General features: G+C 47.1%; 2 protein-coding genes across 18 annotated transcripts; one reads left to right on the plus strand and one right to left on the minus strand.

Annotated features, from left to right (window-relative positions):
• Window positions 1-15,714: 15,714 nt before the first annotated feature.
• Window positions 15,715-111,782, plus strand: ZXDC (ZXD family zinc finger C). 13 transcript variants are annotated; one of them, XM_059161942.1, is made up of 13 exons: window positions 15,717-16,758; window positions 19,280-19,432; window positions 19,528-19,606; window positions 20,563-20,693; window positions 24,938-25,108; window positions 28,598-29,286; window positions 30,452-30,514; window positions 31,165-31,249; window positions 39,736-39,854; window positions 48,279-48,346; window positions 48,600-48,769; window positions 50,829-50,930; window positions 52,527-54,206. In XM_059161942.1, the coding sequence occupies exons 1-13, from the start codon at window positions 15,792-15,794 to the stop codon at window positions 52,562-52,564; spliced, it is 2,835 nt and encodes a 944-aa protein (XP_059017925.1). In that variant the 5' UTR covers window positions 15,717-15,791; the 3' UTR covers window positions 52,565-54,206. The 13 variants fall into 13 exon arrangements, with proteins under 13 accessions (XP_059017930.1, XP_059017924.1, XP_059017926.1 ...); XM_059161941.1 differs by lacking the exon at window positions 52,527-54,206 and having other exon boundaries at window positions 15,716-16,758; window positions 50,829-51,229; XM_059161943.1 differs by lacking the exons at window positions 30,452-30,514; window positions 52,527-54,206 and having other exon boundaries at window positions 15,716-16,758; window positions 50,829-51,229.
• Window positions 54,269-103,883, minus strand: CFAP100 (cilia and flagella associated protein 100). Of its 5 annotated transcripts, none has more exons than XM_059161956.1 (17): window positions 103,774-103,883; window positions 102,685-102,765; window positions 90,870-90,944; window positions 84,406-84,506; window positions 82,791-82,983; window positions 81,113-81,180; window positions 80,866-81,029; window positions 80,577-80,657; window positions 79,890-80,071; window positions 79,537-79,569; window positions 79,334-79,460; window positions 73,536-73,584; window positions 73,299-73,450; window positions 57,654-57,789; window positions 56,477-56,682; window positions 55,690-55,783; window positions 54,269-54,779 (listed from the first exon to the last, which is right to left on the minus strand). In XM_059161956.1, the coding sequence occupies exons 2-17, from the start codon at window positions 102,716-102,718 to the stop codon at window positions 54,666-54,668; spliced, it is 1,809 nt and encodes a 602-aa protein (XP_059017939.1). In that variant the 5' UTR covers window positions 102,719-102,765; window positions 103,774-103,883; the 3' UTR covers window positions 54,269-54,665. The 5 variants fall into 5 exon arrangements, with proteins under 5 accessions (XP_059017939.1, XP_059017937.1, XP_059017938.1 ...); XM_059161954.1 differs by having other exon boundaries at window positions 102,670-102,765; XM_059161955.1 differs by having other exon boundaries at window positions 102,670-102,765; window positions 103,770-103,856.
• Window positions 111,783-115,102: the final 3,320 nt, after the last annotated feature.

Genomic DNA, 115,102 nt, shown 5'->3' on the forward strand with positions numbered 1-115,102 from the left:
CTCCACTCCGCCGTGTCAGTAAGCAGGCTACTTCCCTGGGCCATAGTGTGTCAGCCTATGTCTGCTGCCACCAGGGAGAAGGGACACCAAACATCCAGAGTGGGGCCCCCATGGGGCTCATTTGGGGAGCTCAGCCTCCGTGGAGTGGATGGAGCAGAATGACTTGTTTGCTAGTATCTCAGGCAGACAAGGAATTGGATATTTTTCAAAGGGATTTGGTGTCCAGTTTAATCTTACTTTTAAGAAAAAGGAGATGTGTGGTCTACTGAGAAATGTTTTTATCAAAATGATTGAAATAGAAACCAGTTGACCATGATCAGCATAGGCTTCAGTTGCCTTGAAAATTCAAGGTTGTGACTGTGTTAGGGCCTCTCCCTGAGTAGCCTCTGCCCTCCATGAACCTGGAACTCCCTGGGAATCAGATGCATTCCTTGCTGGCCAACCCAGGTCAGTTCAGGAGGGCTCAGCTGCATGATGAGCTCTATTGCCCTGGGCCTTCAACTAGGTCCCTACAAGGAGGGCAGGGGGCCAGACTTGACCTCCTGCTGCATTATTTTTGCCCTCTTTAAAAATGTTTGACTTTAGAGGAAGAAGCAAGATGGCAGAGGAGTGGGAGACTGAAATATCTTCCGGTCCCAGGAGTGCAGCTAGATAGTTATCAAACCATTCCGAACACTTACAAACTCAACAGGAGATAGAAGAGAAGAAGAGCAGCAATTCTAGGAACAGAAAATTGACCACTTTCTGGAAGGAAGGACGTGTGGAGAAGTGAATCTGAGGAGATATATGGGAAGATAGACCGTGGGGGGAGGGGCCAGATCCCAGCAAGTGAAGCACAAAATTAGAACTTTTAGAAGTTGGCTCCACTGAGGGACGTTGCTCCAGAGTCTAAGGAGGGGGTGGAGCCTTCACTGAGACATTGTGGTCTCAGGACCCATGGGGTCACAGAAAGACTAAGGGTGTCTGAGAGTGGCAGAGCCCCCAGGTATCATAGCGGGGAAGCCAACTACAGAGACAGAGCCAAAGAGTGAGCTCTCAGCTCGGGGTTACCTTAAACTGTGATCCAAGGCACAGTCAGGCCACTGCTCTTTGAGTAGGGATCCCACAAGTGGCAGAGTAGTGCGGGAGCACATTGCAGGAATCTGCTGAGTTTTGAGACTCCAAACAGGGCTATGCACCAGAGATAGAAACGCTCGGTCAAAAAGGCAGGCTGATCATGGAGCATGGCCTGAGACCAGGGAGACAGGAGGGATTGACTGCTTTTCTATAAGGGCACATTGAGAAGTGGGAACCCAAGCTCTCAGCTCCTCCAGGCCAGAGATTGGAGACTGGAAGAGATTGGAAGGCTGCCATCCTCATTCCCATCCTCCAAAACTGTATGGAAAGCATTCAGGGAGCAAAAGCTACAAGAGAGAAACCCAAGCAGATGACTTAGCCTGCACCCTGGCAAGGGAGGTACAATTCTGCCCTGGGCAAAGACATTTGAGAATCACTGCAAGAGGCCCTCCCCCAGAAGATCAGCAAGAACATCCAGCCAAGACCAAGCTCACTGATCAATAAAAACTGTGGAACTCCAGAACTAGGGGAATGCAACACAGACTTCATGGCTCTTTCCTCATGATCCTTTAGTCTTTCAAAGTTAAAATTTTTCTTTTTTTATTTATAATTTTTATTATTTATTAACATATAATGTATTATTAGCCCTAGGGGTACAGGTCCAAAGTTAAATTAAAAAAAATTTTTTCTTATTCTATTTTTTTTAACTTTTCCTCTTTCATATTTTGACATTTTTAAACTATTTTATCTTATCAATACATTTCTTAAAAAAATTTTAAAAATATTTTATTTATTTATTTGACAGAGATCACAAGCAGGCAGAGAGGCAGGCAGAGAGAGAGGAGGAAGCAGGCTCCCCACAGAGCAGACAGCCTGATGTGGGGCTCGATCCCAGGACCCTGGGATCATGACCTGAGCCAAAGGCAGAAGCTTTAAACCACTGAGCCACCCAGGCGCCCCTAAAAAATCTTTTAAATTTTTCATTGTTATAGTCATATTTTATCCTTTCATTGTATTTAACCTTATTTTTTGTATACACATAGGGGTTTTTTTTCTCTTTAAAATTTTGGGATATAATTTCTTTTAATAGATCAAAATATACCCTAAATCTAGCACAAGGCTATGTTATAGTCTCACATTCTCTCCTCTTTTTTTTTCTTTTTTTAACCAATTTACTCTTACCAATTCCTTTTTTAGAATTGTTTTTAATTTTCATCTTTGTAGTCATATTCCCTCCCTTCATCATGTTTACCTTTATTTTTGTATATATATAAGTTTTTCTTTCTTTAAAATTTTGGGAGGTAGTTTCTTCTAAGAGACCAGAATACACCCAAAATCAAGTGAGTGGCTCTGTTCTATTCACCAGTCTATCATACACACACATACACATACACACACACACACACAAACATATATATATTTCCTTTTTTCCTCCCTTTCTTGCCCCCCCCCAATTTTGGGTCTCTTCTGATTGGTCAGCATGTATTTTGCTGGGGTCATTGCCACCCTTTTATAATTTTGTTCTCTCATTCATCTATTCTTATCTGGATAAAATAACAAGGTGGAAAAACTCACCACAAAAAAAGAACAAGAGACAGTACCAATGCCTGGGGACCTAATCAATACAGACATGAGTAATATGTCAGAACTAGAATTCAGAATGACGATTATCAAGGTGTTAGCTGGGCTTAAAAAAAGCATGGAAGATATTAGAGAATCCCTTTCTGGAGAAATAAACTAAAATCTAACAAAGTTGAAATTTAAAAAGCTATTAATGAGATGCAATAAGAAATGGAGGCTCTTACTGCTAGGATAAATGAGGCAGAAGAGAGAATTAGTGATACAGAAGACCAAATGACAGAAAATAAAAAAGCTGAGCAAAAATCAGACAAACAACTCCTGGACCATAAGGGGAGAATTCAAGAGATAAGTGATACCATAAGATGAAACAATATTAAAATATTTGGGATCGCAGAAGAAGAAAAAGGAGAGGGGCATAAGGTATATTGGAGCAAATTATAGTAGGGAATTTCCCTAATGTGGCAAAGGGAACAAGCATCAAAATCCAGGAGGCACAGAGAACCCTTAAAATCAATAAAAATAGGCCCACACCCCGTCACCTAGTACTAAAACTTACAAGTCTTAGTGACAAAAAGAAAATCCTGAAAGCAGCTCAGGACAAGTGGTCTACAACATACAATGGTAGTCAGATTCGGCAGCAGACCTATCCAAAGAGACCTGGCAGGCCAGAAAGGACTGATATGATACATTCAGAGCACTAAATGAGAAAAATATGCAGCCAACAATACTATATCCAGCTAGATAATTATTGAAAATAGAAGCTGAGATAAAAAGCTTCCATGACATAAAAAAACTGAAAGAATTTGCAAACACCAAACCAGCCCTACAGGAAATATTGAAAGGGGTCCTCTAAGCAAAGAGGGAGCCTAAAAGTAGTAGACCAGAAAGGAACAGAGACAATATATAGTAACAGTTACCTTACAGGCAATACAATGGCACTAAATTCATATCTTTCAGTAGTTACCCTGAATTTAGTAAATGGGCTAAATGCTCCAATCAAAAGATATAGGTTATCAGAATGGATTAAAAAAAAAAAAAGCTGTCTGTCTACAGGGAACTCATTTTAGACACAAAGACATTCCCTGATTTAAGGTGAGGGGCTCTAAAACAATTTTCCATGCTAATGGACATCAAAAGAAAGCTGGGGTGGCAATCCTTGTATCAGATCAATTAGATTTTAAGCCAAAGACTATTATAAAAGATGAGTAAAGACACTATATCATACTCAAAGGGTCTGTCCAACAAGATCTAACAGTTTTAAATACCTATGTCCCTAACATAGGAGTGACCGACTATATAAACCAATTAATAACAAAATCAAAGAAACACATCGACAATAATACAATAATAGTAGGGCACTTTAACACCCCCCTCACTGAAATGGACAGATCATCCAAGCAAAAGACCAATAAGGAAATAAAGGCCTTAAATGACACACTGGGCCAGATGGACATCACAGATATATTCAGAACATTCCAACCCAAAGCAACAGAATACACACTCTTCTCTAGTGCACATGGAACATTCTCCAGAATAGATCCCATCCTGGGTCACAAATCAGGTCTCAACTGGTACCAAAAGGTTGGGGCCATTAATGCTCTGAAGCTAGAACTCAAATACATGGAGGTTAAAGAGTATCCTACTAAAGAATGAATAGGTCAACCAGGAAATTAAAGAAGAATTGAAAAAAATTCATGGAAACAAATGAAAATGAAAACACATCAAAATCTTTGGGACACGGCAAAGGCAGTCCTTGAGAGGAAAATATATAGCCATACAAGCCTTTCTCAAGGAACAAGAAAGGTCTCAAGTACACAACCTAACCCTACACCTAAAGGAGCTGAAGAAAGAACATCAAAGAAAGCCTAAACCCAGCAGAAGAGATATCATAAAGATCAGAGCAGAAATCAATGAAATAGAAACCAAAAGAATGGTAGGACAAATCAATGAAACTAGGAGCTGGTTCCTTGAAAGAATTAATAAGATTGATAAACCTCTGGCCAGACTTATCAAAAAGAAAAGAGAAAGGACCCAAATAAATAAAATCATTAACAAAAGAGGAGAGATCATAAACAACACCAACGAAATGCAAACAATTATAAGACCATATTATGGGAAACTATACGCCAGCAAATTTGACAATCTGGAAGAAATGGATGCATTCCTAGAGACATATAAACAAACAAAACTGAACCAGGAAGAAATAGAAAACCTGAAAAGACCCATGACCAGTAAGAAGATTGAAGCAGTCATCATATATCTTCCAACAGACAAAAGCCCAGGGCCAGACGTCTTCCCAGGGGAATACTACTAAACATCTAAAGAAGAATTCATACCTACTCTCCTGAAACTGTTCCAAAAAATTGAAATAGAAGGAAAACGTCGAAATTCATTTTATGAATCCAGCATTACCTCGATCCCAAATCAAAGACCCCATCAAAAAGGAGGATTACAGACCAATATCCTCAATGCACACAGATGCAAAAATTCTCACTAAAATACTAGCAATAGGATCCAACAGTACATTAAAAGGATTATTCATCACAACCAAGTGGTATTTATTCCTGGGCTACAAGGTTGGTTTAACATCTGCAAATCAATGTGATAGAAAAAATTAATAAAAGAAAGGAAAAGAACCATATGATACTCTCAATAGATTCTGAAAAAGCATTTGACAAAGTACAGCATCCTTTCTTGATCAAAACTCTTCCAAGTGTAGGGATAGTGGGCACATTCCTCAATATCATCAAAGCCAGCTATGAAAAACCCACCGCAAATATCATTCTCTATGGGGAAAAACTGAGTGCTTTTCCCCTAAGGTCAGGGACATGGCAGGGATGTCCACTATCACCACTGCTTTTCGACATAATACTAGAAGTCCTAGCCTCAGCAATCAGACAACAAAAAGAAATTAAAGGCATCCAAATCAGCAAAGAAGTCAAACTCTCACTGTTTACAGATGATATGATACTTTATGTGGAAAACCCAAAAGTTGCACTCTAAAACTGCTAGAACTCATACAGGAATTCAGTAAAGTGTCAGGATATAAAATCAATGCACAGAAATCAGTTGCATTTCTATACACCAACGGCAAGACAGAAAAAGAGAAATTAAGGAGTCAATCCCATTTACAAGTGCACCCCAAAATCATAAGATACCTAGGAATAACCAAATAACCCTAACCAAAGAGGCAAAGAGTCTGTATTCAGAAAACTATAAAGTACTCTTAAAAGAAATTAAGGAAGACACAAAGAAATGGGAAAGTGTTCCATGCTCATGGAATGGAAGAACAAATATTGTGAAAATGTCTATGCTACCTAAAGGAATCTACACATTTAACCCAATCCCTATCAAAATACCATCAACTTTTTTCAAAGAAATAGAACAAATAATCCTAAAATTTATATGGAACCAGAGAAGATCCTGAATAGCCAGAGGAATGTTGAAAAAGTTAACCAATGTTGGTGGCATCACATTCTGGACTTCAAGCTCTATTACAAAGCTGTAATTATCAAGACAGCATGGTACTGGCACAAAAACAGACACATAGATCCCAGATATAGACCCTCAACTCTATGGTCAACTAATCTTCGATGAAGCCAGAAAGAATTCCAATAGAAAACAGACAGTCTCTTCAACAAATGATGTTGAAAAAAATTGGACAGCCACATGCAGAAGAATGACACTGGACCATTTACTCATACCACACACAGAAATAGACTCAAAATGGATGAATAACCTCAATATGAGATGGGAATCCATCAAAATCTTTGAGGAGAACATAGGCAGCAACCTCTTTGACCTCAACCGTGGCAACTTCTTCCTAGAAACATCACCAAAGGCAAGGGAAGCAAGGACAAAAATGAACTATTGGGACTTCATCAAGATCAAAATTTTTTGCACAACAAAGGAAACAGTCAACAAAACCAAAAGACAACTGACAGAAAGGGAGAAGATATTCACAAATGACATATCAGATAAAGGACTAGTATCCAAAATCTATAAAGAACTTATCAAAGTCAACACCCAAAGAACAAATATTCCAATCAAGAAATGGGCATAAGACATGAACAGACATTTCTGCAAAGAAGACATCCAGATGGCCAACAGACACATGAAAAAGTGCTCTACATCTCTCGGCATCAGGGAAATACAAATCAAAACCACAGTGAGATACCACCTCACACCAGTCAGAATGGCTAAAATTAACAAGTCAGGAAACGACAGATGCTGGTGAGGATGAGGAGAAAGGGGAACCCTTTTACACTGTTGGTGGGCTGTGAGCTGGTGCAGCCACTCTGGAGAACAATATGGAAGTTCCTCAAAAAGTTGAATATAGAGCTACCCTATGAACTAGCAATCACACTAGTAGGTATTTACCCTAGAGATACAAACGTAGTGATCCAAAGGGGCATGTGCACCCGAATGTTTATAGCAGCAATGTCCACAATATCCCAACTATGGAAAGGATAGATGTCCAACAACAGATGAATGGGTAAAGAAGAAGTGTTATATATAGATATAGATATAGATACAGATACAGATATAGATATAGATATCAATCTCTCTCTCTCTCTCTCTCTATATATATATATAGAATGGAATACTTTGCAGCCATCAAGGGAAATGAAATCTTGCCATTTGCAACTATGTGGATGAAATAGAGTATATTATGTTGAGTGAAAAATGTCAATCAGAAAAAGACAATTATCATTTGATCTCTCTGATATGAGGAATTTGAGAAGCAGGGTGAGGGATTGTGAGGGGTAGGGAGGAAAAAAATGAAAGAAAATGGGATCAGGAGGGAGGCAAACCATCAGACGCAATCTCACAAAACAAACTGAGGGTTGCTGGGGGGAGGGGGCTCGGGAGAGGGTGATGGGGTTATGGACATTGGGGAGGGTATGTGCTGTGGTGAGTACTGTGAAATGTGTAAGCCTGATGATTCACAGACCTGTACCCCTGGGGCAAATAATACATTATATCTTAATTTGAAAAAAAGTTTGACTTTCGGGGCGCCTGGGTGGTTCATTTGGCTGGGCATCAGCCTTCAACTTGGGTCATGATCCCGGGGTCCTGGGATTGAGCATCGTGTCAGGCACCCTGCTTGGCAGGGAGTCTGCTTCTCCCTCTCCCTGCCCCTACTTGTGCCCTCTCTCACTATCCCTACTTCTCAAATAAATAAAATATTAAAAAAATAAAAATGTTTGACTTTATCATCAACTTTTTTTTTTTTTTAAAGATTTTATTTATTTATTTGGCAGAGAGAGAGAGATCACAAATAGGTGGAGAGGCAGGCAGAGAAAGAGAGAGAGGAGGAAGCAGGCTCCTCACTGAGCAGAGAGCCTGATGTGGGGCTCAGTCACAGGGCCCTGGGATCATGACCTGAGCCGAAGGCAGAGGCTGTAACCCACTGAGCCACCCAGGCGCCACTTGTCACCATCTTTTACAAGTTGGAAGATTTCACTTAAATGTCCAGATTTTCAGTGTACTTAAAGAAGTCAAGGGATCAGGTGACATCGTGCCCTTACCACCTCTGCGTCAGCAATCAGCTGGAAGCTCCTTGGGGCTACGCTTGTTTTTTCCACTTTGCCACAGTCCCTACCAGTCCTTAATGCCCTCCAATGGTAAGGCCAAGTGTTGTTCCTTCCTGGGCTTGAGACGCTTTGCACTGTGTGTCATCTGCAGGGTCTCTGGTGGGATTCAGATCTCTGGTATTATTGTTCTCTAGATAAATGGAACCAAGAGGAGATATAGCTGTACATATGTATATATATAATATAGATATAGATATTATAGATGTCTCCATATAGATAGATATCGTTGCTATATATATCTTGGCAGTCCTGTGGAACCATAAACTAGATGCCTGGGAAGGCCAGAGGCGTAATTCAGTTAAGTCTGAATGACTCAAACTCCGCAGGGAAGCAGTGGTGTAAACCCCTGTCTAAGAGCAGGAGATGAAATGAGGTATCCCAGCTCAGTGAGGTATGGAACAGGAAATTCCTCTTCCTCTGCCTTTTGTTCTGTTCAGACCTCAACAGATTGAGATTTCAAAAGATTGCAGATGCCCACCTACCTGGATAAGAGCCATCCACTTAAATGCTAATCCTATCTGGAATCACCCACAGGGACATATACAGAAACAATGTTAAAATGGCCCACTGAAGTTGATCCGTAAAACTAACCAGCACAGAAATCCCGGACAGAGAAGTTTCCTTTCACTCTGCAATATTCTGGTTTATAATAAAAAAATATATATAGATATTTGGTCTTCATTCTTATTTCTCTGTATTTATTCCAAATATATAGACACTTGGTTTTCATTCCCAGAGCTCCTAAAACCCTTGGAATTTCTGACTGACAAGTGTGATCAAGATGTTTTGATATTCTGGGGACTTGAGGCTCAGTCAGTTAAGCAGCTGGCTTCAGCTAGTCATGATCTCAGGGTCCTTGCATCAACCCCCACATTGGGCTCCCTGCTCAGCGGGGAGTCTGCTTCGCCCTCTGTCCTTCCCCCTGCTCATTCTCTCTCTCTCTCAGATAAATAAAATCATTTTTAAAAAGGTGCTTTGATATTCATAACAAACTTCTTTCAAGTACACCTGCCTTTATGTTAATGAGGTAACTTTTGGAGAATACCTAAGGATGATGACTGGTTGCAAGGGGAACTAAGGAGTGATGACAGGGTTGTAACTTTCAGTACTACCCTCTGACTTCTGGAAAGAGGAGAGGAGCTAGAGATTGAATCCATCATTAATGGCAATGGTTTGATCAATCATGCCAGAGTACTGAAACATAGAAACCCAAAAGGACAGGGCTAGGAGAGCTTATGGGTTGGGGAACATGGAGATTTGGGGAGAATGGTGTGTTGATAGGGCATGGAAGCTCTGCACCCCTTCCTCATACCTTGTTCTATGTATTTCTTCTATCTGGCTTTTCCTAAGCTACATCCTTTACTGGTAAGCTGGTAAGTAAAATGTCCCTCTGAGGGGCTCAGTTGGTTAAACATCTTCCTTCGGCTCAGGTCAGGATCCCAGGGTCCTGGACTCAAACTCCGCAGCAAGCTCCTGGCTCAGTGGGGATCCTGTTTTCTCCCTCTCCCTCTGCTCCTTCTCCAGGTCCTGCTCACTCACTCTTTTACTCTCTCACTCAGATCAATAAAATATTTTTTAAAAAATGTTCCTCAAAGTTCTGTGAGCCACTCTAGCTCATGAATCAAACCAAAGCAGGGAGTCATGGGAGTCTCCAATCTATTGTTGGTCAATCAGAAGCACAGCTGACAACCGGGGCTTGAAACTGATGTGTGTGTGTGTGGAGGGGTGCAGTCTTGTAGGACTGAGCCTATAACCTAGGCAATCTGACCCTATCTCCAGGTAGATAGTGTAAGAATTGTGTTAACTGGTTAGTGGTGATGCAGGCTGGCCAGGTCCGAGAACACAGAGGACTTCCCACAGGACCAGCCAGGAAGATCCTTGGCTTTGGGTGGGATAGAAATCAAATGCATGGAGAAGTGAGAGCAGCGTTTATCACAGATGTATAGAGAGCACACACAGACAGAGCATCTGGGAGGCTCAGAAAGGGAAAAAGGGTGAGTCTCATCTTTGCTTGGAGACTGGGGTTTTTGTTGAGGATTGTGGTTCAGCATATGTGTCTTCTTGGGCATCCCAGGAACAAAGATGAGTGTTTAGCTGACATCTGTAAGTCATTTCTGCCCAGGAGTCAGGTGGCTTGGTAAGTCAGTGGTCTTGGAAAACATCCATAATGACACCATCGGCTCCTCCTTAGATGCTACCTATTGTGCTGGAAGCCTCCAAAGAAATTATTAATTCCCTGCTTTACAAAACAGACTCACGTTATCTGTTCGATGAGGTGTGTGTAAGCCAGGCTTATAGGTCCCAGCAAGAACAGGAGCGGGAAGAGAAGAAAAAAAGCAGGTTTTCATGGGGTCCCTTTAGTTTCCCTGTCTCAGTGGTGTTGGAAGGAGCATGCACATTGGAACTCCCTCCCAACCACAGCCCATCCCTACTCCTGCCAGAACTTGGCGATGCTTTGCACATGGATGGGGGCAATCCAAAGACCGCAAGGATGTCATCAAAGTTCTCATAGCAGACTTCTGCTCCCTCCGTTTTGACCTCAGTCTGTATTTTCTAATTGATTAAATTCTTTTCATTTTGTCTCTTAATTCAGGCAAAAGACCCTTGCAGCCAAGCAACCCCTAATAGGAATGAAATCACCCCCTAAAGCAATAAGGATTGCCCTGAGCCAGCAAAGCCCTGCCCAGGATAAAACTTTCACCACCCTTCTGCATGTACCCACCCCCTTTTCTCCCACATTTTCCTTATATCAACAAGGAACAAATTTTCGGCACTTCAGAGACTATCTATGAGACACTAGTCAGCGGTCTTCCCAGTGGTGGCCTCAGTAAAGGAATGCCTTTCTTGTTTCACTACTGCTTATTTCTCTGCCTTTGGATTTTGCCAGTGGTGAGTGGCCCAACCTGGGACTGTTTGGGACCCCTGGAGGCAGGGATTCTTGCACCCTTGTGCCCCCTGGCTATAGTGCTGGGCTCCCAGCAACATCTGGCCTGGTGGGATTTCTCCCCCATTGCAAGCAAATGTGACAAGCCCTTATGTGTCAACTGCTTCTCCTCTCTGGCTGCCCCAAACCGCTTCCTACACACACATGCTTGGAGATTTCCTTTCAGACTGAGACACCATGGAACAACATCAACTATTCAAGCCCAGTACAGGAGCTAGCACATCTGCTCCCTCACTATGAGCCTTTATTACTAGCAGTGATGGAGAACCTCAGGCAGGAGGAAGGGTGAGATGAGTCCTTGCCAGATGTTCAATAAAGTTAATTTCACTCATTTTAAAGTGTTATGAAAGATACCGGGAGTATCTTTTTTTTAAAAAAAGATTTTATTTATTTGAGAGAGAGAGCCCGCGCAGGAGTCGGGGGGAGGGGCAGAGGGAGAGGAAGATGCAGACTCCTCACTGAGCAGGGAGATAAGAATATCCAATGGGAAAAAGACAGTTTCTTCAACAAATGGTGTTGGGGAAACGGGGTGGCTACATACAAAAGAATGAAACTGGCCCACTTTCTTACATCATACACAAAAATATTATTCAAAATGGATTAAAGATATAAATGTGAGACATGAAACCATAAAAGTCCTCAAAGAGAGCACAGACAGTAATTTCTCTGACATTGACTGTAGCAACATTTTTCTAGATATGTCTCCTGAGGCAAGGGGAACACAAGCAAAATTAAACTTTTGGGACCACATTAAAATAAAAAGCTTCTACACAACCAAGGAAACAATCAAAAAACTAAAAGGCAACCTATGGAATGGGAAAAGATATTTGCAAATGACATATCTGATAAAGGGTCTGTAGCCACAATATATAAAGAACTTACACAACTCAACATCCCAAAACCAAATAATCCAATAAAAGTTGGGCAGAAGATATGAACAGACATTTCTCCTAAGAAGGTATATAGAGGGCTAACAGAGATGTAAATAGATGCCCACCATCACTCATTGTCAGGGAGATGTAAATCAAAAGTATAATGAGATATCACATCATACTTGTCAGAATGGTTAAAATCAACAACACAAGAAACAACAGGTGTTGGCACTGTTGGTGGGAATGCAAACTGTTGCAGTCACTGTGGAAAATAGTATGGAGTTTCCTCACAAGGTTAAAAATAGAACTACCCTAGATCCAGCAATCCCTACTGGGTATTTACCCAAAGAATACAAAAACATTAATTTAAGGAACACAACACCCCTATCTTTATAGCAGCACTATTTACAATGGTCAAGATAAGGAAATAGCCCAAGTGTCCATCAACAGATGGATGGATAAGGATGTGGTGTATATACATACAATGAAATATTACTCAGCCATAAAAAAGACTGAAATCTTGCCATTTGCAATGATCTGGATGGAACTAGAGAGTATAATGTTAAGTGAAATAAGTCAGAGAAAAACAAACACCGTATGATTTCACTCATATGTAGAATTTAAGAAACTAATGACAAAGAAAGAAGATGAACAAGAAACCAGACTCTTAAATACAGAGAACAAATTGGTGGTAGCAGATGGGAGGTGGGGGGCAGGGACTAGCTGAAATAGTGAAGGGGACTAAGAGTACACTTACTGTCATGAGCACTGAGTAATGTATAGAACTGTTGAATCACTCTCTATGTTGTGCACTGGAAACTAATATAGCACTGTATGTTAATTACACTGGAATTAAAATAAAACAACAAATACAAAAACAGAATCCCACTCATGATCTAAAAAAAAGCAAACAGTGCCAACAGGAGAGAAGTATTAAGTGAAGGTGCCCTTCCCCACCTCACTTTAGAAATAGTCACAAGTACTAGCAGTGTCTTGTGTATCTTTTTACAAACTTTCTAAGGATATGCAAGCATATGAGCATAGGTATAGTTTTCCCTTCTTACACAAATGGGATCCTTCTAAATGTAAACAGTTGTTCTGCATTGATTTTTCCCAACAATATATTTTTAACAGAACCAATCAGAACATAAAAGTCACTATTTTAAAGTGTATAAGTCAGTGGTTTTTAGTATGTTCAACTGTGTTGTGTACTCATCACCACCGTCTAACTCCAAAACATTTTCATCACTCCCATAAGAAATACTGTAGCTATCAGCAGTTATCTCCGATTTCCCCTCACCTTCTGGCCCTTGGCAACCACTAATCTACTTTCTGGCTCTATGGGTTTACCTTTTCTAGACATATGAGTGGACTCATGTATTATGTGTTTTGTGTCTGGCTTTTCCCCCCTTGCATGTTTTCAAGGTTCACTCATGTTGTAGCCTGTATCAATACTTCATTCCTTTTTATGGCCCAGTTATATTCTATTGTGTGGATACACTGCAATTTTTCTATCCATTTGTCTATTGATGGACACTTTGTTGTTTCCACTTTTTATTATACAGCATGCTACTATGACCATTCACAAACAAGTTTTTGTGTGAATACATTTTCATTTCTCTTGGGTATATGCCTACAAGTGGAATTGCTGGGTCATATGGAAATTCTATATTTAACTTTTTGAGGAACTGGCAAGCCTTCTTGCACACTGACTTCACTGTTTTATATTCCCAGCAGAAATGTATGAGGGTTCCAATTTTTCTGTCATCCTCACACTCGTTTTTCTTTTTAAAAAATGATTGCTGTTAGCAGATAAGAAATTTTATCTCCTTATGGTTTTGATTTGCATTTCCCTGATGGGTAATGATGTTGGACATCTCCTCATGTGCTTCTTGCCCACCTGTACATCTCTGGGGAGATGTCGATTCAAATCTTTTGTTTTTAAATTTGGTTGTCTTTTTGCTGTTGAGTCATGGGTTTTTAAAAATATATTCTAGGTAGTAGTTGCTTATCAGATATATGATTTGCAAATTTTTCTCCCATTCTGTGGGTTGTCTTTTCATTTTCTTTTTGGTGTTCTTTGACCAGAAGAGTTTTTGGTTTTGGCAAAGCCCAATTTGTTTCTTTCATTGCTTGTGTTTTAGATTCATATCTAGGACACCATTCCCTAATCCTATGTCACACAGATATACTCTTTTCTCCTAATACTTTTATAGTTTTCACTCTTACATTTAGGTCCTTGATCCATTTTGAGTTACTTTTTGTGTCTGGTGGGAAGTAGGGGTCCAAATTCATTCTTTCATGTGTGGACACCCAGTTGTCCCAGAATCATTTGTTGAAAGATTATTCTTTCCTGATGAACAATGTATTTGGGGGCATAACTTCACATTTCATATATAATATGATATTTCTTATTCGTTTCAAAACAATATTTATGTATCTTATCAAGAACTTTTAACAATACAGCATTCATCAATAAATAATTACTGAGAGTCTCTGCTACTAGCCTCTGAGCATACAGCTGTGAAGGAGACCAACACAGTTCCTGTCCTAAATGAGTCTCATTCTAGAGGGGGATTATCCAGGAAAGGGTCAAATAAAACAATAGCAATTGAGAGCTATAAGAGGTAACAAATTGGGGGGGGGGTGGAGAATAAGGGGCTGGGTGAGGGTGTACCCAATCAGAAGGCCAGTTTTCCCAGAGCAGAGACCATGGGTGTAGTCCCGCAGAACTAGCTTGGCTTGCTGGAGGAAATGGAAAGAGATAGGGGAGCCCTGGGACTGCAGAGTGAGGGGTGAAGTGGTGAGAAATGTGGGGGAGACTACCTAGGCCATAGGAGCAAAGGAGTGTCCCGAAGACTGGGGCACAACTGATTTGCACTTTTGGAAGATCACAAAAGTCGGCCCTATTGAGACTAGATTGGGTGGAACGCATGGTGGAGGCTACGGATCAGCTGCCGTGTTATTTTCCCAAGAAGCTTGGCTTGAAAGAAGGGCTCTGATCCGGAGGGCAGTGACCTGAGGCCCAGCAGAGGGACTGCAGACTGAATCCGGGTTGAGCTGGTGGGGTGGGGAGTTCAGGCAACAATGAGTAAGGGCTGAGGCGGTGTGGGCCAGTACAGAGTCTGGTAGGAAAGGAAGTTGGAAGAGCACAGGCGGGGGTCCCCGTGGAGGGGCTGGGGTAGCGGGGGCGGATCTGGGGGCACTTCGCGCCAAGGTCTGGGAGCCAAAGGCCAGCGCCGGCTATTTGCAGTTCAGTGAGCCCAGCCCGATGCCCGAATCCTGACTCTCCCAGTTCCCAGCTGTGTGACCTCGGGCAAGGGACTCAAGCCGTCTGTGCCTCAGTTTCCTCACACTTGTGAGCGTGAAGAAAGTTGGCTGCTGTTATCAATCCACCACCCAGATGGAAGACACGATCTTGGAGTCCGGCGAGCGTCGTTCCCCATGCAGGGAGTCAGGATGCGGCTTGCAATGTCAGGGTCGCCAAAATCCCCAGGCTCGGCGGCGAGCAGAACCCGCTGGACCGCGTCCGGGCGGCGCTAACTACCCCTGGCCCGACAGGCCCCGCGCTGCGCCCCGCGGCTCACGCGCACGCGCAGCTCCGGGCCGGAGTCCGGCCGTGCTCCGCACCAGGCTTTGGTGTCTACCCGTCGCGGCGGCCGCACGGCGTCGCGCACGGCTGGGCGGGGCGGACCGCGCTTCCTCTGTGGCGGCGGCTGGGACGCCGCGGCTGGGCCCAAGATGGACCTTCCGAAGCTGCTCGCCGCCCCGACCGCGCGCGGAGCTCAACATGGCGGCGGCGGCGGCCCCGGCCGACTCCGCCGAGGCCCGGGGCCACCGCCCAGCCCGGGCCCCGCGCGCCGCCGCCTGCTACTGCTGCGGGGCTCCGAAGATGGCGGGCCGGGGCCGCTGCGCGGGGAGGCCCCGGCGGCGTCGGCGGGCCCGGGGCCGAGCCCCCCGCCCCCCGAGGACGGTGGCGACTCTTTCGTGGTGCTGCTGGAAGTGGCGCGTGGCGGTGCGGCCGAGGACCCCGGGCGGCGGGAGGTGGGGTCCGGCGCTGGCGCGAGCCCAATCACCCACTCCGAGCCGGGCCCCAGCTGCGCAGCCACCGCCCCCGGGTCCGGCGCGGCTCTCGCGGGCACCGTCACCATTAACAGCCAGGACCTGCTGGTGCGCTTCGATCACGGCGTCTTCACGCTGGCCGCCGCGCCGCCGCAGCCAGGCCAGCCTCCCCGAGGCCCGCCGGCGCCACCGGGCGAGGAGGTCACGAGCCCGGCCGAGGGCCGCCGGGGTCCCCAGGGTCCGGGCCCTAGTGCCCCGGGCTACCGCTGTCCCGAGCCGCAGTGCACGCTCTCCTTCGCCAAGAAGCACCAGCTCAAGGTGCACCTGCTGACGCACGGCGGCAGCCAGGGCCGGCGGCCCTTCAAGTGCCCGCTGGACGGCTGCGGCTGGGCCTTCACTACCTCCTACAAGCTCAAGCGGCACCTGCAGTCGCACGACAAGCTGCGGCCCTTCGGCTGCCCGGTGGGCGGCTGCGGCAAGAAGTTTACCACCGTGTACAACCTCAAGGCACACATGAAGGGCCACGAGCAGGAGAACTTGTTCAAGTGCGAGGTGTGCTCCGAGCGCTTTCCCACGCACGCCAAACTCAGCTCCCACCAGCGCAGCCACTTCGAGCCGGAGAGGCCCTACAAGTGTGACTTTCCCGGTAACCGTGCGCCACGGGCCTGCGGGCGGGCTTCGGGGGGCTCCCGGGGCCCCAGGTCCAAATTAAGCCGCCAGCAGTGGGTGCGGCGTCGCCCTGCCTCCGGCTGTTCATCTGGGCAGGATTTAAGTTCCATGGGCCAAGAGTGAGGGGCGGGAACGGAGCTCTCTGGTGTTATGTTCCAGTTCTTTCCAGGTGATTTGGGTTTGACACCTCAGCCCTGCACTGCTGTGGGGATCTCCACAAAGGAAGCACTAGTAATTACAGCCTTCCTTCCCCATGGTGGGGGCAACAGGTCTCTCTTAAGGTGCTTCAGGTTAATGAAGGTGATAAAGCATCTTACTAGATACTTGACTTAGGAGTCAGGTGTCTGTTTTCTTGGGGGTTTCATCAGTTAGAAATTCAGGTATCAGATAGTTAGGTGGCACAGATGAGTCTGGCCAGGTGGAACACCCTAAGGCCCCTAGGGGTTAGGTGTGTGGTGCAGTGCAGTTTTCTGGCCTTTTATGCTTTTATCTTCTTTGGACTTAACAGTTTTGGGAAGTTCTAAAAATTATCATTTTACAGAGGAAGAGTCTGAGGCCCAGTAATGTGGATAAAATCCAGTGAAGGGTTCTTTCCCCTCTGTCATTGCCTGCAGTAGGAGGGAATGCAGGATCCAAAACTGTGAACTCCACCAGGAGAGGTGTCAATCTTGACATGCTCCAGGAGGGAGAGTGTGCCTCCCCAGGGGGAAGAGAAGATTTCTACCTGGGAAGGAGTTGGCTTGCATGGGCTGGGATGGAAGGCGGTGCTGGTGGGTGGCACTGCAAAGCCAAGGCAGGGAGTGCGGGCTGTGGTAGTGCGGTGGGGGGGTGTGGTGAGTGAAGTTGGGAGAGTGTGGGAGGGCCCAGTAGAGGGCAAGGGACCTTCTCCATCCTCTTCGTTAAAGTGGAACCTCAACTATGTGCCTAGCATGTGCCTTTCATGTGTGTTGATGCATTATATATGTGCAGTGCTCTCATAGTAGTGTGTTTGTTAGAAAATATACTTAAATTGTAGGGATTTTGAAAGGATGAAATAAAAAACACATTAATAGGTTCTAGTTTCTTTTTCCCCCATATGCTTGTGGACGGGCTTGTGCATCCCTCTTTGTGGAGAATATAGGTTTAGACCGTTTCAGAACCTTTCTTAATTATACACTGTGAATCTGGCTTATAGACTGCTCCTGAGTAAAGTGTACTAAGAGCATCATTTCAAGTGTAATACTAGGAAGATGAGGGATTTAGCTTGCTTTAGGGTATGATATCCTCCCGAGAGTTTGGGGTTGGATGATCAGAGGTGTTCCACTTGGGTGGGTTCACGGGAGGGAACTGTGAAGCTTCATTAAATGTTCTAGACCTGAGTTTGCTGAGGCATTGAGAGTAGTGAGGGGCTTCCTGTAAGAAAGATGGCAGAGGCAGGATCAAAGGGCTTAACTGTTGATTGCAGGGAGGGTGGTTCTTGGTAAGGCAGAGAGATTTACCTCTTAGAGTGTGTGAATGCACCAAAACCCAAAATAGGGAATGAGGGGGGTGGGAGGGGAGAGCAGATTTATGCCAAAGAGGAGGAGCAGGATGATTTGGGGGCATTTAGGAAGAGGAGCATTTCCCAGTTGAGTGTTGCTAGGGAAAGTGGGGTTCCTGGGGCTCAGTGCTTTGAGGCGGTGATGTGCAGTGTGTATCTGCTTGGTGGTTTATAGGCGCCATGGTAGCATGTTATAGGTTCTGGGAAGAGCTGCCACAAAGATAGGAATCTTGCAACCTGGTATTTTCTACTCTATTTAAACACTGAACCTTTTTGTCAAAGGAGAGCTATTGATGTGGAAAGTTTGGGGATTGCTGAGGTAGCTTCCTTTCTGGTGGCTCAAGTGGGGTTGAAGATGGGAGTGAAGGAAAAGGCCATGTGAATGATGACTCTGGGAGCCTCCTTTGACAGCAGGGAATCCTGGTGAGATAAGCAAAAGGAAAAGGAGAAGCCAGGTGACAGTGGGGGCTGCTGCCCTTTGCAGAGGATGTCAAAGAGGACATTTGTAATTGCGGAGGACACAGCGTCACGTGCAGGGGCAAATAAGAAGTCTCAGGTAGAATGATGGTTTGTGGCCCTTCCAGGTTAAACGCTCCCAGACAGAATCCTTGTTCCTTAGTATCTATCTTGTTGGGTTTTCCGTAGCCTCACACAAAGAGCATTGACATTTGAGTTCACAAAATGTAAGAAAGATCTGTGCTGTGGAAACGGGAAGCAGGAGGCTGTGATTGGAGGACTTTCCCTTGATCACGCCTTCACAGCAGGTGGCCTGCCTGTGGTTGCTGGCTGCCCTTAGCCACTGCTACAAAGACAGTTGTCAATGGTTATAACAGTGGTTGTAACTTTCTGGAGCTGCTTCTATCTCATTTTCTTTCTTATTTGCTTCAGTGTGAATGGTGTCCGGGAGTGGTGACTAGTTTAGCTGTGGTATGTGATTTTTGTCACACCAGTGAGCAGGGTTTGTGTTTTCTTTGTTCAGGCTGTGAGAAGACATTCATCACAGTGAGTGCTCTTTTTTCCCATAACCGAGCTCACTTCAGGGAACAAGAACTCTTTTCTTGCTCCTTTCCTGGGTGCAGCAAACAATATGACAAAGCTTGTCGCCTGAAAATTCACCTGAGAAGTCATACAGGTAATGAGCTGGAGAATACAGCATTTGTACCTAAGATTTGCCTTTGTGGTAGCTTGCATTTATGATTACGTGGCATAATTTTTTTGTTTTCTAAGGTGAAAGACCTTTTATTTGTGACTCTGACAGTTGTGGCTGGACCTTTACCAGCATGTCTAAACTCCTGCGACACAAAAGGTAATCTTCACATTTCATTACCCATATAGAGAATGAGTGAGTTGTTTGTCAGTAGCAGAAGCCTGTGGATTAAATATCTGTCGGTTTTTTTAAGTTATAAGAAAAGGAGCCCATTGTAGATAGTTTGGAAAGTTCAGAAAGCTGTAAAAAGAAAACCACGCAGAATCTGATCACCTAATGTCAGTTTTTCTGTGTTATACTTGTTTTTAAATGTAATTTACGTACTTTATACAAAATTCAATATTTAAAAAAGGTTAACAGTGTGGAAGCAGCTTTCCTGATGTCATTATAAACTTTCCATACTGGTAACGATGTCCTTGGGGGTCTTTGTCTATGTGCAGGTGTTGTTCAGCACTTTATCTTTAATCTCTCTCCTTTAACTGTCACAATGACCATGGCTTTGATGTTCGTACTTCAGACTTTGATGTTCTTACTCTCCCTAGTTTGCATTGGGACAGAGAGGTTGGGTGGTTTGTCTATGCTTGCACAGCTGGGGATTTGAGGGGTTTAAGTATAACAACATTACTAGAAAAGGACTGTATTTGTGCATGAACTTGAGGGGGTCCTTTTAGCATTGCCATTGATTTTCTGTGCATGCTTTTCTTTGCCCTCTGTAGGGCAACTGGAAACTTTGTTTGTTAGCAGAATCTCTAAACATTGGGGGTAGCTTTGTCAATACGTTTGGGACCCAGTCATTTGTTCCTAGATTGAAGCAGCACTAATTGTGACTTTTGAGTCAGCCTTGTCATTAAAGTAAATTTCTAATTGCAGGATTAGCTAAATTGCAAACCTGTCCACATGGGTTAGAAAGAATTAAGATTTTCTGAAATGTGCTGATCATTTCCTTTAAATGCTAAGACTTTGTAATTTGCAGAATCTTAAACAAAGAATCACTTCTGAGGTTTTGTGTCTCCGGGTTGTGTGAGTGAAAAATCACTGTTTTTCTTTTCTGACAGGAAACACGATGATGACCGGAGGTTTACTTGCCCTGTTGAAGGCTGTGGGAAGTCATTCACCAGAGCAGAGCACCTGAAGGGCCATAGCATCACCCACCTGGGCACAAAACCATTCGAGTGTCCCGTGGAAGGTAGATTTTAATAGATTACTTTGAGCTGTAAACTAGTATGTGACTTCGTCATTGTAAGCTTAAGTTGTTTAAAGATAAGTTTTATTTTGCTTCAAGGCAAGGCGAGTGTAAGTTGCAGCATTAAATTTAACTGGCTGGTTTTTAGTTAGTTGTTTTATCTTGGAAGTAGTGTATTGAAAAGAACAGATTTCAGAATCAGACCTGGTTTGACTCTTGGCTCTGAAATGTACTCCCTAGATTCGTGGCTCTAGTTATTACCTGTTTAATTTGGTGGTTGTGAGGAGTAGGTGAAATGACCTGTTGAAAAGTCCTGTTTTGGCATCTGGCACCTATCACGGATTCAGTAAATGGTAGCTATCGATGCGTGCTATGATGGGACAGCAGTCAAGTTAGGCTAGCTTTTTCAAAAGGGCATTCAGATGTTTTTTTCTCTGCATAGAAAAGGTACGATTCGTGGGCAGAAGTGTGCTCCATTGCTTGTGTGTGCTGGGCTTCTGTAGTTGCTGCAGGTGTGTGGGAGGGCAGAGCAGGTCAGTGTGTGCTTGTGAGTCTCCTTCCTGGCTTCCTCTTCCCTCATGTGATGAACTCAGGCCAGCTACTCTGGGCATTAATTTCCTTATCTGGAAAAGAGATAATAAAGACCAGTTTGAAGCCAAGACCAGTTCCTAGAATGTCATGAAGGTAATATAGGTGGTTTAACCAAAACACAGTTCCTCCTGTCATCAGAGCTCTAGTTGGGGCACACCAGGTAAACCAGTGCCTATAGGGTGCTGTGGGGACACACAGGTCACCCAGACTGCTTCTAGAGCATGGGCATGGGAGTGGTCTCCCAGTTGGCTGAAGAAGGAGGCGGAACTTGCAAGGATTAGAAAGGAGGAAGAAGAGGCCAGTGTAGGGGCATCTCTCAGAATGGTGAGAGCAGCAGGCTGGGTGTTAGGGCAAGGAGTGTGATGGGACCATGACTGAGTTTAGAGCTCAGTCTGGTTTCCTGGGGAGATGGCTTGTGCCTGCACTGGGGCTTGGCAGTGGGAAGGGAGAGAATGCACAGGTGAGAGAGATAGGAATTGGACAGTGTGCTGGCAGTGCTTGGTGATAGAATTGGGAGTAGAGGTTTTGGGTGAAGCAGTAGTTAGGGCCAGCATCTCACTTGAGGTGGGCACATAGGCTGGTGGTTGGAAGAAGAGGATGTGCTGCATTTTAGGTGCCCGCAGACTTTCCAAGCTCAGGAGGCAGGGATGTATTGCTTGCTGGGCTCAATGAGGAGGTGGGCTGGGAGTGAGGCTGGTCCACATGGGGATGGGCTAAGCCGTGGAGGTGAATGCAGGGCTCAAGGATTGGTGTATGCTGAAGAGGGGAGGTAAAGGGTGGTGACTGAAGGCTTGAGGCTTCTTGGACCCCAGTCCCAACCCTGCTACTTAAGTCACTTTGTAACCTCTGACAAGTGGCTCAAGCACTCTCTGCCTCTTTTCCTTATCTTTGAAGTGGTCATAAAACCACGCAGGAAAAGCAGTCACATTCTTGGCCATCAAAGGATGTCCAAGTGAAAATGAAGTATGTTTTGCTCTCTGTCGAGTTAACAAATATTTTTAAAAAATGGAAACCACTGCTAACAAGCGTGGCAGACATCCCTGTTGTGGTTGACTCCTGTCCTTGGCTAAGCAGTTTGGTAAGAAGTGTTTTCAGCACCTCTGCTCTGTGCTGTGCCTCCTTAAGTGTGTGTGGAGGTGTCCCAGCTGGAAAGGGGGCTGAGGGACATTGCAGGTATAGAGAACCCCTGGGCACCATGTGGAGCAAGGGACACATTGTAGACAGTGCATCTAGGGGTGAACCTGGAGGCATCTGTCCTCTTGTGGTTTTCCAAATGTTCTCTCCTGAGTCTGACCTGGAAACGAGCTGGAAGCTTTGTTTGAAAGTGAAGTATGTTCAAGACTCCTCTCACAGGCAGCCAAAACCCTTAGTCATCTGGTCGTATTCTGTCTTCGTAGCCTCTTTTCCTAAAATAGGCCTCCCCCAGGCCCTAGACTCCAGCAGCTCCACCTCGCCATCCCAAGAAGCTTCCACAAGTGCAGTGGTGCTTGTTCTACTTTCTTGGGCACTGTGTGAGCATTCCGTAGGTTGGAATTGTTTACCTATAGTCTTTATAACCCCTGTGAGGCATGTGTCATTCCCACTTTACAGAAAAGGGAAAGGAGACCCAGAAAGAATAAATAAGGCCACATGGCTAGTAGGGTTTGAAGTAGAGTTACTCCAGAGTGCAAGGTCTGCCCACCCTGCTTGGTGGCCTCCATGCTTTGCGTGGCAGTTGCTCAGCCTGTACACCTTCCTGCTCTGCTGTGTGGCCCCTACCATTTATCAAGACCCAGTCACCTCAAATGCTGCATACCTCTTGAAACCTTTTTTCTCTCTTCTCAAGAGATACACTGTTTCTTCTGTTTCTAGAACACTCCAAAATAAAACACTAGTTTTATTTTGCCCTTTTTTAAAAATTGAATTAAATTTTTTAAAAATTTTTTTATTTTTTATAAACATATAATATATTTTTATCCCCCGGGGTACAGGTATGTGAATCGCCAGGTTTACACACTTCATAGCACTTACCATAGCACATACCCTCCCCAATGTCCATAAGCCCACCCCCCTTCTCCCAACCCCCCTCCCCCAAGCAACCCTCAGTTTGTTTTGTGAGATAAGAGTCACTTATGGTTTGTCTTATTTTGCCCTTTTTTAAAGACAGCTGGTTTTCACATCCCTACCAGGTCACAAGCTTGTAGTTGCCTAGAACCCTGCTTCCCTCTGCTTGTCCCTGTGGTCCAGAGCTCCAACAGTGGGAGATTAGGCCAAGAGGAAGGTGGTGATACTTTGTAATTTGTCTTGTTTTCCCTCTGACACACATTTGCAGGTCGGTGGTCTTACTGATTCTGGCTAAGCTGTTCAGTAATCAGCAAGACTACTCCACCTCCAGACTCCAATTGTGCTTCTGATTTAGGATCATTTGCTTGGTCCCTTTGGGCCTCAGTTTCTCAGTAGTAAAATGAGAAGAATTGGCTTTGGTGATATTTTGAGATAGTTTCCAATTCTAAATGATGTAGGGTTCCAGTTTTTTAGTAGTAGCTAAGTACAGGTAATTGGTACAAATTTTTAGTGATTGAACTTTTAAGGAGTTATTTAACACTGAATTTAACTAACTTTGTCCAGCAGCCTTGTGTAGTGGGTGAAGAAACAGGCCCAGCGTTAACTTGTCAAGGTTGTGTGTCTTCTACACAACTGATGGGGAACTTCCTATCTCCTTTTAAATGGAGTTTGCTTTCAAATTTAATTCCTTGTGTTGGGGAGGAAGAATTTTTTTCTACCCTTCAAGATTGTTCTCACTGGACTAAATTAAATTGATGTGAGACAGATGAACAGAAAATAAGATTTATTTAATCATTTATTTATTTAAAGGTTTTCATTATTTATTTGACAGGGAGGGAGAGACAGGGAGAGAGGGAATAGAAGCAGGGGAGTGGAAGAGGGAGAAGCAGATTTCCTGCTGAGCAGGGAGTCCAATGCAGGGCTCAATTCCGGGACCCTGGGATCATGACCTGAGCTGAAGGCAGATGCTCAATGACTGAGCCACCCAGGCACCCCTGGAAAATAAAATTTAATTCTCTATATATGGAAAACCCACACAGACATGATATTCAGAGACAGGTAAAATGAATTATATATGTCATCCTGAGCTAAAAAGAAGGATGGATAGGGACCTGGGACTTTCAGAGGGAAGGAAAGCATTTTATAGGAAAATGGAAATGAGTAAATGTTTGGTGAACAAGTGTTTCCTGGGCTCACAGAAACAATGTGACACAGAGCAGACTTTGCTCAAACAGGCCTTGCTATGTCCTCCCTGTCCTCCATACTTAGTTCATATCATAATGTAGTTATCTGTGGTGGTAGCCTTTTTTCCTGGAGTATGTCCTCCATCTAAATTCTTTTAGGCAGTAGGCAGAGGGATGTCAAAGTTTATTTCCGAGTCTTTTAGGCCTTAATTGCTTCCACCTGGCATAACCTGCATGCCGAAGAGGCCTGGCTTGGGGCACCCTGCCTTGGCTCCACATTTGTGATGTTGCCTTAAGGGCTATGTGTCTGTCCCTGGTCAGTGGCTGGAGCGTGGCATGCATTGTCTTATGATTCCAATGGGAGGAAATGTCAGCACTGGTTCCTTGGGGATCCTCAGGTTTACCACTCATTTGTTCTTTTTGTTCCAGGGTGCTGTGCTAGATTCTCTGCCCGTAGCAGCCTCTACATTCACTCCAAGAAACACCTGCAGGACGTGGGTGCTCCGAAAAGCCGTTGCCCAGTGTCCAGCTGTAATAGACTCTTCACCTCCAAGCACAGCATGAAGGCCCATGTGGTCCGGCAGCATAGCCGGCGCCCAGGTCTGCTTGTTTACTTCTCTCTTAAGGCACTGCAGAGATGCGTCTGCTTGACATGTGTCAGAGAAGCTAGAGTGTGTCCTTCCTTCCTTCCTCCGCCCCCTTCAGAAGTTGTCTGGTTATGGATTAAATTAATTGAGCACAACGAAGTCTTACTGGCCCATAAACCATGGCTGCCAAGCCTAGTGTCATCTTTTGGACTGTCTTCTGCCACTTTTTGCCTTTGACCCTAATCCCTCACCTCTGAAGTGCTTCCCTCCAGGAGCATTCAATTATTTATTTGTTTATTTATTTTCAGTGTTTTTCTTGGTTGGCTTTTCCTAGAATGTGTCTCCTAAGTCTGTCTCTCTCTGTGACCTTTGTCCTGGATTCTGAGCCTACCCCTTCCTTGTTTCTGTCTTCACCCCTCTCTGTCTGGTTGTGCAGAGTGGTGGTTCACCTTGTGAGCAGGGGGTGGGGCTTGAGGGCCTGGGTAGGGGAGAGGGGTGGGGGAACCACAGCAGTAGTCTGGAGCAGGGATTCTGGGCACATGAAGGCCTGGTCGTCTGGCTGCATGATGACATGGATTGACAGTCTGCCTCTCGAGCAGCACGCAGAGCCCTATGGGCAGACTGTTGAGGGGTGTGGGCAGCCATGCACTGCCTCTGCCCTGAAGCTCGCACCATCCTGCTCTTTGGGGTGTGGTGGGGTTGCTGCTCCTGGCAGGGGAAGCCCTTGCTAGCGTTAGAGTCATTTGAGCGTGCTGCCTCCCTGCCACCTGAGTGACCGGCAGCAGGAGCGTTGGGGCACAGCTACTTCCCAGCCATGGGATCTAGGCTAAGGCACAGGTCCTTGAGCTTTGGCTTTTCATATTTAAAACATGGAAGAGAATTTGTGTAGTGTTCTGAAGGAAAGGTCCTTCCTCTGGCTTCTTCCCATCCTGTTAAAGATGTGGTCACGTCACTCCTTTTGCTCTAATGGTAATTGCCATTTCGCTTGGGATTTAAGAAGCTGCCCTTCTGAACTCTAGGTGTTAATGGGGACTCATATGAGAAGCTGTCATCTCAACTCACAGAGTCTAGTCAGGAGCTGTAGGCTGGTCTTGAGAGGCCCTCATTGGTCATGTTGCTACTTCTGTCTCTAGAACTTAGCCCTCGCCCCTCCTGGCTCTGAGCTAGCATTGTGGAACACTGTGCACCCGGCCCTCTGTGTTCCTGCTCTTCTCCCTTTCCTGGCTTGGCTCATTCGGAACTCAGCAACAGCATCATTCCTTCCACACGAGTTTCCTTAGTCTCTGTCTCCATGTGAGAGCCTCTTAGGGGCTCTGTAGTGCGTGTGTTTCCCAGGCTCTGAATTTATAATGTGCCATTGACTGACTTGCGTGTCATTCTACTCTGCCATAGTCAGGGGTGGATAACTAGGTAGTGTCCCAGTGCTAGCCTTGTGAGAAACGGGTTCTTGGGAACCTGCCTTGTTGTGGACTGATGCTGCCAGGGACTCTGCTAGACCCTGGGCTGGGTGTTGGAGTTCCCTCCAAGTGATCTTGGGGCAGGGGCATCTTCACTGCTTCATCCCTGAGGAAGCCTAGGTGGATAGTAGAGGGACTTGTCTGAGGTCCCATACACTGGGAAGTACTGGAGCATGGTCATGCTTATAACTTTGGTCTAGATGCTGTATTAATTAATGTTCAGTGATTTCTGAATATCAGGGCGTTGCAATAGCAGGTGTCTAGTAGATATCTCTGATTTCAAGGCTAAATAGGAAATTTATGAACAAATTGATGTCTGTTTGCACTGAGATTATTATTACTAATTTTTTTATCCATATGAAATTCTCAAGATAGTGAAGGAAATTTTTGGGAGGTTTTGTAAAAGAGACTGTTACCCGTTTTTAATTTCTGAATCTCTGCCATTTTTTAAAGTTGTTTTATTGGTACTGAGATACTTAGTGAAGAAGCAATAATATATCGATACTATTTTTCAGCTTTGAAGTAGTATGACAACTGAAGAAGATAATACTTGGGATTTGGTTATTAATTTATTTTGGAAGGGTCTGTCATGGATTTCTTTCATAGGTTTGCATTAGAACTATAGTAGGCACTCTTACATGGTGTCCACCACTAAAAAGTATGAATTTGGGATTAGCTAACAGTTGGTGCAGGAGGAATAGAGCCAAAGAACTAAGAGAGCCTTTCCCTCTGGCCAGGCACTGGCATGTTCTAGAAGCTTCAGCTATAAATTTCTTGGGAAGGATTAACTTCAGGGCCCTGTTTGGTTCCCTTACCCAAATATTTTATACTCCCATCTTCCTGTTTGCTTGCTGCTTGAAGAGTCCTAGGATTTGGGATGATTGATTGGGTTCACTGGTATATAAATTTCTGACTTGAATATTCATTGAAATATTTTAAGATTTTATTTTTAAGTAATTTCTACACCCAACGTGGACTCGAACCCACAGCCCCAACCAAGATGAAGAGTCACATGCTCCACTGACTAAGCCAGCCTGGCACTGTTCAGTGAAATTCTTTAAATGTATGCTAATGCTCACTTTTCCTCCAAGGGTAGTCTGACTGTTTAAGTTACTTAATTGAATGGCAAGAGAATCAAATATTTGATGAGTGAAATGACCAACAACAGAGGCTGAATGAACAATCAAGACTAAAGAGGGATTTACTAGAATTATTTTTTCTGTGATCATTAAGTACTGCTTAGGGGCTAGGTGCCAGTGCCTGGTGCTAAAGGGACATTGTTGGTGAGATAGACTACCTGCCTTCAGGATGATCAAGGAAAGAGTATTAGAGTTTAGAAATACAGTGGTGGGGGTAGAAGGAGAGCCTATCAGGAGATGTTCCAGGGAGGGGACACAACTCCAGAGTGCCTGATGTCTTAGTTCTCTATAGTCGGTGGGGTTTGGACCTTGAGCCAGGGCATTTATCCCAGAGCAGGCCAGACAGGACAGTTTTTTTACCCACTGATCACCCCCAGATGACTCAAATTTGTTTTAGAATGGCAGCTAGTTGTGGAGTGGGGCATAGATTTTGATGAGACATGAGCTGACACCAGCCGACTCCAAAAATATCCTGGAGCCGGAGTTCAGCTTGTGTCTGACTTCTGAAGATTTGTGGTCTGGGTTAGGTTTTACAGGCTCCTGAGGGCACTTCTTGTATAGCAGAACGGGCATAGCATTTGAAGCCAGAAAGACATGGATTCAATTCTTCCCTCTTTCTGTTACAAGTTGATGTGACTTTAGGAAGTATTATTTAGACTCTCAGGTCATTTCCTGTCTGGAGAAATCCCTGTGAGCTCAAGATTTGAGGGAGTATACTTTGAATGCCTCATAGGTTATCAAGCAATGCCTTTCTTCAGCCTGTGGCCACCTTCGATGCACCAGGCGGCAGGGGCAGGAGTAGATGTTACCTTAATGGCTTGCTTACTGCGTAACATTTTAGCGTGAACAAAACCTCTGAGTCTGCTAAAGTGCGTAAGACAACTGGAGTGTTCATTTCTCTTTCAGATCTCTTCCCTCAGCTTGGAGCTCCGAGTTCTCTTACGCATAGCAGTGAACTTAGCAGCCCAGGCCAAAGTGAGCTGAACAACCTAGACCTGGCAGCGCTCTTCTCTGATGCACCTGGTGATGGTGGTAGTGCGGCAGGGGCCTCAGACGAGGCACTGAACTCTGGCATCCTGACTATTGATGTTACTTCTGTGAGCGCCTCACTCGGAGGGAACCTTCCTGCTAATAATAGTTCCTTGGGGCCCATGGACCCACTGGTGTTGGTGGCCCATAGTGACATTCCTCCAAGCCTGGATAGCCCTCTCGTTCTTGGGACAGCAGCCACCGTTCTTCAACAAGGCAGCTTCGGTATGGATGACGTACAGACTGTAAACGCAGGAGCTTTAGGCTGTTTGGTAGCTCTGCCTGTGAAGAACTTGAGTCCGGACCCACAGGCTTTGACCTCAGGTGGTCATTTAACAGACACCATCTCCACACTGACTTCTCCGAGCTCCCCACCTGGAGACACCAGTGGCCCAGAGCTGCTGGCTCCAATCAAAGTGGAACCGGCCTCGCCTCCCAGCCCCAACACTGTAAGGCAGCAGGAAAGGAGCCGAGGGGCGCCCAGGTCGGTGTTCTGCAGCCCTGCGGAAAAGCACAGTCCTCAGAAAGACACGGGGCTCAGTGCGGGGACCGGCAGCTTCTATTTGGTATGAAGTGCTCTGTTCAGTCACCACCGCCTAACTCGCTTCTCTTACACTCAGTTTTGAGGATGTTCTGGATTAATCGTTCATGTGCAGACATTTCTTACTGGTTTGCGAAAAGATGGAACCCTGGACTACAAGTCTGGAAATCTGAATTCTGATCTTGAGTCTGGAACTGACTAGGTTTTATGACCTTAAGGGAATCACTTATTCTGTCTGAGCCTTAAATTCTCATTTATTTCTAAAATGAGGAGGTTTGGCTAGATGATTTCTAAGGTCCTTTTGAGTTCTGTGATTCTGTGATGATGTGTTTCTTTTCTTGAAAAAAAAAAAATGGGGTATTTCGTAATGTTGAAATATTCTGCCTTTGTGCTTTTCATGGAATAACAGGTCCTTAGACTTAATAATGGCCAGAGGAAGAGGAATCGTGACATCAGGTTTAATGGAAACTTTAAAACCATGCAGAAAAAAAAAAAAAAAAAAAAATTAGAATTAACAAGGAAAAAAGGGAGTGGTTGGTGAGCTTTTGTTTCTGGAGGGTTTTAAGAGTACTTCTCCTATTTTGAGGCTCGGCAGTTAATATACTTTAATTTTATTTATGTCAGTTAATACATTTAATATAATTTAATTTAAAATAATTTAATTAAAGATTCTTGGGGGAGAGTCTGATTATTTCCTCAGTCTCAGATGGGAGTGATCAAATAGGGTTTTTTTTGTGGCATAGGTTAAATTTGATGGTGATATTTATATTCAAAATGTTAAATCTTATTTTACCACAATTTTTAAAAAGAAGTTAAAATCCTTCACATTTGAATTTGAATCAGTTGTGAGGAATGTGGTAACCCATCTACCATGAGCCTTTCAGTCTGAGAGAAGCACAGTCTGTCATAACTTTTCTGATGGCTCTCACTTGTCGGTGGCCTAGCCATACTTGCCAGCCTTTGCTTAGGTGGCCAGAGCAGTTGCTAAGCCACCCAGGTGACTGGGCCAGAATGGGGAGGTGGCCGAGGCTCAGAGGTCACTGGGGAGGCAGGGCCTGTGTGGAGGGCCTTGATACCTTGAGAAACCATAGTTCCTTGGTGTCACTGCATCTCCAGAGCTGTGACTGTGGGTGGAGGCAGGAGGAGCCGCCATGACCTTGATCCTGACTCCTTGTTCATTTTCTCGCTAGCTGTGTGACGTTGGGCTGCCTCGATTCTCTGAGCACAGATGGTGTGTGGTGAATGGGTTACAGGTATGCCACAAGCTGTTGAGGGATGTTCTTTTTCTTTTTGTAGTGACAAGCATTAAGCTCTTTTTCTTATCAAACACTGACAAATTTACAGAAGTGAAGTTCCATTTGAATACTGTTTGGATACCTCCGTAAACTTTCTGAATTCAGTAATGTAGTTCTTGTTTTGGTGTATATAACTTTTGAGTCTGGTACCTGCCACCAGAGCAGCCTCTGTAGTGGATATATGAAATAGGGTCTCCCTGGGTCTGCCGTACAGGTGTCGTGTGGCATGTTCTGGAAAATGTTGAGAAGTGCTGCAGTTAATTAATCCTGAACCACCAAGGGAAGGCTGCTTGTTTCAGACAGCAGAGAAGTATGTAACTCCTTTTATAACAGTTTCTGTGTAAAGTATTTTAATATGTTTTAGACTTTGGAGGAATAAGCTTTGCTTCTCTGGATAATAAAATTATGTATATTGTTCCAACTCTCATTCTGTTTAGTTGTCACTGTAATTGGATATAACATTTGATTCTCTGTGAACCTGGAGATCCTCAAAGATTATTGGACTCAACTCTGTTCAGGAGGCAGACTTAGTACATTTCCGTAGTTCCTTTGCTACCCTTCCTTTACTATTTGGAATGAGTGACTGACATGCTTTTCTTTGGTCTCAGGAAAGTGGGGGCTCAGCAAGAACTGATTCCCGAGCCATTCAACTAGCCAAGAAAAAAAAGCAGAAAGGAACTGGGAGCAATGCAGGTGAGGCTGTGTGTGCTGGGGGATTGAGGGATCTGAGTTGCCCTGGACCTTAATTAAGGACAGAAGAAACACAAGAATAGGTGTTTCTATGTTCTTTGTGTTACTTTTATGTTCAAAATGCCCTTTATCAATTCCTTAGTTTTATGTGAACCTAAGAAAAAATTATCCATTAAGAAAAAATTATCAGCAAGATTTCCAGCACCAGTATGGACATGTTTTATTTATCTAAAAAAGGCTGTGCAAAAGTTAGTGGTCGCAGACTCCAGTGTCTGCTGCCTACCAGGCTGCTGGGACAAAGAATAGACTGGCCAGGGGCCAGAAGAGCAGAGGTTTGAACTTGAAATTAACTGGCCACTGGGCCCTTACCTTGGCACTGGGAAGAGCCTGGGGACAAGACTGCAGCTGTCCCAGGAGCAGGGTTCCATGGAGCCAGCCCCTGGGTGACACGTGGCATTATGGATACCTAGTTCCGAGTTCTGTTGAAATCTTGTCATTTTAAAATGTCAGCAGTTTTTTTTTGGAATTAAAAAAAAACAAAAAACAAGAAACAGTGGACCAAACCAGACCTGCTGGTTTGTGGCTTCAAGTATCTATCTGGAAAGTGAGGTAGTGGGATGCGATGCTTAAAGAAACTGTGGCAATCCTTTTGTAAAGGTAATAGTGATTTCTTCTAATACCATTTTCTGCATATTTCATGTGTCTCTTGACCTAAAATTTGTTTGAAGAATATCAAAGGGTAGGGTGCCTGGTTGACTCAGTTGGTTAGGTATCTAACTCTTGGTTTTGGCTCAGCTCCTGAACTCATGGGTGGTGGGATAGAGCCCTGAGTCGGTCTCTGCGCTCAGTAGTGAGTCTGCTGGAGATTCTCTCTCTCCCTCTCTGTCCCTCCTTTCACAAACACATGTGTTTGCTTGCTTGCACATGCTCTCTCTGAAATAGTAAATGTTTTTAAGAAAAGAATAGTGATTTCTATAATCAGAGAAAATGTACAGTGAATTATACAACAATGAATTATACAATGTAGGGTTAGCAATACAGTTTTATGTCTTTCTGTTTGTAATAGCAAGGCTTCTTTCACTCCCTATTTTCTGTTAATTAGTTGTCTTAAAGCTGACACTGCCCTATAATGGTTGTCATTCATGTCCGTGTTCATGGTGACTGGGGAAGGGTTCAGGGCAGTTCAGGAAGTGTCCAGATGGTACTTGGAGAGATAATAAAAGAAGGTGTGGGTGGGGGGGAGAGGAGATAGGTAGAGTGAAAGAATTCAGCACAGACTAGGCAAAGTCTGTGAAGGGAGCCAGCTGCCTTTAGCCTTATAGGTAATCTCCATTTGAAGGAAGAAAAACACTGAGCATTCAGAGATACAGTGTGTGTCACATTGATTGCATTGCTTTGGGGTCATGTATAGAGGGCGTTTTATTTATTTTTAATTGTTTTTATAAATATTTCAGCATTATCTTTTAATAAGAAGGTCACTTAAAAAGCATAGTGATGTTATTATTATTTCTTTAAAAAATAACAGTATTTCCTTCATATCTAGCGAGTGTTCAAATTTTCAGTTGTCTCAAACGCTGTAAATGTTTCTTGTAATTGTCTGCTTAAATCAGAATACAAGTAAGTCTCCTCTTACTCTTGGTTGGTATTTTTCTTAATTGTCTTTAACATGTATAGGTCTCTCCATTTCTTGCCCATGTATTTGTGAAAGAAACCGGGTGGCTTGTCCTGTCAAGTCGGCCAGTCTAAATTTGGCCGATGGCATCCCTTTTAGTTTAACAGGTTTCCTCTGTCATCTGGGGTTCCTGTAAATCAGCATCTAGAGGCTTGATCTGATGGGTCAGCCATTGAGGGTTGATGAAAGTCATTTGCCGGTGTGGGGTGCTCTTCCAGAGGTCCGTGACATCTGGTGGTTGGTCTGTCCTGTGTTGTTAGCAGCCACTGATGACCATGACTGGATTTAATAATTCCTGAGGATTTGCAGAAGATACTTCTCATTTCATTACTAGCTAGAATTCTGTAAAGAGCAGCTTCTCATCTATTCTTTACCTTGAGGTACAGTCATACTAGAAAGTCAGGGTAAATGTCTGAGCCTTTTTCTTCATCAGTTTTCAAAGTAATGAACTGGTTTCTTTGCATCCTCCAGTGGTGGTCAGAGTACTTTTATACACTCGTTGATTTAAACATTTTTTTAAAAATATTTTATTTATTTATTTGACAGAGAGATCACAACAAGCAGGCAGAGAGGAGGAAGCAGGCTCCCTGCGGAGCAGAGAGCCGATGTGGGACTCCATCCCAGGACCCTGGGATCATGACCTGAGCCGAAGGCAGAGGCTTTAATCAGGCGCCCTGATTTATACATTTTATAGACTTTTTTTAAGGGGAAATAATCTCCAACCTCCAAATGTTTACGTAGTAGAATTTTTTCTTCTATTTATGAGGGCTTACATCTTTGCCTCCCACATATCTTTCTTGAAAAGCCCTCATGAAGTCTTGTCATCAGCCAAGAGATAGAGAAATGATCCCTTTCCCAGAATCTTTGGGGCCAACTCTATTTCCCCTTCACCCCTTGTCATTTTATTGTACTAGAATTTTAGACTTGCAGAAAAAATGATTCCTTGGCTGGCCATTACTCTATGAATATTGTCACTCACTCATGTTTTCCAGCTGTAGAACCCCTTACCTAGCCTCCCCTCATATTACCATCTCCCATAGTCATAGTGTGTTTACCCAAGCTAAGGAGTGATCACCACCACAGTCCCAGGGAGTGGACTGCAGACTCTATCTGGGTTTGACCGGCACCCTACTGCTGATCCTGTCGGGGGTCCCAGGCTGCACTTGGTTGTCACAACTCCTTAGTCTCCTGCAGTCTGGGTCAGTTCCTCAGCTTTCCTTGCCCTTCATGATACATTTGAAGAGTGCTGGTCCTTTATTTTGTTTGGGCCTGATGCTTTTTTTCATTAGGAGGAGGTGATGGAGCCAGAAGTGAGGTACCCATCGCACTGTGTCATATTGGGGTCCATGCAATAAACGTATTACAGGTGATACTAATCATTATCACCGGGTTAAGGTGTTGTCTGCCAGGTTTGTGCATCATGAAGTTACTATTTTTTCCTTTTACAGTGAATAGATATTTATTTTGAGGTCGATACTTTGAGATGGTGTGCAAATCTCAGGGATCTGCGAGATGACCCTGAACTTCTACAATTCCCAGGGTCTCTGAGACTACTCTCAGGTTCACTAATTCTCGAGGAGGGCTCAGAACTCACAGTTAGCGATTACTGGAGTGAAAAGATTTAGAATTAAGTCAGCCAAGGGAAGAGGAGAGGCATAGGGCATGTTCCAGGTGACATCCTAGTGTGAAGCTTCCCACCGGCCTCTCCCTGGAGTTGTGTTGCCAGCTAAGGGAGTTCACCTCAGCCTTCATGTCTCAGTTGCACAGATGGCTGCCTGTCCATGCGGCTGACTTGGTCTCCAGCCCCTCTAAAGGTCGAGCGGACACTGAGACCCAAGACCTACATTTTAAGTCACACTGTTAGACTATCTGGAGTAGCTGAGAGCTCCCACTTCCCAGGCAGGACCTTCCAAGGACCTTGTGATTTCTTCTCAGGAGCCAGGGCAAAGGCCAGACGTGACCTTGGGCAAGGTTAATCTGCCTATACTTGTGCAAATATCCTTTTTCTCTTTAAATCTCCCATCAATTCAGAGCTTAAGGGTAGATTTTGTTACCGTGATGTTCTAGTGGTGACCCCCCCCACTTGTGCATTCATTAGACAACTTCTGTAAGGAAAAGCTATCTCTTGTAACTCATTTATTTATTCCCTTCTGTCAGTATGGACTCAAAGGTATTTCTCCTTTAGGCTATTATAAGGAATATTAGACTATAATCAGTAGTATCAGTATTTATTTTGCTGTTCAGATTGTTCCAGCTTTGGCCACTGGGAGCTTTTTCGGTTGGATTCTTGTGCCGTGGTTTTTTAGGGGGCGTTTCCCTACCTTCTGGCACCATCTGTATGTCCCCTGCCCCAGCCCAGTATTCAGTCACTTCCCCAAGGAGTGCTATTCCTTTTATTAGAAAAAGGTATTAGAAACCAAGGTCTGGTCGCTCTGTGTGGTTGTTGCTCATTGCTATCCAGCTGTCATTGTATCTAGGCCCTCACAGTAGACAGTGCTAGGAAATATCTTCATGTACATTAGCATGCTGTCTGTGTTTTGAATTCAGAATATTTTACGTTTTAGAACGGTAATAAGGTTCATATATTCTATATTTCTTAACATGTCCAGTTACTGCATTAGCACTTTTCAGTTAAATATATTCATTTAATAAAAGTTCAGGTCAGGTGTTGGTCGGTGATTATTTTTGGCACCAAATTTAGGAGGGGGAAATGTGGGTTTGGGAGCTTTTTGGTTTTCAGGATTAAAGGATTTATTTGTGTAATAAGGCTAAAAACAGAGAAGTTGTAGGGAAACAGGACTTAGTGGAGAATTGAGACGCTTAAACATGGTTGGGATTTTATTATCACTGTAGTTAAGTGCAGAGTACACATATCGAGTCTTAGAAAATGTGCAGTCTGAATGATTTGAAAAATAAAGGTAAAATGTCTAAAATTAAAGATTATTCCTGTTGGGTTGCTCTTGCATATAGAAAACAAAATTGTGCTACTTTCTTTATCTTTAGTATTGTGGCTTTCCCTGCCCCAAATCAAGAATATTTTCTCAACATAAAAAGTAATGAGAAACTTTCCTTCTTGAATCTGATAGGGAAACAAACTTTTTTTTTTAATGTAACCAGCCTCGGGATTATGAATAGATATGTACCTTTCTTGTCTCTAAGGGCTGGGGAAAGGAAAGAACAGATGGGACTTAAAGGAAGACACAGTAAATAGCAAAATCTACTGACTGCCGTTTTTCTTGACGAAGTGAAAAAGGAAAATCCCAATTCTTTGTTGTCTAGAAGAGACACACCCTGATGAAAATATTTAGAAAGGTTAAAATTTAAGACCAGATAAAACAAAAAACAAGGGTCAATAGTAATATTAGAGAAGTGGAATTCAGAGGAAACAATTGGGGTTTTCCCCGTTTTTGGATGCTGTTCACATGTAATCAACAGCAAGACTAAGATTTAAAACCAGGCATGTGAGTATTTATATGAAAACTTATACTATCAAATAGGATAAAATAAAAACTGGTGGAAATCTATAATTGGATAAATGAAAACCTAGCAATATTGGAAGTGGGTAATTAAACTCATTTGCAGATCAAGCACACAAAAAAAATACAGATATGAAGGATGTTTACAGTGGGATTAATAAAATTTAGTAAGTTTTACTCCATAACCATGGGATATTTATCAAAATTAAACTGAATAAACTAGGCCATTAGGAAAACTGTAACAAAGCGTTAAGGGGGAAAAACCCAACCTGGCAATACATGTTTTTACTATAATGTGGTAAAATAGAAAGTAAAAATTCGGGGCACCTGGGTGGCTCAGTCGATTAAGCAGTTTACCTTCTGCTCAGGTCATGATCCCAGGGTCCTAGGATGGAGCCCTGCATCGGGCTCCCTGCTCAGCAGAGAGCCTGCTTCTCCCTTCCCTGGTTCTTGTGCTCTTGTCCTCCCACTCGCTCTCCCTCCCTCTCAAATAAATAAAATCTTAAAAAAAAAAAAAAAAAAAAGTAAAAATTACTTGGAAAACAAAAGAACCTACTAAACTCTGAGTAAAGAAATAAAAGCTGATTACAGATAGTCACAGAAAAACTGGATCACCATCTAGTTACGGAGTGTGAATTGTGCAAGCAGCCTCCTTGCTTTCTCCTTTATAAAATGATTAATAAAAGCACCTACTTAGGATTCTTGGGGGGATTAAATGAGATAATACAGGTGAAATGCCTAAAAGCAGTCAGTGTCAGCTTCTCGTTGTTAGGTATGCAGGCAGGGGACGTTACCCGAGCCAGAGCCGCATTTATGACCCGAGTGCCTGCCTGTTAAATGCTCAAAAGGAAGCTAAGAGGAATAGCTATTATTTCAGGATGGAAAAAGAACAAACCTGAAGGGAGTCAGATCCAGATTTTGACACTTGAATGTGCAACCTATTCATGATTTAGGAATGCTCTGTGTGGGCCAAACAAAACATCCTTCAGTGGATACAGTCCCTTCCCTGTTAGTGTCTACCTCTGTCTGTGTGGTTTTACCGAGAGAAGAGAAAGCGTAAGTGAATTCCACCGATCTAATAGAGAGTCAGTATCGTGCAAACCACATGGTAATACATTGGAGTACTTGCAGTAGAATGCACGATTTAAAAAAAAATCACCATTATTCAGAAATAAAAGTATAAACAGTTCAGCAACCCCCAGATGAAGTTAGTATTTCAGAAGCTCATGCTGGTACTTGGGTTATGTTATTTTCTCAGTAGATTATGTATTTATTGAAAAAATTGGTATCCATTATTGATAGAATTAGGAATGCAATAAAGATTCCGTAGCCCAAACTAAGAGCCAACATCATAACTCACTGGTGGCTTACCAAAAGCATTCTGCATGCGTGCCAGAATTCTTTTATTATCATTGTTAACCCTTTTATTATCATTGTTAACCGTTGCTCTGGATGTTCTTGCCATTGAAATCAAGAAAAATAGGAGCTTGTAGGGAAGAGACAGTAACTTAAGAGATGATTTGACCACTTACTGGAAAACCCCATAGAATCAAGTGAAAACTGGTGAGAACTTAAAAGACATCGAAGTGACCACTTATAAACATATAGCCATTGGCAGTGTCCTGTGTGGCAGCAGTAGCTAGTTAGGAAATGCAGCAGAGAGAGCAGCTCATGTGCAGTAGCAACAAAAATTCTAGAACAATTGGGGGAGATTGCATAAGCAGGCAGGACATAAAGGAAGAGAGAAGACAACAAAACTTGGGACTGAGAGAAGAGACAATGCTTCCAGATGTCCTCACTCCCGTTTTGATACATGTCTCCTACGGAGTGCCATTCAGGGATACCACTGCTTGCATTCTGATGTGGGAGCTGGGGCGGGGGTCGGGGGAGCTTTGGATAAACAAAAACACTAAATCAAATGGTAAATGTGAATACAACAAGGAACGGGTGTGTGATCCTTTGCGGAGAGGCCTCAACAGAGGAGGAGACCCTTGACAAAGGTGAGAAAGGGAGCCATGAGGATGGATGTGGGCAAAGTCCCTGTGAGCCTGAGGCTGGAAAGTACTCTCAGCAGAAAGACCTTTGTTGTTGGAATTTGGAGGCCCAGGGGGTCCTTTTCTGAAGTGGTCAGAGAGCTGGTAGGAGGCTGGGCTGTTGAGGGCCGCTAAGGGTCTCGGAACTGTTGGAGCTTCGGCTTTCACTCCAAGTCAGATGGGGAGACATAGGGATGTAATTGGAAAAGTGACATGGTCCTTTGAAAGGATCATCCCAGCTGCTCTTCTGAAAGTAAACCGTAAGGGGCAGGGACGGCAGGTAGGGGTTCCTTGTAGTCCCCAGTAGGAAATGACTGTGGCCGTGGGCAGATGGTGGCTGCCAGTGGGAAGAGGTGGGTGAATCCTGGATCTGTCTTAAAGATGGGTCCAACAAGATTTGCAGACAGCTCTGGGGTTTGGGAGAGGAAGAAGTCATTATTGCAGACATGCTAACTCTTCCCACGGTATTTCATGCAATTCCATTTGAAATTCCGAGGACACTTGTGTGGGAACCTACGGTCAGGGATTCCTGAGGACGGATAGAAAACTAGCCTGGAGGCATTACTCTGTATTTGGGAGGACATCTCACAGGCGTCAACCACTGAAGCTGTGATGGGGCTGTGATCAGTAGTTCAGGACACAGGGACGCACATTGATTGATAGGCCTAAGACCAACACCCTTGTGTGTGTCGAGGTGGCTCCTATTCTTGGCAAATAAGTAATGGCCTTTTGGGAAAAAGAGACTAAAATTACATACAGGATAAAGAAAGAAGACAAGAGGTTTCAGGTTTTTTAAAAGCATGGAAAGCTGTCCAGATAGCCAACACTTGCTTTGCCCTCATCTGTGTGCTTTACATGATTTAGCTTGCATGTCTTCACAGTAGCTTCCTAAGGTAGAGATTTAACTACCAGCCTGCTCTACAGCTGGGCCGCCAGAGCCACTCCCCCAGTGTGCTCACTGCTCAGAGGGTACGGATGCCCAGAGCAGAGCAGAGCAGAGCAGAGGGCCAGGCCTTTGGAGATCGGTGGATGCTGAAAGGTTTTAAATGAGTGTGCACAGCATGAAGTAAGAGGAAAGATGGGGATGGGACATGAGTAGGCACTGTGCAGAAGGTGGCCAACAAATGAGGAAGCAGAGGGGATGTGCTTGGTGCTCAGAGGCAAGGAAACCCAGAGCCCACAGGGGTGCACGTGGAACATGGGGATGCAGTGTGACATTCCTGGATGGTCACTTGATACTGTTTGCAAGAGCCAGAAGATTCACGTAATGTCCAGTCATGAAATGAATGTGTTGTAACTTATCTCAAGGAAATATCCAGGGATCTACGTCAACGGACATGTGCCAGCTGCTGCCCAGTGCTGAGCTGTGTATTACTAAATATCGTTCGTGTCTGCCAGGAAAGCGGCACACTTGGTGCATATTTTTGGTAAGTTCGTGTTCATAAGAAAAGCTGGGTGTGTTGTCAGTAGACACATTTGTGTATGTATTTGCACAGAAACAAAAATGGTAGAACACATACCCTTGCAGGGTTAGTAGTTTTTTTCCGAGTGTTAAGATTGAGTGTTTAAATCATTTTTCATCATTTTCATTTTCTGTATTTGAAAACACATGAACTACATAATTAGAAAATAAGTATTAACCACCCCCATCTAAGTAGTGGGAACTAGAACAGTGGTCCCCTGTGTCCCACCCTGGGGTGGAGTGTACCAGTGGAGGTTTTTGGGTTGCACCTGAGGCACTTGGGTGGGCTCTCCAGCTGCTTCCCCTATAAACTGAGACAGGAATAGTCTGGAATTGGTTTCCCTGCCCAGAAAGAGATGATGAGAGCAGCAGGGAGTGGGCAGAGGGGCCAGGCAGCATGGGGCAGGGCCCCTCTGTGGCTCCTGTAGCTTCTCCAGCTTGTCCAGCATGGGAAGGTGGGCATGCGGATGGAGAGGGAGCTGATAGACCTGCTTGGTGCCACTGTTCAGTCTATGCCATGTGAATGTTTGAATAATTGGGTTGGATTGAGCCATGAAATTAAGTCAGTGATCTATTTTTTTATAGTGTATATACATATATATTAAAAAAAATTTTTTTTTCTCACATTAAAGCAAAAATTTTGGGGCATATATCACCAGGCTCCTCCCATTTCTTCCTGTTGCTGCCATGCTGAGAGCAGAAGGGCCACACTGAGGGAGACAGGAGGAAGGCCCCCATGCAGGCTGTCCATTAACTGGGGAGCAGTGGCAATTGTAACTCTTTCTAGAAGAGAATTCTGGGAACGTTCACACAGGCACTCCTGAAAGAGTGGATTGTGAACTCGAGTGTCATGAAGCTCCTTGGTTGGTGGATGGGGTGTCTGGACTGCAGCCAGAGAAAGCCCCCTCTGATGGTGTGGGAAAGTGTGCGTCTGAATCTCTCAGGGCTTTCTCATACCCTGTGGACTCCGTTTAGGCACCCTGGAGGATAGATGGGGCCTGTGACGGCATGCAAAGTGTCTTGGAGGCTGTGGGGAGGCCGTCTGGTCTGGTATTTGCTTTTAGGTACCGGATGACTTTGCTCTAGCTGTCCGTGGTGGTTCCCTCTGCACTGCTGGCCTTTACCTGGCCAGGCTTAGACCCTGCAGGTTAGGGTAAGCATAGCATGTTTGCCTTGAACAGCTCTTTGTGGAGTGAGTCTCCTGGCGGTGCACTTGTGGCCAGGGCCACAGCCATCTCTGGTCATTGTTCCTATAGGGCTGAGAGTCTTTGTGGTCCCTGGACTGGAGCTGTGGTTTTGAGGGCTGGCATAGCCAGAGATCTCCTGAAGCAGGATACAGGGGCGTGGTGGTAGCCATCTTCCTGTTGTGCTGGTGGGGAAATGTGGCCTCCTATCCCTGAATCAGCTGTGAGTTGAGGTGTCCTGCACTGGGACAGTGAGCTGGTGATATTCATTTTCTCAGTCCTGGTCCTCTAGGCCCGCCTTTTACTGACGAGCAGCGGTCACTTACTTTGGTTTCTGTTAGCTGTATGCCTGCCCTGTGCTGTTCCCTGCTGGAGTGCATGTCTCGCTTCCTTTCTGTCTCCCTGGTAGATGCCTGTTTCCCTGTAGGTCCTCTCATCTCGCTGCCAGGGGAGTGTGGAAGCCTCCTGAGGGCCCTCCCTGGCAGTTCCCTAACCCCGGTGAGGAAGAGGCCTTTGTTCGTGAAAGATGTGATTGGCTTGGCCACGCATTTGAGATTTCTGCTGCCACCTGAGGTGATTTGTGGGGACAGTGCCAGGTGGCAGTGTCTGGGGATCAGAGCACCAACTCAGGAGTCCGGATTGCAGTTGAGGTCTGCTCGTGCGGTCTCATGGCCTTGGGCAAGTGTCTGCCCTCTGGCTGCAGCAGCATCCTCTGTTACAGGAGGCAGCACAGGACCTTCCCTCCTAGGTGGTCATGTGGATTACACTCGAGGATTCTTGTCAAACAACCCACTGCTGATTGAAGGACCCAGTGCTTCGTTGAATTCCATGTAGGTTTTGCTCATCACAACACATACTTCTGTACCTTCAGTTAGCCTCGTGTTGAAGCAGAATAAGGAAAACAGTGGCAGGGCTTTGTGTCTATGTGGTTTCGGGCCCCTGGCTCTTACAGTTCAGCTGACAGAAGTGGGAACCATGCCCTGGGAGCCCCAGCCTGCTGTCCTTGGCCTATTATGTGCTTTGGTTGTCCTGAACTATGGATGGCACCTGGGGATATACTCTGTCCCATAGCCTGTCCCCCTGGGAGCTCCTATACAGCCTTTTTCTGTGAAGTCTGAGTCACCCTTCCCGACTTGCTGGTTTGACCTTCACAGCCTCAGGAACTGTCTTTCCTAGGCTCCCAGGGTTGGCCAGCGGGCGCATTGGCAGGAGATTAGGTGGAGGGAGGAAGGGGGAACCAGGACCTGCTCTTGTTCCACTTTAGTGGGAGTTTTATGACAATGGCTGTATCTCCCCCGTGGTCTCAGTTCTTGCTGGGCAGCCCTTGACATAGTTCTGGTTTATGTGCACTGTCCGTCTTCTGGATTCTGGGTGTGGTGGTGCCTACGGGCCATACTGACTAGGGTGTTTGCTCCTTAGTGCACTGTCACTGGTATACATGTTGGCATGACATCGCTCTGGGTGCAGTACCTTGAGTGTTCCCGGGGCCCTGATGGGACCCTGATGGACCCCCTAACGTGAGCAGTTTCTCCAGGGCCGTGACTGCATTGTGGCTGCAGTGTTACCCAAACCTTTTCCAAGGCCTCTTGCCACCACTGGCCCCTTCTGTTTCCAGGATGATGTTCGGCTTCATCATCAAGTATGGAGTGTAGGCCTATCTCTGTGTCCCTGGGAAACAGCTGTACTTAGGACACAGGTAGCCAGTTGTAGGCTTCATGGTAAGGCTCACCATTCTAGCCCTGTACCCAGTGGAGTAAAGAGTCAGTCGATATTTGTTGAAAGAATGATAAAACATGAAGAGACAGCTAATCACCAGACACATGTCAAGTAGCAGCCATTCAGTAAGTGTACCCCTTGCTGCACCTGACAGAGGGGTGGCATTAATTCAAGCTGACTGTACACCCAGCGTGGTTCTCACAGGAAGCCTGTGAGATGCAGGTGCGCATACTCTGTTGTCTGGATGAGGAACCCAAGGCACAGAGAGATGCAGTTGATGGGGGCAGCACAGCTGATGGGTGATTGTGCTGGGGGTAGAAGCCCAGGCTGACGGCCTCCAGAGCCTTCAACCAGTCTGTCACCTGTACAACACACAAGAACAGCGTGTCTCCCCTTCAGTGAGTGAAGCGGACATGGAACTCCCGGGTAAAATATTAGTACCTGGATTCCAGATGATTAGGGCTGGTCCAGGGTTGCAAGTGGGCCAAGGTTAAGCAGCTGTCAATGTAATTTGCCGCATCAGGAAGCTGGAGGAGAACCCTGCCATCTTTACTGACTCTGAACAAGGCAATTGAGAAAATTAATCATCGCTGATTTTTAAAAATAATAAACCTTAACTAGGAACAAAAAAGTTTTCCATAATAATAGCAAGTTAGAATAGCAGTCAACATTATTTTCAGTGAGGAGATGTGTTCCCATTATAATCGGAAGAGGCAGCGAAGCTGACACTTCAACAGTATTGGACATTTTTATGGAAGCTTTAGAGAAACACCGATAAATAGGAAGATGTGATTACCTATCGATGATGATTATTGGGCTTAGAAAACCCAAGGGGATAGACTCAATTATAAATAAGGATAACTAAGTAGCTAATTGTACAAAAAGTGTTTGCATATATTACAGGAATAGCTTTTCTATTACAGTAATTGGAAAAACAGTAATGAAAAATAGATCTCACTCATAATGGCCATAAAAGTACTGAAGAATCTCAGTTTCACCAGTGACATATAGGCTGGTCCTGGGTAAGGCCCTGTCCACAGCTTATTATATACTTGGATGGAACACTCTGTTCTGTTAATTTACATCTTTTATTCAGTTCCTTTAAAATCCCAAAGGAACTTTTTAAAAGAAAAAAACCCCACCTGTCCATTTTAAGTTCATTTGGAAGAATAACTTCATTAAAATCTCCATGCAGACTTCAAAAAGAGAGGGCATGGGTCAGGGAGACCACTGCGCTGGTGATGCAGGCCTGCTGAGGAGTGTTGGAGATAAAAGTGGGCCAGTGCTCTGGTGGGGAGCAGGCCTTATAGGCAGCTGGGGACAGCCAGAGCAGAGGCACGTGGGCCAGTAAGCAAAGGCTGTGCAGCCCATCAGTGGTTCTGGTAACGTGGGTTTACTTTTCAGGAAAAGTAATGGTGATTTTGTACACGCTTTCTCCCCGCACCTAGTTCCACCATCCAGGCAAAACCGCTTCCGGTATTTCGATGTTGAACATTTTCCCAGGCGTATAAACTACACCTGTTACTTTTCTTAAAGAAATGATACACATATATTTTTATCTGCTTTTTGCTTTTAAACATGACTGTTTTTCCTTGTGAATAAATACATGTTTGTGGTTTATTCTTTACTAGCCGTGTAGGATGGACCACTTCAGGACTATGAAGGGGTTAGGCTCCAGTGCCCTCCACCATCCAGGATACATAACAGGGCCAGCCTCCCATCCCTAGGAGAACTGGGGAATAGTTCTCCTAGGGATGGGACAGGTTACTGCGCTCTCTGGTTCAGTGAGGATCCTCAGCAGAGCCCAAGGTTATCAGGCCCCTCCTGTACACCTGGTGGGGGTAGCAAGTGAGCCATTGGAACCCACAGTATGCAGGATAGAGAGCTGACCATACTGAGCGCAGAGCCCTCCCGGGGTGAGGAGGCCACATGCTTGGGGTGGTACTGGATTCTGTAGCCGTCAGCCTAGGGGACGACTTCGGGAGGTGTGCCGGCAGAGCCCTTCGCCTGAGCCCTCACCTAATTCTGGTCATGGTCGTGCTGCACTGGTAAGTTGGGGACTCGGGGCATGCAGTGGCGTACTCCAGCTCGCTTGGCTATTTCACACCCAAATAGGGTTGTCTTTTAGGTCTCCTCAGCCAGAAGCTGACCTGCTGGTCGGCTTTATTCTTCTGTCCTCTCCCTGCTCTTTCATGTTATCAAGCACAATCCAGTGTTTGAGGTAAATGTTGAGATTACTGAAACAAAATTCAGTTCATTTGAAGATGACTTGCCCTCTAAGGTTTTCTGGATTTCTACTGTGAGAAAGAAGTTTTTTATGTTTCTTGACATTGGTCTGTAGGTTAAATTGGTCACGTTACATGCAGTGCTGTGACATCTTTTACTAGTGAGGACGGCTGTGTGGCCCTTGTAGGGTCCTTTGTAGAGGCCGTGGGTCAGCTTTAAGCCCTCCGGCATCCATGGCTTAGTGGGCTTGTATAGCCAACTCTGGAAGGGTGTGATTTTCAGACATTGTACGCGGTGATGGCACACTGTCGGATGGTACAATGTACCTTCTGGGGTCATGTAACCCAGCACCCTGCCCTGATGGCACCAGCAGGTCAGCAAGGTGTTTTTTCTCCAGAGCAGGGAGTCTGGAGGCCAGGTGCAGGGCGCTCAGCGCATCAGCTCTCGTTCCCCTCTCCTGGCCCTGCCTTCTTCCTTCGCAGCTTTCTCAGGGTGCCAATGGGGAGCGCTCAGCCTGAGCTCTGAGACCTTGGGTGCACCAGAAGACTTTGAAGGGGAAGCGAGCATGGCTAGTCTGAAGGGAATCTGCTTTCCCATAGCCGTCTTCCGTTCGTAACCTTAGAGACTTAGGGTCCAGGACTTCTGCAGGCTCTCCTGTCTGCCTTTCCTTCATGACAGTGAGTCCTTCCCCACCACCAAGCTCTCTGTGGCGCAGCACCCCCTGGGCACATATAAACGCAGTCTTCCAGAGCACCAGACCCAGGACACTTCAAGGAGGCGCCTTGTATGGATCTGTTCATGCAGGCATCCAGAGCGCCTCGGGGCTCTGTGGCCAGCTTGGCCTCCCTCATGCACTGGTTTTCCTAGGCGGGCACGTTGAGATGTTCTGAGGTGAGATGCAGCATAGGGGGGCCCGGGGGCGGGGTCAGCCCTTACCTTTCCCACCCTTCTGCTCTCGTCCTAGCAGCAGCTGCTTTTACGGGGAGTCCCATGAAAGTAGTGGTATATGTAAGCCCGAGCAGTTTCTTTTTAGCTCTGGGAACATTTCATCACCGGGCGGAGTTGTTAACCACAGAAGGTCCCAGAGCACCTGAGGTTAGGGGCAGTGATTCTCAGTGGAACTGTGGCATCTGCAGGAGTGACCAGAGCGTCAGGTGCCAGACGAAGGGACAGGCTGTGTGTTCATACAGTAATTAGCTAATACAGTTTAGCCTATGATGTGTCACAAGTGTTCTAGGTGCAGTCTGTCTTACTTCCTGTTACCAAACTACTGCCTCTTATGTCCCTTTAACAAAAACAGTTATGTTCCTGTCACTGACTTGTTTTTCAGCAGTGTATACTGTTTGTGATAGAAGCCTGTAATGCTGGTGTCCAGCAAAATTAAGTGGGGTCTATTTCTGATGTTGTTCACATGGTTTTTACTTAATTTCCCCATCGTTTGTGTAGCATACATGCTAGCACACAGCTAGAAAAGGGACACAAGGCTTTGATCATTCTTCTTGCTTCGTAGGTAACGCAGAGTATGAGCTACACAGCTTTCATTGAATCCTTATGACATAGACGAGAAATGACTCAGAATGAGCTGGTTTTTATCTTACAAAGCTCAGTAATAATAAGCGTTAATATACATATTTAAATATTGCTTTTAAAAGTAGCTTAAAATGATGCATCACTTGATGCCTTCCTTCATTGATTTCATAGTGGCTTTCATAATATCCCTTGAACCATGTTTCAGTATGTTTATTTGAACTGAAAAATGGAATTGGACCTTTCTGGGGGAAGGAGCACCGTCCTCTGACAGTACAGACTGCCGGTGCTGCGTGGGCTCCGAGGCCCTGTGCTCCCTTAGCTGCAGCTGCAGAGTGCTGCGATTGTGATGAAATGACATTTAAAGCACATTTGCTTTAATGTGCTTTATTAAAATACTTTTTTATTTGGAAAAAGGCTTCTGAGTCTAGCAACGAGGAGTACTGACCCCCAGCCCCATGAGCCTCCTGGAAAACAGGCAGACACGCTGTTCTCTAAGCATTCTAAGCCTTTGATACTCCATCACTGTCAAAGTTTCTGCTAGGTTTGGTTATTCTGGCTGGGCTTGTGTTATTAATAATTGCAATGGTAACTTGATTTTTCACATGAAGATTTCAACTCCTGGAATGTATATTTAAGTTTATGTTAAAACTAGGATTTTAATTTACGTACCTGTTTTTATCACAGGGAAGATGCTAGGGGATAAAAGACTTTAAAGCCCAACAACACATTCATGTGTAGGGAGACTAGCGAGTGACGAGGAGTTTCTTACTGAGTGGATCCCAGGCCGTAGCCCCTCACCCTCGTCCCAGCCCATCTGCCAGCTGGAAGCTGCACAGCAGTGGGGAGAAGCATGGACGGCGGGCGGAGCTAAGCCAGCAGGAGGGCACTGGGCTCCCTGATGTAAAGGAGCTGGTGTTGGTGTCAAGAACTTGCTCTGACGGAGGAGGCTTGTCCTGTGTGTCAGAGTCAGCTGTTCCTGTTTAAAATGGAAACTTGGAGTACAGAAACCTACACAAAGGATGCAGCCTCTCATGTGTTTCCTCTTTTCCCTGTAACATTAGGTCGTTAGACATTTTCACGAAGACGTGTTTTCTAGAAGTTCAGCACATCCTTCAGTTTCACTTGTTCCTTTTCATTTTATTAAATTCAACAAAAATCAGATGCTTTTATCCTTGTTAACTTATACGATGTTCACTGTAAAATTGTCTTTATGAAGTCACTCCTGTACTCCTATCCCGGGCTCTCCGGCCACAGCTGTCACGGCACCTGAAATTCCTTTGCACTTACTAGGACCCAGGCACTGTTCTCAACTTGCATCACATCTCTACTTAATCCTCCCAAAACTTTAAGGTAGGGAGTGTTGTTCCCATTTCACAGGTAGGGAACACTGAGGTGAGAGCTTAAGTTGGTTGTCCAAGGTCAGGTAGCAGAGTCAGGGGTGGAGCCAGGATTTAAATCCAGGCCGCTGTCCTTGGGGTTTTGTTTTGCTCACAAAGCATGTGAGTGTCAGAGAAACCCTTTCTGGGTGTCTGGATTGTTCTGATTTTTCTTTGTACTTTATTATTTTTAAAAGTATGTTTTTATGAGGTCAACTGAGCGATGACTTTTGAGGAGGAAGCTGGACAAAAAACAGCCCAAGGGATTTGGTGGCTTATTGAGCACACGCCAAGGGGCCTGAGGGTGGGATGTGGTGGCTGGCTTCCTTCCCTTGTTCCTTTTCTGCGACTGTGTAGCCCTGCCAGCTGTCTGAGCTCCACCGTGTCGGGGATCTCCTGTGTGCCTGCAGCTCTTGGCGTTGCAGGTAAGGAGGAGCTTCTGCCCCTGTGAAATGGGCACTGGGGTTCTGATCGCTGAGTGTCCAGAAGACACATATGTAAGTTTGCTATGGTATCAAAATCTTGTTTTTTCCCACCTCTGAAGCCCGTGACTTTCCCTTTGACTAGTTTGAAGCCCGCAGGGCTGTGCACAGTGACGGTGGGGAGTCTGTGTCCCCAGAGCATGGCCTCCATGAGGCACGGTACCCTGCATATGTCGGTTTGTCTTTTTCGTCGTAGGAGCCTCAGGGTCCGCTCAGAGGAAAATGAAAGGTGGCAAAGTCAGTCCTACTCACTTGCACACGAGCCAGCCTGGCTTGTTGTGTGGGAACCTTGTGGTGCCCAGTGGAGGTCAGCTAGCACCGGCTCCGGCAGCCGGAGTGCAGTGCGTTCAGCTCCAGCTACTGCAGGTAAGAGCCAGCGAGCCCGGAGGACGCTGGTCACAGGGCGGGAGCGGGGGCCAGGCTTCGGGCCGCGTCTCCCAGAGCCCCCATCCTCCAGTGCTCCATCTCCTCAGGAACTTCCCCCCACGCTGCTTCTGACGTCCTAAGTCCTGGATGATGTCTCCATCACCCCAGCTCCCTCTTTCCTCCCGCCCTGTCCTGCTCTGTTTGTCTGAGCTTCTGTCTTTACTAGGATTGATGCTTCTGTGTCCCCATGAGGTGAGCAGTGAGCCACAGGACACCTGGCACAGCCCTGCCCCTCCCTAGACCCCACTGCTCTTTTCAGGGCTGGTGTGAAGGGGCTTTGCTCACGCAGCTTGGTACTTCTGTGTCTGGGGAGCATCCACAGTGCGCCGAGGATATAGTCTTTATGTGCTAAGGATGCTGGCTCCCTACCCCCTCACCTGCCCTTCTTCTCTACAAAATGAGCCCCTCGAGGGTAGGCCAGCCACCTCTTGGGTTGTGCCGGGGCCTAGCAGGTGCCTGCAGCTGGAAGCCACCCTGTGAACGCTCACCGGACACACTGACTGCAGCTCTCTGGGCACCTTTGTCTGCAGTGTCCTTTTTGAGGGTCCAGCAGAGGGACAATGAATTGGGACTGTTTGGGGGAGAGAAGAGGCTTAGAAGCTGAGGCTATGTAGCTCTGACCTGGCCTGATCTCATTGCTACCTCGTCCCTGAGCATCTCCTGTGTTCATGGTACTCTGGGGCCGTAGAATACCATGGGCCTGGGAAGGCTCAGATACCCAAGGACTTCTGAGTGCCAAGCTGACTCCGAAGAGGAGGGTGGCCAGATCCTGGGGATATGTAGTCCTGGTAGAGGCTCGTTGAGGAGATAGGAACAAGCTGGTTATGAAGAGTATAAAAGTGTGGATGGCCTAGGTGGAGCTTGGGGAGGGCCTGGAAGATGGGGCCAGTGAGCATCCTTGCTTTTACAGAAAACAAGAAGCTAATGTGAGCTTTTGGTGGGGGTGGGACCTGGGAAGACTGGTCTGCAGAGGTGAGCAGGAAAACAGGTCTCTTCTTTCCAGGTTTGGGGTCAGGGTGTTGGAGCAGTAGAGAGGCCAGCGCTGTCCTGAGATGGGGTCTGTGGAGGTGGGGGGAGGAGCAGCTGAGCCCTTCTGAACGTGCTCATGGCTGGCAGGTGAGACGTGGGGAAGGCGGGACTGGAGGTTCAGACGGAAACTTCATGGAAGCTAATACATTGCAGAAAAGGCATTCATTGGAAAGGGAGAAGTTGCTCTTTAAGACATCCAGTTGAAGGCGTGAGCCTTGAGGCAAAGAGAACTCACTTTGAATTCTCTACCTTTCCCTTTACCAGTTAGTGTTGTCTTGTTACTTAAGTACTCTGGGCCTCAGTTTTATTGTCTGTGAAGGGGGATGATAGTGCTTGGCACAGAAGGTTCTTGAGGCCAGGGAAGGGCTGGGCTGATGGGGGCGGTGGCATAGGGAGTTGAGTGGCAGGGCCGTGGGCTGCTGTGGGCTGGGTGTGCAGGTGAAAGCTGAAAGGTTAGATAGTGTCCCTTTTCTTACTTGCGTGATTATCTGGAGCCTATGTGCCTCCCTCTCTCCAGAGACCAGTGATCTTTTGTCCCTTCCAGCTTGACCATGGTTTGGGGCAGAGGTGGGCCTTCTTGTGTGCTGTGAGGTAGCCACTGGAGAGCTGCTGCGAGCCTCCGCCAGAGTTCAGGAACAGTCTACGGGAGGGAAATTCGGACCTAGGCTAAGGGGAGGTATTGAATGTGGGGGAGTTCCAGGGAGCTCCAGGCCTGGGAGCGGGGAGCAACCAGATGGCAGGTGGTACGGGCCTCAAGCTGGGAATAAGATGAGAGACTGAGGACCAGGAGGAAAGATAAATAGCCCCCAGCCCCTGATGCCAGTGACTGCTGGGTCCTCAGGCCTCACCTGGCTCCCTATGTGGTCTCGCCTGGAATTCAGGGGCTGTGATCAGAGTGATGGGGACTCCTCAGGCCGGAGTGAGGAATGTCGCTGTGCTTGATAAATGAAACATGCCATTGCCTCCCCAGGACGAGCCCTCAGGCGAAGCAGCCTCATCGTTGGTTCTCAGCCCGCAGCCTTCTGCCCTCCACCCGCTGTTTGCTGTCGATTTGCCCGTCTATGTCTTCCAGGTCTGGATGCCTTACAGCTCTTTGGGTCCGTTAGTAAGACTGTCAGGAAGCTTTTGGCTTCCTGAGGCTTGTTGCTGAGGTGGGGCTCTAGTGGACACTCACTGAGTTGGTGGCCGGGATGTTTTGCTGCTTTCTAGAAAAGGTGGGTAAATGACTGAGGAACAAAAGACTAAGAAAAAGCTCAGGATTGCTCCCCCTTTTAGCTCCTCCTTGTAAATAAGTTGAAATTTAATACACTCAAAATATTTTCTATTTAGAGACTCTAGTCACGGGACACCTGGGTGGCTCAGCCAGTTAAGCGGCTGGGGTGGCTCAGCCAGTTAAGCGGCTGCCTTTAGCTCAGGTCATGACCCCAGGATGTCCCATGTCAGGCTCCTTGCTTAGCAAGAAGCCTGCTTCTTCCTCTGCCAGCTGCTCCCCCTGCTTGTGCATTCTTTCTCTCTGACAAATATCTTTTAAAAATAAAATAAAATGCTCTTTGACTATATAAAAAAAATTTTCTAGTCGCTTTCTCCTATGGGAAATAGGCTGGCCAGGGTTTGTTTTTAAAGATTTATTTATTTATTTGGGGCGAGGGGCAGGGGCAGAGGGAGAGGCGGAGAAACCCAAGAAGATACTGCACTGAACATAGAGTGGACGCAGGGCTCGATCTCACAACCCTGACATCAGACCTGAGCCAAAACCAAGAGTCAGACGCTTAACTGTTTGTGCCACCCAGGCATCCCTAGGCCAGCCAAGTTTTTGACCTATGGGAAAACAGACGCAGGAGAGTTAGTTTGCTTAAGTAAGTGGATAAACCACGCATTGGTGGCAATAGGTAATTCAGATTTGGCTATAAAATAAAGTAGGTAGCTTATCAGATTTTTAACAGTTAAGCCTTAAATATGTATTTTTAAAAGACCTACAGATATAATTTTAGTTTTCTTGTATTCAAATTGGGCTGTTGAACGTTTTCCTTAAAAGGTCAAAAATAAATATCGAGTAAAGCGCTGGTAGTAGACAGAGCTATGGGTGGGGGTCCCAGGCAGCTGGAGTGGGGGTTCCTTCCAGTGCAGTTGGGGATCGTGTATTCAGAAAACCTCACGGATGTCGACTCCATTCTGCCTAGTATTCCCACTCAGGAGATCATTCTTAAATCTGGCAGTGTACACATAATTGGCCAAAAGATGTTTGCCATTGCCTCGAAGCTAATGCTGGGGGTGTGTTCTTCTAGCACAAGGAGGTGGGCTGGGTGGGCGGTCATGCAGCTATCCATGACAACCACAGGAAGTTAGGAACTGAGAGAGGAGCTTCCCCATACAGAACGGGGAAGGGCTATAAATTGAACGAGGACATTTCCGAGGAGACCTAGAACACAGTAGCATTAAGTTCACTTTGCCTTTTTGTTTACACTCAAGTTTCTTTCTTCAAGGAATATATGTGAAAATAAGGGGAAAACAGTTCGTTTTAGGAAAGTGGGAGGTGCCGTTGCTGGCCAGCCCTGTGGGTTATGATGCTGGTCATGTGTGGCTGCCCCGCAGCCTTCTGGGAGGTGGTCCTGCACTGCCCCGGTCCCCGGCTCTGCTCTGCTCCTCACCACTCTGCTTGGTTTTTCAGGAGGTGCTTCCTGCAACTGGAGGGGCTGTCGGGCCTGAGGACATGCAGAGTGTGGGGAGCACCATTAACCTTCGGGACCTGCAGTGACCACGGCCCTTTGCCCCAGGGACCCAGGGGCCGCACCTCCAGCCTGTGGCCCTGAGACTCCGTTAGGTGGTCTTACAGGCCTGGGGGAGATCCCACTAGGTTTCTGCTCAGGAGGCTCGCTGAGCTCCTCAGAGACTTTTGGGCACGCTTCTCAAAAATGTTTTTTATATGTTTTATCAGGAACCAGTTTGGGGCAGTATTCATGGAAATCGCCTTATAGGAACATGAGGCAAGGCTTGCCCTCAGGGCCAAGCATATGCTTTTCCCAGACTTGGCTGCACACCGATGTCCCTTGTCCCATTTGAGCGAAGCCATGGAGCCCCTGCTGCATGAGAAGAAACTTAGGCAGGAGGTAGGGTGGAATACAGATTCCCTAGTCAGATAGGACTTCATCTGTGGTGAAAGCAGATGGGATCTTTCACCTTCCATGCTTCAGCATTTGGCCTGAGAAAGATCTAGAAACTCTTTCCCCTTTCTGAGAGCTAGCAGGCTGGTTCCCATCCCCTGGGGTGGTGGCTGTGCTTGGGCTGATTCTGTCAGCCCAAGGGGCAGAAGTGGTCCCGTTGTTACAGTGAAGCCAAATTCGAATCCCTGTTTTGGCAGAGCAGGTGGGGGAGTTCGTGTGAGGGGGAAGGAGATGGGGGTGAAGAGGGGCACACTGGGGCCCTGTTAGCGACCCCTCTGCATGGAGGCCAAATGTAAAGCTCCTAATCTGGAGATGTAAACTTTACGTTTTTCTGAATTCTGTATTTGGGTATTCATGTTTAATACTAATTTGTTCATGGTTTCTAAAGTCACGGTCTGAGTCCTGAACATGACGTGTGGGGCAGTGAGAACGTGTGTCTGCTTGTCCAGGCTGTACACGTGCATGTTCTGTGTGGCCGTGCATTTTTACGGAATGCAGTCTGTCTTGCACAGGAGGCGAGCCGATAACCTTGCACATATTTATTTGTTTGTTAGTGGGACTGTCCATGGGGTCACTCAGAAATGCTGTTTTTCGCCGTGTGCCTTTGAGGCTTATATTAATCCAAAAACTGTTTTGGTTCTTGAATTTGGAATTGTCCAAACTCTGCCTATTCTTTGTTTCTTCATTTCTTGAGTTTTTGGCCTTGGGCTTTGGGGAATGACCCCAGCATTTGGTGGGGAGTCCTATCTCTGTCCTCTTCCTCTGACGTGCTGTCTCTCCAGGTGCTTCTCCACCCAGGGAGAACTCGGGCCCTGTCAGAAATGGTTTTTACCCACAGAACTCTGTGCTGTGTCACAGACTAAAGTTTTGTCCGCCTGGCCTCTCAGCCTCCAAGTCAGCAGCAGCCCCCTCCCTCCATGAGGAGCCAGCCTGCCTGCCAGGGTCGTCTTGGGGGCTGGGTCGCCTAGTGGCTGCACTGCCCTGTCCTTCTGTTGGGAGGAAGGGCCGGGCCATGGGAATGCTCTCACTGGGCTGGGTGGTTGGAACATTCCCCAGAACATTCTCCCGGGAATGTCCACCACTGATAAGACTGATACTGGCTGTCAGTTTTTTGGGCACTGAGTTCTGTGGTGACCATGGGCCCAACTTCTAGTACAAATGAATAAAAATTTTTGTACAGTCATGTACTGATGGCGTTACTTGGCTTTACTTCACGGGAGTGTGTGTATAGTGTGGACGTCATGTTTTGTTTTCAGTCAGTAGAGAGAACCCTCTCACCCACCTAGCTTGTTGCCTCCTTTCTTGTCTCCGCATATCACACCTCAGTGTGGAACTGGCCTTCGTGTCTCAAAAGCAGCCACCTTACCTGAGGGCCAGATGAGCTCCTTCCTCAACAGTGGGCCTAGGGCTCAGGGATTAGAGGAGAGGGTACGGATGTCGGAACCAGCTTGCCTCCTTAAGCAGGCCATCAGGCCACCAAAGAGGGGGAGTTTATTTCACTTGAGTAAGGAAATGTACAGTGGGAGGCCTGGAGCGGCACGGGGACAGGGTGACAGCTGCCGCGGGCCCGCCCGCCCTGCCCCACTTCCTGCTGCTGTCCTTGCTGGGTTGGGCTGTGGACAGTGTGGCCAGCTGGTGCCAGGAGGCTAGGTGCAGAACAGCAGCTGCTCATCCTTGTCCTCCTCCGTCTGCACGTGCTCAGGCTCCTCCTTCACCTTGAGAGCTGGGGGCCGGGAGCGACTCACCAGTCTCCTGCCTCTCTGCAGAGCAAGTGGACTCTGTGAACTGTGCCCTGGAGGCCCCTTCACTGCACCCAAAGGCGCTGCCCAGGTCCTAAGCGTGCCTGGAAGCCAGGAAGCTGGGGCTGTGGGGTCCCAGGGACGTCCTGGCCTCCCCTATCAGCCCACAGGCTCGGGGCTGGAGCTGTCCCGAAATGACTTGGGAGTGAGCCTCCCCAGCCCAGAGCCTGTTCCCTGCGCTGCAGGCCCCTTGATGTGTGTGTGTGTTGGGGCGCACCTGCAAACACATGGGCAAGTACCTGGCTAAACAGAGAGAGCCCGCTTCCTTTGCTCCAGGGATTTAAGAGGAGACCCCAAAGTGTCTGCTGACTCTGTGTGACAGCATGGAAAGCACTACTCTGTTCAGAGAGCAGCCCCTGTCTGCTGGAGGCTGTATCTGGGCTTGGGCCTGCTTTAGGGAGCACCCCTCCTGCTCCCAGGGCCTGAAGAAAGTAACTGCTCTAGCCTTTGTCTGTGGGGCGGTCAGGGGAAATCCTAGTGATGGGGATGAGCTGGAGTGATGGGTTCTGGCTGGAGTGTTGGTGGTATGGTGGGACCCTATGGGGGCTGAGCTGCACCTGGGTAGGACTAGGAGGGTGCTAGCCAGGCCAGTCACCCCCCCAGGAGTGTGTGTGCAGGACGAAAGGCAGCCCCAGAAGGACTTGCAGGGGAAGATAGTCCCAAGGGGCACCAGGACTGGTGGGCCAGGAAGGGGACAGCCTGCTCTATCCTGGCCTTACTCGGATGACCCCATTTTTCTCCCAGCACCTCAGCAATTAGCTGCAGAACAGTGAGCCAGGCTTGGCTGTAGTTCCCCAGCTCCTCTCAGCCCCACAGTGCCTGGTCATGGGGCCCTTGCCCAGCAGTGACTGCCAGGGGCCACCCTGCCCACCTTCTTCTTGATCTCAGCCTGGGCCCGGGCCTGGGCCCGCTGCACACGCTCCTCCTGCAGCCGCTTCTGCATCATGACTTTCTCCTCCCGGAGTCTGGATGCAGGGGCAGCACAAGACAATTAAGAACTGGAGGCACTGTGGATGCTCCCAGATCTGCTTCCCAGCGCCTCACATGCAGCCTTCAGTCAGGCCCTGGCCCTCCCTCTAGGAGCACACTCCCCTCTTCTCTCCACCCTTCCCTGCCAGGCCTGGTTGGCCTCTGAAACTTGTTCTTGGGGGTTCCCGGCATAGGTCCATCTGCTAAGGACGGTGGGTCCGTGCTGCCTGCTTCTAGCATTCTGACACTGCCAAGTCTCCCTGCCTTCCCCTGCCACTAAACTGGGCTTCCTTGGCTTCCCCCCCAAGTCTGCATCTTCCCTCCCTGGGGCTCTGGCAATGCCGATCTCTTCCTCTCCCAATCCAGCAGGAAAGATGGCCATTGCTGTCCCTTGTCCTTGGGGTGAGGCCATGCTGTCCACACCCTCACTTTGGCTCTGGGCCCCCTGAGCCCACCTCTTCTCCCACTCCAGACTAAGTTAGGGGTCCTCTTTGGAAGACCTCTCAGCATGGAGCACCAAACTCCTGTCTCTCTTGGTTTGGGGGCTCTTTGAGGACGGGTCTGTATCCGACCTCTGTCCTCAGGGCCGGCCTGGGCCTGCCCAGAGCAGAAGCTGGGGTTTGGAGGGCATCGTGAGGGAGCTGGTCAGACCGCGTGGGACAGGGCAGGGGCAGGGACCTGGCTCTCACCGCATGCGACGCTCCTTCTCCTTGGCCTTCTCGGCCTGCTCTATCTTGATCTGGGGCACCCGCTCTAGGTTTTCCAGCAGCTCGTTCAGGTGGTGCTCGATGATGGTGAGCATCTGCACGGCGCCCAGGTTGGACTCCTGCTGGCTGCCGATGCATTGCTGGTACACGTCCAACACCTTGCGGTTCAGGCTTTCCAGCAGTTTGTCCTGCGAGGGGGGCGGGCCAGCAGAAGGGTGGCGTAGGCCTCTGCCCCCCCCCCCCTGCCACACAGCCCGCCACACCCAGTGCCCTTGCTGTGATGCAGCTGCCCTCCTGAGGTCAGCCAGACCCAGGACTCCAGCCATCACTGAGGTTCTACTCCAGCTGCCTCAGTGTGTCCATGGGGCCCAGTCCCCCCCTCGAGGGCTGTCTTCTGCCCCTGCACTGACCTCAACTCCCCACACGACCCTGGCCCATGAGAGCGACTTCCTGTGCTGCCTGTGGCAGATGAACTCCCCTCTCAGCCTGATCTTACATTTAGAAAGTAACACTCCCTACCACATGGACTGAGCGTGAGGACTGAGCAAGGAACAGCAGACAGGCAGGCTCAGGCCAGGAGTGGGGCCCAGCCAGCACCCAGGGAGTCTCTGGCAGGCCGCGGGTACACCAGCCTGCTTGTTGTGGCCTCCTGCGTACCTGCCCTGGGCTGGTACACGGTAGGTGTTCAACAGTAATTAGCGGGAATTAGGAAGCTGCGATTCTGCCTATGCCCCCAGTGCACTGTCAGGAAGGGTGCGCAGTGTGCCCTGGAACATTCTTGGCCCTCTATGCCCTCAGAATTCTCTCACTCTTTCAGGCTGGCTTGGGGGCATGCCTTCTTCCTCCTGGCAGGGTCACTTTCTGGACACTTTGTATTGAAGAAACAGATGTATTTGTTGAGTGAAAGAAGGAAGGAATGGAGGAAGTGTGCTGGGCAGCTGAATGGCCAAGGGGCATAAATACACAAGATGACTCCAGTTGGGGGACCAAGGGCCTTCTCTAGCCAGTGCCCCTCGATCAGCCCTGCAGAGCCTGGAAGGTGGTGAGGTCAGCACTGGGTGCTCCCAGATGTGCTCGTCAATGGATTGGGCCCCAGGGCTGTGGTCACCCACGCTCCCTCCACACTTGCTGCCCTCTGGCTGCTGATCGGGGGGCCTACCTCCTGAGCACCCTTGTACTTGCCGAAGTGGAAGACTCGGGCTTTGAGCTCCAGCTCAGCGGCAGTCTCCTCCTCCTTGGTGATGGACATCATCAGTGTGGTGACCCACTGCTTCAACTGGTTGACCTCCTTGTCCCTGGATTGGGGACCAGCAGGGCCCTGCCCACTCAGTGCAGCTCCAGGCACTCCACCTCTCTGAGCCTCATTGCCCCACTACTGTCCTGAGAGCTAAGGGGCCGTGACCGCAGAGTGCGTGCCCGGGGACCAGAGATGCTGCTGAGATGCAGGACTAAGATTTAAGATCTTTAACAATCAACACTATGAAAAAAATAAGTAACCGCTTTATTGAGGCATAATTCACATACCTATAAAATTCTTTTAAAATGTATAATTCAGGGGGCACCTGGGTGGCTCAGTTAAGCATTGGACTCTTGATTTCAGCTCAGGTCATGATCTCAGGGTCATATGATCAAGCCCTGCGTTGGGCTCCATGCCCAGTGACAAGTCTGCTTGAGATCCTCTCCCCTCCCTCTGGCTCTCCCCATGCTTGTGTGCTCTTTTTCTCTCTCAAATAAGTAAAATCTTTAAAAAAACAAAAACCAGTTCATTAGTTTTCAGGATATTTATACAATTGCACAACCATCGCCATCATCTCATTTCAGAGTATTTTCATCACCCAGAGGAACCCATTCCCCATTAGCAGCCACTCCCCGTCCTTTCCTTTCCCCCCAACTGTGTATCTGTTCTGGACATTTCATAAATGTGGAGCCATACAGTGGTGGCCTTTGTGTCTGGCTTCTTCATTCAGCAGAATGTTTTCAAGGTCTCTTCATGTTAACGGCATTGGTCAGAACTCCATTCTTTTGGAGGTTTATGTGACAGTTCCCTGTGTTGATGGACCATACTTTGTTGAGATGGACGTATGGTTGATCCTACCTTTTGACTCTTAGGAATTATGCCGCTGTGAACATTTGTAGACAGGTTTCTGTGAGGACATGTTTTTAATTCTCTTGGGCATATATTTATTTTTTAAAAAGATTTTATTTATTGGGCACCTGGGTGGCTCAGTGAGTTAAGCCTCTGCCTTCGGCTCAGGTCATGGTCTCAGGGTCCTGGGATCGAGCCCTGCATCAGGCTCTGCTCGGCGGAGAGCCTGCTTCCCCCTCTCCCTTTGCCTGCCTCTCTGCCTACGTGTGATCTCTCCCTTTCTCTGTCAAATAAATAAATAAGTAAATAAAAGATTTTATTTATTAGAGCTAGATAACACAAGCAGGGGGGAGGGACAAAAGGGAGAGAGAAACACTCCCCACTGAGCAGGGAGCCCAATGCGGGGCTTGATCCCAGGATCCTGGGATCATGACCTGAGCTGAAGGCAGATGCTTAACCAACTGAGCCACCCAGGCACCCTTGGGCATATATTTAGAAATAGAACTCCAAAAATCAATTTTTAAATGAAATAACAAACTTAATAAAATAAAAATCTGTGGCTCTTCCCCCATTTGTTGATAGAACTTACCGTTTTCCCAACCCTAAGCAAAGGCCTGTGAGCTGCTGCTCCTTTGCCCACTGTGGGTCCCATGGCCTGTCACATGCACCGGCACAGGCATGCAGGCCCCCCCCCCCCCCCGGAGCCCTCCAGGCTACACTCCCCTGACTTTGGGGTGGAGGGCTGAGAAGCCTGTGAGTTTGAGGGGGGCTGAGGTAGGTGGGCCAGAGGGACCACATGGAGCTCACACACAGCCCACCCCCCTCCGGTGCTGGTGGGGCTCATGCAGGTCACCTGGGATGACATCAGAGAGCATGTCCTGGGTGTCAGGATCAACTTTTTTCCAACCACACATGCCCATTGTAGGGGTAAGTATGTTTAAGGTCAGTGGTACTTGTCCCAAAATCTAGATACATGATTGCATTCAATTTTAACCTTTTTTTTTTTTTTTTTTTTTTTTTTAAATACTTCCTTCACTTCCATCCCCTTAACTGGTAAGTGTGATCCTACAGCTGGCACAGGGCTGCTATGTTTGCCCTCCTTTGCTATATGGATGCGGCGGTGGCGGCGGCGGGCTTTTTGTTGTTGTTCTCTTTCTTCTCAGGGTAACTGGGATAAAAAGATACCCTTTCCCTACTGGTTCTCTTTCGATGTAAAATTGTTGGGTTGCAATATTTTCTACTCAACTAGAGCTCGCCAGTTCATGGGAATGCAAAAGCATGGGGGACATACTGCTGAGCATTGCTCCTCAGGCTAGCTTGCATGTCACCTGCATGTTTGTCAGAAATGCAGGTTCTAGGGGGTTCCAGTGTACAAAGAGTCTAAGAAGCACTTCAGTGCTGGAAAAGTGACCTCGTCTCTTCAATACCTGGACTGCAGGGGGACAAGAAGCTGGAGAGGGAACCTATAGACCGAAAGGGATTTAATGACACAACAAATATTGAAGAGCATAATCTTACTTAGATTCTCATTCAAACAAAGTTTAAAAACTCCAATCATTTATGGATTATGAATATTTAATATTAAGGATTACTGGTTTTTCTAAATGTGATGATCATATGGTGATTATGTTAAAGAATCCATATCTTTTTAGAGATATCGACTGGCATATTTACAGATGACATGATACATGCCTTTGCTCTGAAATAATATGGGCGGTGGAGAAGTTGGTGGAATCTAGGTAAAAGGATATTAGCTATGAGTTGATCACTGCTGAAGCTAGCGATGGGACCCTGGGGACTCATGATACTATTCTATGTTTATAGATTTATACGTATGAAATTTTCTTAAAGCTGTTGGACTGAATTGCAGAAGTTATAAAAAGTTTTTGAAAGGTAACAAGATGATCTCTTAATAAATGCCTGGGGACATATAGCCAGAAAGCTTAGTATTAAAAAATATATAAATAAATAAAAAGCAAACACCACCAAATAGGAATAAAGTTCATTCAAAAGACCAAGCAAAAGAGAAGGAGTTACCATATTCCTGCAGAAATAGCAGGAAAAAGAACAAAAATTAAAAATTTTGAAATAGAGAAAGATGGCAGAGTAGGAGCACCATAAATCTGTCTCCCCACCAGACAGTGATTGCAGAACCTATCTTATATAGCCATCTTGGAACTCTGGAGTCTATTGAAAGCTTGCAACTTCCGGGGAAAGGCTTGGACAGTAATTGTGGTTAATTTCCCTCCATTTCAGCTCTAAGCATAGTAACACTTGCCCAGCCATCACTCCCAGCCATGTGGTAGGCAGCTGTTCAGGTTTTCTGGAGCAACTAGCACACAGCCTGTTGGAGCTAGGGTGGGCAAAAAAGGACCTTGTCCTCCAAAATGTTGGGGAACTGTGCCCTGATCCCTGATTGGTGCTTCTGACCACAGAGGTACAGACAAATAGGCAGGCAGCCCTTGTTTCAAGCAACCCCGTAATCCCCCACTTGACTTTCAGGGGATTTAAAGGGCCAATGCTTTTTCCTTTCTCCATTTTTTACTTTTTCCCCCTTGGAGAGCCAGATCTTAAAGACTGAGGACATGCAAAAACAACAGCATATATGGAAAAAATTAGAAAGTGACCCTGCATGCCCAGGGAAAGTCTCAGAAAAGACCTACATTTACACTTGCAGGAGGAGTCTCAACATAGAGACAACCCACAAATTTCTTATTAAAAAAAAAAAAAAACCACAATGGAGCAGGGAAATTAAAAATTCACTAGAGGTATTTAAAGGCTTATCTGAGCAGGGAGAAGAAAGAATTAGTGATCTTGAAGATAGGACAATGGAAACTATCAAGGCTGAGGAACAGAAAGAAAAAGATTGAAAAAAGCAAACAGACCCTGACAAACCAGTGGGACGCCATCAAGAGGATCAATATATGCACCATAGGAGTCCCAGAAAGGAAAGAGAAAAGGGGGCAGGGAGATGATTCGAAGAAAAATAGATGAAAATTCTAAAATTAATGAAAGGCATGAATATAAGCATCCAAGAAGCTCAAGGAGCTCCAAGTAAAAGGAAATAGAAGAGCCCCACACTGAGACATTACTATAATCAAACTATTACAGGATAACCAAAAGCCAAAGCCAGAAAACTTTGAAAGCTGCAAAAGAGAAGCAAATCATTTTACACAGAGGATCTTCAATATGATTATCAGCAGATTTCTCATTAGAAACTTTGGTGGTCGGAAGGCTGATATAGTTGAAGTGCTCGGAGGGGAAGAAAAACCTGTTAGCCAAGGATTCTGTATCTGGCAAAACTGTCCTTTAAAAGTGAGGGAGAAGCTAAGAGATTCCCCAATGAACAAAAACGAAGGAGTTCATCCCCATGAGACCTGCCCTGCCAGAAATGCTCAGGGAAGTGCTGCACAGTGAAACGAAATCAAGACAGTAAATTAAAGCCCTATGACAGACTAATAATCTCAATAAAGGTATAATGTTGGCAATTTTAAAAGCTAGCAGAAATGTAACACTGGTTTGTAATTAGAGCAAGGGAAGGAAAAGAGCAAGGGTAGCAATACTAGTTTGTAACTGTTTTCTACATGATTTTGGAGACTAATACATTTAAAATAATTTTTAGTTTATGTTTTAGAGCACACAATGTATGGAAACAAGGTTGTGACATCCGCAACCAAAAAGATGATGATGGAACTGTAAGGGAGTAGAGTTTCTGTATGTTAGAAATTAAGGTGGTATAGATTCAAATTTGAGTGTTAACAACCCTGGATATTAAATATAATCCTCATGGTAGCCACAAAGAAAACAGCTATAGGATATACACAAAAGGGAAAGAGAAAGGAATTTAGATATTTCACCACAACCAGCTAAACACAAAGAAAACAGTATTGCAGGATATGAGGGGCAAAAACTATAAGGCATATAGTAGACAAAAAGTACAATGACGGAAATCCCACCATATCATTAATTACTTTAAATGTAAGTGGGCTAAATTTTCCAATCAAAAGACAGACTGGCAGAATGGATAACAGATGATTCAACTATATGCTGTCTGCAAGAGCCTCACTTGAGACCCAAAGACACAAAAGTGTTGAAAATGAAAGGATGGGAAAAGATATTCCATGCAAATAGTAACCAAAAGAGAGAGCAAGGGTAGCAATACTAGGATCAGACAGAAAAATTCATCAGAGACAAAGAAGGACCTTATATATTAATAAATGTCTAATACAATAAGAAAATATAACAATAATAAGTATTTATGCACTGAATGACAGAATACCAAAATATTTGAAGCTGAAATTTACAGATGGAAGGGAAAACTAATTCTATAATAATAGTTAGAGACTTCATTACCTACCTTGCAATAGTGAACGAGTAAGCAATTAGGAAAAAGAAGACTTAAGCATTGCAATACACCAACTAGGTTTAACAGACATACACAGAAAACTCTACCCAACAACAGAAGCATATACTCTCAAGGGCAAATGGGGCATTTTTCAGGCTGTCTCAAATATTAGGGCCACAAACTAAGTCTCAATAGATCTTTAAAAAGATAGATATTATACAGACTTCTCTGTCAACAACTGGATGAAGTTAGAAATTGTTAACAAAAGCAAAACTAGAAAATTTCACAAATTTCTAGAAATTAAAAAACACATTTTAAAACAACATGTGGACCAAAAAAGAAATCATAAGGGAAATTAGAAAAAAATAGAGATGAAGAAACCTGAGAACACAACAGAGCAAAACTTGTGGGATGCACAGCAAAATTTATGGTGCTAAAGGGAGTATTTACGATGGCAAAACTTATATTTTAAAAAGAGTTAAACTAACAACCCAACTTTACAACTTAAGGAATTTCTAGTTAAAGAAGAAAAAATTCAACCTGAAGCTAGTAGAAGGAAATAATTAGTAAAAAATTAGAGAAAAGCAAAAAATTTAAAAAATTAGAGAATAGAAAAACAATGAGTTTTTCAAAAAGAAAATGACAAAAATGACAAACCCTTAGCTTGCTTGACTAAGGAAAATAACTGAAGTTACTAAAATGAGAATGAAAGTGGGAATATCACTACTGATCCTACAGAAATAAGGAGGATTAGGAGAGAGCACTATCAGCTGTGTGCCTCCAATCTGGACAACTTGGATAAAACTGACAAATTTCTAGAAACACAAAATCTACCAAGACTTAATCATGTAGGGGTATCTGAGTGGCTCAGTCGGTTAAGCGTCTGTCTTTGGCTCAGGTCATGATTCCGGGGTCCTGGGATCAAGCCTCATATCAGGCTCCCTGCCCAGTGGAGAGTCTGTGTTTCTCTCTCCTGCAACTGTCCTTCCCCCAAGTTCGTGCACTCTCTCTCTCTCTCACTTGCTTTCCCTCAATAAATAAATAAAATCTTAAAAAAAAAAAAAAGGATTAAATCATGTAGAAATAGAAAATCTGAATAGGCCTATAACCAGTAAGAAGATTGAATCAGTAATCAAAAATCTAATACCGGGGCACCTGAGTGGCTCTGTGGGTTAAAGCCTCTGCCTTTGGCTCAGGTCATGATCCCAGGGTCCTGGAATCGAGCCCCACATCAGGCTCTCTGCTCGGCGGGGAGCCTGCTTCCTCCTCTCTTTCCCCCTGCCTCTCTGCCTTCTTGTGATCTCTGCCTGTCAAATAAAATCTTAAAAAAAAAAAAAAATAGGGAGACGGAAACAGCCTCCATATAATAAAAGCCGTATCTGAAAAGCCCACAGCAAACATCATACTGAGTGGTGAAAGTCTGGAGGATTTTCCTCTAAGATCAGAGGGTAAGGATGCCTGCATTCACCACTTCTACTCAACATAGTACTGGAAGTTCCATTCAGAGTGATGAAGCAAGAAAAAGAAAGAAAATCATTCAAGTTGGAAAAGAAGTAAAATGAGTTCTTTGCAGATGATATCATCTTCTATGAAGAAAACCCTAAAGACTCCACAACAAAGCTATTAGAATTAAATGAATTCAGCAAAGTAGCAGGAAACAAAGTCAACAAAGTCAATGAAATGCAGTTCTATATACAAATAATGAACACTTTTGAAAAGGAAAACAAAAACCGTCTCATTTACAATAGCATCCAAACAATTCCACTTGCAATAGCATCCCAAAGTTAAAAACAGAAATACTGTATGCCCTGGCAATTGTGCTTTTGGGAATATACCAAGAAGAATTGAAAACAGAGCCTTGCAGAAGAACACCCATGTTGACAGCAGCATTATTCATAGTTGCTAAAATGTGGAAGCCACCAAGTGAACATGATGGATGTATGGAGAAACAATGTCTAGACATAAAAGGAGTATTATTTAACCTTAAAAAGGAAGGAAACTCTGACACATGCTACCCCATGAATGAAACTTGAAGGCATTAAGTGAAATAAGCCAGTTACAAAAAGTCAAATATTGTATGATCCTACTACTAGGAGGTACTCAGAGTAGTCAACACCAGGAGAATGGAGAGATATTAGTAACAGGGATAGAGTTTCAGTTTTACAAGATGAAAAGAGCAGAGAGTTGGACAGTGGGGTTGGCTGCACAATGTAAAGGTACTTCATACCACTGAACCAGACACTTGCAAGTGGTTAAGATGGTAAATTTTGTGTTATGTGGATTTTATCACATTGAAAAAGGAAAAGAAATAGAGACCCCCTTTGCCTCCACAAACTCAAGAGCAGTGCTCTGCTAGACCCTGCCCAGCATTTAGCATCCTGGAGGAAACAGGTGACACATACTTAGTTCTGGTTCCTATATGGGTACCTGGGCTTTTAATTTTATTTTACTTTTTTTGAGGTGGGGTGGGGCAGAGGAGGAATGAGAGAGAGAGGGAGAGAGAGAACATCTTAAGCAGACTCCATGCCCAGACTTGGGGCTCAATCTCATAACTCTGAGATCATGACCTGACCCCAAATCAAGAGTTGGACACTTACCCGAGCTAGCCACCCAGGCACCCCCTGAGTGCCTGGCTTTTTGTTCATTTTCATTGTCTGCTTTGATACTGTGGCTTGTTCTGCTCACTCTTAAACCCTGTAGGAGGTGTGTAGTGTGAGCCCGTCTCCCTGCATGTGGGCCTGGTCTTTGCTTCAGCACAGGGAAACCTTCACCCGTCACTACACTAGCTTTTGCTCCTCCATTCCGTGTGCAGCCATGTCCTGGAATTCCTTCCACATGTGCCCTGCACATGGCCTCCTGGGGTCCTATCGCTTCATCTCCTTATCCTTTCCCTTAAAGTTCTCGGAGCTGTCCCCAGCTTAACATGGTTCCCCTTGCCCACTTGATGGCAGGCTGCATCCAGTCCTCATTGTGGTCTTGACCTCCTGTGGGCTTGTCTGCACCCAGATCTGCCTCTCTAGCAGCAGGGGTGCAGCTTCTTGGGAGGAATTAAGATGTCTGTCCCAATTCTTCAGGATCTACATTTACTTCAATTTCTCACACACATCCCTTAATGAATGTTTCTTCTCATGTTTATGGTGACATTTTCCTGTTTGTGTGTCCTTTGAGCTGCACATAGGTGCAAGTTCAATAACAGGGACTTCAGAGGAGTTGTGCCATTTTGATCATGCGTCCAGATGGAACCTGGGCTGGAGGCGGAGATGCAGGCTGCATTTCCTCTGAGCCATGGAACTCATGTCTGAGGGGCAGCCTTGGTTGCAGGTGTCTAGCATGGCTACCAAGACTTAGCCCACACAAGGTCTCACCTTAGCCTGAGGTCAGCATTGGAATGTGCTTTCTGGAGCTCGTGGTCCCTTCCGTGTGGCTTGCCTTGCTCTCTGGGCTCTGGCTGTTGCAAGACCAATCCTCATTTCCACCCCTGGCTCACTGCAGGAACAGAGAGTCTGAGTTGCTTCCTGTTCCTTTTCCAACTAACTGGCTGGGTTGGGTTTTCCTGGAGGAAGTTTTGCATGGTTTCCAGGAAGGGATTCAGGCTTAATTTCTCTTTTCTGTTCTTTTGGTCAATGTGGCAGAATCTGGGAAGTGTTGGGTTGGGCTTCTCTGCTCATTCTTCTCCTGGGTCCCGTCACCTCTCTGGCTGCTGGAAGTGCCAAGCTGATGCTGGTGTTCAGGCTCTGCAGCTTACTGCAGGCTGTCCTGAGGTCCTTGTGCTCCCTTCTGTATCCAGGGGTCCATCTTCCTGGGCTGGCTCCCCTTGGTCCTCAACTGGAGGAACTGTGGAGTGAGCATCTCAAACAGATCACAGCAAGGCAGGCAGAAAATGGGGCTAGGACCCAGTGTAGAAAATTCAAGGAAGTGCTCACCCTTGGGGTCACACATGCACCTCTCTAAATATTGTGCCCTGGGTGTCTCACCCACTTCACACCAGTCGTCTCTGGCCAAGAATGAATGATGCTGTTCTCTCCACCAGGGAGGGAGGACATGGCTCGTCCTACAGCCCTTATGCACCCAGTCAATGCAAGGCAAGTGACAAAGTTAGCCTTCAATAATACTGTTATTGAGATTTAATTTACATATCACAACATGCACCCGTTCTGTGTAGCATTTGATGAGATTTGACAAACTTATACACTGATGTAAGGACTAACATGATCAGGACAGTGATCATTTCCATCACCCCAACATTTCTTCATGCCCTTTTGTATGAACTCCCCCCACCTTCCCCAGGCACAGGCACCCAATCGGCTGATGTCTCCATTTTTTTTTCCCTTATGAGCAAACCTCTAAAATGACCCTTAGTGACACCTGCCTCCTCAAAGGTATTCACACCCTGGAATGTGGGCTGAGCCCAGCGGCTTGCTTCTAACCCATGTGGAATGGGATGTCGCTTCTGTGATTAGTTTACATAAGATCATGACTTCCATCTTGCTAGCAGACTCACTCTGTTGGCTTTTTGGCTTGTACACTTTGAAGCAGCAAGCTGCTGTATCAGAGAGCCCATGTGGCAAGAGACTGAGGATAGGCTCTGGCCTACAGCCAGCAAGGAATCAGATCCTGCCAGCAGCCCGTGAATGAGCTGGAGTGTGGCTCCTTCCCCAAGTGCAGTCTTGGAATGACCGCAGCCCAGCTGCCACCTGGGCAGCAATCCATGAGAGGCTCCGGAGCAGAGGAGCCGGCCCAGCTGAACCCAGATTCCTGATCCGCAGAAAGGGTGAAATAAATGTGTGTTATATTAAGCCACCAAGTTTTGGGATGATTTGTTATGCAGCAACCGATAACCAATACAGCTGGTTCTAACATTTCACATGAATAATACAGTCAGTCTGGCTTCTTTCCACGCAGTGTGTGTAAGGTTTGTCCGCATTGTTGCCTGTGTTAACAGCTTGTTCCTTTTTTACTGCTGAGTAGATTTCTATAGTGTGTAATGGCCCCTTTACATGACCACACCCTAATCCCAGGACCCTGTGAATATATTATACTACTTGGCAAGGGAGAACAAAGGCGGCAGATGCGATGAAGGCTGCCAACCAGCTGACCTGGAGATGGGGAAATGAACCTGGGTTGTCTGGTCGGGCCCAGTGTCATCATACACATCCTTATAAATGGAGGAGCGAGGCAGGAAAGAGAGTCAAGAGTGAGGGGGTGTGGGAAAGACTCAGCTGGCATTGCTGGTTTGAAAATTTAAGGAGTCATGGTGGCCTCTGGAAACTGGAAGAGGTAACAAAAAGATCTCCCTTTCAACCTCCAGAGACGAATCAAGTCCTGTTGGTGCCTTGATTCTAGCCTGGGAAGACCCATTTTGGAATTCTGGTCTTGAGGACTGTAAGGGACACATCTGTTGTAAGGCACTCTGTGTGCAGTCATTTGTTACAGCATGCACACGGCTTGTCTGCTTCCCTGCTGTGGGCATGCAGGCTGTTTGTTTTCTTTTCTTTTTAAAATTTTATTTATTTTAGAAAGAGTGAGCAAACAAAAAAGCATGACAGGGAGAGGGGCAGAGAGAGAGAGAGAATCCTAAGCAGACTCCATAGAGCAGCACAGAGCCTGATGTGGGGCTTCATCTCAACCCTGAGAACATGACCTGAGCTGAAATCGACAGTCAGACACTTAAACAGCTGATCCACCCAGGTGCCCCCAGCATGTGGGCTGTTTCTTGTTCTTGCCTATTATGAATAATTTTGCCGTGAAGAATCCTGGGAATTTTTTTTTTTTTATGTATGTTGTCTCTAATACAGCCACTCTTCCAATGTTGGAACAGACTTCTCATTCGTTGTAGTATAAGTTTTTAATAGAGACTTCAACTTTAAAAGCAGTTTTAGGTTCATGGCAAAATTGGGCAGAAGGTACAGAGCTTTCCTAAATATTCTCTCCTCACACCTGCCTTCCCTCACCATCAACATACATTTGTTACAATCAATGAAAGTACACTGACACATCATTATCACCCAAAGCCAATAGCTTCCATGAAGGTCCACTCTTAGTGTTGTGCATTCCATGGGTTTGGAGAAATGTATAATGACATGTATCCATCATTAGGGGTATCATACAGAGTCATTTCATTGCCCTAAAGATCCTTTGTGCTTCACTTACTTATCCTTCCTTCCCCCCAAGCCCTGGCAACCACCAGTCCTTTCATCATCTCCATAGTTTTCCTTTTCTAGGATGTCCTACAGCTGGAAACATACAGTTGTAGCCTTTCCAAAAAGCCTTCTTTCACTTAGTAATATGGTGTTAATATTCCTCCCTGTCTTTCCATGGCTTAATAGCTCATTTGGGAGGGGGCACTGAATGATACACCCTCGCTGGAATGTGCCAAGTTTGTTTATCCATTCACCTACCGAAGGACATCTCGGTTGCTTCCAAGTTTTGGCAATTATGAGCAAAGCTGCCATAAACATCTATATACAGGTTTTGTGTAGACATAAGTTTTTAACTCCTTTGGGTAAATACCATGGAGTGTGCTTGCTGGATCATATGGCAAGAGTATGTTTATCTTTTTAAGAAACTGTCTTCCAAAGGGGCTGTCCCATTCTGCATTCCCTCCAGCCATGGCTGAGAGTTCCTGTTGTTCTGCATCCTCACCAGCATTTGGTGCTGTTAGTCTTTTGGATTTGGGCCATTGGAATAGGTGTAGATATTAGTATCTTATTGGTTTAAGTTGCAATTCCTTAATGACATTTGATGTTGAATATCTTTTCATATGATTATTTGCCATCTTTATCTATTCTTTGATGAAGTGTCTGTTCAGGTCTTTGGCCCATTTTTAATCATATTATTCATTTTTTATTGTTAAATTTTAAGACTTCTTTGTATATTTTGGATAACAGTTCTTTATCAGATTTGTATTTCACAGATATTTTCTCCCAGCCTGCGACTTGTCTTCTCATTCTCTTATCTTTCATAGAGCAGAATTGTTAACATTCATAGAATCTAGTTTATCACTTTGGGATTGTGTCTAAACATCACCAGACCCAAGGTCACCTAGATTTGCCCCTATGTTATCTTCCAGGAGTTTTATCGTTTTGCATTTTACTCTTAGGTCGATGATCCACTTTGAGCTAGTTTTTTATGAAAGATGTAAAGTCTATGTCTCAATTCATTATTTTGTGTGTGGATGTCCAGTTGTCCCAGCACCATTTTTTTTTTTTGAAAAGTCTATCTTTGCTCCATTGTATAGACTTTGCCCCTTTGTCAGAGATTAGTTGACTATATTTATGTGATCTGCTTCTGAGCTTTCTATTCTGTTCCACTGATTTATTTGCAAATAACACAGCGCTTGATTACTGTAGCTTCATAGTAAGTCTTGAAGTTGGGTAGTGTCAGTCCTCCAACTTTGTTCTTTTCCTTTAATAATGTGTTGACTATTCTGGGTCTTTTGTCTCCCTATATCAGTTTGGCAGTATCCACACGATAACTAGTTGGATTTCCATTGGGATTGTGCTAACTCTATAGATCAAGTTGGGATGAACTGATATCTTGACAATACTGAATTTCTTTACCTATAAACATGAACTAGCTCTTTTTAATGATTTGATCCATCATCAGAATTTTGCATTTTGCCTAATATAAATCTTGTACATATTTTGTTAGTTTTATTTTTTATTTTATTTTATTTTATTTTTATTTTATTTTATTTTATTTTTTAGAGAGAGATATTGAGCAAGTGAGGCAGGGGCAAGGAGGGGCAAAGGGAGAGGGAAAGGGAATCTTAAGCGGGCTCCATGCTCAGAGGGGAGCCCAAATCGGGGCTCGATCTCATGATCCTGAGATCATGACCTGAGCTGAGTTGAGTTGGATGCCTAGCCAACTGAGCCACCCAGGTGCCCCTTGTTAGTTTTATATGTAAGCATTTCTTTTTTGAGGGTGCTAATGAAAATGGTATTATGTTTTCAACTTCAAATTCCACTTGTTCATTGTTAGTACATAGGAAATGAAGTTTTGTCTAGTAACTCTGTATTCTGTAACTTTGCCATAATGGTCTACTAGTCCAGGAGTTTTTGGTTGATTCTTTGAGATTCTCTACATGTCATCTGCCAAAAAGCTTTATTTCTTTCTTCCCCATCTGTATACAGGTATTTCTGCTTTTCTAAACTTTGTATTACCCCACTTCCCTTTTATGAAACATCTTCATTAGTACCTGTTTTTGCTAACTGAAAGAAAACTAAAGAGGAAGATATCCCTGCTTTTGTTCTTGATCTTAGTGGGAAAACTTGAAGTATGATATTAGCTGTAAGCCTTTGTAGATATTCTTTATCAAGTTCAGGAAGCTCTCTATTCCTAGTTAACTGAGAGCTTTTATTATGAATGGATGTTAGATTTTATCTAATGCTTTTTCTGGATCTATTGATATAATCATGTAATTTTTCTTCTTTAGCTTGTTGATATGATGGATTACATTAATTGATTTTCAAACATTGAGACAGCCTTGCATACCCTGGAAAAATTCCACTTGATCATGATGTACAATTCTGTTTATACATTGTTCCATTCAATTTGCTAATATTTTGTTGAGGATTTTTACATCTGTGTCCCTGAGAAATACTGGTCTGTCATTTCCTTTTCTTGTGATCTTTGCCTGGTTTTGGAATTAGGTTAATGCTGGTCTTACAGAATGAGTTAGAAAGTATTCCCTCTGTTTCTGTCTTTTGGAAGAGATTGTAGTGAATTGGCAAAATTTCTTCCTTAAATATTTGGTAAAATTTGCCAGTAAACCCGTCTGGGTCTGGTGCTTTCTGTTTTGAAGGTTATTAATTATTGGCTCAGGGGAGAGGGGTGGGGAGATGGGTTAGCCCAGTGATGGGTATTAAGGAGGGTGTGTATTGCATGGAGCACTGGGTGTTACATGCAAGCAATGAATCAAGGAACACTACATTAAAAAACAATGACATACTGTATGGTGACCAGCATAATAAAAAAATTGTCTTGATTTCCTCAATAGATACAGGCCTATTCAGAAAAGTATATATATACATCTTCTTTTCTTTTCTTGCCCAGATAGGGCAGATGAGTTTATGACAGTTAATGCATACAGGCCATGACTCTCCTGGAAATAATAAAGTACTGGTGCTCAAGGACAGCTCAGCTGGCTAAAGACCAGCAACTGGAGCTCATCTCCAGGATTCTGCTCTGCATGTGTGTTTGTGTGTGTGTTATGTTGCCTGGTTCCTGGAACCTAGGAGTCTGCCTGCATCTCCGCAGCTCATCTCTCTCTCTCTCTCTGAGTTGGAAGGGAGTCACCCTGAAAAACACCAATGATGGAACCCTTCCCTCTCCCCACCCGGTCAGCCCTGGCAGGAGACTTATATGTGGAACTGAGTATTTTTCAGGGTGACTCCCAGCTTTCTAGGAGACACAGTCTTGCCTGAGCGTGCTGGTGGTTTTGCATCACCTGCGGGAGACTCTGGGCAGGAGATTCTCCATGGCAGGACATGAGCCAACAAGACATAGATATTCATCCATGAGGAACACGACTTCCTAGGGGGCATCAAAGCCTTGGGCTGGCTTCCACCTTAAGTCTTTGCTCCTGTTCTGCCTCTGCCTGGACCCTCTTCCACCAGATGTCTGTGCAGCTTCCCATGCCTTAAGTCTTTACCCCTGTTCTGCCTCTGCCTGGACCCTCTTCCACCAGATGTCTGTGCAGCTTCCCATGCTCAGGAAGTGCCTGGGTCAAATGATGCTTTCCCCCGGAACCCTGCCCTCTCCCTCCACTTCAGTCTCCTTCTCATATCACTGTCTATTTTCCTCTGGCACATGTCACATCTACAAGTCACATCTGTGAGCCTGTCTGTCTCCATCAAATGTCAGCTCCATGAAGCAGGCCTTGCTTATCCTTGGAGAACCTTGACCTGGGCCTGACCCAGAATAGGAGCTCACCCCATGTTTGGGTGTGAAGGGATGATTTCTTGCTCCTGATCAGCCTCACCTAGTGCCCCAGCCTGATATGGCCCAGCCCTGCTGGGCCTCATGTCAGCAGAAACCCCCTGGGTGGGAACTCCTTGATACCTTGATGCCTCCTGCTGGCTGAAGGCTGCTCTGGGTGGAAATGGGACAAGCCCCATGTGTCTCCACCTACCTGACCTCTTCCCACCCTCCACCCTCCCAGCTCCCCTGCCCAACAAGGCATGACCTCTTCCTAGAGTCAGGCTTCCAGTGGAGCTTTCCAGAAAGTGGAAGCTAGCGCAGGGCAAGAGCCCTGGATGGGCGGATGGGTGGCTGCACAGCTCAGCTCCCAGTGGCTATGGGGGTCCCAGGATGACAGCCAGTGACAGAAAGCTCTCCTCCTCCCGCCCAATCAGCCCCAGCAGGAGACCTACATGCGGATCTGTGTGTTTTTCAGGGTGACGTTCAGATCATCCAGGGCCTCTTCCATCTCCTGTGTGTTCTGGATGAGCGAGAGGTTTTGCTCTTCCAGCTTCATGAAGATGTCCAGGAGCTGCTGGGGATCTGTGAAGTACAGCTCCAGCTCCTGCAACCAGAGCCACGTGTGCAGGCTGGCTGGGCAGCACAGAGGGACTAGCTTCTGCAGCCCCACCCAGAGCGGGGCCACTGACCTCCCCGTCGCTGTCTGGATCCTCATACATGGTGGAGATAGAGCTTGACCTGCAGAGAGATGTGAGGTCAGGGCACTGCTGTCCAGCCTGGGGGGCAGAGGTCTGGTGGTGGTCTTACTTTACCCCCAGTGGGGAAGCCTCCCCTCTCCTCCCACCAGCTGACCTGGAGAGGGCACTAGTTTCCCTCTTGGCCCCATACATGTCACACAGCAGTTAGGGGAGGGTTTCAAAATTCAATTAGTTCATGTCATTTCAGTTAGAATAGAACTCAGCCTCCTTCCTGGAGCCTATAGAACTCCTACTGCCCCCTCACCTCCCTCTGCTACCCCTTAAGTTACTCAGCCCCTGTTCCTACCAGCTCTCTTTCTGTTTCTCTGGTTGCTGACCCTATCTCAGGACCTTTGCACACACAGCTTCCACTGCTAGAGTTGCCTCGCCCCATTTATCATTCTTTTTCTAAGAACAACCTTCAGGGCCTTTTCTGCCCACCTCCCCTATCTAGATTTTCCCTTGGCACTTTCCTTGATGGTCCTACTCAGAGCTATCCTGTGATACTCGAAGCCACTTCTGCCTGACCCTGAGAACCCCAGAGGGGCAAGGACTATCCTGGGTTGGCCCTCAGGGTTGTGGGGGAAAACTATGAGCTTTGAGCACTCAGCATGGGGACCTAGGAGGCCCTGCTGGAGGGGACCTAACCTCAACCGACTTCCAAACCTGCTTTCATCATCCCTCCTGGCCTCCTTCAGCTTGGCCCTTGCCCTGGATGTGCCAGTTCTGGGGGCTGAGAAGCAGGTGGGGTAGGCTCATAGCCAGAGGCATCTGGGTCCCACCCATAAGAACCCAATCTGAGGCCTGCCTGACTCCAGGCTCTGACCTACGTGACAGGGAAAGGTGGTAAGTGCAGGACTCTGTGGGATCCCAGAGGAGGAACCCTGGAGGAATTCCCAGAAGAAGGGTCACAGTAACAGCCAAAGCACTCACCAGACCTGTGGCTCATACTGAACACTTGATGTCTATTTGGCAAATGAAGAACATGCAGCTTAGAGAACTGGCTACCTGCCCAAGGTCACCTGCAGGGCACTGCTGACCCATAAGGTGCCTGAGAGTCTGCCCTACAGATGGGCATTGTCTGTGGGGTGGGCTGGACTTCAGCCCCTACTTGCCCTCTCTACTGAATGCCTTGTGCAGCCCACAACCTGCCCAACTGTACTCAGTGGCCCTGGTCACATGGCTAAAAGATGGAGGGACCCAGGTAGTGTGATCCTAGACCTCTCTTCTGAGGGATTGCCCCAGCATGGGGCCTTGAGGGTGAGGCTCCTGAGCTGAGGGCAATGCAGGCAGGGGAAGCATGCATAGCTAACCTCTTAGAGCCTCTGTTCAATAAGGAACTGGAAATGACAGTTCCCACTGGCCAGGGTTGCAGGGATCCAAGTTAACTTGAGGCTTGTGCCTGGCCCACCAATGGTGGCTACTCTTCTCCACAAGGCACAACCATGATGCATAAAGAGGAAAGTGAGCTCAGAAACTGGTAGCACTCAGGTCTCCTTGCAGCCCAAGAAACATCAGTTTGGGATGTGGGAGGTTGAGTAAGGAGAACATCAAAGGGAGCAGGGTATGCTCACAGGGGCAGAGATCAGGAGCTGGTGGGGGAGAGAACCATGGGGAAGGGTTAGCAGGCTATTGTAGAGAAGGAAGGAGAGAGAATGGTGCACTTAAGGGAAGAGCAGAAGATACAGACCTTGCACAGCAGAATGGTGGGGAGGTTCCTGAGCTCCTGGGCCACCCATTCTCTCCAACCCTTGTGCCACCACACTTACCTAAGCTGATAAACTAGAAAGCTTCCAAGAAAACAGAGGAGACTATTTCAGTGGGATTGGCAAAGATTTCTTACATAGGACACAACATTCACCAACCATAAAAGCAAAGATTGGCTAATTGGACTCAAAAGAATAACACTGAGAGACTAATAAGACAAGTCACAGACTGGGCAAATATAGTCATACTACTCTTTTACATGAAGGACTAATGGAAAACCAGAAGTGGAAGACCAATAATCCAATAAATATGTACAAAAATTGAATAAACACCTCACAAAGGAGGTGTCCTTATATATATGCCTTATATGTATGTCCTTATATATGCCAACATATATGTCATCATGAAAGTGTCACGAAGACCGCAATGAGATACTACCCCCACCCCCATAGGACTCCTGTCTTTTATTCTCCATATTCTGATCTTTTCACCCCTGGGGCTGAGCTGACTCCTGACTGGACAGACTGTCTCTCCCAGGGCTAGCCAATTCCTAGAAAGGGTAAAGGACACACCCTTGAATATGCTTTCCAGGGGCAAACCAACCAATACCAAGCTCTCATAGCTCTCACTATTCCCCTGCCCTGGTGGCCAGATAACTGAGGATACCCCTTGGCCCCAGAGCCCTGAAATTAATCAAGCTCACCAATCCTAAATCCACGTACCCCGCGCACTTGCCCTTTCCTGCAGAAACCACAAGAAGGGCTCCTGCCCACACCTCCCGCACTCCCTCTTCTTCCGGACGCAGCTGGTTGCCTCCCCCTGTAGTGCCAGGCTGTGTGGCGTGCCCCCTCATGAGAACAGAGTAAAAACCACCTTTTCAATGACATCATCTCATGATGTGTGGGTCTTACCCACCGTCACATTATCTATTAGGACATGATTTATAACAACCCTGCCAGAATACCAAGACAGATGGGAACCTACAATAGCGTGATCCCAGGATCTGACCTGATGTGGGGCCGGACGTGGGGGTGCCGGCCGGAGCGGCAAATGTAGCAGCCACAGCAGGAGTCTGTTTGGCAGAAGCTGCCAACGGTTGTCGACTCACCTTGTGCCCCAGCAGTCCCACTCTTATTTCCAACCAACATAGTGCTCACACAAAAGAGAGTGCTTATACATACAAGTACAGGAATGTTTGCAGCAGTTTTAATGTGAAGAGCCAAGAACTGGGAACAATGCAAAAAGGCTACCAGTCGGAGAGAGGACCCAAAGAGTGGGGCTTCTTCATAAGGTGGGACACTAAGTGGCAACAGCCAAGAACAACCTGCTGCTGCACACAACCACGCAGATGCTCAGTGAAGGGACACTGGCCCGGAGAGCACACTGCTGCTGTTCTCGGTGCACCAAGTTTCAAAACAGGGAGAGTGTCCCAGGGCAACAAAGACAAAATAGTGTGAACATACTGGTGTGGGGTCTGATTGAGGAGGGCCTGAGGGAGTTCTGGGCTCCAGGAATATTCTGTTTGGACCTGAGTGTGATTACACGGGTACATATATGTGTAAGAACTCAAGAGTTGTTCACTTAAGATTTGTTCGTTTTGTGATCTGTTGACATAGCATAAGTATGAGAGAAAAAGAACAAAAGACCTAAGTCTGATCGCATCACTGGTTTGCTGAAGCTTCCTGGCTCCTGTAGGCTCTGGGCCTGAGGGTGCCAATTACACCTGGCTGTGTGTGACCCCATTTTCTCACCTGTCATGTGGGTACCCTCCAGGAGGTACTGGGGCTTGGCGGAGGGTGCTGACTGGAGTAGCAAGGGGGCAAGTAGCAGAGAGGGAGGCAGGGGTTGGCTGGGGAAGGGGAGGGGGGCTGGGGCAGGAGGTCTGTCTTGTGGTCACTGGTCATGGCTGGAGAACACTGGTGGGCATATGTGGGGGGGTGGGGTCAGGCACTGCAGGAAGAAATCCAGGATGTATAAGAGGTGCTTGGTGGTCCCAGAGACGGTGCTGGAGAGGCTAAGGGGCAAGAGTTACTGGAGTTGGAATCTGATCCCAGGAGGAGGCAGGACCTTCGGCTAGAGCATCCAGGATGACTAAGAGAACTGTCAGACACTGGAATGACTAAGCATGACCAGCAGACCCACCCCTGTGCCGTGAGACGGTGGATTTTGTGTCAACTTGCCTAGGTTCAACATTATTCTAGATGTTTCTGTGAAGATGTTTGTTAGATGAGATGAACAAATCAGTAGATTTTGAGTAAAGTAGATGACCCTTCATGGTGTGGGTGGGCCTCATCCAATCAGTTGAAGGCCTGAAGTGACAAAGACTGACCTCCCATGAAGAAGAGGGAATTCTGCCAGCCTACTGCCTTCAGACTCATGCTGCAGCAGCAGCTCTTCTTCCCTGGGTTTCCACCTGCCAGTTACCTGCCTTGGCTCTCCAGTCTTTTTTTTTTTTTTTTTTTAATATTTTATTTATTTGAGAATAAATAAATCACAACAGAGAAAAATCACAACTAGGCAGAGAGGCAGGCAGAGAGAGGAGGAAGCAGGCTCCCCGAGGAGCAGAGAGCCCGATGCAGGGCTCGATCCCAGGACCCTGGGATCATGACTTGAGCCGAAAGCAGAGGCTTTAACCCACTGAGCCACCCAGGAGCCCCTTGGCTCTCCAATCTTGCCAGGCTGGCCCAAGGGGATGGTCCAGATTGCATGGGACAGGTGAGACCCTGGCAGTGGCCCCTGGCCCTGTAAAGGCGAGCACCTGGTAGCCATCTGAGGCCATCCCTCCCCAGAATCACATATGAATATCACTCTAGTAGCGCTAAGAGGCCAGGGCTAGACAGTCGAGGGAAGCTGAGAAGGACTACCACCAGCTGCTCCCTGGCTGTGCCACTTATGGACAGATAGCAAGATACACAGGGTCAGCTCTCCAGTAAGAGGAAGGATGGGCATAAGAAAATCACCTTTGCTTGTATTTACGTTGAATCAGGAGGAAATGCCAGTATTCATTTGAGCTACTGAACAGCAACTTCTTATGGTTCAATGTACTGTTAGCATTCAAAGGCTGGAGAGGGGTGCCTGGGTGGCTCCGTGGGTTGAGTGTCAGACTTGTGATTTCTGCTCAGGTGGTGGTCTCAGGCTCAGTGGGGAGTCTGCTTAGGATTCTCTCTCTCCCTCTCCCTCTGTCCCCCTCCCCACCCCATTCACGCGCACGTGCTCTATCAAATAAATACATCTTAAAAAAAAAACAAAAACAAAAACAAATGGCTGGCAGGATATCCTGTAGATAACAAATCTCGCTGCAGTGCCATCTGTGGCTTCTTGGCCCAACAGTCTGGATGGGGAGGGGGCTGGAAGGAAGTGTGCCAGGCCTGGGGCTGGGTGCAGGAGGCTTAGACTTCTCAGCTTAGACCTTTCTATACAGTTGTGATTTTTCTGAATGTATTACTTAGTAAACTCCTAAAATTAAACAAGTTTTCAGTGATGGAGGAGGAGTAACTGGGAGTGACCCAGCAGCAGGGGGAGGTGGGGTGGGTATGGCTCTGGCCTTAGAGGCAGAGAGGTTTTTAAGTGGGGTAGGGATGTGTTTGAGGATTCTGTTTGTCCAAAGTAAGTGTCACACTTAAATCTGGGTAATTTTAGTAAAAATCCAGACTCTGGCTTTTCGTGAAAGGCTCCGGAACTCTGACCTCCTTGGCCAGCAGTCCCTGGCCACCGAGGGCTGGCAGGGGGCATATGTCTTCCCATTCACTGCGCCCAATTTGGCTGCCTGCACCGTTTATATCTGACTGTCCCATTAACACCTGAGTGGGCCACCTCAGGCATAAGTTGATCGAACCAGACAGAAATAAAACTGTTCAGAAAACATTTTGATTTTGGTGCTTAAGTCTGACTACACAACTTCTGTGTTGGGAACAGCCCTTCCTCATGGTCTCACCCTTCCCAGAGAGACTGGGCTCATCCTGGGCACCCCTGGCTCAGAGCCACTGCAGAGCATTCCCCACCAGGCCCCAGCCACTTCTCTGCCCTACCCGAGGCCCACTCACCCTTTGGGGTCCAGCTCACTGCTCAGGCTGGGCTGTCTGCTGTACTGGAGGCTCATAGTGCTGGATAGAAGCCGCCTCAGCCGTGTCACCGGCAGGGACTTCGAGGGTTTCTTTGGGCCCTGCCCATCTGGAGGAAGCAGAGGAATGGTTTCCACATACCCCAGCCCAGGGCAGGACTCTTCCAGCTTGGGGCAGTCACATACCTCTAGAGCTTGTTTTGCCCTTGTTCCCTGGTCCTACAGGAAGCAAGGGAGGGTTCCAGATGGCTTCGGCTGGAGCCAGAATTTCAGCAACACTGCTTGAGGGCACAGGGCTCCCCAGGATCCTCCCAGCCCTCTTCCCCTCAGTTTCAGAACGATATGCATGGGAGGAACGTGCCTAGGGTCAGAGTTAGAGCAGGCCCTATCTTCCTCGACTGGATGTGTGGGCTGAGCCACCAGGCCCCAATGGGCACTTACTGCCTCTGGCTGGGGCTTTGTGAAGCATGGAAGGGGCCCAGCCTGTGGGTCTCCATGCCCTAGATGGACCCAGGGGCTGGCTGTCTCTTTTCTGCTACCTTTGTCCCCTCCTCTGGAGAATGAAATGTTCTCTTTTGGGGGCTCGGTGGCCTCCTTGGTCTTTTTGAGATCCTGGTGCTTCTTCTCCTTTTCTTCCAACCACTCCTTGGGCGACAGCTTGTATAGGAAGTCCTTGTAGATCTTGTAATGCTGCAAAGTGTCTTCAAATTTGGAGATTTCACTAGACCCGGGAAAGGGTGGTGAGGTCAGGCTCTGCCTGCTGGGACACCCCTCCAGAGAGGACTGCCCCTGAAGCCTGGCCACGCCTGGCCAAGCCTGGCGTGCTCCTTGTTCTCCTGGGGACAGGCATGGCATCACTGCTGTGCTGGGGAGATGACATTGCCCACTGGGGACCAATGGGGCTCAGACCTCCACGGTGACAGTGATCTGTGACTTTGGAGTGGCCGTGGACCCGGGCGACCCTGTGTGCCAAGTGAGCCCTGCCTCCTAGTGAGGCTTTGGGAAAGTCACTGAATCTTTTCTTGGCCTCTGTCACCTCATCTGTAAAATGGGCAGCTGCATCTGTCAGGCTTTGAGTCCCTAACTTATGAGTCCCTAAGCTATTTAGTAAGTCTGGGAGATGAAGTCATGAGGTCTGTGCTGCGCTGAGGCTCCTTTTGGCCTTGGGAGAGGGGTGGAGGGAAGGGCAGCAGACCAGGATGGGCAGGCTCTCTCCTTCAGCTCACCTTTTGATGTTCATGATCTGGGTGGTCAGTTCACGGATCTCAATGATCTTCTCCACTTTTGCTTTGGTCTCCTTCTCAGCCCTGGGGGTGGGGATGGGGGTGGGGGCAGGGAGCCAACCGCAGACTGTTAAAGGGGGCGTGTACACTGCCTTGGGGGAGTGGGGGTGGGGTGAGGAGCCGCCTGGGGCCCCTGGGCGGCTGGGCAGATGCAGGCAGTTTGGGCGCTGGTGCAGAGTTCCAGGGGGCACGGGGTTGGGGCGCGCGGGCTGCCCCTCCGCAGGGGGCTCACGCTCTCAGGGCCTGCACGGAACTGCGGTCGTTCTCCCGGAGAAACTCGTCGAACAAGGCTGCGTCCTTCTCCAGGGACTTCTCTGCCTGCTCCAGCTCTGCCTCCTCCTTGGCTGCCAGCATCTCCAGCCGCTGGATCTCCTTCCGCTTCATGTCCAGGGCGTACTGAGGGCCACCAGAGCAGGAGTCAGGCTCCTGGCTGGGAGAGCCCCCTCCCTGGACCCTCTGCGCATTGTAGCTGGGCCAACCTGGATGAGGAATATCTGCCGCTTCTGGTTAATGTAGATGTTCATGTTATCAGATTCCATCTTCCTTTCTGCAAAGATAGGAGGAAAGCCTCTGGGGGGCGGGGTGGGCAGCGCGGGAGAGACCCGAGCTGGGCCGAGCATGCCAATCCCGGCATCTGCTGTGCTAGGAGGCTCAGGTTATTACAGGGACTCTGGGAGATTGAGCCCTGCCTCTAGGAAAAGGAAAGAAGGCTCTGTTTATGAATTGCACTCTGCATGGCTGGAGACTGGGCCAGGTCTGACTATGTCTGACTCAAGCCTCTCTTGCTGTAGTACTCTTCTCACCTGGAGTAAGACTCTGGACACCCCCACACCCATGGACATTTCATCCAACGGGATCTAATAACGAAAGTCCTATTAGGTCAGGACCTGCATCGGGGTGGAGAGAGAATAATGGGGCACCACGATCTCTTTTTTGGGGGAACTCTAAGCCCCCAGGATCCAATTTTAGTAGACGCTAAGTCAGCACACCAGGGTTTCAGCCAGGTGGGAGGAAATTAAGGTGGGCATCTGGAACACCTTCTGGAGGGCAAGGAGAGAGGTAATGTAGCTGGGGTTAAGGGCCATGGGAGCCTCCTTCTCTTGTCTTTCTGGAAAGAAGGGCCTAGAAACGCCCTGACTTTGGAGAGGCCAGGAACTGAGGAAAGGGCCTTGGAACAATGTGGCTCTCTGCATTATCTCTTAAACCCTCTCCTTTCTGGAAGATGCTGTGGTGTGGGAGTCTTAAGTCTAGAAGCCTGGCAGAGACCCAGCTTGGCCTCTGTCTCCCTGGCCCACCTTGTGGGAAGACCCTTTCCCTCAAGGAGACCCAGCTCCCCACTGCAAGTCAAATCTGGGATAAGGACAAGTCTTGTGCCTAAACCTCCTGAGTCCAGTCTTCCCCATCCAGACACAGCTTGCCTTTCCCAGATCTTGGGAACAGAGGGTGGAGACAGAAATGAAAACCTTGCAGTGCTGCTGTTCCTGCTCACACAGAGCTGGGCACAAAAGTGTCAGAGTGAGCTTAGGGCTCTCCACCCCAAAATAAGCCATGGGGCCAGGCGTGGAGGCTGGGTGTCTTTTTGATTAATATTCCCGTTCAATATACCTGCAGCCCAGCTGGGTTCCAGGACTTTATTGTCTGGGCATATTCTGCACTCAAGATTTCCTACTGGGTCATAAAACTAATAAGAGCTCACACACACACACACACACACACACACACATACAGTTCCTTCTAATTATATGTAGCATCTAAAGACGTTGGCTCATACAGCCCACGAGGTCTGCAGTGTCATTGGCCAGGAGAGGAAACTGCTGTGCAAAGGAGTTGAAGAGCCCGCCCAGGATGGTGAGGTCATTCAATGCTGAAACTGAGATCTGAACTCAGGGAATTTCATGCCACACGGACTCATCAAGTTCAGGTACTATATTTTATATGTGTGCAATCTGCATTCATGTGCACGGTAACATTCCAAATGCAGGCAATATTGGGATTCAAAAGCTTTTAAATTTGCAGTCCATTTGGAACTGATCTGTGTGGCAGTGGGAGGCAGGATCAGACCTGAGACCTCCACATTCCCCATTGCACCACAGCCCTGCCTCTTCAAGCACTTTAAAAGCATGAAGGGCAAGACCTGACTCCAGAAAAAGGGGGCACCTTTGGTCATGCAGAGCTTCCACGCTGTGTGGTCATGGAAGGCACGTAGCCGTTCCGCCTCTCTGCGCGTCTCCTGGTCCTCCATCTCGTCCTCCAGCTGCAGCTCCCGATGCAGGCTGGTGTGCTTGGCTGACACTTTGGAGGAGTAGGTCATCTTCTCGTGCACCTGCAGGGTCGTCTTCTGCTCCCGCTCCTGGCAGGCGGGGCCAGGTGGAGTTGGGCGGTGCCAGCATCTACTTCTACCCCCTCCCCACCAAGCCTAGGACATGCCTCCTTCCCTCAGCATGTGGCCCAGGTCACCAAGGTCGGAGAGAGGGGTCCTGCATGTGCCGTCGCTGCACAGGAAGGCTGTGGAGCTGTGTGTGCCTGTGGAAGTGCCTGGGATGCCTTGAACACAGCTCTCAGGTTGAGAGGGAAGTGGGCAGGGAGCACTTTAATAGAGCGGGGTGAAGGTGGGGTCCCCAGGGGAAGTACAGTTAGCCCAGTTAGATGGCATTCAGTAGTGCAGGGACATACTCACTAACAGATGATTCCTCTTTCATCTGAAATTCACACTTACTGTGATCTGCTAAATCGGACTCTCCAAGGTTCAGGGAAACTAGATCTGAGCTTCCAAAAGAAACTCAAGATCCCTGGGGTTTGGAATGGGGCTGGAAAATGTGCATTTCCTGATGTATCTTTGGTCACTGGTTGAGTCTCAGTGGGAGCCACTTGTCCAAGGAATCTCAGATACTGAGCCCTGAGTTGGGGCAGACAGAATCAGCCCAGAAGGGAGCCTGGAACACTGGCCATGCCCATGCCCCTGAGAGTGTGTCCCAAAAACAGAGCCCATGCTGACCACTTCTTAGTGGAGATGCCCCAGGTGAGTCCTCCCCGAGCCTGGCTGCAAGGCTGCTTGCATGCCGCAGAGGGTGAGAATGGACAAGGGGCCTTGTATGGGGAGGCAAGACAGACTATGCTGGGGTACAGACAAGGCAGGGGCTGGGGGTTGGGGCCGGCTCCAGGACTCCCAGGTACTGCTGAGGGGCATGCGTGTCTGTGTATGTGTGCCTGTGTGCTTGTTCGTCTGTGTATCTGGCTTCCAAGAATTCCAGAGAGGGGGATTGTGCGAGGCTGGAGCAGTTGGGAGGGTGGTGGTCTCCTGGGGGAGGTGTGAGGGTCCCTGAGGTCTGAGATGGGTCTTGCAGGACAGGGAGAATCTCGGGAGCTGATGACTTTTGGTGCAAGGGAAGCAGATGTAAAGCCTCGTGGTTGAGGCTAGGCCCCAGCAGCCTCTAAAAGCCACTTGGACAAGGCCCAGGAACAGTAGTGATAAAACCATGTGAGAACAGTGGGACAGGTCAGAGACTGGAGAGCTAGTCAGGCTTCTGAAATGATTTTTTTTTTTTTAATGGTGAGCCACTGGGGCGCCTGAGCAGTTCAGTGGGTTAAGCATCCAACTCTTGATCTCAGCTCAGGTCATGATCTCAGGGTCATCAGGCTTTGTGCTCAACTTGGAGTCTGCTGGAGATTCTTTCTCTCCTTCTCCATCTGCCCCCCTGACTTGTGCTCTCTCTAAATAAATAAACAAAATAAAGCATTCTTCTGAGAAGGGCAATCAGTCCTAGATACTCACTGCACGAGACTTACTCCGCTCCTGTTCTCTGAGCAAGAAGAAATCCACATCTCCAGACACATGGAAAGGATTTGCAGAATGGTCAGGAGCAATCGTGGACACTGGGGAGAGAGATACTTCATTGGAGAGATGACCTGGCTCTTCTAAATGGTGGCCTGTGTCTCGGGAGTCCTGGCATCCCCCCAGTCCAGCATGAGGAACTTGAAAGCACAAGCTAGTGGCAAATGTTCTCTTGGATCTGGCAGTACCTGAAATCCAACCCTGGACCTTCCAACTCCATAAACCCACCTGTCTGGTTTAACGTAGTTGGACATGGGCATCTGAAAGAGACCTGGTGAACCCAGCACAATCTGTGTCTCCTATGTCTGGCTCCTCTCAATTAAAGTCTCAGGAACCCCCATTCCATAGAGGAGAGAAGCAAGAGTCGGGAATTGATGGGGCCAGCTAGCAGGAGGTTGGCCAGCTCCAAAACAGAGGCACCTGCCTGCAGAGTGGCAGTGGCACACCAGGTGAACATATCCTGTCTGCAGGATTCTCCAGGAGCTTCCCAGGGGAAGGCTGAGTTTGTGGGTGAGTGAGGCAAAGCACCTGAGGCCTAGGGGGTGGAGGACAGGGCAGGAATTTGGGAGATGGGGGCTGTCAAGGACCCCAGCTCTGCTGCTCTCCTACTCCTGTGGGTAAGGGAGAGATTCCTGCTGCTCAGCTCATCAGGGACAGAACCCAAGAGGCACCAAACTAAGGGCTTCAAAATATGGATGCTTTCTCCCCTTATCCTTGATTTAGAGGAAACAGGGTTCCTTGTAAGACCAAACCAAACCAAACAAAACACTTTACTTCTTAGAAGTAAAAGAGTATGAGAACAAAATAACTCCTCCACTTTGAAAAAAACTGTGGGTGACATTCTGGGGGTATTGCTTCTAGTAATTTCTAACACCTATTTTTTAATAATTTCACATCTTAAAAAAAAAAAAAACCACTTTCATCTTCAGCAAATGCCTGGGAAATTACTAATTCAGCGAGAGCTCTGTACGCAATTACAAAGGGGTACAGTAAGGCAGGACTTCACCAGGGCATGTCGGGGGACCAAGCGTGGCAGCCACATGCTGCCTCGGGCACTGGTGTGCCACCACAGGCTGGCTCTTGGTAACTGACTTTCTGAAGGGGGAACAGGGGCCAGGGGCTGTGAGCATTTCCAAGCTTCAGAGCCTTATGCCGACCTGCCTTTCTGGAGGTTTGTCCCATTTTACACCCTCACCAGCAAGAAGAGACTGTGAAGGGGATTCGAAGTTATGCTCTGAGGGTCTCAAAAAACCTCCGCAAGAGAGCCGAACTTATGAATGAGTGAAAGTGGAGAAGCTGGCAAACTCCATCCTGCTCAGGCCATCCAAGTGAACCAGAGCAGAAGCGAGAGAGGTGGCCTTCTCTGGCCAGTGCGACCCCAGCAGTTACTTAGACGGCTCCCCGAGGGTCTTCGCCTGCACCCATCGTATGGAGGGGGCAGAAAAGCTCCAAGTCCACAACATCTTTGTACTATTCTTTCAAATTTTCTCTAAGAATGAAATCCTGTCAAAATACTTTACAAATCTGAGTGAGAGGAGTAAAGAAAGATGACCAGCTCCTAGGCCCCGCTGAGGGGATGAAGCCCGCAGCAGCCTCTGCTAGGTCTTAGCCTGGCTTCTGGAGATGGGAGAATGCAGGAGGGGGCGGTCCAAGACAGGGAGAGGTCACAGGGGCAGTGCCGGCCCCAGGAACATCAGGGACCTGTGGAGAGGAGGGACAGAAGTGGGATGGGCTTGTGCGGGTTTGGAGCATGGACGCTCGTCCCACACCTAATCATGACTTTCTTTTACACACGAATTTTGCGGTTGCTAGAGAGGCTCTGGAAGAGACTTCAGGGCCTTTCTGTCCGAATCGGGAGGCTGGGGAGGCAGGTGTGAATGGTGCACCGGGCACATGGCTTTGCCTCCCCTACCAAGCCAACCCCAGCCCCCAGAAATGATGTAACACACATTCAGAGAACGCACACAGCTCTGGACAAGAAGGGATGACTCTGGGTGGGGGGGGCGGTGGGGGGGAGTTGCCAGGGAGGGTTGGAAGAGGGAACGTGGCGGGGATGGGGATGGGGTTAAGTGGGGGCATATGGTCCAAATAGGCTGGCCTCGGGGGAGGAAGGTATCAGGGAATTGACGGCTCTGAGTGCAGCAATGGGGGCACGAGGGACCTGGACAGAACTGCCGCAGCTCGCCCCCCCGCATGTCCTCATTCCCACTCTCTCTCACTCCCTGTGCTCCTCCAGCAACCCCAGGCAGGGGTCCTAAATTCAGAATAGTGAGGACTGAGCTCGGGTGAGAGAGGCAGGGAAAAGTTAACAGTCTTGACGTATCCAGATTGCGGGGCAGTAGCATGTGTGGACTGCACATCCCACGGCCCCATGAAGTCATTAATTAAGCTAGTTAGCCAGCACGGAGCACTTAACCATGGCCAGACTTCACCTGACTGAATGTTTGTAACAACCCTGAGATGGGAAATATCATTACCCCTGGTGAGGAGGAACAGAGGGACAGAGAGGTAAAGGTGAGCTGTTCAACCTGTAGTAGCAGTGTGGAGACTGGCTTCTGAAAACAGGAGCTGCTTTTGCAGTTTGGCAAGAGGGAAATGTTTCCGGGTGGGAAATGTTTCCGGGTGGAAATATGTTAATGGGAAGATGAGCCTACAACCCAGACTGGCAGTCATTTGAAGCAGATCATTCCACAAATGCCAAGTTGGTTTCACATTTAGTGTCACATAATACACCCCATTATGGTTTTTTTCATATGGTTTCACAGAATACACCCCATTATCAGAATGAGGGAGAAAATGATATGATCTTTTCAAGGGATGCAGTGAAGGTGTTTGATACAATTCTAAACTGATTTTAAATCATAGTCATAGCAACCTAGGAAGAGGAAGGAACTTCCCAATCTGAAAAGGGAAAGTGTGTGAGCTCAGTAATGCCCCCCAGAGATGTCCACGCCCTAAACCCCAAACCTGTGACTAGATTCCTTTATATGGTAAAGGGGATTTTGTAGATGGGATGAAGGACTTCGAGATGGGAGATGGTCCTGGATTAGACAGAGGGAGGGGCCTGTTGTAATCACAAGGGTCTTACTAAGATGGAGGCAGGAGGGCCAGAAGCAGGAGGAGTAGGTGTGATGACAGAAGCGGAGGTTGGAGTGACGTCACAGAAACTGGGCAGGTTGTACTACTGGCTTGGAGCCAGAGGGGGGCTGGGAGCCAAGGACACGTGAGCCTCTAAGCTGGAAACTGCAAGGAAGCAGATTCTCCCCTGGAGCTTCTGGAAGGAGTTCTGTAAGATTCATTCCAGACTTCTGACTTCAGAATTGTAAGATAACATATTTGTGTTGCTTTAAGCCACCGAGTTTGTGGTGCAACAGCCACATGAAATGAATACAGGTACCTACAAGAAAGTTCTAGGAGGAAATATTGCATATTTCCCTTCCAGGATCAGACACAAGGCATGGATACCCATCTTTGCACTTCTAATTAACACTGCAGTTAGGCAAGAAAAAGATATAAAAAGCATAGTATTGGAAAGGAAGGGCAAATAATGTCATCTCAAGGTGATGATGTGAGTGTCAAGGAGAAAATCCGAAGAATCTACCAACAAAATGGTTACAATTAGATTAGAGATGATTTATAGGTCTGATTGCAAAGTGAACACGAAACTTGTGTAAGATACAGCATCTTCATGACCTCAGGGGAGGGGTCAGCAAAGAGCTTTGAAACAGGACACAAAAAGTACCAACCATACAAAAATGACTGGTAAAGTGAACTCCATGAAAATTAGGAACGTTTGTTTAGTAAGAGGCAACACCAAGAAAGGAAATAGCAATCTACTAAGCAAGGGAAAGTATTTGCATACTTAGAACTGGTGAATGATTTATTTCCAGAATATGTAAAGAGCTTCTAGAAATCATTCAAGTAAAAGGACAACCCAGTAGAAAAATGAGCAGAGGCAGGGAGGCACTTTATAACACAGAATCATCAGTGAACATGATGGTGATCACCCTCATTGGTCACAGGGAATACGAGATGCTAATATATATCGAAAGGGCCAGATAATAGTAAAAGCATAGAGGTGCGGGGCATCTGGAATGCTCACACCTGTTGGTGGGGCTGTAAACTGGTACAGTTGTTCTGGAAAGCTGCTCAGCGGTATCTACTAAAGTTAAACATACTTCCAGCAATTCCACTCCTTCATATACACTCAGGAGAAAAGAGTGCTTCTTTCCCTAAGTGGCATGTACAAGAATGTTCATTGCAGTATTATTTGTAATATCGAAGACCCGGAAACAACCCAAATGTCCATCCACTCCAGAGAGAATAATACACTGTTGACAAATGTACACGGCAACAACAAAGAAGGGAGTCCTGTGACTGGCATTCCACAGATGAGTGAATAGTGTCAGGACCGCAAGAGCACAGAATGTGACCCCATTTATACAAGGTTCGAGAATGAGTAAAGTGATTCTCTGGTGATAACAGAACAGTGCTGTCTCTTGGGCAAAGGGAATGTCTGGGCAGATGGAAAGGTTCTAGACCATGGGGTAGAAGTTACAAAGTTGTATACGTTTATTGAAACTTATCAAACTGTATACCTAAGATTTGTGCATTTCACCTTACATGAATTATACCTTAGCAAAGAAACCAAACCAAACCCAGACTGCTCACCCTTACTGTAGTGATCAATTTAGGTATCCATGGGCAGAAGAAGCTGTTGGGTGAATGACTGATGGGAATCTGACTGAGGGCCAGGCAGTCACCACCTGAACCCACTGAGCATGGACTTCTTATGAAAGGAGGTAGGAAGGATTCTGGTGGTCAAAGTGGAATACCAAGCATGTAGAGTTATGTCTAATTAAAGGAAATAAGAGGAGCAGAATAGTTTAAAAAAAAAAGACAATGACCAGGAAGCAAACAGACACATACAGAATGGGGGACATTCTGTAGGATAATTAACACCACTTCTCATTAAGTCAAGACTCAGAAAATGGAAGGACATGAGGGACGGAGGGACTCTGCAAGACTTAAAGAGAGGGAAGATGATCAGGTCTCATCTGAATCCTAATTAGAATGAATCTTCTATAGGAAGACATTTCTGAGACATTTGGGAGCCTTCCTTGTGGCCTTGCAGGGAAACATCCCTATTTTTGAAAAATGAATGTTGTGGGATATAAGGATGAAATGACATGCCTGGATTTTACCTTAAAATATTCTGACAAAGTTTAGAAGCAACCCAAATGTGCCTTGATAGATGAATGGAAGGAAGATGTGATAGGCATACACACACACACACACACACACACACAGAGGAATATTACTTAGCCACTGTATGTTAACTATACTGGAGTTAAAAATTAAAAAAAATTTCTGGCAAAAATTTAAAAAGGACAGATGCAACAAATATGGCCAAATCCAGTCTGGAGATGGGCATATTCATTCACTGCATTTTGGTCTCTGCTTCTGAGCAGTTTTGGATTGTCATAATTAAAAGCAAGAGGGGACACAGTGGGGTGGGGGCTTGATGGGAGGGGGCTCAGCCTGAGAGAGATAGGCTCAGGGAACATACTCACATCTGCACTCCTCTGCAGAAGCATCAAACTGGCTAGTAAGCCTGGGGGGCAGCGCACAGCATAGGAGCTAAAGGGATGAACAGCAGTGCAGGGGCTTGGAGGAAGCAGTATGAGCAGCTGGATGCCTACCCTACTTCCTCTTAATAGTTGGCAGCCTCACTGAATGTGCCTCATTGAATAGTTATACTTCACAGCCTCCTTTACAAATACTGATTACCACATGACAAATTTCTAGACATTGGAATGTAGGCAGAAATTGCTGGGTGGGGCTTTGGGGAATGCTCTTTTTCCAGGGAGGGCTGAGTTGGCTGGTGTGCAGTTTTGCTCCTCCCTTTATCCCTTCTCCTTATCTGAAATCAGATGTGATGGCTGGAGCTGCAGCATCCAGCATCCATTCTTTCCCTAAGTGGCATGTACAAGAATGTTCATTGCAGTATTATTTGTAATATCGAAGACCCGGAAACAACCCAAATGTCCATCTCAAATGTCCATCCAGCCATTTTGTGACTGCACGATAACTTTGCAGTTGAAAACCCTAAGGCTAAAAACTGGTGGAGCAGAAAGTCTTGGGAACTGGTCACCTGGTTTCTTAGAACTGCTGTTTGTAGACCCTCATGGAGCTCTGGACTTCCTCCCATATTTCCCATTACTGGAAGAAAAACAAATCCTACTTTGTTTATGTTACTGTTATTTCAGGTCTCAGTCAACCAATTCCTAATAGAAATAGAAGCATTTCCCTTTGCCACTTGCATGGGTGACTATGTTGATGAGGGGAGATGTTTGACTCCCACCAACTTAGACTTCAGCTCCCAGCTTGAGGGCTACGTTTACCTTTTTTCCCATGCTGCTTCTTTTTTTCTTCAATGATTGAAGAAGAACTGATGTCTGGGGACTCCAGGCTATTCTCTGGAGAGACACAAAAGCAAAGCTGTAAACACAGTGTGAGGCTGGGGAGAGGCTCAGGCACCAGCATCCTTACTGGCCCGCTAAGTGGCCCTGGCAAGGTGCTCAGCTTCTCTGAGCTTCCATTTCCACATCTGAGATAATCATGCTGACTTTGCTGGCAAGTTGTGATAACTCTGCAAGAAAAGGGCCCATGTGTACACATGCCTGGCACACAGAACATATTTTGTGCCTTCCCTTTTGCATCCTTCCATTTGCTCCTTAAGAGGAGTGTAGGACTATTTTATCAGGAGGTCACAGACCCAAGCCCTCTGCTTCATGGCACTGCCCTCACTTTTGCTGTGAGCCTCCCAGAATTTCTCTCAAATGCAACAGAAGATTCAGAGACACCCATTTTCTTGATACCTCCCTTCCACAGATACCCACAGGGAAGGGGGCAGTGGGCCTGATACTTCCTCCTACCCCAACTCAGAAATCATCTGTAACTTGGCGATTCTAGTTTATGCCAGCCAGGGAGGGCAGCCAGCCACTGGCAGAAGGGGTGGGGGCTGCTGGAGAGCCTGGGGTGTGGTCTGGTGTGGCGCTCAAGGAGTCAGTCCTTTTGGACCAGCTTCGCGGAGGAACGGGGATGACAGGGTTCGCAAGGTAGGGGACGTGATACAGAAAGGCAGACCCTGAGCAGCTGGGTGATGGGATGTGGGGAGAATGAGGAGGAACAGCTGTCCTGTGGCACTGGCAGGAATGTCAAGGGCATGGGGCCCCAAATCCCAAGGCCTACATGTCAAGCTGTATATTTATAATGGTAAGGAGAGGTCAAGCCATATATATAATGGTAAGGAGAGGGGAGGCGGTAGGGAGTGATGAGGCCAGCGGAGAGAGTTCAGGAGCACAGTCTGTTCAGTGAGTATTTTCTGTCTTAGTGACTTGGGTTCAATTTCCAAGTAGCAACATTTAACCAACCATATCATAAAAATCAGAACATACCACTATTATTCAAACAGACCAAAACCCAAACAAACAAACAAACAAACAAACCCAAACTCTAATAAAATTCAGCTTTTTCTTAATTGAAAAAATGATGTGCAGACATAGCAGACTTTTTTTTAACAAGGTCGTTTGATGTGTTATGATGAACACTGATACGACATGCTGCTATGAAGATCCAGTCAGATGGATCTTTGTTCACCTAACCAGAGGTATTTTATGCATACAGATTCTTTTTTTTTTAAGCTTTTATTTATTTGTCAGAGAAAGAGAGAGAGCGAGAGAGCACAAGCAGTGGCAGCAGCAGGCAGGGAGAAGCAGGCTTCCTGCCAAGCAAGGAGCCTGATGCAGGGCTCGATCCCAGGACCCTGGGATCATGACCCAAACTAAAGGCAGACTCCCAATCAGCTGAGCTACCCAGGCGCCCCATGCACACACATTCTTAAATGCCCCTTACTTCTTCACTGAACAATGCATCTGCTTTCATGCTACAATATGGATGAACCCTGAGGACACTGAGCCCAGGGAAGAAGCCAGTCACAAAAGGACCACTTCTATGAGGTCCCTAGAGTCATCAAATTGCACATAGAAAGGATGGTGGGTGCCAGGGGCTGCGGAAGAGGGGATGGGAGTTAGTGTTCAATGGGGATAGTGTTCAATGGGGATTTCACCTTTACAAGGTGAAAAAGTTCTGCAGACAGATGGGGGGATGATTGCACACGAATAAGAATGTACTTATAACTGAACGTTCCACTTACAAATGCCCCAAAGAGTAAATTCTGTTATGTATATACAGTTGGCCCCAATTTTTAAAATGCTAAAAAAAAAAAAAAAAAAAAAAAAAAAAGAACGTCTGCTCATGTCCAAGTCTCATTGCTCCTTAGCCAGGTCCTGGGTGGACCCTGAGGCCGTTTCTAGTCTTAATGCAATTTCCATTGCAATGGTTACTCCCTGTTACTTAGTTGAGCAGGACCGGGTCCCACACCCCTGGAATTTTGTCAGTAGGACAGGTGATAAATGCATCTCAGTTTTTTTTTTTTTTTTAAGATTTTATTTATTTGAGAGAGAGGCAGTGAGAGAGAGCATGAGCGAGGAGAAGGTCAGAGGGAGAAGGAGACTCCCCGTGGTGCTGGGAGCCCGATGCGGGACTCGATCTGGGAACTCTGGGATCATGACCTGAGTGGAAGGCAGTTGTCCAACCAAGTGAGCCATCCAGATGTCCCTGCATCTCAGTTTTAATTTGCACTTCTCAATTATGGAAGCTATTGTGTGTCTTTTCAGATGTTAATTATCTGCTTGCCTCTCTGTTAGTATCCTTTGCCTATTTTACTATTGGGATGTTGTAGTTTTTAAATGATCTTGAGAACTGTTATCTATTAGAGAACTCTAGCTAACATTTGTTTGTCAGAGCTGCTAAAAATATTTTTGCTCCAGCTGATATGACAATTTCCTTTGGATTGTCTCTCATGTGTTTTCCTTACAGGACATTTTTATGTTTGCTTAGTGAAATGATTCGGCGTTCTGTGTTTTGTTTAGAAAGGAATTCTGCATCTGAAGATTAAATACATTTCAAAAACTCCTGTTTTCTTCTAGTACTTTAACAGAATTGAATTTTTAAATTAAAAATTTTATAGATTTTATTATTTATTTGACAGACAGAACAAGCCTGTGGGGGTGGGGAGAAGCAGAGGGAGAAGCAGGCTCCCCACTGAGTAGGCTCCCCAAAGAGCCCAACCACGGGGGGCTCGATCCCAGAACCCTGGGTTCATGACCTGAGCCGAAGGCAGATGCTCAACCAACTGAGCTACCGAGGCGCCCCAAATTAAGAAGTTTTAAAATGTGAGCCTTCTTTTAGAAAAATTCTCCAAGAAAGACAGGGGAGGTGAACCAGGTACAAAATGTCCTCATAAGTAGTGATAAAATTTTAGTACCCCATCTGCCTTCTGCAGTACTAGAGTGCAGGGGGCATGGGGGCGGTGGGAAACCACAGCTCCCCAGGGAAGCCATCGGCTGACCTGCTCCTCTCTAGCAGCCAGGGGTCTCTCCCCCTCTGCTCCCCTGAGCCACCTTCTCTGCATTCCAGTTACAAGAGGGCTGGGTCACCATCATGGGCCTCAGTTCCAGGCCATCTCCCTCCTTCACCCTGGGACTCACTCAGCACCTCCCCTGCACACTGGCAAGCCTGTCCTCTCCGCTGCAAGTCCTCTCTGCTCCCCCACAGAAGAGGGCTGGTGGCTTCAATGAGGGTGGGAGGGAGGGGTGGATGCAGGGCTTTTCAGGAGAGCCTGGGGGCTTGGTGCCAGACAGGATGTGGGCAAGGGAGAGAAGGGAGCACAGGGGAAACTCTATCCGTTGGGTATAAACTCCTGTGCTTCAGGTGCTGTTTGCTGAGGTGGCAGAGAAGGGAGGAAGGGGTGGGGTGGGGGCGGCAAGAGGCCTGGAGCTCAGGCGGAAGTGCTGGGTTCAGGTGCCCGTGGGAGCAGCCAAACAGGGACTCTGAAGAGGCCACTCCTGATGGAGGTCTGGGGACTAGGACAATAGAGAATGAAAATGTGTCACTGGCGAATAGATGGAAACTGAGGCTGTGCTTGTGGTCGAGACAGAGGATGGCGGGGACAGCCCAAGGAGCCCCGATGGTCCAGGAGCTTGGCAAGGCGGCTTGCGGAGCAGAGTGACAGGCGGGAGAAGACCAGAGCCCTGGGGGGAGGGTGGAAGGAGGAGCCAGGGTCTGAGGGGAGGTGCCTTTGGAGAGGTCTTAGCCCCCAGAGTGAGATTGGTAGTGTGGACTGAGGGGGCAGAAGCCAAGATCCCACAGGGTTAGGAAGGGGAGGCAAGTGGGCATGGTAGGTCTGGCCAGCTCTCAAGGGATGGCTGGGAATGGAGGGGAGGTGCACAGTTAGAAAGGGACCATGCAGCTGGGGAACGGCCACCCCTGTAATCCCAGCAAGAGACAGAAGTGTGACGCAAGTGGAGTGATTGAGGGGTCCAAGAAACAAAGAGGAGCAATTCCGTAGCAGCCTTGCCCATCCCTGGGTATGAGAGGGCAAAAGAGAGACACAGACCAAAACCCAAAGGCGAAGCTGTATGAAGAGACTTGACCACGCTGAGCAGACTGGCAGACCCTTTTTTTTTTTTTTTTTTTTTTTTTGAGGTGGGGTGCAGAGAGAAAAATAGAGGGGAGGAGCAGAGGGAGAGAGACTCCCAAGCAGACTCCATGCCTAGCACGGAGCTGAGGCGGGGCTCCATCTCACTCCCCTGAGATCAGGACCTGAGCCAAAATTAAGAGTTGGACACATAACCAACAGAGCCACCCAGGTGCCCCAGGGCAGACCACTTTAAAACACAAGTCATAAAACCACTGGTGTGTTTACCTCCTTCTCGGTGGCTGGCACCTGAAACAGCCCCCAGTCTCCCCGGGCTCCAGGCACTCACAGCCTTCAGTGTCCCTCCAGCAAGAGATCATGGTTGGTTTGTGTGGTCAGCTGCGGAAGTGACAGCGTGGGGCTTCAGAAGCAAGGCCAGAGAGGACATTTGGGCCCTGCTTTGCCTCTCTGGGATCACCTATTCTGAAGGGGGTCAGCCCCAGCCAATGGCCACATGACTAAGCCTGCCCAGAACTGATTCTCCAGCCCTGGTTTGCCTTCCTGTGACCACGGAGGAGACCTCTTGGGCCCAAATCCCCAAGCCAAGCCCCTCATGAGCTCCTGACCCAAAGAAACTGAGCTAACTCATGTTTACTGTTGTTTCAAACCACTCAGTTTTGAGGTAATTTGTTACACAGCCCACTCTTCAGGGGCATCCCAGGCTTGGGAGGTCCAGGACCGCAATCCACAGGGTTTGGGAGACCCTACGTGATCTCACGCAGCGACCTCTGCAGCTTCTCATCTCGCTCCCAGCCTCACCCCTCCCTGCTACCCTCTGGCCACCTGAAGACTCTTCACGGACCATCCCACAGGCAGAACCACCCTTTGCTTTTTTCACTGCACGGGAGTCCAAGCCCCGTCAGTCAACATCTCCCTCATCTGTTGTTGGCCCCATGACCTCCCCTCACATTCAGGACAAAGGGGCTTACTGCCTGCCCCTCCCAGAGATGGCACTCCCCTCTCTTGCATGTGTCACATCTGGTATTATGTAGGGTCACCTTCTTTCCCAAGATGGGCAACTGCTCCAGGTGCATTAAGGATGTCTTGTACTTTCTGCACCTGATGCTCTAGCATGTGAGTCTTATGGACCCCACAGGGACTGTCCTCATCTCTCTACCCTGGGGTTGGTCAACCCCTGGCAAGAGTGAAGGAGGTGTCCAAGAGGGTGATTTACAAATGTAGACCAACTACTCCAGAGCCCATGTGCCCACCTCCCACCTCCACTGTCAGCCTCTCACACCCAGGGCCCCTGGACCCTGCTCTAGTCGCCCAGGGCCAGGTCCCAGACAGCCCTGTGCCACAGAGTCCTGACATTACTCAAACCAGTCAACCCTAAGCCTGCACACCCTACATCCCCTGTTCCTTCCTAAGGAAATCACGACAAAGGCTCCTTCCCACAGTGCCCCGCTCTCTCTGCCTCTGACCCAGCCCGGTCCTTTCCAGTGTGGCCCTGCCGCCTATTTCTAGGGATCTAAGAAGATCACATACTATCTTTCCAATGGCAGCCATCCCTTTGTCTGCTGATCTTACTACACCTGAGCAGTAGTGAGACTGACAGTTTACTTATCTTTTATTTGTTTGTCAATTTTAATATCTATATTATACCTTTACATTTTAATCATTCTTATTACCTTGATCTATCTATGGGGTGTATTCCTGATTGCTTTTTTCCTTTTCTTTTTTTAGTTAACATAGTGTTATATTAATTTTAGGTGAGCAATATAGCGACTCAACACTTCCACACCTCACCCCATGCTAATGATGACAAGTGCCCTCCTTAATTCCCATCACCTATTTCACCCATCCCCCCCCACCACCCTCCCCCGGTCCGGTAACCATCAGGGTGTTCTCTATAATTAAGAGTCCATTTCTTGCTTTGTCTTTTTTTCCCCTTTGCTCATTTGTTTCTTAAATTCCACATATGAATGAAATTGTATGGTCTTTCTTTGACACATTTTGCTTCGCATACTGCATTTTAGCTCCATCCATGTTATTGCAAATGGCAAGATTTCATTATTTCTGATGGCTGAGTAATATTCCATTGTATACGCACCACATCTACTTTATTCATTCATAGCCAATGGACACATGGGCTGCTTCCTTATCTTGGCTATTGTAGATAAAGCTGCTTTAAACTTCAGGGTGCATGTATCCATTTGAATTAGTACTTTTGTTTTCTTTGGATAAATACCTAGTAGTGCAATGGCTCGTTCATAGGGTAGTTCTATTGTAAACTTTCTGAGGAACCTCCACACTGTTTTCTACATTGGCTGCCCCAATTTGCATTTCCACCCACAGAGCACGAGTGTATCTTTTTCTCGACATCTTCACCAGCACCGGTTGTTTCTTGTATTGCTGATTTTAGCCATTCTGACACGTGTGAAGTGATATCTACTGTAGTTTTGATTTGCATTTTCCTGATGAGGAGTGATGATGAACATCTTTTCCTGTGTCTGTTGGCCATTTGTACATCTTTTTTGGAGAAACGTCTTTTCATGTCTTCTGTCCATTTTTAAATTGGATTATTTGGTTTTGGGGTGTTAAGTTTTACAAGTGAAATCTACATTTTAAAACAACAGGAACCATGCTTGTCCATCCCCAGCTCCCAGCACGGGATCCATGATGATATTGAGAAGGCAGCTGAGTCTCTGAGGGCGGGCTTTACAGCAGTGTCTGGGCTGGTACTGAGGACTCACTGGTGGGCTCTGAGAGCTGGCAGGAGTGGGGCCGTGAGGGGCGGTGTGGGGAGGACAGGGCGAGATGGTCATTCACTGTCTGCTGGCCGATGTTTACTGGCATTCTAAGTGTGAGGTCCTGCAGCAGACGCTGGCAAACCTCCTCAGAGCCTATATTTTAGACAGGTGACAAACACAAATAAGAGTGTGTTGGGCTTCCAATAATTTTGTGAATGTACCCAGAAATGGAATTGCCGGGTCATATAATTTTATGCATTCCTTTCTGAGGGACCACCCTCCCATGTTCCACAGCTGTATACCTCCTCACCAGCAGTGCCCACGGGTCCCAGTTTCTCTACATCCTTGCCGACACTTGTTACATTGAATTTTTTTTTTTTTAATAGCTATTGTACTCGTGCGATGTGATGTCTCACTTTCCTAATGACTGATGCTAATGTGAGCACATCATGTCATGTACTTATTGGCTCTTCAGAAGATCTTCTTTGGCGAAATGTCTGTCAACTCCTTTGCCCCCTTTTTAGTGGGTTGTTCATGTTGCGTTTTAGGAATTCTCTATGCATTCTGGATATTAATCTTTAGTCAAAGATTTCCTTCAGGGTCTGGGTTTGGAAAGGCTGAGAGGGTGGTCTGGTGTCTTTAAATCACTATTGACAGAACTGGCAGGGCGGTCACTCCAGCTCCCAGAGCTGAAAGAATGGCCAGCCTCAGTACTGGCTTCTCAGGAACCAAACACACAGCTGGGCTTGGGGAAGAAAAGGTCCTTATGGCCCACCAGGGCACCAGCCAGCCACGCCAAAAACGTGTGCTGCCCTCCCCATTGTTGCTGGGCTAGAGGCTGCTCCACAGAATGTCACCATTCACCAAAATTTCCCAGCCTCCCCCTCCAGTTCTGTCCTGGAACCCACATGTGTTCATCCAGGCTCCAGAGTTCCGATTTCGGATTCTGAGCGTTGTGACCAGCTCAGTGGTTGTTTGGGTGGAAAGACTGATTCCTGGGAGCTTTCTGCTCTAATTAACATCTCCCAGGTGTCACCTCATACGTGGATATTTTCTTCTTTTAGATGCCATTGTAAATGGAGCTGCTTTCTTCATTTCCACGTTGGATTGCTTGGTGCTGGTGTGGAGGCACACAGCTAACATCGATGTTTGGATTTTGTACCCTGCAACCTGGCTTAATTCATTTATTAGCGCTAGTAGCTTTCTTGTGGGTTCCTAGGGATTATTTCTATATAGGATTATGTCATCTGGGAATAAGATAGTTTCACTTCTTCCTCTCCAATTTGTATATCTTTTCGTTCTTTTCCTTGTCTAAATGCTCTGACTAGGGGCACCTGGCTGGCTCAGTAAGTAGTGTGACTCTTGATCTTGGAATTATAAGTTTGAGCCCCACATTGGATAGAGAGATTACTTAAAATCTTTAACAAATAAATAAATAAATAAATGCTCCGGCTAGAACTGCCAGCACACAGTGTTGAATAGCAGTGAAAACAGACATCCTGGCCTTATTCCTGAACTTCAGGGGAAAGATTTCAGGCTAACAGAATTTTATTGAGGACCTGTTATGTGCCAGGCTCTGGGGAGACAGCAACATGCAAGACAGACGAACACTCCTGCCCAGGTGGAGCTTATGTTCTACTGGGGAGGGAGAAACAAGTAAGGAACAGTGATGAAGGTGGGAGGCAGAAAGTGGTATCAAGAAAAGTAAAGCAGAGGGTGACATTTGAATAGAAGTTTCAAGGAGGTGGAGGAGGGAGCCACAGGGTGATCTAGGGGGAGAGCATTCTGGGGAGGGAGACAGCAGTGCTAAGACACTGAGGCGAGTGTCCCCAGCCCAAGGAGCATGGGCAGCTGAGTGGCAGGACTGGGGCAGCCCCAAGAGGGGAGCTTTTTGTGGCTTTTCTCTCCAACCGCACATTCTGTTCCAGCACACCCCACCCCACAAGCCCTGGCTGGGAAGTCTTAGGTCTAGTATGGGCTTTCACTGACTCCTTTGCCTGGCCAAGGTCTCTGTTAAGTGTCCTCCACTCTCTGCACCAGGGGTGAGGCCTTGCTGGGGTCTCCAGGGAGGCTGTGGTGAATCAGACCCTCTGTCTATGTCACAGACATTGGCATCCCTATATAAAAGTCATTAATCCCAGAAATTGCAATCTCCCTGCTTCAACCCCTCTCAGCATCTTTACAGAACTGAATAGTCCTCCCCATGGTCCATGGGCCCTATCCAAGTAGTTCCAGACTGGCCTTCTGTCTCTCCAACACTGAGCTCATAGGAGCCTCAGCCTTTGCTGGCCCTTCCCCTAGAAGGGGAATGCTGCCTAGAATGCGCTTCTCCCTCTCTCATCCTTCAGGATTGTTATGGATAGGCATCAAATGTCACCTCCCCTGAGAGGCCTTCCTTGACTACCTCTCCCAGTTAAGTTATGCCTTGCCCCCTACCCAAAACTTCCTGTAGGTTTCCTTTCTACTGGCTGTTTGCTTTGCAATGTCTGCCTTCCTTAAAATGAAAGTCCCAGGTTGGGGAGGGTATTATTCACCCCTAAATCCCCAGTGCTTAGAACACAAGCCCTCATCCAGCAGGCACTTACTAAATATTTGAGAATGAAGACCAAATCCAGAGCTTACTTCTCTGATGTCCAATTCCAGCCGAGTCTTTGCCCAGACCCCTTAACGGCCCCTCCATCAGCACTCCCCAAGCATTATCTTCTGACTCAGACTTCACACAGTGGGAGACAAGCCAAGGCCCTAGAGGTGGGGTGTTGGGTATCATAATAGTGAGTAGAGACCCTAATAACAGTAGTGTCAAGGAACTGAGTCCTTGACACGTACCCCCTCTTCGAGCTCACAGCAGCCTCAGGGAATTGGGATTGATCCCATTGCACCGATGAGGCAGCTGAGGCTCACAGAAGTGTTGTACTCCGCCATGTGTGTCTGACACCATGTGTGTTCTCCCCCGAGGCTGGGCTCCAGAAACGCCACCTGGCTCAGAGCTCAGTGTCCCTGGGCTGTTCTCCCCCAGGAGGCCCCTCTTCCCCAGGGTCTTTCTAGCTCTTACATTCGTCCCCAGCTCCTACAGATGAACCCAGGATGTCAGGGTCAACTGTCATCCTGGCCTGAGCCCCTGGCTGATGTGCTCCCATCCAGGCTGCCTTCACTTGCCTACCTGGCTAGGTGCCCCTGCCTGGCCTGGCCTGCAAATGCCATCGGTCTGTCCACTTGCCTGCCTGGCCTGGTTTCCTCCCAAATGCACAGATCCTCAACCCAGACCATGGAGATCAGCTTGGGGGAAGGGGACCTCCTATTTGCATGTCACTGCCAAGGGAAGTGATAAACCCAATCTCGAGAGTCACAGGGTACTCCCCCCACCTCCCCCGCCATGTAACTACTCTATTGGTACCATAGGATGAATTAGTCTTGTTCATAAAGCCTTCAACTGTCTTGTGCCAGTTGCATTATTTTGTGTGTGTGTCTAAAGTTAATTTGTTGTTATCTGCAAACATTTCAAAGCTATCTTTTTTTTTTGTAACTCTCAGACTTCCTTCATTTTTCAATTTGCCTTGGAGCAGAGTGAGTGAGTGCACAATGGCAGCGGTGGGGACTCATGTAGAGAGCAGCACACGTTTGAGACAAGCTAAGTGCCCATTCACATGGGTTGGTTCAGTAAATTATGATACATTCACTCTACGTGATCTGTCTTCTGCTCACAACACGGGAAGTCGAAGAGAACTCCCGATAATAATATTGACAAGGAAGTCTTTTCACTGTGTTGGGGTTAATGGAAAAAGCAAGGCATAGGAAGCCTGTTTCTTGTGTGGTTGTTTGTGTGAGAAAAAGACAAATGGTATAAACTATGTCTGTATGTATTTGCCTGTGTGCACAGAGCATGTGTGTGGAGCACGGGGAGCAGGAGAGGAGAGGCTCGTGCCACTCCCCTCTGAGGAGGGGAGACTGGGTATCTGGGAACAGGACGGGGAGGGGCTTTCACGAGAGGGGGCTTTGAACACTTTTGAATTTTGAACCATGGGAATATTTTACCTATTCAAAACCAAATTAAATTTAAAGCACAAGTTGACAGCAGGCAGCATTGACCATTCTGCCCACCTCAGTGCCCACCACCCCCAGAGGTGCACCGGCAGCACTTGGCGGGAGCACTTGGCAGCAGACCTGGGACTTCAGTGGAGCCAGGACATCTCCCACAAGGGCCTGAGGCTGATGCTTCCTCTGGGCTCAGCCTAGTGACCTTAGCTGAGGCTGAGAGAGACCCACTTGATTTCTGGTACCTTCCACAAAGCCTGTTATGTGGTGAACTGTGCCCCGGCCCGCAAAATTAATGGTTTTGAAGACTTGAAATCCTACCTTCCAGCACCTCACAAGGTGACTCTGGGTCATGCAGCCCTAACTTAGATGATGTCATGCTGGAGTAGTGTGGGCACCTGATCCTATATGATTCCTGACCTTAATAAAAAAGGGGAAATTTGCAACAGGCATGCACACAGGCAGAACGCCACGTGATGATGAAGGCAGACATAGAGATGACACGTTCCCAGTCCTGGGAACACCGAAGATTGCCAGCAAACCACCAGAAGTTTCCTAGGAGAGAGCCTGGAACAGGTGCTTCCTCTGACCCCTCAGAAGGAACCAGCCCTGTCAGTGACACCTGCATCTTGGACTTTAGCCTCCAGAACCATGAGACAATAAATCTCTGGTGTTAAAGCCACCACTGGGTGGTGGCACTTTGCTATAGCGGCCCGAGGAAATAAAATGTGAAGTTTCCCCAGAATCTGGCACACCTATGTTTCTGCCTCACGGTCTGATTTGGAATCCCCTTAACCCTCAGTTAAGTCTGGATGTCACTGTCCCAGGCTCCCAAGGCGGTCTTCAACTCTGAGCCCATGCCAGCCCCATATTTACCGTTGTGAGTCATACCCTTGGAGACCACAGCAGACACGATCTTGGACATCTGGGCAGATGTTGCAAAGCTTGATTTTGGCTAAAGGCGATTCCAACCTGAGGAGTGATACAGTACTTGAGCCAGGTGATCCCCAGGCCCTCAGCTCCCCTTGCCCCGGGGTGGCTGAGAAAACTTGGCATTTCCTGAGGGCCTACCATGTGACCAACACCTATAGTTCCCTGCCTCCCCCCTCCTTCATCCTCTCTCCCCTCCTTGACTTAGTTCTAGCTGCCCGGCCTAATCTTTCTGTGTCTGGAACATGCCAACCTTGGTCTGCCTCAGGGCCTTTGCCTATACCACTTCCTTGGCCAAAAAATGTTCATGGACAACCAGCTGCGGAGAATGGGACTCTCCCTTCAGCTCTGAGCTCATGTCACCCACTTCAGAGACACTACTCTCACCACTCCATTCAAAACAGTTTCTTTCTTCCCATCTCCGTAACACCTCACTTTACTTTCTCCTCTGCAATTACCACTATCTGATTTGTCGCGCGCGCGCGCACACACACACACACACATCAATGCATTGCCTATTTCCCCTTGAACGGAAGGTCCAAGAGAACAGGGGTATTTTCTCATTTGGAGCCAACGCGCTCATCAAAGCGCCTGGCATAGCCTTGGGTCTTCGTAACTATTCATTGGATGAATTTTTCATTTTACAGAGGAGGAAGTAAAGGAGAGATTCAGCTAGGTGTCCAAAGTCACACAGTAAGGAAGGACCTTAGCTGGGATTCCACCCCAAGATTCCTTGACTCCAAAGCCTGTGTCCTTCCAGCAACATTCTGCTACAATCCAGGTGGAAAGAAATCCTGGTCCTGGAGAGGCACTAGTTAGCAGTGCCCCGTCTCCTAGCACCCCAGCTTGGTGGGGATGCGTGGGTCATACAGCAGGGGTGCACAAGTCAAGGAAGGATAGAGGGATGGCTAGGTAGCTAGGTATGTGATAAAGCAAATCCAGTAATAAATAAGGAAGGGCGAGCAAACTTGTAAAGAGACCTTGCAACGGACGCCCAAGGAGCCCGCCCCAAGCCCCGCGCACCCCTGACCCGACGCCGCGCGCACCCACCGGCCCAGCGCGCCGGGGCTAGCCCGGAAGCCTCCACACCGCAGTTCCCGGCTTCCAGCTCAGGGAGTTCGGTTTACGTCGCCAAGGCAACCATTCTCCCCGCCCGCTGGGACGGTGACGTCACAAAGCCGAGGCGTTCTGGCTACGTGGGGGTGGGGCCTGCGGGCGTCTCCGTCCAGCAGTAGAGGAGAGGCCGGAGTCCCGCCGCCCGAGCTCCGGGCGCCTCCTGCGCAGTGTCTGGGATTGGGTCTGGGGCACAGGCGGTTCCTTCCTCCGTCATTCCTTATTCCGCACTCCTCCCGCTCTTTGCCTTTTGTTCCCCGATTCATTTATTCAGTGTGCGCTTCGGGATGCATGTGGTGCAAACACAGACCTGTCCTTTCTGCCGGGTGGATCTCACTTTCTAGAGGGTCGTTTCTTAAAAGTGTGGTTCCTGGGCCAGCCGCAGAAGCATATTATTCCTGGAACTCGTTAGAAGAGCAAAAGTTGTACCCTCCCGGGCGGCAGAAAGTCGGGGGGGGGGGGCGCAGCCGTGCAATCTGGACTGTAACCAGGCCTCCCCGTGAATACGATGCGGGCTAAGGCTTGAATTCACCCTATTCCCGAGGGTGAATGAGACTTTTTACAATAAAGACACAGCACGGCAAGGGCTATTAGTAGACAGGGCAGCGACGGGGTGATAAAAAGCAGGGATCCAGTTTAGATAGCCCAGATTCATCAGCTGATGTGGTCATGGGCTAAAGTGTGCCCTCTGCTTCCCCAGCTCAGGTCCCTGATTCCTCAGAAACAGGAGAACCCCTCCCACAGTTCTCACCATGGTCACCACATTGTCCCACGCATCTAGGGAATTTGCAGATTGACAAAGTCTGCTTGGAGCTGGGGCACAGTCTGGGCTCTGTCTTTCTAGCTGTACTCTGTGCTCTGGAACAGTGTGCAAACCAGGAGGGTGTCAGTGAGAATCCCAGCAGCTCTCAGCTCTGCTCAAGGCAGGTGTAGTGGTTAGGAAGACCAGTGCCAGGCAATGTGGAGAGGCTCCTTGGATTGGAAGAAGCAGGGATCCCTGAATCACCACTGGAGGACAGCATTCTACTGGCATTATCTACAGGAGGCTTTGTGCAAGGGAGGAAGGAAATTTTTATGTCAAGCCATATACATGATTTGTGCATGAGTGTGTGGGGTGCCCACATGTATGTGGAGAGGAGAGGACTATTTGTTACAGCAGCTAGCTTGAACAGACCCCTTGAACAACCCCCTGAACAAACAAGTGGTTTCCATGTAGCCCCAGTGCAGAGGGTCCTTCTGCTGTCATTTAGAGTCCTAAACACTTTAGCCTCTGCTTGTCTCTGGTCTCTGCCACAGCAAAACAAGGAGCTGGATAGTGGAGTCAGCTATCAGCAAGGGCCAGAGGCACTTTATTAATTGGTGGCTGAGGGAGGAAAGCAAAGAGTTTCAAAATAGTTTATCAAAAATAATTGGAATTCTAATGAGACTTTTAGGACTCTCGAAAATAGGTGACCCAAAGAGGGAAAAGCTACTGAGCATACTATCAATTCATTGCTATTAGCAGGTACATTTATGAACGATTGTAAATTATCTGTGAACCTTCAGAGTCTTCCTGGGTGCCTGACACTGTTCTCTGTGCCCATTTAATGCAGCCTGCCTGTGAAGTTGGCCCCTCTTATTACCCTGCTGCCAAGGGGGGAGATTGCACCACTGTGAGGTTAAGAAACCTGCCCTCAGGGCCGGCAAATAAGTGTGTTTTTCAGAAAGTCCACGGAACAGAGAGCTTAAAGAGTGGGTGCCAGGAAAATCCAATGAGGGGAAAAATGGCTTTTCAACAAGTGTGCTAGAACAATTGGATTTCCACATGCAGAAGAATGAAGCTGGGCTCCACCTCATCCCATACCAAAATTAACTCAAATAGAACCAGAGACCTAAATGTAAGTACTAAAGCTCTCAGAAACAAACAAACAAACAACAACAACAAAAAAAAACAACCACAGGAGTAAATCTTTGTGACCTTGACTTAGGCAGCTATTCCTTGGCTCTGACACCAAAAGCACAAATGACAAAAGACAAAAAGAGATAGACTGGACTTCATCCAAGTTAAAACTTTTGTGTTGTAAAAGATACCATCAAGAAAGTGGAAAGAGGGGCACCTGGGTGGCTCAGTGTGTTAAGCTGCTGCCTTCAGCTCAGGTCCCACATTGGGCTCTCTGCTCAGCGGGGAGCCTGCTTCTCCCCCCTCACTGTCTGCTTCTCTGCCTACTTGTGATCTCTGTCTGTCAAATAAGTAAATAAAATCTTAAAAAAAAAAAAGAAAAAGGAAATGGGAGAAAATATTTGCAAAACATATATCTGATAAAGGACTTGTATCTAAAATATATAATGACATCCTACAACTCATTAAGAAAAATGCAAATAATCCCATTTAAAAATAAGCAAAGGATCTCAGTAGATAGTTCTCTAAAGAAGTTGTACAGATGGCCAACAAGCACATGAAAAGATGCTCAGCACACCTAGTCAGGGAAATGCAGATCAAAACCACAATGAGATATGATTTCACACTCACTGGGATAGCTCTACTCAAAAAGATAGTTAATAACAAGTGCTGGTGAGATTGTGGAGAAATTGGAGCTCTCCTACATTGCTGGTGGGAATGCAAAATGGTGCAGCTGCTTTGGAACACAGTCTGGCAGCTCCTCAAAGAATTACACCAGAGTTATCACATGACCCAGCAATTCCACTCCTAGATACTGACCCAAGCAAAATGAAAACATGTCCACACAAAAACTTGTATGTGAATATTCATAGCAGCATTCTTCGTGATGGCTAAGAAACAACCTGGATTTTCATTAACTGATGAATGGATCAACAAAATATAGTACTCTCACACATGGAATATTATTTAGCAATAAAAAGAGATGCAGTAAAGATAAATACCATAACATAGATTAACCTTGAAAATACTACATTAAGTGCTAAGAGACAGTCCCAAAAGACCATGTATTGTTTGATTCTGTTTGCCACGAATAGGCAAATCCACAGAGCAGAAAGTCTGTGAGTTGTTGCCAGGTGCTCAGGGAGGGATGGTGTTGGGGGAAACTGGCAGGGACCACTAAAAGGAGATGTAGGTTTTTTCTTATGGGAGATGAAAATGTCTACAGTAGATTATGGTGGTGACTGCACAACTCTGTGAATATACTAAATGCATTTTTAATGGGTGATTATTTGGTACATAATATCTCGAGAAACACGTTAAAAAGAAGAAGAAATGCTCTTGAGTGACTAACAGATTGAAAAGTGTTCATTGAGTTTGTTAAATAGGAGACTGTCAGTGGCCTGGGTGATAGTAGTTTCAGGAAATTCTGGGGGTGATCTGATGGGTGAGGAAGGAGGAGACACAAGGGCCTTGGCTGAGGCCCTATCTTGCTTTTTGAGGGCAGGCTGGCTCTGACCCATAGTGGGACTGGGAGATCTGACCAAGCTCTTCCCCTGCAGTTCTGCTGGAGCCTTGGTCATCAGAGGCAGACCCAGTGCCACAGCTGAGAAGCCAGATGGCTAAGGCTTGGGAGATTCTGTGTGCTGGCTGGTAAAGTTGCAACAGCATTGTTCTGGATCAAAGATGGTGCTTCAGTGCCTGGTCTTTCTAGGCTTTTTGGGGGTAGGTGGGGTGGGGTGAAGGTCCCAAGTGGTCGTGAGGATTGTGGTCATCCAGGAAGAGGGGCTAAGACTAGACCAGGCTTGAAGGTGTGAAGGAAGCAAGATTGAGAGAGAGAGAGAGGAGGAGAAAGAGGACAACATGGAGGAACCATGGTGCTGAACTGGTGGGGGTGGTTGCAGCTAAGGTGGGGTAGGACATTATTGCTTTTGGACCAGGAGATTTGAGACAGTAGGCTGTCACTTCCTGGACTCTGCCCCACAAGAGTGTGTCATTGAGCTTCAGGAGCCCGGGATAAGGAGATTCTCAATAATAGTTCCTGACATCATTTAGGTTGCATTTGGTTTCAAGAAACAGAAAGCTCCATGAGAAAATGACTTAAATAAGAAGGCAGTATCATCTCACACAATGAGAAACCCCTCAGAACACTTGTCATATCTCCTTAGCAAAACAATTTTTCCACACATGCCTCAACCAGTGCTAGCAAGGAAAATGGGACTCTGTGGGGATCTCAGCATCAGGGCATATGGCCCTGGGGAAGAGTGGAAGAGGGAGCAGAAGTTGAATGGACAATGTGTTCACCCCCAACCAACTCACACTGAGGAGCCCAGTGCAGGCTCTCCCATGGATGCACATATGTCAAAATATCTTCCACCCCCTCTGTTCAGAGCCCACTTGGATTCCAGGCCTTTGCTTCTGTGGCATTCTGTGCCATACCACTAGCTGCTGTCCTCCTGCTCCTCTTTGCTTGGCTTATCCCTGGCTATTCTTTAAACCTCATCCTAGAAGTCATTTGTCAGCCCAGCCATCCCTAGTCCCCAAGTCTGAGCTGATACATTCTTTCAGTGCCCTGTAATCCCTTCAAAGCAATGGCTATTTCACAAGGAGCTCTATGAGTGTGTCTTTTCTGCTGTTGTGTAGGTCCCATGAGGATAAGAACTATGCCCTCTGACCCCTTGACCCTAATGTTTTGCACAGTACCTAGCACACAGAAGGTGTTCCATAAATATTTTGTCAAATGTCAATGGATAGTGGATGGTGATTAGATATGAATGGAAAGATAAATATTTACCTGAAAGAATGAAAATTCTTGGAGATGAATAAGTGGATGGGTGGCTGGATGGATGGAGAGAGAATGTATGTATAGCTGAGCTATACTTATGTAGGCGGATGGGTGGCTGGTGTGTTGATGGGTGGATGTGAATTGGCTGGGTGGCAGGGTAGAGAGGTGGATGAATGGGTGGTGGATGGGTGGTATGGATAGATGATGCAGGTATGGTGGGTAGATTGTAGAGTGGGTATAGATAGGCAAAAGGAGGAACAAGCTGATGGGTGTGGGCGCGTTGTCCGAATCTACCACGGGGTGGCGCCCTGCACCAGTTTGAGCCCTAGGCCCGTGCGAATGCCCTTTCTGTCCAAAGGGTACTTAAAAAAGAGGAACCTTTTGTCCTAGGCAGCGGTGAAAGGTTCCCCGGTGACGCAGGTTTGTAAACAAGTTGAAAAGACGCTGCCCTGCTGGCTCACGTCAAGCGGGACCGCGCAAACAGTGCCACCTCGACCTTGGCTCCCTTGCCCAGAGGCCAGTGTCCGGCTGCTCCTAGCACAAGTATGAGCTGAGCTTGGGGACAGGAGTCCTGCTCGCTGATGTGAACGCAGCCACCCCTTCCTCGGCCACAGCATCCCGGTTGGGGACCCTGAAGACGCCTGCCTTGAATTGCTGCAGAAAGTCCCAGGGAGGTATTGAGGGCAGGCGGGATATCTCAAAACCTGCGCAGTTCCTTTTGCCCACGTGGGAACACACATTATCCTAAGCTGCCTGACTTCAACCCTAATGGGAAATCTACATCCTGGCAAACTCCAACCCAAGACCATTCATCCCAGGCTCCATCAGAATCTTAATTTATTCCAGACCCTGATTCAGGCTCACATTTTGATACTGATCCTCCCCAGGCACTAACCCAAGGAGACTTTACCCCAACTTTGCTAGGCCTAATCAGAGCACCCCTTAAACCAATAGTAATATAACTTAATGGGAACCACCTCCAAAACCAACCATGGATTCATAAATGCTTCAAAACACTGAAAAAATAGACAAATGCACAATATGTTGTGGGTGCCAATTCACATCCACCCATGTGGGAGTGTAGGAAAGTGCTGGCTACCTCAACATTTATCAATGCTGAGTATTATCACCCTTTCTCTTCTCTGCCAACTTGATGGGGAGAAAAATCCCAAGTAACACTTTAATTTGCATTTCTGAAGGACTTAAAGGCAACTTCCCCCAGCAACTATTTATTAAATATTAAATATTAAACAAGGTTTATTGAAGCCATGTGATAAAAACCAGCACTTCCTTGGCCCCTGACACTCTAACACCCCTCCCCTCTTCTCAACTCTTTTGGCTGTTTCTTTTGATACATGTCTTCATTTTTTTAATATTAGGTTTAAATTTCAATCTCTTGATTGAATTGTAAGTAAATATCAGTTGACTTCTTGTCATGGGAGGTGAAGATCGAACATCTCATGCAACTCTGGGTTCTGTTCATAAGCTACCCAGTGTGGCTGACTCAGGGTTTGAGTACCCAGGTTTCTTTGTCCTATTAGGACTACATTAGTGTTGCTCCCTTCTGACAGTTCCCCAATGTTTGCAATTCTCCCTGAAATTAAATACTTTGTTTTCCACCTTCTTAGTTTTATCCATTTTTAAAATTATGAAATATAGAAATCATATGGAAGAATGTATCATTCTGTTTCATTTGTTTATTTTTTAAAGATTTGTATGTTTTGAGGGAGAATCGGGGAAAGGGCAGAGGGAGAGGGAGAGAATCTTAAGAAGACTCTCTGCTGAGCTTGGAGCCAGATGTGGGTTGACCCCAGGACCCTAAGATCTTGATCTGAGATGAACCTGAGAATCTGATGTCCAAATGACTGAGCCACCAAGCACCCCAAGAATAATTTTATTAAAAAAAAAAAAGAAGAAGAACAACAACAAATATGCAGACTATGACCTGAAACTTTTCTTAGAAATCCCTAGGGTCCTTACCCTGACTTCCGTGATGTGCTTTGCCTAGTTCATTTAGTTTTTTCACCCATGTGTGTGGCCTTAGCAGTTTGTTTAGTCTCATCTGGTGGTGTACATAGAAAAGGGAGCATTTGCCCTTCTTCTTTGAGGACTTGCTTTTTTGCTTAGCGTCGGGAGAGCCATCCACCTTGGCTCACGTGCATGTGGCCCATTCATTTTCATAGGTACCTGGTAACATTTCAGTGTAAGAATATAAGGCAGTTGATCTATTTTACTGTTGTGGAACATTGTGCTGTGTCCAGTTTCTTTCTTTTGCAAACAATGGTTCTAAAACAAATTTTGTCTATGTTTCCTGATGCACAGGTATGAGAGTTTTTCTTGGGTGGACACTGGGGAGTGGAATTGCTGGGTTAGAAGATGTGCATTTGTTCCGTTTTTCTGGATAATACCCAATTGTTTTCCAAAGTGGTTGTACCAATTTACACCCTGTGGACAGGGAATTTAAATTGCCTTTGATCTGTTTCCTTGCCAACACTCTGTACTATCAGGCTTTTAAATTTTGCCAGTCTAATCTGCACTGTTACCATGGCCAGATACTATCTGTTTGTTTACACATAGACCTGTGTCCAGGTTCTATTTTATTCAACTGATCTTTCTGTCATCTGTTCCCATCTATATGTCATGATCACAAACCCTTGCAACCACCCTAAAGATCACTTTCTAGTGCCCAAACACTCTCTGAGAGAAAGCCACGGGATGTAAACTTTTGAGAATTTCCAGACATTCACCTGATTGATAGTTTTGCTGGGTACAGAAGTTTAGGTGGGAATGATTTTTTTTTTTCTGCTGGGATGCTGAAGGCATTTTGTAGCCCCTTGCAACAGATAGTATTTCCCCAAAAGAGCCAGAAAAATATGTCTAGTCCCACGTGCATTTTTAGAAACTGGCGACTGTCTATCAGGATATAGACACCATTTCTTATCCCCGAACCTGGGGGACTGAGCAGCTGCCTTGACAAATGTGGCAGGAGTGAGCTTGTATGGTTTTCCAGGTTCCATCATACAAGGTTTATTCCTGGCTGTCTTTCAGGACACTCAGCCCTGGAAACCAGTGTCCGTGTGCTGAGGAAGTCCCAGCCACATGAAGAGGCCATGTGTGTGTGTCCTGGCTGGTAACCCCAGCTAAGACTTCAGCCAAGAATTTGCTTCCACTCCCAGCAATACGATGAGCAGTCTTTCGGATCATTTCAGCTCTCAGGCTTTGAATCACTCCAGCTGCTGCCAAGTGGAGCAGAAGTATACTATCCCCACCAAGGCCTATTCAAATCGAAGATTTACAAATAAGTGTAGTCATTGTTTTAAGCCACTAAGTTTTGGGGTATTTGTTACATAGCCAATGCAACAGAATTTCTTTCTGTATGCCAGCTCCTAGCTAAGTAGGTCTTGAGGATGTGAAAGGTGAGTAGGCTATTCCTTGCACCTAAGGAGATCATAATATATTCAATTCAATTCAATTTGAAAAATGTGAGTAACCCACATATCCCCCAGTGCCTTGACATTTGTTCCTTTTTACGTCAATGTACCCAGACTCTGCTGCGCATTGCCCTACTGAAGAGTGGAAGGAACAGTTGTAGGTCTGCTTCTCTGAGAAAGTTTGACCAGATTTTTCTGGTGACAAAGAGGTGACAAGAAGTTTGAGAGTGATGAGTGGCAACAGTCTTTCCCGTGCTGGTCCCCTTTGCAGTGTAGTGGTCCCCGGTAGGCACCTCAGCCTTGCCCACTCCAAGTCTGGCATCCATAGGGGACCGTGAGCAAACACAGCTAATCCCTCTTAAGTGTGGGCTGGAGCTGGAATTTAGGAAAGGTCTATTGAACCAGGTTAGGTTCCAACCTAGGTGGCTGGGCTCTGGAACACAGTGCAGCTTAATGACAGCCAGAAAGGCAGTCATTGTCCCGCAGTCACTCCTGACCCAGATGAAGCAGAAGGAGGAGGTCACCTTAGGGAAGAGTGTGACTGCTGTGAAGGGAGCCCTGGTGAGGCAGAAGGGCACAGGAAAGACCCATCCAGGAGCATGCAAAGCATGAGCTGCTGGCAGCCGGGTCCTTTTCTGCCCTGGTTGTAGGTGGTGGGTTGGAGCCAGACAGGGGCTGGTGCTTGGGCTGAGGTTTGAGATGAGGCCTTGGAATGACCCCTGGGTGAGGGGAGGACAGCCTGAGCAGTGTGACATTATTCCTTCAATCATTCAAGAAAAACTTATTGAGTATTCATCACCAGCCAGGCATGATGGGAATGCAGCAAAGGACAATAGAAGCAAAAATCCCTCCTGTCAAAGAACTAACTTCTTCATGGAGCATGAGAGACAATGCATAAACGGCCCAAGAGGCAGCAGGCCTGATACAGAAGATGCAATGGTGAGGAAAAAAAGCCTGGTGAGGGGACTGGGGAGGATTTGGTGGGGGTGGAGAGTTTGTTACTTTGTACAGTGTGGTCAGAGGGGACCTTCCGGGAAAGGGAACTTTGGCACAATGACCTGAAGATGGTGATGGCACGAGTTAACCTCTTCCTGGGAGACCTGAGTCCAGGAGAGGGCCAGTGTGGGTGAACCACTGGAGGGGGAATGGGATGGAGGAGGGGAGGGAGGATGGGGAGGGCTCAGGGTGCAGAGCAAGAGAGGGGGAGGACGGTGGCAGGGCTTTCCGGCTCATTGCCTGGGCTTTCAACTCCGTGGGTGAAGTGGGAAGCTGTTGGTGTGTTCCGAACAGAGGAAGATGTGGCCTCATGCTTTTGGAGGATCCTTGTGGCAGCTGCATTGGGAAAAGACCAAGGGGTAGGATCCTGGATGTATCGTGAGCATGTTGCTGGGTGCTGGTCATGAGACAGAGGAGCCAGGGAGGACTGCAGAGATGATTTTAGCTTGAGTGACCTCTGGGCGATGGAGGAGTTCTTGCTCCCCGCCTGGCCTTGCCGGGCACTCAGCTGGATGCAGCTTGCCCCTGCATTCCCACCCTGAGCTCATGGTTTTTTTGTTTGTTTGTTTGTTTGTTACTATTTTATTTTTTAATTAATTAATTAATTAATTATATTTATTTTCAACATAACAGCTCATGTTTACAGCCGTCTGCAGTGCTGGAGTGAAAGTTGACTCAGATGGAAATCATTTGTTCAGCCATTTATTCACTCAGCAAACATTTATTGAGCTCCTGCTCTGTGCCGGACACGTGGTAGGAGCTAGAGGTCTGTGGTGGTCTCTGTCCCCATGGAGCTCAGAGCCCCTCGGAGTAGAGAGACGTGGATCAGGTGAACGGGCACAGGGAGTGAGCGAAGGGCTTTGTGGACAGGAGGAGCACCAGAGGGAGACCCCTAGGTTTACAGTGAGGCAGGCCAGTCCCAGCTGAAGAGAGCGAGGCGCGGAGGAGGAGGGGCAGAGACGCAACAGGGATGACAGACTAGGAGGATCAGAGGAAGGGGGCACAGAGACAACCAGGAGCTTACACGGAGGACAGGACGGTGAGAGCAGCGTTCTTACAGAGCAATTGTTTAAGACCAAGTTGAAAGGCTGAGACAGAGCTCAGCCGGCAGGTCAGGGTGAAGCAGGACCCAGAGGGGCAGTGGCCCCTGTGAGAGACCAGAGGTCAGGAAGGCCCGGGGGCGGGGGGGGGGGGGAGCTCCAGGAACTACCCTGAAGTGTCAGTCAGCTTTTGCTCTGTAATAAACCACCCTAAAATGTAGTGCTTAAAACCACTGCGAGGAGAGGTGTGGTGCGGCTGCAAGAGGCAGAGTCTGTGTTGGGCAAGCAGAAACCGCTTAGCTAGGGTCTTACTCTCAGGAATAGCTGGGAATGGATTGGAGCAGACAAGCGGAGATGCGGGAAGAACTTTGCTCTGCCTTCTGGATGACAGGGAGGCGGTGCAGACAAAGCCCCAGGGACTGGTGAGAGAGAGGCAGAAAGAAAATCTACAGGACTAAGTGATGGTCAGCCATGGGCCCAGGAAGAGGGCTGACCTTTGACCTATCAGGAACTGGACCCCAGAGTTCCCTGCTCAGATGACTCCGAGCCTGCTCCCAGGCCTGACCCTTCCAAAGGGACGCCGCAGCACAGGCATATACCTTGTTAGGCCTGGGAGGGAAGGGTGCTCTTTGTGGAGGCAGGCACGGGTGTGGACCAAGCCCAAGTCTGTCTGCATGAGGGCGCTAGACCCTGACACTCTGGATGGAGTGGGAAGGGAGGAGAAGCAGGGGCTGGGACCTCCATTTCCCTCTCACCCCGGGTCCCACAAATATTAGGGGTGAGCAACAGCCTGAAGGCTGGTAATGTCTCAGAAACACTCACGTGGAGATGCAGACAGGTGACTGGATTCAAAAGACCAGAATTCAGGGGAGAGATCCCAGAAGGAGATAGAAATTTGAAAGTTACTGGCAAAAAGATAGACTACAAGCCGCCCAGACCAATGGAATCTCTGGGAAAAGGCCACTCTCAGGGCATAGTATCACTTTGAAGCTTTGTTGAACTTTGATGAGGGCAGAAAAAAGCTTGTCTTCTCTGAATAAATAGACTGCTTGACACAGAAGTATCAGAAAATGGCTGATTTTATTGCTGATGAGATAAAGAAGGCCTCAGATCCATGGCACGTGGGCAAGGAAGATAA

Source organism: Mustela lutreola, chromosome 2, assembly GCF_030435805.1.
Source record: "Mustela lutreola isolate mMusLut2 chromosome 2, mMusLut2.pri, whole genome shotgun sequence".
In the NCBI taxonomy this organism is placed as follows: Eukaryota; Metazoa; Chordata; class Mammalia; order Carnivora; family Mustelidae; genus Mustela; species Mustela lutreola.

What these genes read in the sequence shown, in the direction of transcription:
- ZXDC (XM_059161941.1), top strand. Translation starts at nt 15,792, where the DNA reads ATGGACCTTCCGAAGCTGCTCGCCGCCCCGACCGCGCGCGGAGCTCAA. An exon ending in GCAGCATAGCCGGCGCCCAG is followed by an intron (nt 25,109 to 28,597) that starts GTCTGCTTGTTT and finishes TTTCTCTTTCAG; the next exon opens with ATCTCTTCCCTCAGCTTGGA. An exon ending in TGCAGCTCTTGGCGTTGCAG is followed by an intron (nt 48,347 to 48,599) that starts GTAAGGAGGAGC and finishes TTTTCGTCGTAG; the next exon opens with GAGCCTCAGGGTCCGCTCAG.
- CFAP100 (XM_059161954.1), bottom strand. Translation starts at nt 102,718, where the DNA reads ATGTCCAAGATCGTGTCTGCTGTGGTCTCCAAGGGTATGACTCACAAC. An exon ending in GAAGCAGCATGGGAAAAAAG is followed by an intron (nt 84,507 to 90,869) that starts GTAAACGTAGCC and finishes CTCTCTCCCCAG; the next exon opens with TGTCCACGATTGCTCCTGAC. An exon ending in GGGCAAAACAAGCTCTAGAG is followed by an intron (nt 79,461 to 79,536) that starts GTATGTGACTGC and finishes TGCTTCCTCCAG; the next exon opens with ATGGGCAGGGCCCAAAGAAA.